At 44.2% G+C, this 144,179-nt stretch overlaps 1 protein-coding gene across 1 annotated transcript; it reads left to right on the top strand.

The window, feature by feature from the left end:
- The first annotated feature begins 24,041 nt into the window (after window positions 1-24,041).
- On the top strand, window positions 24,042-143,874 carry MAPK8IP2 (mitogen-activated protein kinase 8 interacting protein 2). The gene is made up of 12 exons (XM_073579312.1): window positions 24,042-24,513; window positions 71,010-71,115; window positions 105,674-105,922; window positions 111,343-111,415; window positions 111,714-113,555; window positions 114,110-114,185; window positions 118,348-118,517; window positions 119,832-119,941; window positions 129,413-129,523; window positions 135,694-135,764; window positions 140,794-140,892; window positions 142,068-143,874. Exons 1-12 carry the CDS (start codon window positions 24,449-24,451, stop codon window positions 142,138-142,140), a joined length of 3,045 nt encoding a protein of 1,014 aa, XP_073435413.1. The 5' UTR covers window positions 24,042-24,448; the 3' UTR covers window positions 142,141-143,874.
- Window positions 143,875-144,179: the final 305 nt, after the last annotated feature.

The following is a 144,179-nucleotide window of genomic DNA, read 5'->3' as shown; positions in this document are numbered from 1 at the left end:
GCAATGGCGACCGCGCTGCTGATAGATACAGTCTTTGAGGAGACGGATGTAGCAGATTTTGTCCTGTGTGATTTGTGGGACATGGTGTCTTGGAGGGATGCTTGGCTGTGCAGAGATTGCTGTAGCTGTATTAGTCTCTGTGTAGCCGGTGACTTGAATCTCACTAGATGGATTTCTGCAGCATCACTAGTTCCTGCAAACTGGATGAAGGGCTGTCCTTTCTCTGAATTGCACTAGCTGGATAGCTGCTGTTTTACTGTGGTCTGCAAGATGGAAGGCTCTTCTCTCTGTATTCCCACTAGCTGGAGAGCCGTCGTTTCACTATTCCGTCCTTGAACCTGGATTCATATAGCTTATACGGGTAGCTAAACCACTATACCGGGGGTCCAATAAGAAGACTGTAGGTTGAATCTGTGCTTTATTGAACGTGATGGTATGTAGATGTGGTGAAACTACAAATAAAACATATACATACACTGAGTCAATACAAGGTACATCAGGGATACATATCATACATAACACATTAAGAATCAACATCTGCACTATTAGCTGAGGAGGGCAATACAGCTTTAGAATTATAGAAAAAATATATGAGACTCTTAGCATAAAATTTGGCCAAATATTATCTGCCCACCAGCCAACGTCAAGGCGGAACGGTGTAGGTACTCATCAGATTTGAGGCCGCCTTGACGTTGGCTGGTGGGCAGATAATATTTGGCCAAATTTTATGCTAAGAGTCTCATATAATTTTTCTATAATTCTAAAGCTGTATTGCAATTCTAATTACATATATTCCACATTGACATGCCTTAGCATGATAGAGTGCAACCATTCTTTGTATATTGTATATGGGGCTAGCTCCTCTTGGTATGCACCTATTCACATTAAGATAAATCCAATGATCATAGTGGGTATATAATCAATGTCAAATACAAGATTACCCAATTTACCCACCCACAATTGGTGCAGACAAAAAAGACCAACTGTAATACTAAGATCATAGACAAAGGGCAAACACAGTCATAAGGTCAAAGATAAAAACTAGAGTATTTTATTAGTACAAAATTACATACAGACAAACAACTGGAGATGGGGGCTGGAAGATGTAAAGGTCATTCAGACCGCATATATGAGGCCCAGGGTAGGTGTGTGGGAAGGCAGATATAACATAATATCATAACAAGAATCATATATGCACAATGGCAGAAGAAGAATAAACCGCAGGCATATGGCATCACTATCAAATTCAGATAACCAGCACTGCAGCCATATGTGCATAATAGCACAACAAAAAGCATAACATGAATAAAATCAATAAGGCCCGGCTATGGCCATATACGCCAGGCACATGAGTGACAAATAATTGTGCTTAGAAAAAGAGAGGCACAGATACCTGCAAGTGGAATGGCTGCCTTCCTCCACGTCCCACCCGCCCCGACGCGCGTTTCGGCGTGCCTTTATCAAGGGGCATACAGCAGTAGGCATCAGAATGGTCCTTAAATAACCCCGAACCCGGAAGCCACCATTGCGGCCGCGCGGCACTCTGGTGACGTCACAGACGCGAGATCGCGCTCACGCGGGCAGCCGAGAACCAAGTCACGCGGGCCCCACGTGACCCGGAAGTCGGCGCACCGCTGAGACGCGAGCCAGCGACGCGCACCAGCAGAGTGCAGGCGCATAGGGATGAAAAATCAGGACGCGCCATAATCGTTACTGGCAAAAGGAAGGGCAAACGCCGGAGACTTATATGGCATACATCAAAAAACATAGTATAGCGATGAGAAGTACCATAACATGGTGGAAGTAAAAATAGTAATATAACCCATATAGAATAAAAAAGAGGGTAAAAAACTTTCCACAAAGCAGCCTCAAAAGAGGCTGATAATGGTTTCTATATGAACTTCCGTAACCATCACCCGACATATACATATACCGTCCATATAGATAGCAGCCCCCCAAGAAAAATAATAATAAAGTAAAATACAAAAACAAGAAAAACAACCCCAAAATAGAATACAAATGTACATGCATATACCACAAAATATGTATGTAAATATACAAAAATACATACAATTTTAATAGGTAACAATACATACATCAAACTGTACAAATAGTGTGGACATATTGTGGTCTAGTATCAATTGTACAAAGGAATAATAAGAATAAATATGCATATACAAACACATATATATCCCCAAGCTAAACAAGGAGGGGAGAAAAATATTTGGGGAAGAGGAAATTTTGTTAGGGCGGCTGTAAACATAGAGACCAATGCCATGTCCGTAAACCGGCGTTGAGCGTCCATAGGAATAACCAAACACGGGGAGCAATATTCAAAGGTCAAACACCTAAAACAATACAGAAAAAACATATTAAAACCTTATAAAACAAATACATGCGGGAGAAAAACCAACACAGCAAATTGGCGACTAAAGAAATGGCGAAAAGCTGAGACTCTCGTTCAATCCTAATGGCTGGACAGTATCAAGAGTCCAGATCCATCTACTCTCTAGTTGTCCAAGGCGTTTGGACAAATTTCCACCTCTGATATTGATGTCTAAGACATCAATACCCCGTATACGTAAAAGATTGCTGTTACATTGGTGGAACAGCTTGAAATGTTTAGGAATGGTTTTGAGGGTGGTTGTTTCATCGTGACCGCTGGCGGCCTGAATACCCAAAACGTGTTCTCTAATCCGGACTTTTAGTTGTCTAGTCGTCATTCCCACATAAATTAACCCACAAGGGCAAGTGGCAAAATAAATAACATATCTTGTGGTACACGTAATCCGTTTTTTAATTCTGTAATTTCTTGTACCACCGGAATTGAAGAAATCATCACATCTATCCACGTTAGGGCATGCCACACAGCGGCCACAAGGAAAACGACCACCCCCAAAAGAAGCAGTATCCAGAAACGTTTGTGGCTGTGACCCCACGTGATGACTCCTGGTCAAGAGATCACGTAGGTTTTTAGCACGTCTAAAAGTGATCATTGGACGTTGGGGCAGAAACTTCCTAATTATGGGGTCTACTTGTAGGATAGGCCATGCCCTTGTTAGTATAGCACGAATATGATCCGAGCATGGGTGATACGTGGTGATGAATCTGCATTGATTCTCAACCTCAGATGACATAACCTGTTTTTTATATAGCAGATGGTTACAATTAGAATACTTGGCCCTGTGATAAGCCTTCTTAATAATCCGCCTACTATACCCACGCTCCAGGAAACGTAGCCTTAATTCCTCTGCCCGCCTTTCAAAATCCACATCCGACGAACACAACCGTCTCAACCGAAGGAATTGTCCTATCGGAATAGATGCTATCATATGATGTGGATGGCAGGACGAGGCATGTAATAATGTATTGGTAGAAGTTGGCTTACGGAAAATGTCTGTATTAACATTGCCACTCACATCTTTAGAGATGGAAATATCCAAAAAATTAATTTTGGTACTATCCCATTCACAGGTCAAAGAGATATTCAATTCACTGCTATTGAGGCACTCAATAAATTGCGCAAGATCAATGGCTGTGCCCTGCCAGACGAACAGGATGTCGTCGATGTACCGCGTCCAAAAGGGAACACGGTCTATCGACACCATCCGGTTCGACTGGAAGAGGTCCCTTTCCCACAGCCCCAGGAACAGATTAGCATAGGCCGGCGCAAAGGCCGCGCCCATGGCTGTCCCCTGGAGCTGCAGGAAAAAGGACCCCTTAAACACAAAGAAATTGTGTGTGAGGGTGAATTCAAGGAGTTCCAGCAAGAGTCCCTTCAAACCACTCGACAAATTAGAGGTTTGGAGAAAAAAACGAACTGCGGCAATACCATCTTTGTGTCTGATATTCGTATATAGTGATTCTACATCCGCTGAAACTAACCAGGATTCACCCTCAAGGCAAAGGCCATCGACCTTGCGCAAAAGTTCCCCTGTATCCTTCAAATATGAAGGGAGAGTCATAACCAGGGGCTGGAGGTGGAAGTCAATCCACCGATTGACATGCTCCAAGAAGTTACCCCTCCCTGACACAATGGGCTGACCAGGCGGTGATCTCAGATCCTTATGAACCTTTGGCAACAAATAAAATGTGGCCACTGTGGGCTCACTAACTAGTAGTGCCGAAGCCAGCTCCTTGGTGACAATGCCGTCCTGTGTTGCCCTTTTGATAATATTTTCCAGCTGATTAGAGTATGCGCTGAGGGGATTATACGTCAGTTTTTTATAGCATATGCTATTGTTCAACTGGCGATAGGCTTCCCTCTCATACAACTTAGTTGGCCACAGGACGACATTGCCACCTTTGTCAGCCGGCTGTTCCTGGGGCTGTGGGAAAGGGACCTCTTCCAGTCGGACCGGATGGTGTCGATAGACCGTGTTCCCTTTTGGACGCGGTACATCGACGACATCCTGTTCGTCTGGCAGGGCACGGCCATTGATCTTGCGCAATTTATTGAGTGCCTCAATAGCAGTGAATTGAATATCTCTTTGACCTGTGAATGGGATAGTACCAAAATTAATTTTTTGGATATTTCCATCTCTAAAGATGTGAGTGGCAATGTTAATACAGACATTTTCCGTAAGCCAACTTCTACCAATACATTATTACATGCCTCGTCCTGCCATCCACAGCATATGATAGCATCTATTCCGATAGGACAATTCCTTCGGTTGAGACGGTTGTGTTCGTCGGATGTGGATTTTGAAAGGCGGGCAGAGGAATTAAGGCTACGTTTCCTGGAGCGTGGGTATAGTAGGCGGATTATTAAGAAGGCTTATCACAGGGCCAAGTATTCTAATCGTAACCATCTGCTATATAAAAAACAGGTTACGTCATCTGAGGTTGAGAATCAATGCAGATTCATCACCACGTATCACCCATGCTCGGATCATATTCGTGCTATACTAACAAGGGCATGGCCTATCCTACAAGTAGACCCCATAATTAGGAAGTTTCTGCCCCAACGTCCAATGATCACTTTTAGACGTGCTAAAAACCTACGTGATCTCTTGACCAGGAGTCATCACGTGGGGTCACAGCCACAAACGTTTCTGGATACTGCTTCTTTTGGGGGTGGTTGTTTTCCTTGTGGCCGCTGTGTGGCATGCCCTAACGTGGATAGATGTGATGATTTCTTCAATTCCGGTGGTACAAGAAATTACAGAATTAAAAAATGGATTACGTGTACCACAAGATATGTTATTTATTTTGCCACTTGCCCTTGTGGGTTAATTTATGTGGGAATGACGACTAGACAACTAAAAGTCCGGATTAGAGAACACGTTTTGGGTATTCAGGTCGCCAGCGGTCACGATGAAACAACCACCCTCAAAACCATTCCTAAACATTTCAAGCTGTTCCACCAATGTAACAGCAATCTTTTACGTATACGGGGTATTGATGTCTTAGACATCAATATCAGAGGTGGAAATTTGTCCAAACGCCTTGGACAACTAGAGAGTAGATGGATCTGGACTCTTGATACTGTCCAGCCATTAGGATTGAACGAGAGTCTCAGCTTTTCGCCATTTCTTTAGTCGCCGATTTGCTGTGTTGGTTTTTCTCCCGCATGTATTTGTTTTATAAGGTTTTAATATGTTTTTTCTGTATTGTTTTAGGTGTTTGACCTTTGAATATTGCTCCCCGTGTTTGGTTATTCCTATGGACGCTCAACGCCGGTTTACGGACATGGCATTGGTCTCTATGTTTACAGCCGCCCTAACAAAATTTCCTCTTCCCCAAATATTTTTCTCCCCTCCTTGTTTAGCTTGGGGATATATATGTGTTTGTATATGCATATTTATTCTTATTATTCCTTTGTACAATTGATACTAGACCACAATATGTCCACACTATTTGTACAGTTTGATGTATGTATTGTTACCTATTAAAATTGTATGTATTTTTGTATATTTACATACATATTTTGTGGTATATGCATGTACATTTGTATTCTATTTTGGGGTTGTTTTTCTTGTTTTTGTATTTTACTTTATTATTATTTTTCTTGGGGGGCTGCTATCTATATGGACGGTATATGTATATGTCGGGTGATGGTTACGGAAGTTCATATAGAAACCATTATCAGCCTCTTTTGAGGCTGCTTTGTGGAAAGTTTTTTACCCTCTTTTTTATTCTATATGGGTTATATTACTATTTTTACTTCCACCATGTTATGGTACTTCTCATCGCTATACTATGTTTTTTGATGTATGCCATATATGTCTCCGGCGTTTGCCCTTCCTTTTGCCAGTAACGATTATGGCGCGTCCTGATTTTTCATCCCTATGCGCCTGCACTCTACTGGTGCGCGTCGCTGGCTCGCGTCTCAGCGGTGCGCCGACTTCCGGGTCACGTGGGGCCCGCGTGACTTGGTTCTCGGCTGCCCGTGTGAGCGCGATCTCGCGTCTGTGACGTCACCAGAGTGCCGCGCGGCCGCAATGGTGGCTTCCGGGTTCGGGGTTATTTAAGGACCATTCTGATGCCTACTGCTGTATGCCCCTTGATAAAGGCACGCCGAAACGCGCGTCGGGGCGGGTGGGACGTGGAGGAAGGCAGCCATTCCACTTGCAGGTATCTGTGCCTCTATTTTTCTAAGCACAATTATTTGTCACTCATGTGCCTGGCGTATATGGCCATAGCCGGGCCTTATTGATTTTATTCATGTTATGCTTTTTGTTGTGCTATTATGCACATATGGCTGCAGTGCTGGTTATCTGAATTTGATAGTGATGCCATATGCCTGCGGTTTATTCTTCTTCTGCCATTGTGCATATATGATTCTTGTTATGATATTATGTTATATCTGCCTTCCCACACACCTACCCTGGGCCTCATATATGCGGTCTGAATGACCTTTACATCTTCCAGCCCCCATCTCCAGTTGTTTGTCTGTATGTAATTTTGTACTAATAAAATACTCTAGTTTTTATCTTTGACCTTATGACTGTGTTTGCCCTTTGTCTATGACCTATTCACATTAGTTTGGATGTGCCAGTCAGTTTTTTGTCTCTTGTATGTTAGCTTACTGACCGAGCACTCCGCCCTCCACCAGGTGGTGATTTTAATTATAGCAGGTCCCTACTTACCCATAAATGCAGGCATTGCTAACAGAGGTGTCCACATTCACCCAGGAATTCAGACATCAGCCTTAGAGAGGTATTCACATGGTGTAGGTACCCATCAGATTTGAGGCTGCCTTGACATTGGCTGGTGGGCAGATAATATTTGGCCAAATTTTATGCTAAGAGTCTCACATATTTTTCTATAATTCTAAAGCTGTATTGCAATTCTAATTACATATATTCCATATTGACATGCCTTAGCATGATAGAGTGCAACTATTCTTTATATATTGTATACGGGGGTAGATCCTCTTGGTATGCACCTATTCACATTAGTTTGGATGTGCCAGTCAGTTTTTTTTGTCTCTTGTATGTTAGCTTACTGACCGAGCAACCCGCCCTCCACCAGGTGGTGATTTTAATTATAGCAGGTCCCTACTTACCCATAAATGCAGGCATTGCTGACAGAGGTGTCCACATTCACCCAGGAATTCAGACATCAGCCTTAGAGAGGTATTCACACAGTGTAGGTACTCATCAGATTAGAGGCCGCCTTGACGTTTGCTTGTGGGAAGATAATATTTGGCCAAATTTTATGCTAAGAGTCTCATATTTTCTATAATTCTAAAGCTGTATTGCAATTCTAATTACATATATTCCACATTGACATGCCTTAGCATGATAGAGTGCAACCATTCTTTGTATAACATATGTAAACAAGGCCTGATCAGCATATACATCATGATAAAGTGCATATTAAACCATTGCTAGCATAGAAGCTGGTAGGCAATGAATCCAGTGCAAATCAAAATATACTTGCATATAAATATTGCATATTACCTGGAAGACGCAATTATAAGCGAACAGAGGGTCCCTGTGTCCGCCCCAACGCGCGTTTCGGAACACCTTCGTCAGGGGGCACCATGATTAGTAAAGAGACGCTGTTTAAAAAGGGCATAAACCGGAAGGGCCGATGACGGCACAACCGGAAGTAATCATCGGTCACCACCGGAAGTAATCATCGGTCACCACAGTAACGCGCACGTCATCGCATACACAAACATTGCGGGGCTAACATTGGCGGGAGTTGTGGTCCGTTACCTAGGGGGATGCCTGAGCCAACCAGGCATAGCGACATGGGAGGTGTGACGCCAAAATCACGTGGGGCCCCTCGTGACTAGACTCCCATAACTCCAGACGCCAGCACAGGAAGTGATCAGAGCACCACGCAGGCGCAGAAACAAAGGATGATAGACCGCCACCATATTGTAAATGGACACACATTCCAAAGTATACCCCACCTTTATATAAGCGATATATTGGCACAAAAAGAAAAAATTAAAACATACATATATATGCGTATACAAAACATGGCAATGAGAGATGAGTGGTTTCAATTACAATATGCAATAAAGATTAATATTATATAGCCAAGGACAGTGAAATGCCACAATTAGTGGTCATCAATACTATCAGTAATTAAGATGCTATTTTATATATGATACAATATTGGTGATTCACTAACATAGTCGATAACAATAAGATACATTCAAGATTAGGACAGCATAGTAAAGTTATTAAATCAGAAAAAATTATTAATATCTCTATGCGACATACAAGATATTATCCAAATATCAATGAATGACCTAACAATCCACAAATCCACAGATATATAAAGTCAAAAACTGTATACAACGCACATATGTGACACTGCATAGAACTCCAATTAGCCATGTTTAACCATATAACATGTATAATGTCCTTAAACCTTATGTCAGAACTAGTGTTGAGCATTCCGATACCGCAAGTATCGGGTATCGGCCGATACTTGCTGTATCGGAATTCCGATACCGACTTCCGATATTTTTTCAATATCAATATAATATAATATATAATATAATATAATATAATTTCAATTTTTTCGGAATCGGAAGTTCAAAGTTGATTGACAGCCTGACGTCATCATGATGCGCGGTGTGTGTGCATCATGATGCGCCGTCATTTCGGGCCTTCCGGGGGTCTCTGCCGGCCTGCCGGGGGGCTGTGCCGGCCTGCCGGGGGGCTGTGTGGACTGCCCGGGGTCTGTACCGGCCTGCCGGGGGGCTGTGCCGGCCTGCCGGTGGTCTGTGCACCCTGTGGGGGTCTGTACCGGCCTGCCGGGGGCTGTGCCGGCCTGCCGGTGGTCTGTGCACCCTGTGGGGGTCTGTGCCGGCCTGCCGGGGGGCTGTGCCGGCCTGCCGGGGGGCTGTGCTGATGTCCGGGGGTCTGTGCAAGCATCCCACGCAGCAATGGCATAAAGTGAGACTAGGGACTTTTTTTTTTTTTAAGTGGCGGAGGAATACAGTGCGGAAGGATACCTACCTTCCGTCATTGGATTCCTGCAGCCCGTAGAGAACGGCAGCAACAGCTGATGCTGCAGTTCTCTACCCAAGATCGTCGTGGGACACACTCGTGGACTGCTTCGGATCGTGGGTGAGTATTTTTGTGGTTTGTTATGTTAATATTTATTCCGTAAAAGACAATGGCTTCGGGGAACAATGTGACAAGTATTGGTAAGTATGTTACTCTATGTTATATGTACTGTATGTCTATGTATGTATTGTATGAATGTATTGTATGTAGTATGTATGTAGTATATATGTGGTATGTATGTAGCATGTAGTATGTATGTAGCATGCATGTAGCATGCAGTATGTATGTAGCATGCATGTAGTATATATGTAGTATGTATGTAGCATGTAGTATGTATGTAGTATATATGTGGTATGTATGTAGCATGTAGTATGTATGTAGCATGCATGTAGTATGTATGTAGCATGTATGTAGTATATATGTAGTATGTATGTAGCATGTAGTATGTATGTAGCATGCATGTAGTATATATGTAGTATGTATGTAGCATGTAGTATGTATGTAGTATGTATGTGGTATGTATGTAGCATGTAGCATGCATGTAGTATGTATGTAGTATATATGTGGTATGTATGTAGCATGTAGTATGTATGTAGCATGCAGTATGTATGTTGCATGTAGTATATATGTAGTATGTATGTAGCATATATGTAGTATGTATGTAGTATGTATGTAGCATGCAGTATGTATGTAGCATGCATGTAGTATGTATGTAGCATATATGTAGTATGTATGTAGCATATAGTATATATGTAGTATGCATGTTGCATGCATGTAGCATATATGTAGTATGTATGTTGCATGTAGTATATATGTAGTATGTATGTAGCATGTAGTATGTATGTAGTATGTATGTGGTATGTATGTAGCATGTATGTAGTATGTATGTAGTATATATGTGGTATGTATGTAGCATGTAGTATGTATATAGCATGCATGTAGTATGTATGTAGCATATATGTAGTATGTATGTAGTATGTATGTAGCATGCATGTAGTATATATGTAGTATGTATGTAGCATATATGTAGTATGTATGTAGCATGTAGTATATATGTAGTATGCATGTTGCATGCATGTAGTATACACTCACTGGCCACTTTATTAGGTACACCTGTCCAACTGTGTGTTAAGACTTAATTTCTAATCAGCCAATCACATGGCGGCAACTCAGTGCATTTAGGCATGTAGACATGGTCAAGACAATCTCCTGCAGTTCAAACCGAGCATCAGTATGGGGAAGAAAGGTGATTTGAGTGCCTTTGAACGTGGCATGATTGTTGGTGCCAGAAGGGCTGGTCTGAGTATTTCAGAAACTGCTGATCTACTGGGATTTTCACGCACAACCATCTCTAGGGTTTACAGAGAATGGTCCGAAAAAGAAAAAAAATCCAGTGAGCGGCAGTTCTGTGGCCGGAAATGCCTTGTTGATGCCAGAGGTCAGAGGAGAATGGGCATACTGGTTCGAGCTGATAGAAAGGCAACAGTGACTCAAATTGCCACCCGTTACAACCAAGGTAGGCAGAAGAGCATCTCTGAACGCACAGTGCGTCGAACTTTGAGGCAGATGGGCTACAGCAGCAGAAGACCACACTGGGTACCACTCCTCTCAGCTAAGAACAGGAAACTGAGGCTACAATTTGCACAAGCTCATCGAAATTGGACAGTAGAAGATTGGAAAACGTTGCCTGGTCTGATGAGTCTCGATTTCTGCTGCGACATTCGGATGGTAGGGTCAGAATTTGGCGTAAACAACATGAAAGCATGGATCCATCCTGCCTTGTATCAACGGTTCAGGCTGGTGGTGGTGGTGTCATGGTGTGGGGAATTTTTTCTTGGCACTCTTTGGGCCCCTTGGTACCAATTGAGCATCGTTGCAACGCCACAGCCTACCTGAGTATTGTTGCTGACCATGTCCATCCCTTTATGACCACAATGTACCCAACATCTGATGGCTACTTTCAGCAGGATAATGCGCCATGTCATAAAGCTCGAATCATCTCAGATTGGTTTCTTGAACATGACAATGAGTTCACTGTACTCAAATGGCCTCCTCAGTCACCAGATCTCAATCCAATAGAGCATCTTTGGGATGTGGTGGAACGGGAGATTCGCATCAGGGATGTGCAGCTGACAAATCTGCGCCAACTGTGTGATGCCATCATGTCAATATGGTCCAAAATCTCTGAGGAATGCTTCCAGCACCTTGTTGAATCTCTGCCACGAAGAATTGAGGCAGTTCTGAAGGCAAAAGGGGGTCCAACCCTTTACTAGCATGGTGTACCTAATAAAGTGGCCAGTGAGTGTATATGTAGTATGCATGTTGCATGCATGTAGTATATATGTAGTATGTATGTTGCATGTAGTATATATGTAGTATGTATGTTGCATGTAGTATGAATGTAGCATGTATGTAGTATGCATGTTGTATGTATGTAGCATGTAATTTTTTTTTTTTTTTTACATTCAACACATTAGCCGGATGATGGGACTACTACTGTCCCATCATTGGCTAATGTGTCAATCACTGTCATGGTAGCAGGCATCGCCCGATGGGACTTGTAGTCCCATCGGACGATGCCTGCACAGACCCCCGAAGCCTGCACAGCCCCCCGGCAGGCCGGCACAGCCCCCCCGGCAGGCTGGCACAGCCCCCCGGCAGGCCGGCACAGCCCCCCGAAAGGCCCGTACAGACCCCAGAGAGGCTGTACAAGGGAAAAACAGGATTTTTCTTATTCCGATACCGGAAGTCCCATAGACTTGAATGGGACTTCCGGTATCGGAATCGGCGATACCGATACTTTTTTTTAAGATCGGCCGATCCATTCCGATCCGATACTTTGAAGTATCGGACGGTATCGCTCAACTCTAGTCAGAACTGAATCTTGCCACGTCACTGATGAGAAACGGATACGTCATTCTGCTACATCCATGAGCCGACAGGTCCCTCCGGAAGCCCATAATAATAGAACATAGATAACTAAAAAAATATAAAAAGAATAAAATAAAAAAAAATGGAAATGAGAACAGCCAAGTATGTGGAACTCCACGTCACTTATTCCAAGAAAGGGGCAAAACTAACATTATCATTCAACCCGTGGGGATGCACAGTTCGCAATGTCCAAATCCATCTAGATTCAAGAAGTGCCAGTCTAGTGGATAATTTGCCACCCCGTATACTAATATCAATGGCATCATTTCCTCTGAATCTTATCAGGCTACTATCGCTCGCATGGCAAAGTTTGAAATGACGTGGGATCGTCTTCAGTGTGGATGCATCCACCTGACGCCTCAATGCCCAAAACATGCTCGCGCACTCGTACCCTCAACTGACGTGATGTCAGACCTACATAAATAAGATTGCATGGACATGTGGCATAATAGATGACATACCGTGTGTCGCAGGAGATAGATTTCTTAATATTATATATCTTGCCACTAGAGTCAGAGAAGGTAGTGGCACGATCCATGTTAGGGCAAGCGACGCAGCGGCCACATGGATAACATCCACACCGAGGGGCCATATTATCGAGGAACGTTGTTCTAGACTCGTCCACATAGAGACTGCGAGTCAGATGGTCTTTCAGGTTTTTTGCACGTCTGAAAGATAACGCAGGTCTCTCTGGTAAAATTTGAGATAAAATTGGATCCACTTTCAAAATGGGCCAAGACTTCTGGAGAGCCTCACGTATCCTGGATGCTTGCAAATTATAGCCAGTTATAAACCTAACCTGAGGTTCCTTGGAGAAAGACATTCTTCGCGTATTATTATAAAGAAGGGATGAGCGGGAACTAAATTTTGCCCTATTATATGCCTTCTTTATAGAGCGCCGGCTATAGCCTCGATTTAGGAAACGATTTCTAAATTCGTTAGCTTGTTTTTCAAAATCTGAGTCTGAGGAACAGATCCGCCTCAGGCGGAGAAACTGTCCCACAGGCACCGGCCTAACAATGTGCGCAGGATGACATGAAGTAGCATGGAGAAGTGAATTTGTGGCAGTAGGCTTAAGGAAAATATCCGTTTGCAACATACCAGCAGTATCTTTCTTGACTACTGTGTCAAGAAACTCCACTTTCTCACTGTCATACACATATGTCAATGTATTTCTCCAAGGAACCTCAGGTTAGGTTTGTAACTGGCTATAATTCGCAAGCATCCAGGATACGTGAGGCTCTCCAGAAGTCTTGGCCTATTTTGAAAGTGGATCCAATTTTATCTCAAATTTTACCAGAGAGACCTGCTGTTGTGAGTTCATTTTCTGGTCTACCAGTTGAGAGTTCTCCTTCCAGGCTCCCTCTGGTGGTAACAGGAGGTAGTGAAGCTGATTTAATGAGTAGAGATCTGCCACCTGATAATGAGGATGACGATTGGACCTCAGGAATCTCAGATTGGATTTAAGACAGCCGAAGCCCTACTGTTACCACCAGAGGGAGCCTGGAAGGAGAACTCACAACTGGTAGACCAGAAAATGAACTCACAACAGTAAAAAACTTAGCTTGAGCTGACTGGAACAGAGCTGAGAACCAAGGCCTGACTGTCACGTCCTCCATGTCTGTTTTGCCTCATGAACCCCTGCAGTGGTGTGCACGCGCACCTTGTGTCTGCTATCCTGCTTGTTCCCTAGCGCAGTGTGCACACTCACCTCATGTCTGCTGAGCTGCAAGATGCCTGCGTTTCTGTTTTGCTTTCTGCAATCATCTCGTCATGTCTGAAACCTTGATCATGTGACGTTTCCTAAGATCCTGCACTGTCTGGTTCTGCAATCATCTCGTCATGTCTAGAATCTCTGATCATGTGACGTTTCCTAGGATCCTGCACTGTCTGGTTCTGCAATCATCTCGTCATGTCTGAAACTCTGATCATGTGACCTTTCCTAGGATCCTGCACTGTCTGGTTCTGCAATCATCTCATCATGTCTAGAGTCCCTGATCATGTGACGTTTCCTAAGATCCTGCACTGTCTGGTTCTGCAATCATCTCGTCATGTCTGAAACTCTGATCATGTGTCCTTCCTTGGATCCTGCACTGTCTGGTTCGGTGATCATCTCGTCATGTCTGAAACCCTGATCATGTGACTGCGCTCTGTGATCCTGGAGCATCTGAACTAGGAAGTTCTCCCCTGGTCCTGACCCGGAAGAGGAGGTGCTGTGCCCTATATCAGACCACCCCTTCCTTTGCTCATGGCCTGATTATTGTGTTGCTCCCTGCACGGCTCTTGGTCTGTGGGGTTGCTCCCTCTATTCTGTGCCCTTGCACTTTGCTCTGTAGTGCTTCTCTGCACACGCTCCGTGCTCGCATTCTGTCTCTTGTCTTGTGTTGTCTCTCGTGCCATGTTTGTCTTTGCCTTGCTTTGCCTTGTAGTCCTTCTGCTGTTCTCTGTCTTAGTCTGTTTTGCTATGTCTCGCCTTAGCTATTCTTTGACTTGTAGTCCTTCCTCTGTTCTCTGCCTTACCTGTTTCGCCATATCTGGTCTTTGCTATTCTGAGCCTTGTAGTACTTCTCATGTCCTCGTTTCTGCCTGGTTTCCGAACTCTGTCCTATGGTGCTCTCTTGCACATTTCCAAGTCTAGTCCCAAGGTCTTCCCTTGGCCCGGCTCTGGGCATCTGCCTACACTCCGCTGCTAGACTCTGTCCTCGCTCTGACCTGGCTCTGTTTCTGCCTATGTTCCGCTCCGAGTTCCGTACCTTGTTCCTTGCCTTGTTCCTTGCCTTGAACCCCGGCGTGGGTTCCCCTTGGCCGTCTCCTGTGCCGTGGTAAGTGCCTCGTGTTTGTGTACAGCCGTGTGCACTGGCCAGTGTGTCGTGCCTCCTGCATGGCTCCTAGGACGCAGCCCTTCCTTGAACCTTGGCGTGGCTCCTAGCACGCACCCTGCCTTGAACCCTGGCATGGCTCCTAGCACGCACCCTGCCCTGAACCTGGCGTGGCTCCTAGCACGCACCCTGTCCTGAACCTGGCGTGGCTCCTAGCACGAAGGTTCCTTTGCCCGCCTCCTGTGCCAAGGTCATGCCTCGTGCTGGCGTTACAGCCGTGTGCACTGGCCAGTGAGGTGTGCGTCCCGCGTGGCTCCTAGCACGTGTCCTGCTCTGAACCCTGGCGTGGCTCCTAGCACGCACCCTGCCTTGAACCCTGGCGTGGCTCCTAGCACGCACGCTACCTTGAACCCTGACCTTGGCGTGTCTCTACACACGCACTCTGTCTTCTACCTTGTGCTTTGGCGTGTCTCTACACACGCACTCTGTCTTGTACCTTGTGCTCTGGCGTGTCTTTACACACGCACCCTTTCTCGCTTTGAACCCTGGCGTGTCCCCTACACACGCACCTCGCTTTGAACCCTGGCGTGTCCCTTACACACGCACCTTGCTTTGCACCTCGCTTTGAACCCTGGCGTGTCCCCTACACTCGCACCTTGCCTTGCACCTAGCCTTGGACCTTGCTGTGTTCCCTAACACGCACCATGCCTGGATATCTGTCGTGCCTCCTTGCCTGAACCCTGGTTTGCCTGCCGGATGCCCGGAACCTGCCGATCGCTGCCAGAGATCGTAAGCTGGATGACTGCGGCCCGATGTCCGGAGCTGATGTTCGCAGCCTGATGCCTTGATCATGTCGATTGTCGCCAGCGGTCCGGAGACCGATGCCATTGTGCCTTTACCTGTACCTAGGCGTGCCACCTGGCACATACTATGCTATGGACCTTGGCGTGCCCACGTGCGCACCTTGCACGTTTTGCTTGTTTTCACTGATTGTAATCCTGAAGATCTTAATGAAGATACCTTGCACTTACGTCTTGTCTTGTCTTGCTTCCTGCTTGTCTCTCGTCATCAGACACTCCCATAGTGTCCCTTGAGCCGGCCGTCTGGTCCCAGCAGTCATGGTGGCTCACCCCCTTGGTCTTGCCCCTGACACTCCCTGTATAGGGGGTGGATTCTCACAAGGTCAGCTCGCCCTCGGTGGGTGGGTGCCACGACCCAGAGGGTCCACTCAAAAAATGGGCTCAGCAGGAGCTGAGTCCGTCACACTGACAAGCAGAAGGAATCACCCGCACCAGAGTAGGGCGTCGGCTGTCTTAAATCCAATCTGAGATTCCTGAGGTCCAATCGTCATCCTCATTATCAGGTGGCAGATCTCTACTGATTAAATCAGCCTCACTACCTCCTGTTACCACCAGAGGGAGCCTGGAAGGAGAACTCACAACTGGTAGACCAGAAAACGAACTCACAACACCTGCGTTATCTTTCAGACGTGCAAAAAACCTGAAAGACCATCTGACTCGCAGTCTCTATGTGGGCGAGTCTAGAACAACGTTCCTTGATAATATGGCCCCTCGGTGTGAATGTTATCCATGTGGCCGCTGCGTCGCTTGCCCTAACATGGATCGTGCCACTACCTTCTCTGACTCTAGTGGCAAGATATATAATATTAAGAAATGTATCTCCTGCGACACACGGTATGTCATCTATTATGCCACATGTCCATGCAATCTTATTTATGTAGGTCTGACATCACGTCAGTTGAAGTTACGAGTGCGCGAGCATGTTTTGGGCATTGAGGCGTCAGCTGGTCAGGTGGATGCATCCACACTGAAGACGATCCCATGTCATTTCAATCTTTGCCATGCGAGCGATAGTAGCCTGAGAGGATTCAGAGGAAATGATGCCATTGATATTAGTATACGGGGTGGCAAATTATCCACTAGACTGGCACTTCTTGAATCTAGATGGATTTGGACATTGCGAACTGTGCATCCCCACGGGTTGAATGATAATGTTAGTTTTGCCCCTTTCTTGGAATAAGTGACGTGGAGTTCCACATGCTTGGCTGTTCTCATTTCCATTTTTTTTTATTTTATTCTTTTTATATTTTTTTAGTTATCTATGTTCTATTATTATGGGCTTCCGGAGGGACCTGTCGGCTCATGGATGTAGCAGAATGACGTATCCGTTTCTCATCAGTGACGTGGCAAGATTCAGTTCTGACATAAGGTTTAAGGACATTATATATGTTATATGGTTAAACATGGCTAATTGGAGTTCTATGCAGTGTCACATATTATGGGCGTTGTATACAGTTTTTGACTTTATATATCTGTGGATTTGTGGATTGTTAGGTCATTCATTGATATTTGGATAATATCTTGTATGTCGCATAGAGATATTAATAATTTTTTCTGATTTAATAACTTTACTATGCTGTCCTAATCCTGAATGTATCTTATTGTTATCGACTATGTTAGTGAATCACCAATATTGTATCATACATAAAATAGCATCTTAATTACTGATAGTATTGATGACCACTAATTGTGGCATTTCACTGTCCTTGGCTATATAATATTAATCTTTATTGCATATTGTAATTGAAACCACTCATCTCTCATTGCCATGTTTTGTATACGGATATACATGTTTGTTTTAATTTTTTCTTTTTGTGCCAATATATGGCTTATATAAAGGTGGGGTATACTTTGGCATGTGTGCCCATTTCCAATATGGTGGCGGTCTATCATCCTTTGTTTCTGCGCCTGTGTGGTGCTTTGAGCACTTCCTGTGCTGGCGTCTGGAGTCATGGGCGTCTAGTCACGTGGGGCCCCACGTGATTTGGGCGTCACACCTCCCATGTCGCTATGCCTAATTGGCTCAGGCATCCCCTAGGTAACGGACCACAACTCCCGCCGATGTTAGCCCCGCAATGTTTGTGTATGCGATGACGTGCACGTTACTGTGGTAACCGATGATTACTTCCGGTTGCGCCGTTAGCGGCCCTTCCGGTTTATGCCCTTTTTAAACAGCGTCTCTTTACTAATTGTGGTGCCCCCTGACGAAGGTGTTCCGAAACGCGCGTTGGGGCGGACACAGGGACCCTCTGTTCGCTTATAATTGCGTCTTCCAGGTAATATGCAATATTTATATGCAAGTATATTTTGATTTGCACTGGATTCGTTGCCTACCAGCTTCTATGCTAGCACTTGTTTACTATGGACTTTATCATGATGTATATGCTGATCAGGCCTTGTTTACATATGTGTCATGTGACACTTGCTCTTTATATACGATAATATAATTTTAGCACTATTGGCAACATGGTTCACTGTGTCCCTATCTGCTGGCAATGATTATTCAGCCATGAAGTATGTTGTAATTGTTCCTTGCCTTACCATTTAAATAAAGCAATTTTATGATGACCATTGGTTGTTTTTTGGATTCGTCCTCCCCCCTGTTCTATGGTCATTGCCTTGTATAGGGATATGGAGGCAAAGTGACCCCCTCCTTCTTCCCCACAGCCATTGCCTTGTACAGATGATGTGACCCCCCCATTAGTCCTGGCCATTGCCTTGTATAGGGATGTGACCCCCCCATTAGTCCTGGCCATTGCCTTGTATAGGGATGTGACCCCTTCATTAGTCCTGGCCATTGCCTTGTATAGGGATGTGACCCCCCCTCCATTAGTCCTGGCCATTGCCTTATATAGGGATGTGACCCCCCCTCCATTAGTCCTGGCCATTGCCTTGTATACGGATGTGACCCCCCTCCATTAGTCCTGGCCATTGCCTTGTATAGGGATGTGACCCCCCATTAGTCCTGGCCATTGCCTTATATAGGGATGTGACCCCCCCATTAGTTCTGGCCATTGCCTTATATAGGGATGTGACCCCCCCATTAGTCCTGGCCATTGCCTTGTATAGGGATGTGACTCCCCATTAGTCCTGGCCATTGCCTTATATAGGGATGTGACCCCCCACTAGTCCTGGCCATTGCCTTATATAGGGATGTGACCCCCCCATTAGTCCTGGCCATTGCCTTGTATAGGAATGTGACCCCCCATTAGTCCTGGCCATTGCCTTGTATAGGGATGTGACCCCCCCATTAGTCCAGGCCATTCCCTTGTATAGGGATGTGACCCCCCCATTAGTCCTGGCCATTGCCTTATATAGGGATGTGACCCCCCACTAGTCCTGGCCATTGCCTTGTATAGGGATGTGACCCCCCCATTAGTCCTGGCCATTGCCTTGTATAGGGATGTGACCCCCCATTAGTCCTGGCCATTGCCTTATATAGGGATGTGACCCCCCCACTAGTCCTGGCCATTGCCTTATATAGGGATGTGACCCCCCCACTAGTCCTGGCCATTGCCTTATATAGGGATGTGACCCCCCCATTAGTCCTGGCCATTGCCTTATATAGGGATGTGACCCCCCCATTAGTCCTGGCCATTGCCTTGTACAGGGATGTGACCCCCCATTAGTCCTGGCCATTGCCTTGTATAGGGATGTGACCCCCATTAGTCCTGGCCATTGCGTTATATAGGGATGTGACCCCCCATTAGTCCTGGCCATTGTCTTGTATAGGGATGTGACCCCCCCACTAGTCCTGGCCATTGCCTTATATAGGGATGTGACCCCCCCATTAGTCCTGGCCATTGCCTTATATAGGGATGTGACCCCCCATTAGTCCTGGCCATTGCCTTGTACAGGGATGTGACCCCCCCATTAGTCCTGGCCATTGCCTTATATAGGGATGTGACCCCCCCATTAGTCCTGGCCATTGCCTTATATAGGGATGTGACCCCCCATTAGTCCTGGCCATTGCCTTGTATAGGGATGTGACCCCCCATTAGTCCTGGCCATTGCCTTGTATAGGGATGTGACCCCCCCATTAGTCCTGGCCATTGCCTTATATAGGGATGTGACCCCCCATTAGTCCTGGCCATTGCCTTGTATAGGGATGTGACCCCCCCATTAGTCCTGGCCATTGCCTTGTATAGGGATGTGACCCCCCCCATTAGTCCTGGCCATTGCCTTGTATAGGGATGTGACCCCCCCATTAGTCCTGGCCATTGCCTTGTATAGGGATGTGACCCCCCCATTAGTCCTGGCCATTGCCTTATATAGGGATGTGACCCCCCATTAGTCCTGGCCATTGCCTTGTACAGGGATGTGACCCCCCATTAGTCCTGGCCATTGCCTTGTATAGGGATGTGACCCCCCCATTAGTCCTGGCCATTGCCTTATATAGGGATGTGACCCCCCATTAGTCCTGGCCATTGCCTTGTATAGGGATGTGACCCCCCCATTAGTCCTGGCCATTGCCTTGTATAGGGATGTGACCCCCCCATTAGTCCTGGCCATTGCCTTGTATAGGGATGTGACCCCCCATTAGTCCTGGCCATTGCCTTGTATAGGGATGTGACCCCCCCCATTAGTCCTGGCCATTGCCTTGTATAGGGATGTGACCCCCCCATTAGTCCAGGCCATTGCCTTATATAGGGATGTGACCCCCCATTAGTCCTGGCCATTGCCTTGTATAGGGATGTGACCCCCCCATTAGTCCTGGCCATTGCCTTGTATAGGGATGTGACCCCCCATTAGTCCTGGCCATTGCCTTGTATAGGGATGTGACCCCCCCATTAGTCCTGGCCATTGCCTTGTATAGGGATGTGACCCCCCCATTAGTCCTGGCCATTGCCTTATATAGGGATGTGACCCCCCCATTAGTCCTGGCCATTGCCTTGTAAAGGGATGTGACCCCCCATTAGTCCTGGCCATTGCCTTATATAGGGATGTGACCCCCCCATTAGTCCTGGCCATTGCCTTATATAGGGATGTGACCCCCCCATTAGTCCTGGCCATTGCCTTGTACAGGGATGTGACCCCCCATTAGTCCTGGCCATTGCCTTGTATAGGGATGTGACCCCCATTAGTCCTGGCCATTGCGTTATATAGGGATGTGACCCCCCATTAGTCCTGGCCATTGCCTTGTATAGGGATGTGACCCCCCCACTAGTCCTGGCCATTGCCTTATATAGGGATGTGACCCCCCCATTAGTCCTGGCCATTGCCTTATATAGGGATGTGACCCCCCATTAGTCCTGGCCATTGCCTTGTACAGGGATGTGACCCCCCCATTAGTCCTGGCCATTGCCTTATATAGGGATGTGACCCCCCCATTAGTCCTGGCCATTGCCTTATATAGGGATGTGACCCCCCATTAGTCCTGGCCATTGCCTTGTATAGGGATGTGACCCCCCATTAGTCCTGGCCATTGCCTTGTATAGGGATGTGACCCCCCCCATTAGTCCTGGCCATTGCCTTATATAGGGATGTGACCCCCCATTAGTCCTGGCCATTGCCTTGTATAGGGATGTGACCCCCCCATTAGTCCTGGCCATTGCCTTGTATAGGGATGTGACCCCCCCCATTAGTCCTGGCCATTGCCTTGTATAGAGATGTGACCCCCCCATTAGTCCTGGCCATTGCCTTGTATAGGGATGTGACTCCCCCATTAGTCCTGGCCATTGCCTTATATAGGGATGTGACCCCCCATTAGTCCTGGCCATTGCCTTGTACAGGGATGTGACCCCCCATTAGTCCTGGCCATTGCCTTGTATAGGGATGTGACCCCCCCATTAGTCCTGGCCATTGCCTTATATAGGGATGTGACCCCCCATTAGTCCTGGCCATTGCCTTGTATAGGGATGTGACCCCCCCATTAGTCCTGGCCATTGCCTTGTATAGGGATGTGACCCCCCCATTAGTCCTGGCCATTGCCTTGTATAGGGATGTGACCCCCCCATTAGTCCTGGCCATTGCCTTGTATAGGGATGTGACCCCCCCATTAGTCCTGGCCATTGCCTTGTATAGGGATGTGACCCCCCCATTAGTCCAGGCCATTGCCTTATATAGGGATGTGACCACCCATTAGTCCTGGCCATTGCCTTGTATAGGGATGTGACCCCCCATTAGTCCTGGCCATTGCCTTGTATAGGGATGTGACCCCCCATTAGTCCTGGCCATTGCCTTGTATAGGGATGTGACCCCCCCATTAGTCCTGGCCATTGCCTTGTATAGGGATGTGACCCCCCCATTAGTCCTGGCCATTGCCTTATATAGGGATGTGACCCCCCCATTAGTCCTGGCCATTGCCTTGTACAGGGATGTGACCCCCCATTAGTCCTGGCCATTGCCTTGTACAGGGATGTGACCCCCCCATTAGTCCTGGCCATTGCCTTGTATAGGGATGTGACCCCCCATTAGTCCTGGCCATTGCCTTATATAGGGATGTGACCCCCCCACTAGTCCTGGCCATTGCCTTATATAGGGATGTGACCCCCCATTAGTGCTGGCCATTGCCTTATATAGGGATGTGACCCCCCATTAGTCCTGGCCATTGCCTTATATAGGGATGTAACCCCCCATTAGTCCTGGCCATTGCCTTATATAGGGATGTGACCCCCCATTAGTCCTGGCCATTGCCTTGTATAGGGATGTGACCCCCCCATTAGTCCTGGCCATTGCCTTATATAGGGATGTGACCCCCCATTAGTCCTGGCCATTGCCTTGTATAGGGATGTGACCCCCCCATTAGTCCTGGCCATTGCCTTGTATAGGGATGTGACCCCCCCATTAGTCCTGGCCATTGCCTTGTATAGGGATGTGACCCCCCCATTAGTCCTGGCCATTGCCTTGTATAGGGATGTGACCCCCCCATTAGTCCTGGCCATTGCCTTATATAGGGATGTGACCCCCCCATTAGTCCTGGCCATTGCCTTGTATAGGGATGTGACCCCCCCATTAGTCCTGGCCATTGCCTTGTACAGGGATGTGACCCCCCCATTAGTCCTGGCCATTGCCTTGTATAGGGATGTGACCCCCCATTAGTCCTGGCCATTGCCTTATATAGGGATGTGACCCCCCCACTAGTCCTGGCCATTGCCTTATATAGGGATGTGACCCCCCATTAGTCCTGGCCATTGCCTTATATAGGGATGTGACCCCCCATTAGTCCTGGCCATTGCCTTGTATAGGGATGTGACCCCCCATTAGTCCTGGCCATTGCCTTGTATAGGGATGTGACCCCCCCATTAGTCCTGGCCATTGCCTTGTATAGGGATGTGACCCCCCATTAGTCCTGGCCATTGCCTTATATAGGGATGTGACCCCCCCACTAGTCCTGGCCATTGCCTTATATAGGGATGTGACCCCCCATTAGTCCTGGCCATTGCCTTATATAGGGATGTGACCCCCCATTAGTCCTGGCCATTGCCTTATATAGGGATGTGACCCCCCATTAGTCCTGGCCATTGCCTTATATAGGGATGTGACCCCCCATTAGTCCTGGCCATTGCCTTGTATAGGGATGTGACCCCCCCCATTAGTCCTGGCCATTGCCTTATATAGGGATGTGACCCCCCATTAGTCCTGGCCATTGCCTTGTATAGGGATGTGACCCCCCATTAGTCCTGGCCATTGCCTTGTATAGGGATGTGGGGTGCTGTGACCACTGACCACCCCTGTAACGAGCCCAGCAGAGCTCAGTGTCTTGGCTCCCCCAGGGCTCTCCCTCTGGCCAGCAGCAGGGCTTCCCTATGCTATAAGACTGGCCGGCCTCCCAGCAGCTGGCTCTGGGCTTATGTTATATGCTGGGTTATTGTTAATCTATGCAGCAAAAATCCCAGAGCAGCGGATTGTTTTCCTGGGATCTCAGCTCTGAGGTGACGTCAGTGACGCGCAGCCATGTGCCCGTTGTTCCCCGGAGTGTGTGGCGCAGATCTTCCCGCCCGGGGCAGCCTGTGGAGAGCTCGTGCAGCTGCGCATGTGCGGCCAGCAGGTTCAGCACCACAGCGCGGACAGCTCCTCTCCGCCGCTGTGTGCTCCTCCATCCTTCCTCCCACCTCTTCCCTGCCTCCCCTCCCCCACTCTGTGCATTGGTTCTCAGCTTGTGCAGTCTCTCCTGGATGTGACTGCATCAATCCGCAGCGAAGCCATCGCGAGCTGAGAGGCGAAGAGACGTCCATCCTCCGGAGCAGAGCCTGCGGGGCGGCAGGCGGGAGATGTGGGCGCCTGTGCTGTGACTCCTCTGCAGAGCGGTCACTACTGGGCGCTGTCCCTGCTCGTCATCCTCTGGCCTCTGCCGTCCTCGTCCCCAGGGTGTGTCTGTGTATGAGCCGCTCTCACTCCAGCTCCTCTCTGGCTGAAGATGGCGGATCGAGCTGAGATGTTTTCTCTCTCCACCTTCCACTCCCTCTCCCCCCCGGGATGCAGGTGAGAGCCAGCTCCTGGCATGGTGTTGTGTGGGTGGCCTGGCCATGGCCCGGTAGACATGGGGGTGCTCTGACATCACTCCATCCTCCATGTTACAGAGTGACTGCACTGACGTCTTAAGACATCGGCACCTAAACAACCCCAGGCACCCAGTCAGGGGCAGAGACAGAGCCTGTGTGCCCCCCACATGTGGTGCCACTGCCCAGGGTAAAGAGAGCCTGTGTGCCCCCCACATGTGGTGCCACTGCCCAGGGTAAAGAGAGCCTGTGTGCCCCCCACATGTGGTGCCACTGCCCAGGGTAAAGAGAGCCTGTGAGCCCCCACATGTGGTGCCTCTGCCCAGGGTAAAGAGAGCCTGTGAGCCCCCACATGTGGTGCCACTGCCCAGGGTAAAGAGAGCCTGTGAGCCCCCACATGTGGTGCCACTGCCCAGGGTAAAGAGAGCCTGTGAGCCCCCACATGTGGTGCCACTGCCCAGGGTAGAGAGAGCCTGTGAGCCCCCACATGTGGTGCCACTGCCCAGGGTAAAGAGAGCCTGTGTGCCCCCCACATGTGGTGCCACTGCCCAGGGTAGAGAGAGCCTGTGAGCCCCCACATGTGGTGCCACTGCCCAGGGTAAAGAGAGCCTGTGAGCCCCCACATGTGGTGCCACTGCCCAGGGTAGAGAGAGCCTGTGTGCCCGCACATGTGGTGCCACTGCCCAGGGTAGAGAGAGCCTGTGAGCCCCCACATGTGGTGCCACTGCCCAGGGTAAAGAGAGCCTGTGTGCCCCCCACATGTGGTGCCACTGTCCAGGGTAAAGAGAGCCTGTGTGCCCCCACATGTGGTGCCACTGCCCAGGGTAAAGAGAGCCTGTGTGCCCCCACATGTGGTGCCACTGCCCAGGGTAAAGAGAGCCTGTGAGCCCCCACATGTGGTGCCACTGCCCAGGGTAAAGAGAGCCTGTGAGCCCCCACATGTGGTGCCACTGCCCAGGGTAAAGAGAGCCTGTGTGCCCCCACATGTGGTGCCACTGCCCAGGGTAAAGAGAGCCTGTGTGCCTGCACATGTGGTGCCACTGCCCAGGGTAAAGAGAGCCTGTGTGCCCCCCACATGTGGTGCCACTGCCCAGGGTAAAGAGAGCCTGTGTGCCCCCACATGTGGTGCCACTGCCCAGGGTAAAGAGAGCCTGTGTGCCCCCACATGTGGTGCCACTGCCCAGGGTAAAGAGAGCCTGTGTGCCCCCACATGTGCCACTGCCCAGGGTAGAGAGAGCCTGTGTGCCCCCACATGTGGTGCCACTGCCCAGGGTAAAGAGAGCCTGTGTGCCCCCCACATGTGGTGCCACTGCCCAAGGTAAAGAGAGCCTGTGTGCCCCCACATGTGGTGCCACTGCCCAGGGTAAAGAGAGCCTGTGTGCCCCCCACATGTGGTGCCACTGCCCAGGGTAGAGAGAGCCTGTGTGCCCCCACATGTGGTGCCACTGCCCAGGGTAAAGAGCCTGTGTGCCCCCACATGTGGTGCCACTGCCCAGGGTAAAGAGAGCCTGTGTGCCCCCACATGTGGTGCCACTGCCCAGGGTAAAGTGAGGCTGTGTGCCCCCACATGTGGTGCCACTGCCCAGGGTAAAGAGAGCCTGTGTACCCCCACATGTGGTGCCACTGCACAGGGTAAAGAGAGCCTGTGTGCCCCCACATGTGGTGCCACTGCCCAGGGTAAAGAGAGCCTGTGTGCCCCCACATGTGGTGCCACTGCCCAGGGTAAAGAGAGCCTGTGTACCCCCACATGTGGTGCCACTGCCCAGGGTAGAGAGAGCCTTTGTGCCCCCATATGTGGTGCCTCTGCCCAGGGTAAAGAGAGCTTGTGTACCTGCACATGTGGTGCCACTGCCCAGGGTAAAGAGAGCCTGTGTACCCGCACATGTGGTGCCACTGCCCAGGGTGGGGGGCTCTGGTGCCAGGGTTCTGCCCTCCCACATAGCTACAATGGAGAAATAGTATTATCTTCACATACAGTGCAGACCGAACATGAAAAGCAAACTACATGCATGATCAAAAAAAAGAGAAACAAGCATTTTTCAGAATATTGTTTTATTTTTTTGCATCAGTTTGATAAAATCCCAACCTGCTGTTGTTCCTTCATGTTCTCTATCTATCTCGTATCTATCCATCTATCTTATTTATCTATTATCTATCTATGTCATCTATCTCATCTATCTACCCTATCCATCCATCTACTTATATATAGTGTTTATATACAGTATTTATAGTTATATATATGTATGTTGTGTGTTTGTATTTTGCTCAGAGCGCAGTAAATATTGGTAATGTTGCCTGTTGGCCAGTAAACAGGACGCGGCCATGGTTGCTGCAGTCATCGGCACAATACGCTGGGCCCGGGCTCACACATAGTAGACAATCCGTGCTTCCATATGCCGACACTGACATCACTACGTACTCATCTAGTCCACAAGCTGCACATTAATGCTCTGATTGTTCCCATAATTTGGTGTAAAGCTGTTCTTGGGTTGTAATTGTAAGGTGTTAATATCCCCACTGGAAAGTTCTTTATTTCTCATTTGATACGTTGTGTCACATAGTTTAATGTTGGACCGTTTATTAAAGTTACGTTTTTTATTCATATTAGAATGTTTTATGTTAGCTATCAAGGCTGTGGGATCTGCCTGAACTTGGAAGAAAGCACTGCAGGATATGTTGGCTCTATAGAAATAAGATGAATTATTATTACCTTTAAAGCTACCCTGCCATCCCTAAACCTTCAGCTGCATAAAATCATTTATGTTAGTATGTATTAGCTTATCTATAATATAACCGGCTAAGCATCACTCTGTCCGAAGCCTTTATAGACTGCGCAAGCGCGACTCGCCTGCGCAGTCTGACTCCAGACAGAATGAGCCAGCGCTGTGAGGAGTGTGTATGGCGTCGGAGATGTCGGTACGCATACACACTGCATACCGCTATGTCCGGCGCCATACTTATCTGACCGGGAGGAGCGTTGCCGCAACGCTTCTCTTCGGCCGGGGACCGAAGCGGGAGTGCAGCCGGAATCGCGAATGCGCATAGCACGATCTGGCACCATTTTACTGAATACACACTTGCAGTGTGTCTTCAGCAAATGGCTCCGGACAGCGCTATGGGCATGCGCGTACTCCGGCACCAGACTCCTCTCCCGGCCTCCAGCAGAATGTGGTGACAGCGCTGGAGCACAGGAAAGAAGGGTGAGTATAAATGTTTTTTTTGTATGTGCATAGTTTTAATAGGAGTGAGGGGACCATGCATACCACGATTGGGGGATGACAGGACCATACATACCAGGATTGGGGGATGAGGGGTACCATGCATACCAGGATTGGGGATGAGGGGTACCATGCATACCAGGATAGGGGGTCATACATACCAGGACAGGGATGAGAGAGTACCATACATACCAGGATTGGGGGATGAGGGGTACCATGCATACCATGATTGGGGGATGAAGGGTACCATGCATACCAGGATAGCGGGATGAAGGGTACCATGCATACCAGGATAGGGGGGTAAGAGGACCATACATACCCGGATAGGGATGAGGGAGTACCATGCATACCAGGATTGAGGGGTGAGGGAACCATGCATACCAGGATGAAGAATGGGGTGCCATGCATACCAGGATTGGGGGGGGGGGTGAGGTTACCATGCATACCAGGATAGGGGGCGAGGGGACCATGCCTACCAGGATAGGGATGAGGGAGTACCATGCATACCAGGATTGAGGGGTGAGGGAACCATGCATACCAGGATGAAGAATGGGGTGCCATGCATACCAGGATTGGGGGGGGGGGGGGTGAGGGTACCATGCATACCAGGATAGGGGGTGAGGGGACCATGCCTACTAGGATAGGGATGAGGGGACCATGCATACCAGGATTGAGGGGTGAGGGAACCATGCATACCAGGATGAAGGATGGGGTGCCATGCATACCAGGATTGGGGGGGGGTGAGTTCACCATGCATACCAGGATAGGAATGAGGGGAGCCATGCGTACCAGGATAGGAGGTGGGCAGCACATACCAGGTAGGGAGACCATATACCAATTAAAATGCTCGCCACCCGGGCGTAGAACGGGTTCATAGCTAGTAATTAATAATACCCAACAGTAATTATTGCCTTCAGTTTTTTCAATAATGTGTTGGAACACCTACATCATAGTGGGTTTTCATACAGAATACTTGTTTTTATGTATTTATATTTTCAGAAATCAATAGTATTGGTGAAGATGAGAAACGTTGTAACATCTTATTAAAGAAATCCACTTCTTTCACTTTTCTGGACTGATCGTTCACTCTCAAAAATTCTCAAGAAGACACAATTTCCCAGAGGAGGAAGAAGCAGATTTCTGTGATAAGATATATTACAAAGTTGCTTATTATTTACATGTATTATTGATTTCTGAAATAATAATTAAAATAATGGTTATAGTTTTAGCTGTCTTTATGTTTATTAAAACAATTGCTGCCATTATTAAACTTCATCTTTATTAGGTTATAGTCAAATGGCCGTATAAACTGGATCGAGATGGGATCGCAGTGCACAGACTGACCAGCGGCTCTCGCTACCCCAGCATGGCAGATACATAGAAGTATATGAAGCTGTCACACTCCGGTCAGGAGCGCCGCTGGCTAATCCTTGCACTGGGTTTTGATCTCTGGTCCGATTTATACCGTCATCTGACTGCAGCCTTACTATGAATGATTTAAATTAACCCAAGAATTGACCAATAGTTTTAGAATTTACATAAGTTGTTATGTACTGTAATTGTTGTATAATACACCTTTATCAGGAACTGCCACTTGGACTATATTTACCCATCCGTGTGACACGTCCTAGTGCAGATCTGTTTTTTTTCTCTTGGGCAGCACGCTGACCTATAGAGTGTTATTAAGCCATAAACATCAGTTTTATAGACGGATTCGTGTCTCTGGTCCGTGAGACTCAGAGCACATCCTATTCCCATCTGTGCTGCAGTTCATACTCGCTTATCAAAGTCTATGTGAATCCGTGTATAGCAGATGAAACATGGAAGCCAGACTTTGTACTTTAGTTTTCAGTTGGTGTTTCATCCATTTTTTCATTGATCCATTGTTAAACCGTTCACCCCCGGGCCTTTTTCCGTTTTTTGCGTTGTCGGGTTTTTGCTCCCCTTCCTCCCAGAGCCATAATTTTTTTTATTTTTCTTTCAATATTGCCATGTTAGGCCTTGTTTTTTTGCGGGACGAGTTGTACTTTTGAACAACACCATTGATTTTACCATATAAAGTACCGGAAACTGGGAATAAAATTCCAAGTGAAATTGCAAAAAAAATGCAATTCCACAATGGTTTTTTTGGTGTCTTTTTTTTTTTTTTTTTACCATGTTCACTAAATGCTAAAACTGACCTGCCATTATGATTCTCCAGGTCATTACGAGTTCAGAGAGAGCAAACATGTCTAGGTTCTTTTTTATTTAAGCTGTGAAAAAAAATCCCAAGTTTGCAAAAAAAAAAAAAAAGCGCAATTTTCCATAGCGCCTTCATTTTCAGGAAACTGGGGCTGGATGAAGGCTTATTTTTTAGTGATGTTTTCATTGATACTATTTTGGGGTAGATACGATGTTTTGATCGCCTTTTATTGCATTGTTGCGGCAACCAAAAAAAGGTAATTCTGGGGTTTTGATTTCTTTTTCTCGTTACACCGTTTACCAATCAGGTTATTCTTTTTATATTTTCATAGATTGGGCGTTTCTGAACGCAGTGATACCAAATATGTTTTTTTTAAACTTTTTTTATTGTTTTATTTTGAATGGGTCAAAGGGGGCGATATTAACTTTTATATATTTTTTTAATATTTACATTTTTTTTTTTAGCAATGATGCCTATCTGCTGTGAACGTCATCCACGTGGCAGCGTTCATAGCAGATTGGCAATGACAACCATGGGGGTCTCTTGCAAACCCCCAATTGTCATGCCGACCCATCAACGCCCCACGATCATGTGACAGGGGTGCAAATGGGCAGGGTTAGTGACGTGCGTCTGGCGCAAGCATGTTAAATGCCGCTATCAGAGATTGACAGAAGCACTTAACATGTTAATTGCCACAAGTAGATCGTGATGCCACCCGCCGCTATTAAGGGCAGATGACAGCTGTCATGTGCTGGAAAAGGCACAGAGAGGACTCAGACTTTACGGTTGGACTTCAGAAAGGCAGATTTTCATGGACCCAGAAAGAGGGTAGGAAATATCCAATGGCTGGATGTTCTAAAGGACAGAAATATCCAAGAAGGGCAGGAAATTTTGCTAAATGAAATTCTCACTGCACAATCGGTTACAATCCCAAAAAGAAGGAATAATTGGAAGCATTCAAAGTGACTAGGCTGGAGGAACACAGAACTTATCCACTTGTTTAAAAGGGAAAAATAAATGTATATTAAATGGAAAGAGGGGGGCATATGTAAAGAAGAATTTATTGATCTCTGCAGATAATGCAAGGCAAGAGTTAGAAGAGCTAAAGCCAGTAATGAAGTGAGGCTTGCAAGCGAGGCCAAAAGCAGTGAAAATAATTTTTGGGGTATGTCAAAAGCAAAGTCAAAGATGCTATAGGATTTTTGCAGGATGAAAAAGGTGAAATGAAATGAAAAGGGTGAAGTGGTCAAAAATGATGCTGAGAAGACCGAACTTTTAAATTCCTATTTTGCATCTGTGTTCTTTAAGAAAGCAATTGTAACATCAATTTATCCTCACGCCATCGAAGGAATAAAATAATCCATACTATCCATAAATAGAGACATAGTGAGGGAATACTTAGATAATTTAAATGAATTTAAATTTCCTGGTCCAGATGAATTATATCCTAGGGTACTGAAGGAGTTAGCAGAGGAAATTGCAGAACCACTAGCCAGAATCTTGGAAAAATCCTGGACAACAGGAGAAGTCCCAGAAGATTGGAGAAGGGCAAATGTCCCGATCTTTCAAAAAAGTAAAGAAGATAGAGCTAGGAAATTACAGGCCAGTGAGCCTTACTTCTATACCAGGGAAGATCTTTGAACAAATTATTAAACAACATGTATATAAATATTTGTATAAGAATGCAGTAATTAACCAGAGCCAACATGGGTTTATAGCAAACAAGTCATGCCAGACTGATTTCCTTGCATGATGGAGTCACTGACTGGGTTGATCAGGGATATTTGGTAGATATAGTATATCTTGACTTCAGGAAAGCATTTGATAAAGTATCGGATATGATCCTTATTGAAAAAATGACCAAGTATGGGATTGACAAGGCTACGGTTAGGTAGATTCATAACTGGCTCAGTGATCGTACTCAGTTGGAAGAATGTTTCAAGTGGGGTACCACAAGACTCTGTTCTGGCCCTAGCGTTGTTTAACATTTTTATAAATAGTCTAGATAAGGGAACTGAAGGTAACTAATCAAATTTGCAGATGATGCAAAGTTATAAGGGATAGCTAACACTAGAGAAGACAGAGAAAGGATTCAGAAGGATCTAGATAAGCTTGAACAATGGGCCATGACTAATAGAATGGTATTTAACAGAGCGAACTGCAAGATTTTACATCTGGGCAAGAAAAACGAAAGTTACATCTGAGGAATAGAACTAAGCAACAGCACATGTGAAAAAGACTTGAATATACTAACAGATCTCAGACTGTCCATGAGTCAACAGTGAGATGCAGCAGCAAAAAGACAAACACAGTTCTAGGATGTATTAATAGAAGCATAGTCTAGATCACATGAAGTAATTATCCCCCTCTACTCCTCCTTGGTCAGGCCGCATCTGGAATACTGTATCCAGTTCTGGGCACCACAATTTAAAAAAAAGCCAATGAAAAGCTGCAGCAAGTTCAGAAAAGAGCTACCAGGATGGCGAGCGGACTGCAAAGTATGTCATACGAGGAATGGATAAAGGATGTGGAAATGTTTAGCTTGCAAAAAAAAAAAAGAAGGCTAATTGGAGACTTAACGCCTTCACCGTCTTGGGTTTTTCTTTTTTTCCTCCCTTTTTTCCCGGAGCCATAACTTTTTATTTTTCCGTCAATATGACAGTGTGAGTACTAGTTTTTTTGCGGAACGAGTTGTACTTTTGAGTGATACCATTTATTTTACCATATAATGTACTGGAAAACAGGAAAAAAAAAACATCAAGTGCTTTGAAATTGCAAAGAAAAGTGCAATTCCACAATTATTTTTTGGTGTTTTTTTTTTTTTTTACCATGTTCACTAAATGCAATTATGATTCTCCGGGTCATTTACGAGTTTGTAGATACAAAACATGTCTAGGTTCTTTTTTAATTAAGTAATGAAAAAAAAAATCCAAAGTTTGTAAAAAAAAAAAAAAAAAGCCGCCATTTTCCGAGACCTGCAGAGTCTCCATTTTTCGTGATCGTGGGCTGGGTGATGGCTTATTTTTTGCACACCGAGTTGACATTTTTATTGACACCCTTTTGGTATAAATACGAAGTTCTGATCGCCCATTATTGCATTTTAATATAATGTTGCGGCGACCAAAAAAACGTAATTCTGGTGTTTTGATTTTGTTTCTTGTTATGCGGTTTATCGATTAGATTAATTTAAAATGTGTTTTTTTTTATTGTTTTACTTCGAATAGGGAGAATTGGGGGTGATTTAAACTTTTATATATTTTATATTTTTTTTAATATTATTAACAACATTTTTTTTTACTTTTCACTTGCGTCAATGGTCTCCATGGGAGACTAGACACTCTGTGATCATCCGACTGCTTATGCTACACGCAGCAGGACACCTGCTGTGTGTTGCTAGCTAAATGACCAAATGGGTTTTTTTTTTATTTTACTGTATTAATGCAGCCACTAGGGGCTGCCATCTTACCTTTCTGGCTGCTGAACGACATTTTCCATGCTCTTTTACGGCAGTCCCTCGGCATTAGACAAGAGTCGTCTCCCGACCCTATCTGTATCATTGCAGCAGCATCAGCGGTGAACTGGGCACGCCTCTGTGGGCAGCTCAATTCACAGCTGTAGGTGTGGCCAGGCGCCATTTTATTAGAGCCCAGTGCTTTCCTTTTAGCTCCAGTTACACTCTATTGCAAGCTCTGGATCCTGTACTGTTCCAGCATAACGGCTTGGATGTTCACTCTGCACATACCAGCTGCAGGAGAGGATACAGGACAAGCTCCTGGAGACCGAGCTGCTCTTTCCAAAACACCCGACCAGCTGCAGCCCCTGCACTTGCAAAACATAGGAGGAGCTGCTCCCTGCTGTTTCAAAACACTTAGTAATCTGCTGGAATCTAATCCTCTCCTGTTTGATACTGGCTGCTGAGCCATGTATCTAATCCTCTCCTGTGTGATACTGGCTGCTGAGCCGTGTATCTAATCCTCTCCTGTGTGATACTGTGTGCTGAGCCGTGTATCTAATCTTATCCTGTGTGATACTGACTGCTGAGCCGTGTATCTAATCCTCTCCTGTGTGATACTAGCTGCTGAGCCGTGTATCTAATCCTCTCCTGTGTGATACTGTATGCTGAGCCGTGTAGCTAATCCTATCCTGTGTGATACTGACTGCTGAGCCATGTATCTAATCCTATCCTGTGTGATACTGACTGCTGAGCCGTGTATGTAATCCTCTCAGTGTGATACTGACTGCTGAGCCGTGTATCTAATCCTATCAGTGTGATACTGACTGCTGAGCCGTGTATCTAATCCTCTCCGTGTGATACTGACTGCTGAGCCGTGTATCTAATCCTCTCCGTGTGATACTGACTGCTGAGCCGTGTATCTAATCCTCTCCGTGTGATACTGACTGCTGAGCCGTGTAGCTAATCCTATCTTGTGTGATACAGTCTGCTGAGCCGTGCATCTAATCCTATCCTGTGTGATACTGACTGCTGAGCCGTGTTTCTAATCCTATCCTGTGTGATACTGACTGCTGGGCCGTGTATCTAATCCTATCCTGTGTGATGCTGTCTGCTGAGCCGTGTATCTAATCCTATCCTGTGATACTGACTGCTGAGCCGTGTATCTAGTCCTATCCTGTGTGATACTGCTCTACTGAAATACACTGTGCTGCTGTCACCCTGCTCCTCCACCATATATCTCCCTCTGTGCCCCCCATAGACCAGCACACTGCTCTCCTGAAATAGTCTGTGCTGCTGTCTCCCTGCTCCTCCACCATATATCTTCCTCTGTGCCTCCCATAGACCAGTACACTGCTCTCCTGAAATACTCTGTGCTGCTGTCTCCCTGCTCCTCCACCATATATCTCCCTCTGTGCCCCCCATAGACCAGTACACTGCTCTCCTGAAATACTGTGGTGCTGTCACCCTGCTCCTCCCCCATACATCTCCCTCTGTGCTCCCCATAGACCAGCACACTGCTCTCCTGAAAATACTCTGTGTTGCTGTGACCCTGCTCCCAGAATCCTTGCTGCCTGCCATCCTCTGTGACCGAAGACTCCATTCCTCTCCTCAGATCCTGTCCTGGCGATGTGTGAAAGCGAGGCGACAGGGGCCTGATATATGGTGGAAGGAGCAGGGTGACAGCAGCACAGAGTATTTCAGGAGAGCAGTGTGCTGGTCTATGGGGGGCACAGAGGGCGATATATGGTGGAGGAGCAGGGCGACAGCAGCACAGAGTATTTCAGGAGAGCAGTGTGCTGGTCTGTGGGGGGCACCCTGTTCGGTGCCAGGGATTGCACATAGAGCGCTGTGTTTTAAACACATGGATGGACTGTCTGCTTGTCCTCACACATTCAAGTCTATGGGTGCATAAAAAAAAGCGGAACATAGTATGCTGAAATAAAGGAAGCTGTCAGTCACTGAAAGAGCAGAGGTTTAAATGACTAAAACACGGGTTATACCGAGTCTTTTCTCACAAAACTATATATCAATCTACTCAGCTTCTCCTGTTCAATAACATGGGGCCTGCAGTTTCTACTGCATTTTCATGGTGACAGGTTCCCTTTTAACACATTGTGAAAGCAATGAATAAAATGATACATTGATATATGTGGTCTAATTCCTGAGAAATCTGCCTTTTAGTTATATGTAAATTAGCTGTTAAGATCTATGGGTTGGGCACAGACCTTCCTGAGAATTTGCCTCCAGAGCATATTGTAAATGAAAGTGGGCATTACCAGTGTGAGACATGTAATGACTGACAGTTTACTCTCCTGAACTACATGTCTCACACTGAGAACTTTTAATTTAATTTAAATGACTCATTTACTTATTAAGAAAAACATAGATATCAAGTTATGATTTTATTCACTTTTCTATGACCTGCATGGCCATATAGACAGACAACTTAGGAGGGTTAATGCTACTGATAGATTCCTTTTAATATTGTATGCCCAGAGCATATTGTGTATCACTCATCTCGCATTTTGTGAATTTTTTCAAACAGATTTCTTCAAGCCATGGAAAAATTGTGCCAATGTAATAGTATCACAGTATACATGCGCAAGACTAAGGCCCCATTCACAAGCTTGTTTTTCGCATCTATATTTTATCCTTTTTTATTTTTTTCCTAATTTGAACCAATTTGCAAGTCAAAATCTCTCATTTAAGTTAATGGGTCAGTGAGTAAAACACTGCAGTCCACATTTTCAATCCATCTTATATCATAGTGTAGCCATTTTTCACTACCTAATAGGTAAGGTACCAGAATCTTGGAAACGTTTTCTTTTTGCCAAGAAAAGTAACTGATGGTAAGACATACACATTGTCCAAAGAAACCGATGAAAATCAAATAAAAAAAAATATCCTGTCTTGAGATTTACTGCATAGCCCAGCCTAGTTGCATAACAGCATACACCCTGAATACAAGTCTCTGCGATTTAATGGTCCGGTCCTACATTTTATAAGCCTGTCCAAAAAAATAAAGCAGTACAAGGCCCATATAGATCAATAGTATTCAGATGCAGTCAGAGCAATGGAGATGCTCAGCTTTTATTATCAATACAAGCAATAAAATAGATTCACAAAGAGAAAGCGCAACATTGTATCCTTCATAATTCCACATTGTATCGTTATTCTCTAATAACAGAAGAGATTTTACATTGATTCTAAGGCATATTGTACCTTGGGAACCCATTAATAGCCTAAAATAACAAAGCTGGACAGCTCATAAATAATCACTATAATAATGTATCACATCATGGTCAGAGCAAAGGCTGATTTCACTGGAGTGATGTTACATCTGCAGGTTTCTGATATGAGCAGTGGGTTTTAAATCACCGCTAGTTATGGATTTGATTAGAAACCCATTATCCAAAAAGTTCTTAGAACCAGAGAGAGATGAAAGCATTCTCATATGCTGCCGTTGTTTAGGGCCATCCTCATAGATGCCTCTAGGATCACAAGAGCATCCCCACTTCAATCTCTGCAAGCTGCACTAATAAATATTTAAAGAGAATCTGTCACCTGTTTTTTCGACTAGAAGATGTGGCCACCGCCTTCAGGGGCTTATCTACAGCTGTAGATAAGCTCCCGATATAACCTGAAAGAGAAGAAAAACGAGTTATATTATACTCACCCAGGGGCGGTCCGGGTCCGATCGGTGTCGCGGTCCGATCCGGCACCTCCCATCGTCTAGCGATGACGTCCTCTTCTTTGCTTCCAGTCGCGACTCCAGCGCAGGCGCACTGCTCTGCCCTGCCCTGTTGAGGGCAGAGCAGAATACTGCAGTGCGCAGGCACCGGGAAAGGTCAGAGAGGTCCGCCGCGATGGGAAGCAAAGAAGAGGACGTCATCGCTAGAAGATGGGAGGCAGCGGATCGCAACACCCATCGGACCCGGACTGCCCCTGGGTTTTTCTTCTCTTTCAGGTTACATTGGGGTCTTATCTTTAGCATTACAGAATGCTGTAGATAAGCCCCTGATGTCAATGCCGGCAGCTGATAGTCAAAAAAAAGGGTGAGATTCCCTTTAAATGGCAGGTTTACGTTTAGTTCACTGCCAGGTATTTTTTTTTTTTTTTAAATGTATTACAAAATTGTTCTGCATTTAGCATTATGTGTGGGAGTCAGTTATTGCAGAGAAGAACAGCCCTTTTTTTTTCCTATATTTTCTGCTCCTGCTGTTAACAATACGTCCCTATTGAAGAAGCCACTCAGTGAAACGCGCGTCGGGGTTTTTCTGCCTCCATGCTATCAGTTGACAGGTATTATTCTAAGCATTTGGCTAATATCTATTCCATATGCACTTTATTCCTCTATTATACACTTCATTAGTAACTCTGCTTGACAATGGCATTATGTGGGATTTAAATCCCTGTGTAGGGATCCTGTTAACACTGCAGCACTATGCACTTTTTTAGCACCTCAATTCCTAATCCATGAACCTGAATTTATGTAGCACTATGCACTTTATATATTATAATATGGCTCATGAATTAACATACATCTAACTCTGTCAATTGTATGATTATCCATTTGGATGTCTTTTCTAGTTTTGAATAGTAGTGTTGGTAACACATTGTGTACTTTATCAGTGCTTTTTGTGCTTATACCATTTATGTGTCTTGCTCTGATTGCATGGAGTACTCTCTGCCATGTTCTGAATATTTTGTATTGAAATTTTAGATTGTATCTAATAAAAAAGTATTTTATAGCAATATTATTTGGTCTTCAGCTTCCCCTTTTTAGTATACATACAGAGCCTGATGTGGCGGGGATAGCTGTGGTGTGGGCGGGATTAGCTTTCTCAGCTCTGCTGCATGCTACATTTAAGAACTCTGTGTAACAACTGCGGCACCCAGTAATCTAAGTGATACATTGTTGGATTCAGGGTCTTTGTCTACTTAGTGTTTGTTATATTTGATGAATCAAACATTTTCTAGGGATTTTTTCCCTATAAAAAGAACATAATTCTAGTGCAAAATCATGCAGACTCACAGAAGAGGCTCTTTTAGTTTTCTGTAGCCGGAAATGACTCATAACATGAAATCGATATCTGCACATTGAAGCCTGATTTATTGCCCACAGTCGTCACTAATAATGAAGAGAGGAAGAATGTAAAGATGAAAAGAAAATGACTAAAAACCAAGCCATTTTAGATTCAGAGGCCTTTGGGTGTAATTGTGCTGCATGTTGGCAGCTTTTTTACATAAAACCATTTCATATTTTATTCTCTCTAGGTCTTTGTGGACTGATCACTGCTTCAGCTTAGGATTATTATGTAACTATGGTCAAAGGATTTAGTGGATTTAAAGTCTATTACTATATTTTTTTTCTCATTGCTTAGCTCAATGATTCCCAACCTTATTACCTTAGGGGAACCCATGACTTTTTTTTCCCTGCTTGGTTAACCTTGATCTCACTCCTACATAAGAGATGCCTGATATAGGGACAGAAAAAGCCTATATTTCTTATCTGGTGTTATATTTCAGATCAGGCATGTTACGGTACCTGCTTTGAGAAGCATCTTTGAACAGTATGCAGTCGGTTTGTTTTCCATTTTGTTAGGTTGTGTTCACACTTATACAGTGCTCTAAGTCTAATACTATGTTATTGTTTCCATCTGATTCCTGAAAATCAGTGTTAAGGAAAAAGACTTGGCACTCCAAAATTCGGGAGTAATTTTTTTCAGAATAGCAATCCTCTGTATATACTGCATTACATTTCAGCCATCACTCGGGCCTTCATCATTAACAGATTGTGAAGTATGGGCACCTCTACACCGCACTTCAGGCTTGTCCCCTAGTGCTGCATCTCCTGGTTCTTCCCTATACTCTTCAGGCTGTGTGTCCACGTTGCGTTTTTTTAAGCATTTTTGAAGCATTTGTGCTGGATCAGAAGCTTCACAAACGCTTAAAATAAGCATCCCATTCATTTTAATGCATTTTGGACTTTTTGTGCCAAATGATGCGTTTTTTTCCGCATAAGAAACGCTTAGCAGATAAAAACGCAGCATGTTCATTATTTTCCGCCTAAGTCCGCGTTTTTAAGATGTTTCCTATGAGCCCAGAAGGCGCGCGGAAAAAAAACGCATGGTTTTTGTGCAAAAAATGCGCGGAAATAAAACGCGCGTTTTCTGGGAAGGAATCCGGTTTTGTGTCAGGTTTTAAATGCTAACGTGGGCACATAGCCTCAATCTGTTTATGATGTAGGCCCGAGTGATGTCCGAAACGTAAAGTTATATAGACAAAGGATTACTATTCTAAAATTAATTACTCCCGAATTTTGCACCATTTTTGAATGCCAAGTCCTTTTCTTTATTACATTTGGAGTGGAATCCTGCTTGCGCACCCATCTATTCTATAGTGCCATGTATCCTGTCATATATATTTGAATCCAGACAGAGCTGTTCACTTGAATAAAGGTTAAACATGTTTTTGTGCATGTTGGAAATAGTCAAATACTGCCAGGAAGGAGACTAAGCAGTGTGCACGGCAGCTCGTTTCAATGACCCTTTCGGGATTCCTATTGGAATATAGTTTTTTTGGGGATTCCAATGGAAATCTTGTAGTAGTGCTCTGTGCAGAGCGCTGTACAATTGTGAACCTAGCCTACAAGTGACCGCTCTTGGTGTTGCTTTGTTCTGAGGAATCCCGGTTTGGGGATCAAAGAAGTCCACAGTGTTGTGAATTCGCTTTCTGGCCTCCCTCTGGTTATTACTGAAGGTAGTGGAGCTGGTCAGATCGACAGAGGGGTTGCGAGTTCTCTTTCTGGGCTCCCTCTGGTGGTTACTGGAGGTAATGGAGCTGATGTGATTAACAGAGGCTTTCCACCTGATAATGAGGACGACGATTGGAGATCTGGGGTTTCAGATTGGGATTTAAGACAGCCGACTCCCTCTATCCCTGCTGGTGATTTTCTTCTTGCCTCCTGAGGTTTGATGTTTCCAGCTCAGTCACTGCATGTTCAGCTAAGTGTTCATTTGCTATTCTGTTTGCATTTAATCTGGTTTTGTCTATCTCAGTTTTGTGTGGGTCAGCCAGCTCCGGCTGGGGCTGTGCTGAATCACCGTCCATATGTTACTGCTTGTGCCAGTTTGTTTTTGTCCTTTATTAGATTGGCCTCTTTTTGCTCTGCTTTCAGAATATACTAGAGTGCTGATATAGTGGGCAAAGTCGTGCGACTTCAGTGTTTTTTGTGCATCAGACGTGTTGGACTTTTTGCAGGGTTTTTTGCGTGATTGCAGACAGTCTTTTCTTTCCTGTCTAGTCAGTGTGGGCCCCATCATTTGCTCAGTCTATTTTCCTGCCTGCGTTTGTGTTTTCATCTTGTCTCACCGATAATATATGTTTGGGGGCTATCTATTCCTTTGGGGTCTGCTCTGGGGCAGTTTAGATTTCCCCTTTCTTGCTCTAGGCTTAGTTAGCTCTCCGGCTGTGCTGAGGCGTCTAGGATCATCGTTGGTACGCTCCACGGCTACTGCTAGTTGTGTGGATAGGATCAGGGGTCTGCAATCCGCTTAGTTACCAACCTCTCTGGTTTTCTGTGGCTTAGCTTGGGCTTGCTCTCCTCCTCGGTGACTCAATTATAACACCACAGTTTTTGGGAATCCATGTGGACAAACTCTAGCCTAGTTAGTTAAAAGGTCAAAAGCCATTGATTGATTTGGTGAAACTCCATTACACACCTAAAATTGTCCTTCTCGATGATTGAAGAGGGACAATGAAGTCAGAGTTCATGCATTATATTTTTATTATAAAAATGAATTTCTGCAGGAAAAATGTATTTGAGTACTGTGCATCTGATCAGAATCTCCGAATCTTACTTTTCGTGGCAATCTGTAAATATATCTTAATATAAAAATTATGAACTAACATGTCTATAATTAATAAAAATAATAGGATCTTTTTTTGCACTTAGTAGCTGAGGCACGAAATTGTGAAACAATTTTCACCAGAATCGTGTTGTAAAACTCTTAGAAATATTGCGAAAAACGTTGCACAACTCGTAGTTGTTGCGTTGTGTAGTTTTTACACCGGTCCCAGCCGGGTCGGTCAACTTTTTTGAAAACTAGTGCAGAGCTTCACCGGGAGCGTGGCTGGGCATATCTGGCAAATACAAATTTATGAATAAAAAGTTAAAAAAAACTGACCATCACATCCAAGCATAAACATAGTGTCAACAGGTGCTTAACCTAGAGTCACCAACTCATACAGTATACATTCAAAGAAAATAGGAAGCACACTGTAGCGCCATAACATGCAATCATGAAATATGAAAAATGAATTGCATTACTGCACCAGTAAATTTTCATACTTCCGGTGCAGTAATGCAATTCACACTGACCGTCACACTATGCTTATGCTTGGATGTGACGGTCAGTTTTTTGAAATTTGTATTCATTAACCTTCTGACTGAGCACTCCACCTGTTAGCCGCAAGCGGTTTTAATCAAAGGAGGGCCACCACCCCTCCACAGAGATTTAGATTTTAGTCTAAGGAGAGGATTTGCATAGGTTCCCATTCAGATGAAGACTTTAGTCTAAGTGAGGATTGGCATTAGGTTAGGGTCCTGGAAAATAAGAAATACCTTACCGTGGCTTCAAGGTACACATAATTTGGCCATTTTATGCACTAAGCTTTCTCAAATTTTCATAGTTCTGGTGCAGTAATGCAATTCATTTTTCATATTTCATACTTGCATGTTATGGCGCTACAGTGTGCTTCCTATTTTCTTTGATTGAACAAATGTATTGTGGTGCAGTGACCACTATGTCCACTAGGGGGCGCTGTGTGGGTGCCCCAGGATGGGCCTACAGGCATATCCAATGTGGTAATAGGTATAGGATGCTGAAGGATCGTTATGTATCTCAAGGTGGGTGGCCTTGAGATGAAGGCTTGCTTATGTGCTGATCAGCAGAGCTGATCTTGTCGTTCCAATGTGTCAGGGAGAATCCTTCAGATGATTGATGAGACGGGCGGGATCAATCATCTACAAATCCTCCCAGGGGTGTGTTTAAGAGTGTCATAATAAAGTATATGTGTATGAATGCTTGAAGGACCTGTGATGAGGTCATGGCCATGTGACCCGGTGGGCGTGGCTACGGACCATATAAGGTAACCAGAGAAGATCACATGAGAGAGAGCGCATGGATCTGATTGGGCCATGTGGAAGGTCCCGGCAGGCCTATGTGGAGGAAGGTGTGCTACGGCTGCTGAGCCGGTGAGGCCTGTGGATATTGGCTGTATGTGAGGACGGATAAGCCTCCTGTGTTTTGCTGAGGCTCCAGGACTGAGCCTGAAATCATGGACACTTATGCTTGCTTTTGCCTGAGCTAAGGCTATTCCTTGTGTTATGTGCTGCTTTTTGGGTTATGAAGCAATAAACCCTGTGAGCTTTTAAAGGAACGTGCCTCCTGATTGACTCCCGTGACTCCTGAGCAAGTTGAATCCCTACAGTATTAAGAGGCATATCTTACGTCAGCACTCTGTTCATCAAGATCAGTGTATAAAATGCCAGACTTGATGAATCAGGATCTATTTCTTCCTTTAATAATAAAGTAAAGTTAAATTGTGTCTGTCAGTTCTCCTGATATGTCTATTTTAGTTAAAGAGAATGTCATTAGGATCAACTATCTTGAGACATCTATGCGGCATGCAGGTCATAGAAAATTGAATAAGGTTATATTTTGATAAATTAGATTAATGTCTTATTCCAAAGAAATCCACATTTTTCTTAATATGTAAATGAAGTGTTAAGACCTATGGGGCAGACACAGATCTCCCTTAAAATCTGCCTCTACAACTTACACTCACTGGCCACTTTATTAGGTACACCATGCTAGTAAGGGGTTGGACCCCCTTTTGCCTTCAGAACTGCCTCAATTCTTCGTGGCACAGATTCAACAAGGTGCTGGAAGCATTCCTCAGAGATTTTGGACCATATTGACATGATGGCATCACACAGTTGGCGCAGATTTGTCGGCTGCACATCCCTGATGCGAATCTCCCGTTCCACCACATCCCAAAGATGCTCTATTGGATTGAGATCTGGTGACTGAGGAGGCCATTTGAGTACAGTAAACTCATTGTCATGTTCAAGAAACCAATCTGAGATGATTCGAGCTTTATGACATGGCGCATTATCCTGCTGAAAGTAGCCATCAGATGTTGGGTACATTGTGGTCATAAAGGGATGGACATGGTCAGCAACAATACTCAGGTAGGCTGTGGCGTTGCAACGATGCTCAATTGGTACCAAGGGGCCCAAAGAGTGCCCAGAAAAAATTCCCCACACCATGACACCACCACCACCAGCCTGAACCGTTGATACAAGGCAGGATGGATCCATGCTTTCATGTTGTTTACGCCAAATTCTGACCCTACCATCCGAATGTCGCAGCAGAAATCGAGACTCATCAGACCAGGCAACGTTTTTCCAATCTTCTACTGTCCAATTTCGATGAGCTTGTGCAAATTGTAGCCTCAGTTTCCTGTTCTTAGCTGAGAGGAGTGGTACCCAGTGTGGTCTTCTGCTGCTGTAGCCCATCTGCCTCAAAGTTCGACGCACTGTGCGTTCAGAGATGCTCTTCTGCCTACCTTGGTTGTAACGGGTGGCAATTTGAGTCACTGTTGCCTTTCTATCAGCTCGAACCAGTCTGCCCATTCTCCTCTGACCTCTGGCATCAACATGGCATTTCCGGCCACAGAACTGCCGTTCACTGGATTTTTTTTCTTTTTCGGACCATTCTCTGTAAACCCTAGAGATGGTTGTGCGTGAAAATCCCAGTAGATCAGCAGTTTCTGAAATTCTCAGACCAGCCCTTCTGGCACCAACAATCATGCCACGTTCAAAGGCACTCAAATCACCTTTCTTCCCCATACTGATGCTCGGTTTGAACTGCAGGAGATTGTCTTGACCATGTCTACATGCCTAAATGCACTGAGTTGCCGCCATGTGATTGGCTGATTAGAAATTAAGTCTTAACACACAGTTGGACAGGTGTACCTAATAAAGTGGCCAGTGAGTGTATTTTACATCAGTGTTAGACATGTAATGACTGTCAGTCTACTCTCCTGATCTCATCGTAGATCTAAGGGTTCTTTTACACTTGCCGTGTTTTTATGGGGCCGCAAAAACAGCCCGCAAAAATTCATAGGAGTGCCGTGTCCCGTATGGACGATATTTTTCACGGCTTACAGACACGGCCACAATACATTTCAATGGTACCGCAAAATAACGGTAGCTTGTTTTTGCGGTACACCGTATTTGCGGATCGCTGTATTTTTCCCACCAATTTGTTACCATAGGGAACAACGGCGATCCGATGAGTTTTTTTGCGGACCGTTTTTGCGGGAGACCGCAAAAATCACGACAATACGGCCCGTAAAAATGGGCCGCAAAAAAAACAGTAAGTGTAAAAGAAGCCTAAGTGTGAATATAACTAACACAGTACAGCAGAGCAGAGCTTTGACTTATCACAAACACATTTACAACTTCAGCTGTCCTCTTCTGCTTTCACCTTTGCTGTACCCCACTGCCCACCACCCACACAAGCTGCCTGTAAGATAGAAGCTGACCAAATGTTATTTGTAATAAGGCACAGCAGAGCTGACAGCACTGTGAGTAGACGATTGCAGCTGTAGATGTGTTTGTAAGGAGACAAAGATCAGTTCTTCTCAGTATGATTACAGCTTTCTGTCATTACATGTCTCACCCTGAGAATGCCACCTTTCATTTAATATACACTCTTGTGGCAGACTCTCGGTGGGATCTGTGTCCAGCCCATAGATATTAATATGTAAATAACCTGTTGAGAACATTTTGAATTTTCCATTAAATTACCATAGAAGCACTTATTCTTTTGAACTCTGGATTGTGCAGTTCCTCCATTATTTCTCAAGGAAATGCATGGACAGATGTTCAGCTGGGTGTTACTTGACCATTTCTTTGTAGATTGTCTGTATTATTGACTGGACGCAGCATCGATGTTGTGTAGGGATGCAACCTTTTAATATAAGGAATGGTTGCACCCTTTTGTCAGTTTACTCTTCACAGGGTGATGCAGGTGTTCACTAAAACCAACATTGACACAAGAGCTTGGAGATCGTGTATAATATTGCAAATCTCTTAAATTTTATTTTATTTTCCTATATATTACTGCAGCCTACCATACAATGGATTTTCATGAATCCTTGATCGCTAGTCAAATTAAGCCAAATTATGGTTGAACACTTCTGTAATCGTACATGATACCCTTGTTTGTTTTTTTTACTTACCAAAGGATTCTAGTTAGGTTCTGGTTTTGTTGGCTTTCTGTTTCTCAATAACTGTGTGCGGAATTAAGTCATAATAGCTTAACTTGTGACCATATGCTTTGTAAACCAGTAATCTAAAAATGCTGAATTTAAGGAGTTCTTAACCTTATTTTTATGCTGTGCTTAAAGGAGAAAGTAGATGCTTCTATAGATTTGTGATTTATCTCTCCAATCTGCTTGCTGTACATTTCCCCAGCAGACTGCCACAAACGCTCCAGGGAAAATGTAGTCTGTTCCGGACCAATATCGGTTAATACTGAGTGGGTGAACTCTGCTGTAATAACTTTATACCCTAATAGAAGATACCCTTATATACATGTGCTTCTCACAAAATTAGAATATCAGAAAGTTAATTTATTTCAGTTCTGCAATACAAAATGTGAAACTCCTATATTATGTAGAGTCATTACAGACAGTGATCTATTTCACGTGTTTATTTTTGCTAATGTTGATGATTGTGGCTTACAGCCAAAGAAAACTCTAAAGTCATTTTCTCAGTAAATTAGAATAATTAGCAAAAAACACCTGCAAAGGCTTCCTAAGCGTTTAAAAAGGTCCCATAGTCTCTTTTGGTAGGCTCCACACTCATGGGGAAGACTGCTGACTTGACAGATGTCCAGAAGGCAGTTATTCACACACTCCACAAGGAGGTTTAGCCACAAAAGGTCATTGCTAAAGAAGCTGGCTGTTCAGAGAGCTGTATCCAAACATATTAATGGAAAGTTGAGTGGAAGGAAAAAGTGTGGTAGAAAAAGGTGCACAAGCAACCAGAATAACCACATCCTTGAAAGGATTGATAGGAAGTGGCCATTCAAAAATTTGGGGGAAATTCACAAGGAATGGACTGCTGCTGGAGTCATTGCTTCAAGAGCCACCGCACACAGACGTATCCAGGACATGGGCTACAAGTGTGGCATTCCTTGTGTCAAGCCACTCATGACCAATAGACAACGCCCGAAGTGTCTTACCTGGGCCAAGGAGAAAAAGAACTGGATTATTGGTCAGTGGTCCAAGGTGTAGTTGTTAGGTGTCCGATTCCTGACTCTGCACAGCGGGAATCCATAGCCAGACATCCAGCGGTCTCCCATTCTCCGACCGCTCCGGGTGCTGCTCAGCAATCACGGCGAGCCAGGCGTGCTGCTCAGACTTGCTCTGACAGCCTGGATGTTGCTGCCACCTCTGGTGCAGCAATGGTAGCGCAACCTGTTCTGCAGGGAACCGCTCCAGAGGCTAAGTCCTCGTGCCGTGCTACTGGGCATGGCTGCAAGATGACCTCTCACTGGAGAGCAGAGGTCACATGTTCAGGTCCTGCGTCGGATCTGATTGGTCCTTTCCAGGGTACTGGAAGGTCCCGGAAGCGCATGGCTATAAAAAGCCCGCATGGCGGCTCGGCCATGCGCTAGTGTAGCATATTATGCTGTGTGTGTATGGTGATGGATGCATGGACTGGTGACTGACTTATTAAGAAACCCCTTCCCTCTGATTATACGAGTGGTGACCGAGTGTTGGTTAGTGAGCTCCAGATTATGGCAAACTACACGCCACTGTGCCTCCTGCACTGCACACTAGCGTCCAACGGTGCCCGGCCTTCCGGCGCCGTCGTCCTGCGGCTTTAGTTTTTGCCGTGCTGTGGTAGCAGCGTCCATTGGCGGTTGCGGCTGCAACGCCACCCGCTGGGCTTCCTGTGAAGCTAACAGGGCCAGCGTCTTTATATTAGTTACTGCCAAGCGACTCTGTGTCTGAACAGAGCCGCTCTTAGCATTCGAGTGACGTTTACCCGAGTGCAGTACTTCACCTTTTGGTGCATCTGCCATTGTCCAGCAGCGGTCTTACCATCTACCGCACGGTGGACCCCGGGCGGCGAACGCACCTCCTATTATTTATATCTGGTGCGTTCCGCCGACCCTAACATTACACTAGCGCCAGGGTCTGGCTGGTAATGGCAGATGTGCAGCAGTTGCAGCGCTATATTCGGCAGCTGGAGAGCAGGTCGGCGGCTATTGAGAGCGCCAACTCAGCTGTGAATACTGCGCTGGCTGCCGCTCAGACGGTTGCTGAGGCTGTCTCACGTGTGCCCACACTGTTGCCCACGCCGACAATCTCTCGCCTCCCGCTCCCCGACAAGATCTCGGGTGACAGCGCCACCTGTAGGGGATTTATCAGCCAGTGCTCAATTCAGCTCGAGTTACTGGCTGCACAGTTCCCTACAGAGCAGGCTAAGGTGGGATTTATCGTCTCTTTATTGTCTGGCAGAGCATTACAGTGGGCTACACCGTTGTGGGAACGTGATGATCCTGTGGTTCAGGGTGCCGCTCAGTTCTTCGCGGCCCTGAAGCAGGTCTTTTTGGGACCACGGATCACACACGACACCTCTCTCCAACTTCTGTCCTTAACACAGGGGTGACTCTCGGTCAGCCATTACGCCGTCCGGTTCCAGATATTGGCTTCCGAATTAGAGTGGCCAGACAAGGCATTGGTCCCGGTGTTTTGGAGAGGGTTGGCTGGGCATGTAAAGGACGCTCTAGCTACTAGGGAAGTTCCCACAAGTCTGGAGGAATTGATTGCAGTCTCCACTCGCATTGACCTTCGGTTTACGGAGCGCGGGCTGGAACGTGCACAATCCAGACGAAGGGTTAATTTGGCTCCCACCTTCACCGAGCCGCTAAGATACCCCGCACAGGAGCACGTACCCTATGAACCTATGGAGGTGTCCCGCACTGACTCCAAGCCACCACCGGTGCGTAGTTATGTACGTTGCTACCAGTGTCAACAAGTTGGGCACTCGGCCAGCTCGTGTCCTTTGCGGGTGAAAAAACGCCCACACCCTGTGGTCATAGGAGGTGGTCAGTCCAACATGAAACCCTTCTCACCCAAAGCGGTATTCCGGGGTACCTTAGACAGTGGTCCCCTCACCTGGGAGGCAGAGGTTATCGTGGATTCCGGGGCCGAAGGGAATTTTATGTCCTCAACCTTCGCCCAGAAACACGCTATCACTCAGGTGCTGCTGCCTCAACCTCTGACCATCATGGTGGTTAATGGGGCGCATTTGCCTACTCAGGTAACCCATCAGACAGTCCCTCTCGGGCTTTCTACCTCTCCATCCCATCGAGAGATCTTGTCTCTGCTCATTTTGCCTGACGGTATTGACCAGGTGCTACTTGGTCTTCCCTGGCTCCGTTGCCACTCTCCTCATATTGAGTGGGCATCAGGGAAAATACTGGCCTGGAGCAAAGATTGTGAGGGAAAGTGTCTGAAGAGCAGTCTTCAGGTGGCTTCCACTGAAGTGCCTGCGGATCTCTCCGCACTTCCTAAACCCTACCATCAGCACGCGGACGTCTTCTCCAAAAAATCTGCGGAGACGCTTCCGCCACACCGCCCATATGATTGCCCGATAGACCTTATGCCAGGCACAGAACCTCCTAGGGGTTGTGTGTATCCACTATCACTCCCCGAAACTGAGGCTATGTCACAATATATTCGGGAGAACCTGGCTAGAGGTTTTATCAGGAAGTCTGTGTCGCCGGCTGGTGCAGGGCTCTTTTTCGTTAAGAAGAAGAGCGGAGAGTTACGTCCCTGCATTGATTACAGAGGTCTCAATGCCATAACAGTAAAGAACAAATACCCTCTTCCGCTGATCTCTGAACTCTTTGACATGTTGCGAGGGGCCCGGATCTTTACAAAAGATCTACGGGGGCATACAACCTGATCCGCATTCGCGAGGGAGACGAGTGGAAGACATCCTTTAATACCAGGGATGGCCACTATGAATATCTGGTCATGCCCTTCGGCCTGTGTAATGCGCCAGCTGTCTTCCAAGACTTCGTCAATGACATCTTCCGCGACATGCTGTCTACTTCGGTGGTGGTCTATCTGGATGACATACTCATCTTCTCGCGAGATTTGACCACTCACCGGAGAGACGTATGCAGGGTCTTCGACCGTTTACGGGAGAACTCTATACGCCAAGCTGGAGAAGTGCCAGTTTGAGCAGGAGTCATTGCTGTTCCTGGGCTACATCATCTCGGCCCAGGGATTGGCTATGGATCCGGCCAAACTACAAGCGGTGATGGACTGGCAGGAACCCCATTCACTCAAAGCGGTGCAGCGCTTCTTAGGGTTCGTAAATTATTACCGCCAGTTTATACCGCACTTCTCCACATTGGTGGCTCCTTTGGTTGCTCTCACCAAGAAAGGAGCTCACCCTAATGCTTGGTCAGAACAGGTCTCCAAAGCCTTCTTGTCTATCAAATCCCACTTTGCTGGCGCTCCCATTTTACATCGTCCCGATGTGAACAAGCCATTTTTTCTGGAGGTAGATGCCTCTTCCGTTGGTGCAGGAGCAGTCCTCTTCCAGAAGGATGCTCAAGGTCGGAAGCATTCATGCTTCTTCTCAAAAGACCTTCTCACCGGCGGAGAAGAATTACTCCATCGGTGACAGGGAGCTGCTGGCCATGAAGTTGGCTTTTTCTGAGTGGCGACATCTCCTGGAGGGTGCTCGGTTTCCCTTCCAGGTATACACGGACCATAAGAATCTGGCCTATTTGCAAACGGCCCAGCGCCTGAACTCCCATCAGGCTAGGTGGTCGCTTTTCTTTTCCCGCTTCCGCTTCACCCTGCATTTTATCTCCGGAGAGAAGAACGTCCGTGCGGATGCTCTTTCACGCTCGGTGGTTTCGGCGGAAGAGGGAGAGGCTGAGCCTCGGCTTATTCTCCCGCCGGAGAGTTTTACAACCGTGGCTCCAGTTTCACTCGAGTCAGTGCCACCAGGCAAGACCTTGGTGCCTCCTCAGCTACGGCCGGAGGTCCTCGCCTGGGCACACGCCTCCAGGGTAGGTGGTCATTTTGGCAATAAACGGACCACCGAACTCCTGGCTAGGTCATATTGGTGGACACATATGGCTCGAGACATTAAGGAATACGTGCAAGCATGCATCTCGTGTGCTCGGAACAGACCCTGTAGACAGGCCGGCGGGGCTGTTATATCCCCTGCCAGTGGCGGATAGACCGTGGGAGATGGTTGGCATGGATTTCATAGTTGGCCTGCCTAAGTCTGGTGGCAGTACGATCATCTGGGTGGTCACCGACCATTTTTCCAAAATGGTGCATCTGGTGCCACTCGCACGGCTGCCTTCCGCCCGTGGTCTTGCCACTTTGTTCATAAAGCACGTGTTCCGTTTACATGGCATGCCGGACAGAATCGTGAGTGACCGAGGTCCCCAGTTTGCGTCTCGGTTTTGGAGGGAGCTCTGCAGCCTACTCAGCATCGAGCTGAACCTGTCCTCTGCTTACCATCCCGAGACAAACGGCTTGGTCGAGAGAGCCAATCAGTCCTTGGTTACCTACCTGCGGCATTTTGTCTCTGCCAGGCAGGATGACTGGGCATCCTTGCTACCTTGGGCTGAATTTGCCCTAAACAATGCGGTGGCTGATTCCACTGATCAAACGCCCTTCCTCCTAAACTACGGCCAACATCCACGCGTCCCTGTTCCGATGCCAGTGTCCTCCACTGACTCCAGGGTGGCAGACTGGGCAGTAGAGGCCTGGGACATTTGGGATTGCACTCAGGATGCTATCCGTGCTTCTAAGGAAAGGATGAGGGTGTCCGCCGATACGCATCATCGACCCGCTCCAAGCTTCTCCCCGGCGACATGGTGTGGCTCTCCACCCGAAATATTAAACTACGGGTCGAGTCCCCTAAGTTCGCCCCGCGATATATTGGACCTTTCAAGGTCCTCGAGCGAATTAGCTCGGTGGTCTACCGCCTGGCTCTTCCTCCACATTTAGCTATTTCGGACGTGTTTCATGTGTCCCTCCTCAAACCAGTTCACATGGCCCGGTTTTCTGAGTCATCGGCCGGGTCGTCAGACTTATCGTCTGACGAGTTTGAGGTTAATGCCATCGTTGGGCGCAGGTTTGTCCGTGGCAAAAATTTTTATTTAGAGGATTGGAAGGGTCATGGGCCCGAGGCTCGGACCTGGGAGCCGGTGGAAAACATCCACGCACCGCTCCTGATCACGGCTTTTGAGCGCAGTGAAGCGCAGAGGGGAGGGGGTCTTAGGAGGGGGGTAATGTTAGGCGTCGGATTCCTGACTCTGCACAGCAGGAATCCAGAGCCAGACATCCAACGGTCTCCCATTCTCCTCCGACCGCTCCGGGTGCTGCTCAGCAATCACCGCAAGCCAGGCGTACTGCTCAGACTTGCTCTGACAGCCTGGATGTTGCTGCCACCTCTGGTGCAGCAATGGTAGCGCAACCTGTTCTGCAGGGAACCGCTCCAGAGGCTAAGTCCTCGTGCCGTGCTACTGGGCATGGCCGCAAGGTGACCTCTCACTGGAGAGCAGGGGTCACATGTTCAGGTCCTGCGTCGGATCTGATTGGGCCTTTCCAGGGTACTGGAAGGTCCTGGAAGCGCATGGCTATAAAAAGCCCGCATGGCGGCTCGGCCATGCGCTAGTGTAGCATATTATGCTGTGTGTGTATGGTGATGGATGCATGGACTGGTGACTGACTTATTAAGAAACCCCTTCCCTCTGATTATACGAGTGGTGACCGAGTGTTGGTTAGTGAGCTCCAGATTATGGCAAACTACACGCCACTGTGCCTCCTGCACTGCACACTAGCGTCCAACGGTGCCTGGCCTTCCGGCGCCGTCGTCCTATGGCTTTAGTTTTTGCCGTGCTGCGGTAGCAGCGTCCATTGGCGGTTGCGGCTGCAACGCCACCCGCTGGGCTTCCTGTGAAGCTAACAGGGCCAGCGTCTTTATATTAGTAACTGCCAAGCGACTGTGTCTGAACAGAGCCGCTCTTAGCGTTCGGGTGACGTTTACCCGAGTGCAGTACTTCACCTTTTGGTGCATCTGCCATTGTCCAGCAGCGGTCTTACCATCTACCGCACGGTGGACCCCGGGCGGCGAACGCACCTCCTATTATTTATATCTGGTGCGTTCCGCCGACCCTAACTGTAGTTTTCAGATGAAAGTAAATTTTGCATTTCATTTGGAAATCAAGGTTCCAGAGTCTGGAAGAAGAGTGGAGAGGCCACAATCCAAGCTGCTTGAGGTCTAGTGTGAAATTTCCACAATCATTGATGATTTGATGAGCAATGCCATTTGCTGGTGTAGCTCCACTATGTTTTATCAAGACCAAAGTCAGCGCAGCTGCCTACCAGGAAATTTTAGAGCACTTCATGCTTCCCTCTGCCGACAAGCTTTTTGGAGATGGAAATTTCAATCTCCAGCGGGACTTGGCACCTGTCCACACTGCCAAAAGTAATAATACCAGGTTTAAAAAGAACAGTATCACTGTGCTTGATTGGCTAGCAAACTCGCCTGACCTTAACCCCATAGAGAATCTATGGGGTATTGTCAAGAGGAAGATGAGACACCAGACCCGCAGATGAGCTGAAGACTGCTATCAAAGCAACCTGGGCTTCCATAACACCTCAGCAGTGCCACAGGCTGATCGCCTCCATGTCACGCCGCATTGATGCAGTAAATGATGGAAAAGGAGCCCCGACCAAGTATTGAGTGCATTTACTGAACATACATTTCAGTAGGCCAACATTTTGGCTTTTAAAATCATTTTTCAAACTGGTGTTATAAAGTATACTAATTTACTGAGATAATGACTTTTGGGTTTTCATTGGCTGTAAGCCATAATCGTCAACATTAACAGAAATAAACACTTGAAATCGATCACTCTGTTGTAATAACTCTATATAATATATCAGTTTCACTTTTGGTGTTGAACTGAAATAAATTAACTTTTTGATCTAATTTTGTGAGAAGCACCTGTATATGAGCCTTTGAATAGGAACGAATCTGCGGGACCCTTTAGCTGCCATTAAATGGTGTACGAAGCCACGGTGTCCACAGTGCTTACTGTTTATATCTATTCGTTGCTAGAGCAGATAACCGTTTAAGGATTAAGGAGGGGGTGGTCTTGTTATTGGACCACCCTTTTAAGAAATCCCTGTAGCTACCAATATCAAAGATTGGTCCTGTATTTTATTACATTTACTGCTAAGAGAACACTATATTTCCTCTTATGCAAATGGATTGTCTCATTTTGAATATTATTAGTTGATTGGGTCAGATATAAATAAAATAATAAACTGCGCTTTTACTCATCCTCCTTGGTCCAGCAATGCCTCCCCATCGCTTTTCCGTTCTGTATTGATAGTCTGCTGCGATGACTTCTTGTCATCAGCACTGTAGCCAAATACTGAGCTCAACTGCTTTTCCATAGCGCTCAGTGATTGGCTGCAGCATTGTCGATGTATTGTCATCACTGCAGGCTGCATCAGCAAAGCCCAGAACAGTGATGGAGAGGCATTGTATGACTCGGGAGGATGAGTAGTAGCTCCATTTGTTATTTTATACATCTCTGAGCTTATGGGAAAATAATGGATGAATGTGCACAATCCCTTTAAGAAAAAGCTTGATCGGCTTTGATTAAAAAAAATAGTAGTATTATAATTCACAACATTAACAACAAGACAATCAATCCGTAAATAAAATAAACCAGTATAAACTTGAGTATATAAGATGGTAATCTTCTTTTGTTTGCAAACTCAATTCAGTTACTTTTACTGAAGTGACCGAATAACTAAAATCCAATAACTCCGTTTCCTCCGCCCAATCCTCTCATCTGTTATTCTCAATCTTTCCCTTCTGTTGTGAATTACAATACAGCGTAGAGAATCAGCGCAGATTACCATCCTGCAAAGAGAGCTGGATAGGTGGTGGTGGGGGGAATTTATTATTACTGCGTATAATTTAGCTGAAAACCAGGTCAGGCAGAAGCTGCATCCAATTTTTTATACAGGCTAACACTGTGCCATAAGTTTGGTGCATTTTGCGGCATATTTAGCTCACTTTTCCTTATGCAACCTCTCAATTGACTTATTTTACACTAATATTTTAAAATGTGGCAGATTTATTAATGGCACATTCCAACATTTTGATTTGTGACCCAATTAAATTACTAATTGTTCAAACTGTCTAAAACACCTATTAAGTCTGGTGCAAGGCATGGATTTCCAGTTCTGACTGGTGCTGCAGCCACTGTCACATTTAAGCTAAGCACACAAATTTTTGTTTTAACTCCCATAACACCCGTGTTCTGGAGGTAGTTGTGGGTCCCAGCTCTGTACTGTTACAGTATCTCATCAAACTGACTCCCATTTGTGATATCCCAGTAATTGTCCTGACTAAATATAGATGAAGAAACAGCCGCACTCAAGATATGGGTTTTCATATGCAAAATATGGATGGAATTATTGAAGTCACCACAGCAATAACAATAGTGTATCAAAGTACCGTTTCAACACAGTTGAGTCTTTCTCAAACCTCACTTGAGTAGGAAAAATAAACTATAGAGAAGAGGCCACAGCGGAATAGAGCAGAGGTCCCAATTGGGGCTGAAGTATATAGGAGAGTCCGTCAGGGCACAAAGACGGACAAAGGTCCTGGTAGGGGCTGGCGGTCCAGAGCAAAGCGCCATCTGTGGTGATGTGTCAGACGGCGCTTTGCTACTCAAGTGAGGTTTGATAAAGACTCCTAACTGGGTCGAAACGTTACCTTGATGCACAATTGTTATTGCTGTGGTGACTTCAATAAATCCATCCATATTTTGCATATGAAAAACCATATCTTGAGTGCGGCCGTTTCTTCATCTATATGACTTCTACTGGACTTGCTCCAAGTTCAGCCTGCACCTATCATATACCAGTCAGAGTGCACACCATTTATCTATAGTAATTGTTCTGACTAAAGTCACTGATGATGCCACAGCAAATAGACTATAGTGATGTTACAATTAATAAATAACTTTATTCTGATAATTTTTATAAAAACAGATATTCAAATACAAGTATTTAAAATGGTGATTAAAAGTGCAGCAACACCTTAGTGCCATGTTTGGGCAGAGTCAGTGTATAGGTCCATAGAAATTAATAAATAGAAAAAATCAGGGGGAGTACAAAATATAAATCCTCATACCAGGATAGGTATGAGGGGGATTAAGCGTGCCAGGATAGAGATGAGGAGGCCATGCGTGCCAGGATAGGTATGAGGGGGACCATGCATACCAAGATGGGGATGAGGAGGCCATGCATGCCAGGATGGGGATGAGGGGACAATGCATAACCAGGCTTATACTCAAGTGAGTAAGTTTTCCCATTTTTTGGTGGTAAAATTTGGTGCCTCGGTTTATACTTGGGTATATACGGTACTTGTTTTTTGATGTGCGCCCTATTGTCCAATTTTTTTCACTTACTCTTGTGACTGTGGATGAGTGCTTTAAGACAGGGGCTTTTTGTTTGGATTTATAGCGATGTTACAGCTGCCTACAAGACTGAAACATTCCCTGCAGCCATTGATCAGCTAATTTTCTAATGGTCTTTTTACACAGACCGACCAGCGGTACAACACAACCGCCAATTGGTAAGCTTTTACTGATCGGCAGTCATTTGAATACCTGTTTACACTAGATCGCTCAGTGGACACATAGTTTGCCATGGTTCTTGGCAGGGCAAGTCTTGTCTACATAGGAGGATTCACCCCTGAGAACAATACATAGGATGATTCACCCCCCAAAATGATACATAGGACGATTCACATCCGAGAATGATATTCTTTTCGTCTGCACAAATGATTTCACCTTATGAACGAGAGTTTTGCTCATTCATTGGGTGATCGGCAGTCTGTTTATACGGCAAGATAAATGTGAAATGAGCGTTTTAACGACACTCTTTCTCTATTATCTTGCAGTGTAAATGCCCCTTGAGAGCCAGGTCTAAGGAATAACATTTTTCCTTGTGGGAAGTGACATACCGCCTCTGGCATGCCAATGTAAGGAGGCTTATTCGTTGTGCCATGCTCCTCTGGGAAATGTAATATGTAAATTGCATCTTCAGAGAGATAGAGGACTTGAACTGTATTGCACTACCTGTTGGAAACAACAAACGCTACAAATCATTATCAACCATTTACAGAGCCAGACAGCCAACATTCTAATATTGATTGGCTAACCTAAGGATAAATATAAATATTGTTATTCCAATATCCCAAAAATCCCCTTTAACACCTTAATGTCCAATGACGGACACAGTCCGTCATCAGACATCTCCCCTGCTTTGATGAGGGCTCCGACGCTGAGCCCGCATCAAAGCCGGGACATGTCAGCTGTTATGAACAGCTGACATGTGCCCGCAATAGGCGCGAGCGGACTCGCCGTCCGCCCGCGCCTATTAACTAGTTAAATCCCGCTGTCAAAGCTGACAGCGGGCATTTAAATAGCATTTCCGGCCGCCGGGCCGGAAATGACCTCATCGCCGACCCCCGTCACGTGATCAGGGGTCGACGTCATGTTGCCTGGACAACCAGAGGTCTCTATGAGACCTCTATGGTTGTTCCAGGCATATGGCTTTCAGCGCCACCCGGTGGACGGCGCTGAAAGCACAGCAGTAAATCTGCTACACATGGGCGATCTGCTCATCGCCCATATGTAGCAGAGTCGATCGGGTTGCATATGCTATTGAAGCATGCCAAAAGTAAAAAAAGAAAAAAAAAAAAAAAATGTTTAAAAATTTTTTTTTTTAAAAACCTAAAAGTTCAAATCACCCCCCTTTCGCCCCAATCAAAATAAAACCGTAAAAAAAAAATCCCACATACACATGTTAGGTATCGCCGCGTTCAGAATCGCCCGATCTATCAATAAAAAAAGCATTAACCCGATCGCTAAACGGCGTAGCGAGAAAAAAATTCAAAACGCCAGAATTATGTTTTTTTGGTCGACAAGACATTGCATTAAAATGCAATAACGGGCGAGCAAAAGAACGTATCTGCACAAAAGTGGTATCATTAAAAACATCAGTCCGGCACGGAAAAAATAAGCCCTCACCCGACCCCAGATCATGAAAAATGGAGACGCTACGGGTCACGGAAAATTGCGCAATTTTTTTTCACCTCTTAGATAAAAGAGGACATAGACATGTTTGGTGTCTATGAACTCGTAATGACCTGGAGAATCATAATGGCAGGTCAGATTTAGCATCTAGTGAACCTTCACCACTTAGATAAAAGAGGACATAGACATGTTTGGTGTCTATGAACTCGTAATGACTTGGAGAATCATAATGGCAGGTCAGATTTAGCATCTAATGAACCTAGCAAAAAAGCCAAGCAAAAAACAAGTGTGGGATTGCACTTTTTTTGCAATTTCACTGCACTTGGAATTTTATTTCCCGTTTTCGAGTACACAACATGGTAAAACCAATGGTGTCATTTAAAAGTACAACTCGTCCCGCAAAAAATAAGCCTTCACATGGCCATATAGACGGAAAAATAAAAAAGTTATGGCTCTGGAAAGAAGGGGAGGGAAAAATGAAAATGCAAAACCAAAAATACCCCTGGTCTAATATTGATTGGCTAACCTAAGGATAAATATTGTTATCCCAATATCCCAAAAATCCCCTTTAAGTTAAAAACGAAAACTATTCATATTTATCCTACAACCAACCCAATCCAAAAAAACCATCACCACATAGAAGGATCATTACTTCATAAGATAATTTTAGAGTGGATATATAGTATAACACATAGATCAGTTTCAATAGAACAACTCAACTTATGGCGTAAATATGTATAAAAGCAGATTAAGGCTATGTGCCCACGGAAAACGCGCATTTTTTTGCTGCCGTTTTTTTGCGAAAAAAACGGGCGTTTTTTCCGCGCGTGTTCTGGGCTATAGGAAATAGCCAAAAACGCAGACCTAAGCGGAAATGAATGAACATGCTGCGTTTTTTACTGCAAAGCGTTTCCTTAGCGGTAAAAAATGCATCCATTGGCACAAAAAGGCCAAAATGCATTAAAATAAATGGAATGCTTCTTTCGTTTTTGATGCGGTTTGACCCCGAAAAACGCATCAAAAACGCTTAAAAAACGCAACGTGGGCACACAGCCTTACAGACATCTGATGACCTCCAGCCTGCCCTCCTTTACGTACAGCCTCCTGGCATTGCAAAGTACATGTATATATTAAGCTAATGTTTTTTCTGTTTAACTTTTTTAGGCCACAAGGCGGTTTACATCTGTGGTGTCTCTTGGAGATGCCTTACTTTTTTACTATTTAATATTCTAGATTATAAGCAGACTCATCAAAACATACCTTCATTGAGCATATAAGATGTCTTAATTTTGTGTACTGTATTTTTCGGACTATAAGACACATCGGACCATAAGACGCACCATAGTATGCATGGCACCCTCTTCCTCATCCTGGTGAGCATGGACCCCCTCATCTTTACCCTGGTATGCATGACCCCTCTCATCCCCATCCTGGTGTGCTTGACCCCCTCATCCCTATCATGGTATACATGGCCTCCTCATCCCCATCCTCGTATGCATGCCCCCCTCATCCCTATCCTGGTATGTAGGGCCCCCATCTCCGTCCTGGTGTGCATGGCCCCATCCTTATCCTGGTATGATTGGCCCCCATTCCCATCCTAGTATGCAGGGCCCCCATCTCAGTCCTGGTATGCATGGCCCCATCCTTATCCTGGTATGCAGGGCCCCCATCTCTGTCCTGGTGTGCATGGCCCCATCCTTATCCTGGTATGATTAGCCCCCATTCCCATCGTAGTATATAGGGTCCCCAACTCAGTCCTGGTATGAATGGCCCCATCCTTATCCTGGTATGATTGGCCCCCATCCCCATCCTGGTATGCATGGCTCCATCCTTATCCTGGTATAATTGGCCCCCATCCCCATCCTGGTATGCATGACCACACTGCATTCCACGCCTATCGGATTGGAGAGCATTCAATATTCATTCCCTTTAGTAGCGGCACACATGAAAGCCCGGCAGCTGCAGGAAGCCTGCTCCTAACACTCTGCACGCTACTAAAGAGCAATGAATACTCACTGCCCTCCACGCACATAGTCCTGGTGTGGGGAGCAGTGAGTATTCCGGCAGCTGTCCTTCGGCTTGTAAGCAGCGCATGACGTCTTTGAAATGGGCTGCTTACATGCATAAAGCATCTGCTGGCATAGGAACAAGACGCTGCAAAGGAGCGCAGGAAGGTAAATGTAATGGTTTGTGTTTTTCTTAATGTTTTTCTGATGGGGCCAATCATACCAGGATAAGGATGGGACCATGCATACCAGGACAGGGATCGGGGTATATGTAGCCTATGCTATATATTTCATGCTAGCCAAATTAAGAATGACTGGAACAAAATTTTAGATTTTTTGGTATTTGGTTTCAATTTAGCTTGGTTTATTATTTTTTATCACACATTCATATAGTATATAGTAATTTGCATTTCTGGTATTCCCTATTGCTACCATGTAATGGTGTAAATTCACACTAGAAGTCGCCTGAAACTGCCCAACCATTTTATGTGTATGAGGGTGTCTCGACTTTCCCCAGACATTGGGGAAAAGTGGTTAGGTGTGTTGGATTTTACCATGTCTGATCCTTTTGCTTTACTGGGAGATGAGCCATCTCCAAAGGTGCCTGGCAGCAGTTTATTGCCTTCTTCACTTGGAAAATAGATGTATGCATATTGGGAATGTCAGTACAAAGAGCTTTTAGCCATAAGGTTTAACCTGATTGGTAGTCACATACATTTTTCATTTGTGCCATTTTGTTTTAATGTATAGAGTTGAGATGATAATATATTGAATATATTAAGTGCAATGAAGTGGGAGTTTCTTGGACATTACTAACCCCTTCCCGACATTTGCAGTATATATATATATATGTCTTGGTTGGGAAACAAAAATCACCATCAAAATGGCGTCGTGGGCTGCGCATTATCATCTATCACATACTGATAGATGCTACTGCACAAGTGCCTCCACCCGCCCCTTGTCGCTGCAGCCAAAAAAATTTAAACTACATCAAAATGGCGCTGTGGGCTGCGCCTGCGCATTAGCTTTTATCGTGTACCTATAGATGCTACTGCGCATGCGCAGCCCACAGTGCCATTTTAATGTAGTATAATTTTATTTTGTCTGCAGCAACTAGTAGCCGGTAGACGGGCTTGCGCAGTAGCATATATCGGAACGCGATAGGTGCTAATGCGCAGGCGCAGCCGACGGCACCATTTTGATGGTGATTTTTGTTTCTTTTCAACAGCGCAAGATAATGGGCACTAATTGGCAAGTGATATTGCGCAGGCGCCGTAATTTTTATGGAGCGTTTTCAGATTGTACTGTTGTTAACTGAGTTACGCATAATTCCTTTATTTTTAAGATCTGTTTGCTTTGCTTGCTGGTAGTGTTGCAAGTTCAGTGCTCAAATTACTCATGGTTGGAAATGCTATCTCTGGTATCCTCACTGATTCTGGGAACAAACAAGCTATTTTAGTGCTTTTTTCCACATTTATGGTTTTCCCTGTACAGTGGTTCTTCCATTAAATAGGGCTGTTCTGAAGTTCAATCAATGTAGTGGATTAAATCACTGATTTTTTTTTTAAGAAAATACACTTCAGAATTCTTGAAAGGAGACTTTTTATTTTTTATTTTTTTAGAAAAAGGTTAGGAAAAAGCTGGGAGGGTCATAGAGTCCCTTCTCTGGATTTCCATGTAGACAGTAATCATTGAGGCACATAGGTCTTTATAGCGGCTGAATGCATGAAATAGCAGGACAATTGTAGTAAAGATTAGTGACAAATTGTCTTTGATTTTAGAATAATGTAAGAAAAACGTGGTTTCTCTTTTAGAGCTTATGGAGTTAATTGAAGTGTGTGAGTGGGGCGTATATTTCCCATTTGTGTTGCCCTCTCTACTGCTTCATTCAAATGAGTTTAACTCTGGTTAAAACGATAAGTACCGTACACTATATAAATGTCTCTTTCCAGCATTCTTTAGCTTTCAGCTCCCTTAAAGATAACCTGTTAGCATGATTTTGTTATGTAAACTCATGGCTGTAATGGTGCTGTAATAATAATAATAATAATCTTTATTTAGCGCCAACATATTCCTCAGCTCTTTATAACAGTTTCAAACTCAACAGTCATAAGTAACAACGTTAACAATACAATAATTAAAGCAAAATTAGACAACCCTGTTCGTGAGAGCTTACTGTACAATCTACAATGAGGTGGGGGAGATAGAGTACAGGTGTGTATTTACAATGATGGTCCAGCCATCTTGAGGGAGTGGGGGATAGATGGAGATAGTGAATGGGCTACACACACACTTACCGTACATATAAAATTACTTTGATTAGTGAACGTGATAGGCCGCTCTAAACAAATGTGTTTTGAGGGAGTGCCTAAAACTGTGCAAGTTGTGGATGGTTCTGATTTCTTGGGGTAGAGCATTCCAGAAGATTGGTGCAGCATGGGAGATGTCTTGGAGTCGGGAGTGGGAGGTACGGATTAGTGCAGAGGTTAGTCGAAAGTCGTTTGCAGAGTGCAGCGATCGGCTAGGCTGAAAGACAGAAATGAGGGAGGAGATGTAAGGGGGTGCTGCACTGTGGAGAGCTTTGTGGGTGAGAACAAGTACTTTGAATTGGATCCTGTAATGAATGGGCAGCCAGTGTAACAACTGGCGAAGAGCGAACACGGATGAGTACCGATTAGCCAGATGGACGACCCTAGCTGCTGCATTAAGGATGGACTGTAGAGGGGAAAGTCGAGTAAGGGAGTGGCCAATTAATAGATCATTGCAGTAGTCCATGTGGGAGTGGATCAAAGCAACAGTGAGGGTTTTTGTTGTTTCCATGGTGAGAAAAGGGTGGATTCTAGAGATGTTCTTTAGGTGTAAACGGCAAGAGCGGGCAAGAGATTGTGTATGAGAGGTGAAGGAGAGATTGGTGTCAAACATAACACCCAGACAGTGCACCTGCTGAAGTTCAGTTTTGGAGAGGTTGAGTTTTAGATAGAGGGCGGACATGATGTTGGAGACTGCGGACAGTCACTGGCGTTCTGTAGTACAGCGGGGGTAAGGTCAGGTGATGACGTGTATAGTTGTGTGTCATCAGCATAAAGCTGGTGCTGAAGGCCAAATCTGCTGATGGTCTGTCCAGTTGGGGCCATGTAGAGAGAGAAGGACTGAGCCCTGAGGTACCCCAACAGTGAGAGGAAGAGGAGATGAAGTGGAGCCAGCGAACAAAACATTGAAGGAGCGGTCAGAAACATAGGAAGATAACCAGGAGAGGGCAGTGTCCTTAATGCCTAGTGACTGGAGCCTAGGGAGTAGGAGACGGTGGTCAACAGTGTCGAAAGCTGCAGAAAGGTCGAGAAGAATGAGCAGAGAGTGGTCACTATTACATTTTGCTGTCAGAAGGTCATTGGTCAGTTTGATGAGTGCAGTTTCTATCGACTATAGGGGGAGGAAGCCGGACTGTGAATGGTCTGAGAGGGAATGAGTGGAGAGGTAATGGGTAAGACGGGAGTAGACTAGGCGCTCCTAGAGTTTAGAGATGAAGGGGAGATTGGAGACTGGTCTGTAGTTATTTGTGCAGGATGGGTCGAGAGCGGATTTCTTTAATAATGGAGTAATGATAGTGTTTGAAGGAGGAGGGGAAAATACCTGAGGAGAGGGTGAGATTAAAGATTGTATTTAGGTGAGTAGTGACGACTAGAGAGAGAGACTGGAGGAGATGTGAGGGAATGGGGTCAGTATTGCATTTAGTCGGACGAAAAGAAGAGAGGAGCCTGGAGGTTTTTTCTGTGATGGGATCAAAAGTAGAGAGTGAGCCAGGGGAAATGCAGGGAGGGATGGGAGTCATGGCACCTGGTGGCTGGGAGAGGATTTCCTGACGGATATTATCTATTTTCTCTGTAAGGCTGTGTGCACACGCTGCGGATTAGGTGCGGATTCATCCGCGCGGATTTTGTAAAATCCGCAGGTGAAACTGCAGGTCAAAAGACCTGCGGTTTTACCTGCGGATTGCTCTGCGGTTTTGCCCTGCGGTTTTTCATCTCCTCAATGGAGGAGATGGCAAACCGCAGCAGAATCCGCAGAAAGAATTGACATGTCAATTCTTTCTGCGGATTTAAAACCACAGATAATCCGCGCGGAATATTCCGCACCGTCTGCATTGCGGTTTTTGATTCCCATAGGGAATCATGGTACTGTACACCGCAGCAGAAACTGCTGCGGGTCCGCAGCGGCCAAAACCGCTGCGGAACCGCAGCAAAATCTGCAGCGTGTGCACACAGCCTAAAGTGGGATGCAAGGTCATCAGCACAAATGTATGTGATAGGAGCTTGTGCTTCCGGCCTGAGGAGGGAGTGAAAGGTGTCAAAAAGTTTCTTGGGGTTGTCGGATAGTGAGGAGATCAGGGTGGTGTATTAGGTCTGTTTGGCAAGGTGAAGGGCAGAGTTATAGGTTCTTAACATAAATTTGAAGTAAATGAAGTCTTCTAGTGTGCTAGTTTTCCTCCATAAGCGTTCAGCACTCAAGCATAGCTGGAGAAATTGAGTTTGCGATGTGAGCCAGGGCTGTTTTACTCTATGCTTGGAGGTTCTGAGGGTGAGGGGAGCTAGTTGGTCAAAGGTGCTTCTGAGAGTCTCATTGTAGCGGTGTACAGTCAGATCAGGACAGGAAAAAGAGGAGATTGGGGACAGTGATGAGTGTAGGGAGTCTGAAAGTGTATGAGGGTTAATGGTTTGTAAATTTCTGAATGTGTTGTAGTTAGGAGTGTGCTGGGGTGGGCGACAATTTGTGAACGTGAAGGAGAGAATGTTGTGGTCAGAGAAGGGAAGCGGTGAGTTATCTAGGTAGGAGATTGAACAGAGTCAGACAAAGACCATCTTTGTGTGTCTTGGAGGTTGAGAGCTGTGAGAGGCCTAGAGAAATGGTTAGTGATGGAAGATGGGATGCAGATGTGGAAGTGGGGCTGTTAATGGGGATGTTGAAATCTCCCAGAATAAGGGTTGGTAGTTCTGATGACATGAAGTGCGGCAGCCAGGCCGAGAAATGGTCAAGGAAGTGGGTGGGTGAACTTGGAGGCTGATATATGACTACTACTCTGAGGGAGATGGGACGGAAGAGCCTGATGGTGTGGAACTCAAAACAAGGGAATGAGAGTGATGGAACTGGGGGGAATGACCTGGAAAGTGCAATGTGGAGACAGAAGTATGTTGACTCCACCACCAAGTCTGTTTGTGGGTCTCGGGGAATGAGAGAATTGTAAGCCACCATGGGAAATGTCAGCAGGGGGGACAGTGTCAGAATCCTGAATCCAGGTTTCAGTGAGAGCCAACAGATTAAAAGAGTTGTTCAGAAAGTAATTGTGCAGGAAAGGAAGTTTGTTACATACAGACCGTGGATTCCAGAGGGCACAGTTAAAAGAAGGAGATAAAGGAGTACAACTAATATTAATAAGGTTAGTAAGGTTTCGATGTGAAGGTAGGGTAGGGGTTTGAGGAATGGTGGACCGGGGTTGGGGGAGATGTCCACTGAGATCAGTAGAAGTAGGAAGATAAAGAGCAAGTAGTTATTGGAATTGTAAGAATTTTTTTGTGCTATGTCTGTATTTGGGCAACATGGGCTGAGGTTTTTAAGGAAGGTGAGAAGTGCGTGGGAGCTGTACATGGGAGAGGGAAGTATAGAGGGGCTGATTTGTATGAGTCGTGATGGATCAACATGAACCTCCTGAGAAAAGTTGTTTATCACATTCCTGGGCCCATTTCATGATTTTTATTCTCTCCGTACTGGTGAGTCTGCTGATTTTGGCTTGGAAGAGGAGGTTGCTACCTCCCTAATGACTAGGTGAGAAAAGCAACCATAGAAACAGTATTAATATGGATGTCAGGACATTTACGAATCTACTTTTACTGAGGGAAGGGCTGTGATCCTGGCTCTTGGGAAAAAAAAACTAATAGATTCTGAAGAACATCGGTATTCTCCAACCAGTTATGTCCACAAATTGCAGAGATGACTGGGTCTACTGTATGTACAGCTCCACGTGCTCATCATTGCTGACAGATGCAGAACTGCTTGCCATGAAACAAGCTCAGGTTCGTGTGAAGAAACCCAAAAGTACTCCATGACGTGAATTTTTTTCACATTGACTCTAGATCTATGGGTGCTCATATGCACTTGCATGTTGACTAACATTGGTCAGTGGGCTGTCCATATGTGATCCATTGCGTACAGATACAGCACCGACCGAAAATATGGTCATCCGAATTTGACCTAAAGGGGGTCACATATAAAGCGCGCTATATGGACTTTGATGAAAATGAAGTCAAACGCAAGATACAGTCACACAGGGCTTTGAAGGAAATCTACAGCTGTGGGAACCTTGCATTTCCCTCTTGCAGTTGTTTCTGACTACTGTGCTCCAGTCACAACATTATACAGACAGGCTTGCTAATAACTGTAATTAGATCCCATGTTTGAAGAAACACAGATTTTGAGGTAACACCACGAACACTTAGAGGCCGATTCATCAAGCTGTTTTCACCAGAATTTTAATCTAAAGCTGGTTTCACTTTAGCGGTTTTTTGCGCAGCGCATCATGCGCGTCCATGCGTCATGCGTACCTATGTTTACCATGGCGTGCGCATGGTCTTGCATTTTGCACGCGTTCGTATGCGTTTTCGTGCGCATGCGTTTTTTGAAGGTGTGCGCCTAGGCGCGCCAGACGCAACCTGTTGAATTTTTGGGTCCTTGGCGTCAAAAAACGCATGTGCACTTTTGCGCACGGAATGCGACAAAGTAACGCATTACAGTCTATGGGAACGCAGGCATGCGCGTGGACATGCGTTCGTCTGCGTTTTCGTGCGCATGAGTTTTTGGCGTAAAAATGTGTAGACACTGGTTTTAACCCCAGAGAACGAATGTGCATAAAAAACGTAAACGCATGCAAAAACGTATGATGCGTTTTTTGCATGCGTTTCCATTGCGCACGATGCGCTGCGCAAAAAAAAAGCTAATGTGAAATTAACCTAACACTGCTTGAAATGTTGCAATTTTTTTGCTCATCTCAAACCTACACAAAATGTAGCCACTTTTGGCATTTGTGCACCAATCACAAACATCTCCGCCAACTTCTTGAAAAGTGTTTGACGTTCCGGTAGAACCAGAAATGGCCTAGAGCACTGACAAATTAATCATAATTTATGTCACAAAAATTACGTAAATTACGAAATGTATGCCAGTCTTAAATTGGAGTATATTTTTTTCAGTAGCACATGGCAGCTAAAAGATGTGCCAGGTATATTAAGAGGCGCATGTGTCCCTGCAACGATTTTCTGTTCTCCACAAAAGTTTACCCCTTGCTTTGCACTAATAAGGGGCAAACACCCAGAAACACTTGTCAGAAAATGGAATTGCGAGTTTGGTTTATTATCCTCAGGGTGGGAAGAACAGTTGTATTGCAGCTACTTTAGTCCATGGGTTTGGTTTATACTCAAGACTGACAGACATGGAATGTGTAAGTTACAGAAGAAAGCAGGAAGACTCTGCACTGTATGAATGGTTATCTATGAAATGATTCTACATTGAATGGCAAGAAGTTTGTGCCATGTACGTCATTTGTTGCAGAGGTACTGGATATACTGTATATATATAGCTTTACACATCATTTTACATATTATAGGGGCATAATTTACAAAATTGTTAAGTAATTTGGTAAATACATTACATTAAATCATCAGAACTGGTTTTGTGCAGAAATAGGGTAATGTTAGATTTTAGCATGGAAGACTGCAGAATTTTAAATGCATTCTTGGGGTACAAAACAAGCTAAAAAGATAAGAGGTGCCTTGAATTTTAGAACAGGTCGAACATTTACTTTCATAGTTTAATTTTTAAGGGGACTGTCCCAAGCCAAAAAATAACATTTCTCTGTTTAATCATGCAAAACACAACAATTTTTTTTTTTATTTGGAATCGCTTTAGTCTTCATATTGTTGTTGTACAAGTGTTATTATGCCCTTGATGCTCTCTTAGAACATTCCTCTAGTGCAGTGGTCCCCAACCTTTTTTGCACCAGGGACGGGCTTCAAGCAAGACCATTCTTCCATGGCCTGGCAGGGCGGGGATGGAGGTGTGACAGGGGTGGGGCTTTGGTCATAAGTAGGCGGGGCTATGGACACGGTTGTGGTTTAGCAGTGCATACTTATCATTTAATTGTAACATTTATAATGTGACTCAACTCACCATAGTTTTTGAATGAGTGGGAGCACCTGGCTTGTTTCTCTGTTTCAGTGGGTGCACCGGGCTGCTTCTACTGATAACCGTCACTGCTAATGATGATTGGAACCTACAAGGAAATGGAGCATTGAGCACTTAAGAAAAATTGTACTGGAGTACTGTACATGCTGATTATTTTCTGATCATCAGAAAATATATGTGTAGTTCCCCACGTCCTTTCCAGCTCTGTGTGGCTTCCCCTGTTGTATGCATGGCTCCCCTGTCCCATCCTTGTATACATGGCTCCGCTCCCACTCTCCCATCCTGTATACATGGCTCTGCTCCCATCCTGTATACATGGCTCTGCTCCCACTCTCCCATCCTGTATACATGGCTCTGCTCCCAACCTCCCATCCTGTATACAGGCTGTGCTCCCACCCTCCCATCCTGTATACATGGCTCTGCTCCCACCCTCCCATCCTGTATACATGGCTCCCCTGTCCCATCCTGTATACATGGCTCCCCTGTCCCATCCTGTATGCATGGCTCCCCTGTCCCATCCTGTATGCATGGCTCCCCTGTCCCATCCTGTATGCATGGCTCCACTCCCACCCTCCCTCCCTTGTATATATGGCTCCGCTTCCACTCTCCCTCCCTTGTATATATGGCTCTGCTTCCACTCTCCCTCCCTTGTATATATGGCTCTGCTTCCACTGTCCCTCCCTTGTATATATGGCTCCGCTCCCACTCTGCCTCCCTTGTATATATGGATCCGCTCCCACTCTCCCTTGTATATATGGCTCTGCTCCCACTCTCCCTCCCTTGTATATAGGCTCTGCTTCCACTCTCCCTCCCTTGTATATGTGGCTCCGCTCCCACCCTCCCTCCCTTGTATATATGGCTCTGCTTCCACTCTTCCTCCCTTGTATATATGGCTCTGCTTCCACTCTCCCTCGCTTGTATATATGGCTCCGCTTCCACTGTCCCTCCCTTGTATATATGGCCCCGCTCCCACTCTGCCTCCCCTGTATATATGGATCCGCTCCCACTCTCCCTTGTATATATGGCTCTGCTCCCACTCTCCCTCCCTTGTATATATGGCTCTGCTCCCACTCTCCCTCCCTTGTATATATGGCTCTGCTCCCACTCTCCCTCCCTTGTATATATGGCTCTGCTCCCACTCTCCCTCCCTTGTATATATGGCTCTGCTTCCACTCTCCCTCCCTTGTATATATGGCTCCGCTCCCACTCTCCCTCCCTTGTATATATGGCTCCGCTCGGCTCCCCCATCCTCCCCCATCATACTTACCCTCACGTCGCTGAACTTCCCTCTCGTCGCTGAACTTCCCTCCTGCATCTTGCGGTGCTTCAGCTTCTTCCTGTGCGGAGCGTTCACGTGCTACCGCTCATTAAGGTGCATGAATATGGACGCCACGCCTATGGAAGAGGAGTGGCGTCCATATTCATGACCTTAAATGAGCGGTACACTTGACAGCTCAGCGCTGGATGAATCCGCCGTGCCGACAGGGACCGCTATGCAGGGTGAGTATCAGCTGCTACACAGCCGCCGGCTCGGGCCGCAGACCGGTGGTTGGGGACCCCTGCTCTAGTGGATGACCAGTGCAGGTCACACTTGGTCGAACTTCATCAGTGGTCACTCATGAGCATAGCTGAGACCCACCACCTGGATCCTTCTTTATACAGGCAGCAGAGTGATTCCTGCTGTTGTGCAGACCAGTCAATGATTATTATCTGTGCACTAGAACTGGCCTTTTCTTACTAGTAAATACATTAAAGGTGTTGTCTAGCCGTCTACTATTAGCTTATCCATAGAAGTCAATTAGAAAACAGTGCTCATTTGTCTAGATCGTGCCTTCACATATTTGTTATTGGACACCCTGTTTGATCTCCCCAATGCATTTAAGTTAGTCCAAATATCTAATATTGATCATCTTAGGATAGGGACAGACTGGTACCCCCACTGATCAGATGTAATTAGCTCCAGCATTGGACAGATGTTAACATTCTCTTAATAAAGGAGTTGATGTGCAGTTCTCGGCAGCACAGTCAAATGTGCTGTTAATATTTGTTCACTGTTTACCTCTGGACACCAGTGGTGCCTATAACAGCTGATCGGTGGGGGAGAAGGGACTCGGACTACCAATCCATCTGATATTCTTGACCTATTCCATGGATTGGTCATCAGTATTATCCAATGAACACCTGGGTGCGCTATAACATGTAATGGCAAGATCTAGACACAGGAGCATTGTTTTCTAAGGGTACGTGCACACGCTGCGGATTGATCCGCGTGGATTTAGCAAAATCCGCAAGTAAATCCGCAGGTCAAAAGACCTGCCGTTTATCAGCTAATTAGCCTGCGGTTTTGCCCTGCAGTTTATCACCTCTACAATGGAGGAGATGGTAAACCACAGCGGAATCCGCAGAAAGAATTGACATGTCAATTCTTTCTGCGGATTAGAAATCGCAGCAAATGCGCGCGGAAAAATCCGCACCGTCTGCACTGCGGTTTCAATTTCCCATAGGATATAATGGTACTGTACACCGCAGCAGAAACTGCCGCGGATCCGCAGGACCAAAACCGCTGCGGATCCGCAGCAGAATCCGCAGCTTGTGCACACACCCTAAATGATATCACTTGACAACGATGCTCTAATAGTGATACAAGCTAATTAACAATCTTTATCATTTTTTTGGTTTGGTAATTATCACATCTAGTACTATTAATGCCTATTAGTTTCACCACACGGTGCACTGATTTTACCTCCGGCTTTCTATACTTCAATGGTCTTGATGGCGAGCACAAGGTGCATCCATTAGTGAAGCATCAGCCATTCACATTTACATTGACAGGCTTTTATAGGAAAGAATGCAGCCAAAGCAGATCTGAATCTAATGCATTCTGTTTCTAAATGCAAAGGAAATCTGACTGTACTGCGTCTGTAAAGTTGGTGATGCCCAGGAAATCCCTGTAGATAAAATATGTTTAATGCAGTTTTGTAGTACAGCTTTTCATACAAAAAATGTCAGTTGTTTTTTTTTTTTATTTTGATGAGACATATTTGTTCATTTGACCCTTTTACCTGTTTTCTCCTACACTTTGTCACTGCTTGGGATACTGATAAGTTGTCATCACTCTTGTAACTAGGCCATCACAAGACATCAGTTTGGAGGAATTTGATGATGAAGATTTATCAGAAATTACAGATGACTGCGGAATTGGACTGAACTATGACTCAGACCACTGTGACAAGGTAATGCAACAATATGGTAATAGTATATAAAAATAAGTCAAACTATGTCAATCACATAGCCGATAAGGACAAGCAGGTACCAGGAAGCATCTCGCACTAGGCAACCTGGACCATCCACATTATCACTGCTGCTATTATTGATATCAGGGCAGTACTACAAGCACATGTGCAGGGATGGGTTGCATCTTTGGATACAGGATGAGGGTGGCCCCTGTTCTCAAAATAGAAAGTGATTTACAGCTTCCAGCAGCTCTTTGTGCCTGACTTTTCTGTATAAAGACTTGCTGAATGTCTGTTAGTTATCTGCTTACATTTCTTAAAGGGAATATGTCAGTTGATGTTTGCTATGTAGTCTGAGGACACCATAAGGCAGGAGTTAAAACACATCTTCTAATGTTATGTTACATGTCAGGCTGGGTGCTGTTGTTTACTTACAATGTGGGTATAACCTCCTAACGAAAAAATATTTTGTTTCCAAAATTGTGCTGATGTAAAGTAGACATGTGGGAAATGTTATTTAGCAACTATTTTGTGTCACATAACTCTCTGGTTTAACAGAATAAAAATTCAAAATTTGAAAATTGCAAAATTTTCTAAATTTTCACCAAATTTTTGATTTTTTGACAAATAAACGCAAAAATTATCAACCTAAATTTACCACTAACATGAAGCTCAATATGTCACGAAAAAACAATCTCAGAATCGCTAGGATCCGTTGAAGCGTTCCTGAGTTATTACCTCATAAAGGGACACTGGTCAGAATTGCAAAAAATGGCCTAAGGAACTTATCTAGACGTGTAGGGAGCACTTTGAACCCCCAAGTGCTTCACAAAAGTTTATAACACAGAGCAGTGAAAATAAAAAATAATTTTTTTTCCTCAAAAATGATTTTTAGCACACTATTTTTAATTTTCACAAGGCTAACAGGAGAAATTGGACCACAAATCTTGTTGTCCAGTTTGTCCTGAGTACGCTGGTACCCCATATGTGGGGGGGAACCACTGTTTGGGCACACGGCAGGGCTCAGAAGGGAAGGAGCGCCATTTGACTTTTTGAAATGCAAATTACTTCCAATCGTTAGCGGACACCATGTTGTGTTTGGAGAGCCCCTGTGTGCCTAAACATTGGAGCTCCCCCACAAATGACCCCATTTTGGAAACTAGACCCCCTAAGGAACTTATCTAGATGTGGAGTGAGCACCTTGAACCCTCAAGTGCTTCACAAAAGTTTATGACGCAGAGCCGTGAAAATAAAAAAAAAAAATTTTCCCTCAAAAAATTATTTTTTAGTGCGCAATTTTTTATTTTCACAAGGGTACCAGGATAAATTAGACCCCAAAATTTGTTGTCCAGTTTGTCCTGAGTACGCTGGTACCCCACATGTGGGGGGGAACCACTGTTTGGGGACACGTCGGGGCTCGGAAGGGAAGTAGTGACATTTTGAAATGCTGACTTTGATGGAATGGTCTGCGGGTGTTATGTTACATTTGCAGAGCCCCTGATGTACCTAAACTGTGGAACCCCCCCACAAGTGACCCCATTTTGGAGACTAGACCCCCCAAGGAACTTATCTAGATGTGTGGTGAGCACCTTGAACCCCCAAGCGCTTCACAGAAGTTTATAACGCAGAGCCGTGAAAATAAAAAATATTTTTTTTTCCTCAAAAAAAATGATTTTTAGCTAGCAATTTTTTTTTACAAGGGTAACAGGATAAATTGGACCCCAAAAGTTGTTGTCCAGTTTGTCCTGAGTACGCTGATACCCCATATGTGGGGGATGACCACTGTTTGGGTACACGTCGGGACTCGGAAGGGAAGTAGTGACATTATGAAATGCTGACTTTGATGGAATGGTCTGCGGGCATCATGTTACATTTGCAGAACCCCTGATGTACCTAAACTGTGGAACCCCCCAACAAGTGACCCCATTTTGGAAACTAGACCCCCTAAGGAACTTATCTAGATGTGTGGTGAGCACCTTGAACCCCCAAGTGCTTCACAGAAGTTTATAACGCAGAGACGTGAAAATAAAAAATATTTTTTTTTCCTCAAAAAAAAATGATTTTTAGCCAGCAATTTTTTTTTCTCACAAGGGTAGCAGGATAAATTGGACCCCAAAAGTTGTTGTACAGTTTGTCCTGAGTACGCTGGTGCCCCATATATGTGGGGGAACTATTGTTTGGGCACACGTAAGGGCTCGGAATGGAAGTAGTGGCGTTTTGAAATGCAGACTTTGATGGAATGGTCTGCGGTCGTCATTACGTTTGCAGAGCCCCTGATGTGCTTAAACAATAGAAACCCCCCACAAGTGACCCCATTTTGGAAACTACACCTCCCAAGTAACTTATCTAGATGCCTGGTGAGCACTTTGGACCCCCAAGTGCTTCACAGAAGTTTATAACGCAGAGACGTGAAAATTAAAAAAAAAATTTTTTCCACAAAAATATTTTTTTAGCCCCCAATTTTTTATTTTCCCAAGGGTACCAGGAGAAATTAGACCCCCAAAGTTGTTGTGCAATTTTTCCTGAGTACGCTGATACCCCATATGTTGGGGTAAACCACTGTTTGGGCACACGTCGGGGCTTGGAAGGGAGGAAGCACCGTTTAACTTTTTGAACGCAAAATTGGCTGGAATCAATGGTTGCACCATGTCGCGTTTGGTGACCCCCTGATGTGCCTAAACAGTGGAAACCCCTCAATTCTAACTCCAGCCCTAACCCCAACACACCCCTAACCACAGCCCTAACCCCAACACATCCCTAACCCTAATTCCAACCCTAACCATAACCCTAACCCCAACAGACCCCGAACCCTAGTCCCAACCCTAACCATAACCCTAACCACAACCCTAACCCTAATTCCAACCCTAACCCTAATTCCAACCCTAGCCCTAATTCCAACCCTAACCCTCTTTCCAACCCTAACCTTTTCCAACCCTAACCCTCTTTCCAACCCTAACCCTCTTTCCAATCCTAACCCTAACCCTCTTTCCAACCCTAACCCTAACCCTCTTTTCAACCCTAACCCTCTTTTCAACCCTAACCCTAACCCTCTTTTTAACCCTAACCCTAACCCTCTTTTCAACCCTAACCCTAACCCTCTTTTCAACCCTAACCCTAACCCTAATGGAAAAATAAAAATAAAAATATTTTCTTTATTTTATTAGTTCTGCCTACCTATGGGGGTGGTAATCGGGGGGTTTATTTACTTTTTCTTTCATTTTGATCACTGTGAGAGTGATCAAAATGAAAGAATGGAATCTGCAGCCGGCAGATTCGGGCGGGCGCACTGCGCATGCGCCAGCCATTTTCAAAGATGGCGGCGCCCATCATCCGGACCCGAGGGACACCGGGAGGGACGGGGGGACTCAGGAGGTACCGGGGAGGGGGTGAGGGGGGGATCGGAGGCTGGCGGGGAGCAGAGGGAATGGGAGGGGGGCAGATGATGACAGCGGCGGCAGATCGCCGCTGTCATTCAGTTGCGGGGGGCGATCGCCGGTGGGTGGGGGTGGAATCGGTGTCTCCAGCCATGTCCGATGCTACAGCAGCGTCGGACATGGCTGGATTGTAATATTTCATCAATTTTCATTGATGAAATATTACTATCGCTCTGATTGGCTGTTTCACTTTTAACAGCCAATCAGAGCGATCGTAGCCACGTGGGGGCGAAGCCACGCCCCCTGTGGTGAATTACAAAGCCCCCTGTATCTGCGGGTCGGGTGACCTTTCAGTGACCCCGGTCACCCGACCCACAGGGGGGCTTTGAAGTCATGACGCCACATAGGCGTCACTGGTCAGATTTGAACCAGGTTTCATGACGCCTATGTGGCGTCATTGGTCGTGAAGGGGTTAAGGAGATTGTCTCAACATCAATAATAGTTAAAATTTGTAAGTATTTGTAAAACAATCAGCTTTGCAATTTTAATCTTATTAAATAAACTCACCATTCACAAGAATAAAGGATCTTTCATTTTAATGTTTAATATTTGTTGCATAGGTCACCAACTGCTGCTGTAGTCTATCAGCTTGGCCAAGTATGCACAGTGCTTATCTTTTTAATAGATCACTGTATATTGATCTAAAACTGTCTGGATCCTTTTAGGAGACAATCAAACCAGGATAAGAGTCTGGTGCTGCTGTAGCATCTGAGTTTACGCAGTTTGTACCGATGGCAAAACTATGTCGCTGGTCCAAACTGTCAATCTTCTGGAATAGTCCTGTCCATCCATGCAAATAGGAAGCCTTGTGGCTGGGAAGTAGTACGTTCTTGAAGATGACAAGGAAGAACAACTTTTTACATCTTAATATTTATAATATCAAATATACCCTGATTTAAATTTAGTAAACTTGGGTTAAGTCGAAATTTTCCTGTTCTTAGTTTCATTTCTAAGAATCATGGAATGTTAGAGGTAAAAGGGACCTCAAGGGTCATCGTGTCCAACCCCCAGCTCAATGCAGCGCAGGATTCACTAAACTATCTCAGATAGCCTGTCCAGCCTCTGAAGACTTCGATTGAAGGACAACTCACCACCTCTAGTGGCAGCCTGTTCCACTCATTGATCACTCTCACTGTCAAAAAGTTTTTTCTAATATCTAATCTGTATTTTCTCCCTTTCAGTTTCATTGCGTTGCTTCTCATGTTTCCGTGTGCAAATGAGAACAAGAATGATCCTTCTACTTGGTGACATCCCTTCAGATATTTGTAGGCATCTATTAAGTCTCCTCCTAGCCTTCTTTTTTGCAAGCTTAACATTCCCTGATCTTTTAACTGTTCCTCGTAGGACATACTTTGCAGTCCACTTACCATCCTGGTAGCTCTTCTCTGAACTTTCTCCAGTTTTTCAGTGTCTTTTTTAAAATGTGATGCCCAGAACTGGACACAGTATTCCAGATGAGGCCTGACCAAGGAGGAGTAGAGAGGGATAATTACTTCATGTGGTGTAGACTCTATGTTAAGGATAGTATAAATACTTTATCAAATGTTTTACTGAAGTCGAAATACACTATAACGCATTTCCCTGATCCACCCAGTCAGCGATTCCATCATAGAAGGAAATTAGATTAGTCTGGCATGACTTGTTTGCTGCAAACCCATGCTGGCTCTGAGTAATTACTGTATTCTTATCCAAGTGCTTACATACATGTTGTTTAATAATTTGTTCAAAGGTCTTTCCTGGAATAGAAGTAAGGCTCACTGGCCTGTAATTTCCTGGCTCCATTTTGTTTCCTTTTCTGAAGATAGGGACAACATTTGCCCTTCTCCAATCTTCTGGAACTTGTCCTGTTCTCCAGGATTTTACAAAGATTCTGGCTAGTGGTTCTGCAATTTCCTCTGCTAACTCAGTACCCTAGGATGTAATTCATCTGGATCAGGAGATTCATTTAAATTAGCTAAGTGTTCCCTCATCATCTCTCTTTTTATAGATAGTGTGGTTTCTTTCATTCATTCGATGGCACTGCGAAGATCAGTTGATGTTACAATTGCTTTCTTAGAGAACACAGATGCATAACAGGAATTTAAAAGTTCACCCTTTCTCAACATCATTTGTGACCAGTTCACCCTTTTCATCCTGTAAAAATCCTGTAGCATCTTTGAATTTTCTTTTACTTTTGACATACCTCTAAAATCCTTTTTGCCTGCTTTTGGTCTCCCTTGCAAGCCTCACTTAATTACTGGCTTTAGCTCTTCTAACGCTTGCCCTGCATTCCCTGCAGACAGCATTATATTCTTTAGATATACCCCCCTCTTTCCATTTAATATACATTTCTTTTTTTCCTATTTAACAAGTGATTAAGTTCTGTGTTCATCCATCTTGGTGTCTGTAAATGCTTCCAATCCTTCCTTGATTTTGGGATTCTTACCGATTGTGCAGTGAGAATTTCATTTAGCAAAATCTCCCATCGTTCTTGGACATTTCTGTCCTTTAGAACATCCCGCCATTGGACTTTTCCTACCCTCTTTCTGAGTCCATTAAGATATGCTTTTCAGAAGCCAAACCTTAAAGTCTGAGTTCTCGCTGCTCTTCCTCCTCTTCTAATCCAAAATTTGAAGATAGCATGATCGCTGCCTCCTAAGTTCCCAGCCACCTTTACTTCATCAACCATTTTCTTCCTGTTGGTAAGAATTAGGTCTAAGATTGGAGATCCTCTTGTTTTGTCTTCTACCTATTGAAAGATAAAGGTCTCAGCAAGAGAAGATAAGAATATTCTGGACCCTTTACTTTTGCCTGAGAGAGATTCCCAAACAAATACTTGAAAAGTTTAAATCTCCCATGATCACTATGTTGTACTTTTTATTAGAACAGCCTTCTGATGTAAAAAGAGTTCATCCATATCTTCAGTCTGACCAGGTGGCCTATAGCAAGCACCTACAATGGTGTCCTTTCTGTTCTTCTCTCATTGTATTCTTACCCAAACAGTTTCTACAGAGCTACAGTACCAGTTGGATCTCTATGGAGATATACATTTTCCTAACATAAAATGCAACACCTCCTCCCTTCGTGTTAATCCTATTTCTAATACATAAGTTGATGAAAACAAACCAAAAAAAACAAAAGCCAATAAGGAGGGAAGCCACCCACAAGTACAATTATAGTGGGAAATCAGTATCACCTTGATAAAGAGTGAGCGAAACGCGCGTCGGTTGCGGCTGTCTGTGGTCCTGGGCAGCTTTACTGTGGGTAAGCACTTTGCTTGAGCATTTCTTTACACCCCAGATTGTCTGTATACTTATATAATGATCTCTATTGTAAGGAGGTGTGAGCCTATTTTTCCCCATATGTTGTCTGCACCTTATGCAAATTTGCACTAATCCTATTATTATCTGACCTCAGCCAGGATTGCCTGATCTTTGTACTTTATTGTATTTTTGCGTACTTATTGTTATTGTCATTTTAAACTATTATAATAAATTTCATTAAATTTTATAATTATGGACCTTGTACTCCTGTGTGTTTCTCTTGGTTTCTAATACATAAGTTGTAGCCTTCAAGGATCAAGACTTCAAGTCTACATAGGTAAGGGGATTGTTTATCGAGTCAATCACGCTTGGTAGGGGTAAAATGATAGTGTGCTCAGGTACCATCGATTAAACAAACTCGGTGCTCTGCTGATGTATTGGGTAAACTATTCCTGACCAATTCCACTCCCCCTGCTGTTACATTTGTAATTCTGTATTTTTCATGAACTTTATTGTTCCGAGTAGTCACTATTTTTTCAGCCATAAAAATATTTTTCCACTAAATAATTTAATCAAATTGACCTTTTTTTTTTTTTTTTTTTCCAAAAATGGTTTTATGATTTCACATGTGTCTTGCTTTGGTGACCTAATGTCTTGCATTGTTTATGCTTCTGTGGTAGAAGGAAAGCTGTACTTTGGTATTCTGAAAAACGCAGAAAAAATGCATAAAAAAAACTCCGCAAAACCTGCTTTTTGTAAGCACCTTCTTTACTGCCATAAAAAGCAGGTTTTGCCTTCAGAAAAAAAAAAGGCAGCAAAAACGCAACGTGTGAACATAGCATTAGAGTTTGGTCCGAGTTTCATCATTTTTTTTTTCGAGAAACACAATAAAGAAAAAGTTTTTATTTTTCCTATCTAGCAGAAAAACAGACAACTGTCAGATGAATATCGGACATATCTCTGCAATTTTGCATGGCCCACTTGATCTGTGAAAAATCATGGACATGAATGGCTCTGTTCACTGTTATAGATAAGAGTGCAACCCATTTGTAATAAAAAAAACCCTGAAGTGTGACTGAGCCTTTCTGCAGACTTTTTGTACTGAAGACAACTATTCTTTTATATGGTATCTGTCATCACTATCTGAAACTAGCATAATATAGTGAAAGAGACCCCGATTCCAGTGGTGTAACACTTACTGGGCTGCTCACTGTCATTTTTATAAAATCAGTGTTTTATTTGCTGCAGATCTAGAAGTTCCCTGAATGGCTGAGCTCTGTATAACCCCGCCCACACCACCGATTGTGTACACTGCTAAATCACCAAATCGGTGTTGGGGGTGGGATTATACAGAGATCATGAATATGGAAAACTACCTGGCAGCAGGTTTACTAGTTCTCCTAGTGATAATCCTCTGCTGATAAAACAGTGATTTTATCAAAACTATACTGAGCAGCCCAGTAAGTAATACATCGTTGGAATTAAGGTCTCTGTCTCTACATTATGCTGCTTTCAGATTAGGTGGCCAAAACTTGCTGATAGATTCGAAGGAAATTCTTAGGTGTGTGGACTGTGCACGGGGTGTGATTTGTTCTCACTTTATAGCCTAGAACAGAGGATGAGTGTTGATTAAGTGAGAGGGTTAACCCTTGTAGGCGCACCACATGTCACATGCTGAGAAATGTGTATGTGACAAGGTTTAAGGCTACATTCACACATTTGTGGGTCGGTGGCCGAATACGAACCGCGATGCACAAACCGGCCATAGATCTCCTGTCCGGAGCTAAACAGCCCCATAAACAAATATGAGACTATTGAATTTGCTGAGGAAGCCTGCAGCCAGTCTGTACATTGCCGTTCATATTCGAATAGTGACCGTCAGGTTTTGTTCACACAGTGCTTTTTTTGCAGTTTTTTTTTTACCTCTTGACAAATGCATTACAAATTATGCATTACACACATTTTTGATGCATTTTTTGAATGAGATTTTAGAAATCGAAAAAATAAACACCGCAATAATGCTGCATGTGAACAAGCTCTAAGGCTAGTTTCACATTAGCGCTTTTGAGGGCAACGACGGCCTGCGCACGGCCGCTAAGCCCCGCCCCTGTCGCGCCTCCGCCGGTAGCTCCGCCTACCGGCGCATGACGCTGCATGCGTCATGCGTTCCCTATCTTTATCACTGGGGGTGCAGGCCGTGCGCAGTATGCGTTTGGCGGGGCATGCGTCCTCGCAACCTGGTGCAGTTTGGTTGCGCTCGGCGCACCGTCAAAAAGGCGCATGCGCCGACAAACACATACTGCGCACGGCCTGCGCCCCCAGTGATAAAGATAGGGGACGCATGCAGCGTCATGCGCCGGTAGGCGGAGCTACCGGCGGGGCTTAGCGGCCGCCGTGCGCAGGCCGTCGCTGCGCTAATGTGAAACTAGCCTAAGACAGTGTGTAATTAGCATTTGTCAAGGCCATCTACCTTTAACATGATTGAAGCGGCTGTTTATTGCTGCGCTCATGGTCAGGCCAGATAGCTTCTTTTTTTTATTTTAAATTAATTACTTAGCCTCAGACTCTTTTCTTGAATACATTTATGTGAGTAGATTATTATAATCAGCTTATTACAAGAAGCGATTAAAGGACTTGAGAGTTTTATGACCGAAAATTCCCAGTCATAATTTTAATCTGATTTCCTCAATTTAGTAGTATTTACATTGAATGCATTACATTGTCATCTAGATACTTGACAAAAGAGTATCACTCACCAATATTCTCGGTTTTCTTGTTTTTGTACAAATCTTATAATGATAAGATAAATATATTTTGTACTATGTGAGGTTTATTTTCTTCACATTACTTACATGACAATCCTTCTGTGTTATATTTGTATTCTCTGCTTACAATGGTTGGTCATGAATATTCATTTTGTGATTGCCCTCTTCCCAAGCTCTTAGGCTACATAATTATCAGGCGCCTCTACATTCTGTCATCTGATTGGTTTGTCCCTAAATTCACGTAATAACAATGAACTTAAGTCATCCCTGAGCACCACCACTTGTCTTAGGCTAGTTTCACACTTGCGCCTTTTTGCGCAGCGTTTCGAGCGTACATGAAATGCATGCAAAAAACGCTTGTAAACGCTGCGATTTTTCGTCGCATCATCGTGCGCATTACGACAAACGCAGAGTTTGTATGTGTTTTTAAGCGTTTTTCCATGCGTTTGCGTTTTTTATGCGCATGGGTTGTCCTATGTGTCACATTTCACAGGAGGAAAATCCTTGAAAAATTCTTGCAACAGACTCCACCAATGGGACATCTGTGGGCGTGTGTTATGGGAATTCTTTATATAGACCCTGTTTACAGCCGAATTCATCACATTTGTTTGCATTTTCCTTTGTGAAACATGGATCTGCGCTGGAAAAGTTTTCACTTCAACTTGGATCTGGACATCAGGATGGCTCAGGATTATGCAGTTGCTTGCCATCAACAAAGGGAGAGAGAGAGACAGCGAAGACGGCAGCGGCGGCGTGTGTGGATACATCCGATTATTGAACTCCGGGAGAGCCGTGGAGCATACCACACCTTCTACAGCGAGCTCCAGGCAAACCCAGAGAAATTTACTGATTTATACCCGGATGTCCCAACAAAGCTTCATGGATTTGCTTGGTCGTGTCCAAGAAGCTATCCAGAGACAGGACACACAGCTCCGTTGTGCGATTCCTCCTGAGGAACAACTCCTGGTCACATTACAGTACGTAATATTGCAAAACCAATGCCTGCATAATTTTCTTTGTTGTGACATCTACTATTCCAAAGCTGGCAGAATTATTGTTCTGCCATGTAGTAAACAAAAGGCTGCAATATTATTTTTATGCCATGTAGTAAACAAAAGGCTGCAGAATTATTTTTATGCCATGTATTTTTTTTATTTTATTTTTTTGTATTTTAAAAATCAATATACATAAATATTAATTTTTGTTCTTTCTCGGTTTCCCAGATTTCTGGCTACTGGAGAGAGCCTCTCTTCACTCCACTTCCAGTACCGGATTGGAATATCCACCTTGTCGGGAATTGTTGCGGACACCTGCCTGGCTTTGTGGAACGTTCTCTGTCCTGAATTTATGCCCCTGCCCACCGCCGAAAAGTGGATGGAAATAGCAGAAAAATTCTGGACAGTCTGCAATTTCCCCAACTGTTTGGGAGCAGTTGATGGGAAACACATCCGGATTATCAAACCAAAAAGAACTGGATCTGAGTACTATAACTATAAAAAGTACTTTTCTACAGTACTCATGGCCATTGCGGATGCAGACTGTATGTTTGTTGCATTGGACATTGGGGCATTTGGCCGTGGGAATGACTCCCAGGCTTTAAAGAACTCGGACATGGGCCGGAGGTTGTATGGCAACCATTTCAATTTCCCCATGCCACAGCCTCTTCCCAACAACGAAGGTCCACCACAGCCATTTGTAATGGTTGGGGATGAGGCATTCCAGATGTGCCAAAACCTGCTCAAACCCTACTCCAGCCGGGACTTGGACCACACCAAAAAAATTTTTAATTACAGGCTGACCAGGGCCAGAAGAACGAGTGTGCCTTTGGTATACTTGTCTCCAGATGGCGCATTCTTGGAACAGCCATTAATCTAAAACTGGAAACAGTGGATGAGGTGTTGAAGGCCTGTGTGGTTCTACATAATTTTGTGATGGCTAAAGAGCACCCGAACTTTGAACTCGATGTTGCAGCTCCTAACCCATTGCCTGAATTCACTCAGCACCCTCTCAGGTCATCCATTGAAGTTGGGCAAATGAGGGACCAATTAGCGGCCTACTTCATCTCAGATGTAGGACGGGTGGAATGGAAAGATCAAATGATGTAAAAAAAATTTCTTGTGTGTATGTTAATAAAAAACCTGTTTTGATATCTGTACCGAGTGCACTCTGTGTTTTTACACTCCAATACAATAATCAACTGGCCAGGTGTACCAGTGAATTCATGATGCTGTGTTTTGTGCATCATGAATTTACTAGTAATCCTGACCAGGTGACTATACACACACGCACACACACACACGTTGTATGACCTTTATCATCTCTACAGTTTGTGTTCAATTTGCAGCGATGGTGGAGATAGTACAACTAATATTTGTGTCACCTGGCCTGATGTTACAAATAGTGATTTGGGGATGCACTAGCATCCGTCACTCTTTATGACACCTGACCATGTGACTAAATATTATTTGTAGTATCATCACTGTGGCTTGAGTTTGAACGCAGACTGGAGACATAATAAAGTTTATACAACTTCTACAATACCCAGGCCTGGTGTCATGCTGAAATGAGGACGCCCAAACTAACGCATCCTGAATTCAGAATGTTATCACACATGGGCAGGAGAATACACATATGAGTTAAACTGCAGAATTGCTACAGTCTGCTTGAAATATATGCAGACTGAAGCAACGCTGCAGGTTAAAACTCATGTGTATTCACCTGCCCAGGTGTGATAATTATGATACAAGGCCAGGGTATTGTACATATTACGTGTATTTTCCCCATCATCTCCTCAGTTTATTCAACACACACTGAATAGAGGATATGGTTAATTACAAGGTATATCTAGAATCCCCTGGCCTTGTCTCAAATAGTTAAATGATGATGGTAAAAACACACCATCCTCAATTAACTTTTTATGATACCTGGCAAGGTAACAATAGATATGCCTTGCATTCAACACCATCCACATTCAGTCTGTGCAATATTAGCAGACTGAAGAGACTGGTGGTGAAAATAGAAGTCATAGGTTTGTGTTTTTGACCACACATATATCCAGGACTGACACAAGAAACGTGTCAGTAATGGAGCTATGTGGTGGCAAAAACGCAAAGTGTACGGCGCAGTGTCTGTAGGCGGCGAAAGACACATTAATATATTCTAGCAGGAAACACAACAGTATCATCAGGAACAAGAGTCAAAGCAGGAACAATACAGCAGTACAATACACAATGCAGTCACTGTTGATCCTGATGACACTGTTGTGTTTCCTGCTAGAATATATCTAGCAGGAAACACAACAGTATCATCAGGAACAAGAGTCAATGCGGCATCACATAGCATTGAAATACTTACTAAATGCCTTTTGGACGTTGGAGAGACGCTGTCCCAGCCATCCATCAACGCTGCGGCCACCTCATTCTGGGTCACCACAGTGCCCTTGTACTGCTGGTCATGGCTGTCCCACTACGGGACACGCTCCTGGACCAGGCGGATCAAGTGCTCGTTGTCCAGATAGACATCTTCGTCCCATTGTGGGACCTAGCAAAAAAAAAAAAAAAAAAAATTATAATCTTGGAAATTTTTTTGAAGGAAAAAGATAGAAAAATAGAAATAAAAGAAGCAAGATAGAAGATGAAAAACAGGACAGAAAAAAAGGAAGAGAAAAAATAAATTTAAAAAAAAAGGGACATTCAAAGACTATATACTTATATTCCGTCTCCTCGCCGGCTAGGCTGCTCCCGCTGTTCGGCCTCGCTTGCCGGGTCCGATGATGATGTCTGTAAAGAAAAAAAATTATTACACATTTGTAGAGGCAGCTATACTTACCCGAAGGCAGCAAGATTACTCCCCTCACGCTCTGCTTGGGCCAGTTCTTGCTGAGATGGAGAGTATTCCGATCCAGAAGACATGCTGCAATTTAAATAAAATAAACATTGGTACATAATAAATTTGAAAGGACAGTCAGACATAAGGTTTAAGAATACTCACATTTTTGCTGCTGCAGCTTGGATCCAAAGTTGGAAGGCTGTCTTGTCTCTTCAAGGCTGTCTTGTCTCTTCAAGGCTGTCTGTAGAGTAGTGGTCTGGCACTGCAGATACCTTCTTTTATGTACACTCCTCGCAAACAATGTTGCTTGTGTAGGGGATGGTTTAAACAAGTGTCTAGACATTTACTCTAAAATCGCATGCGACCCCATAGACTGTAATGTTATTTTTTTGCACATACCGTGCGCATGCGATTTTTTTTTAACGAGGTTGGGCGGAACAAAAAATGCAACATGTAGCATCTTGCGCGTCTGGGCGGAAACCTGGAAAATGCGCAGCGCTCGATAACGCTGATGAGCGCTTGCAAGCGCTAGACCCTGCGCCCGCCATGTTAAATATAGGGGACCAATGCGCGTGTGCTCGATAGCGCACGATGCGCTGCGCGATAAAACGCTAGTGTGAAATCAGCCTTACACCTATTAAAAGACAAGCTTGCATTTCATTCTCCTTTGACTTCTTATCATACAGACATTGTGTAGTCGTAAAAGTTTAAAATAGCCTTGAATAAAAATGCAATGTCCTGTTGTTTGCGTCTACAGCTCCTATGCAAAGCTTTGTATCTCCATGGTTACGGACAACAAACAATCCCTGTTTATTGAGCTTCTGCAGTCTTAAGGCTCATTTGCACAACATGGTTATACTGTAGTGAATCAGTGTCTTAACCCCTTAACGACCGCTGATACGCCTTTTAACGGCGGCAAGTAAGGGTACTTATGCCTCAGCGCCGCTTCTTAACGGCGTTGAGAAATAAGAATCGCAACCCCCCCCTCCCCAGAGTCGGAATTTCTCTGGGGTCTCGGCTACAAGGGGTAGCCGAGACCCCAGAGAACATGATTCGGATCGTTTTTTACTGACTCTGGTGTTGCAATTGCCGTTATTAACGGTATAACGGCGACTGCAAAAAAAGTCTGATTCCCCATTTAATTTCTCTCTCCTCTGATGTGATCGCACATCAGAGGAAAGAGAAATAGGGTCCCCCGATTCCCCCCCCCCGATACCTCCATTGACCCTGCAACCCCCCATGAAGTCCCCCGGGCCACTGGCGTCTTCTTACAGGAGAAATTGGCGGGCGCATCATACGCAGTGATCAAAATAAAAAAAAAAAAATGTAGTAAATCAAACCCCCCTTTATCACCCCCTTGGTTACAGTAGGTAAAAATAATAAAATAAAAAAAGTATTTATTTCCATTTTTCCATTAGGGTTAGTGAGTTTGGCTAGCGTTAGGTTTGGCTAGCGTTTGGCTAGCGTTAGGTTTGGGGCTAAAGTTAGGGTTAGTGTTGGGGCTAAAGTTAGGGTTAAAGTTAGGGTTGGGGCTAGAGCTGGGGTTAGGGTTTGAATTACGGTTACAGCTGGGATTAGGGTTAGGGTTGGTTTTAGGGTGTGTTAGGGTTAGGTTTGTGGTTAGGGTTATGGTTAGGGGTGTGTTGGGGTTAGGGCTGGGCTAGGGTTGTGGTTATGGTTGGGATTACGGTTAGGGTTAGGTTTGTGGTTAGGGTTATGGTTAGGGTGGGATTAGGGGTGTGTTGGGGTTCGGCCAGGGTTGGGTTAAGGTTGTGGTTATGATTGGGATTACAGTTAGGGTTTGGATTAGGGTTAGGTGTGTTAGGGTTAGGTTTGTGGTTAGGGTTGGGATTAGGGATAGGGTGTGTTGGAGTTTGGGTTGTGCTTAGGGTTGGGATTAGAGTTAGAGGTGTGTTGGGGTTAGGGTTGGAGTTAGAGTTGGGGGGCTTCCATTTTTAGGTACATCAGGGGGGTCTCCAAGCGCGTCATGATTGATTCCAGCCAATTTTGCATTCAAAAAGTGCTCCCTCCCTTCTGAGCCCTGCCATGTACCCAAACAGTGGCTTTCCCCACATATTGGGTATCGGCGTACTCAGGAGAAATTGCACAACAAATTTTGTGGTCCATTTTCTCCTGATACTCATGTGAAAATTAAAAAAATGGTTCCAAAGTAAATTTTTGTGAAAAAGTAAAATGTTCATTTATTTCCTTCCTCATTGCTTTAGTTCACGTGAAGCACCTCAAGGGTTAATAAACTTTTTGAATCTGGTTTTGCGCACCTTGAGGGGTGCAGTTTTTAGAATTGTGTCACTTTGGGGTATTTTCTGTTATATTGACTCCTGTTATGAATGGGTCACCGAGGAGAAAAAAGCAAAACAAGCTAAGTCACAGAAAACCAGAGAGGTTGGTAACTATGCAGATTGCAGATCCCTGATCCTACCACACAACTAGCAGCAGCCGTGGAGCATGCCTACGATGAACCTAGACTCTTCGTCACGGCCGGAGGACTAAATAAGCCTAAAGCAAGAAAAGGGAAAACTGACTGCCCCAGAGCAGACCCCAAAGGAATAGATAGCCCCCACACATGTATTGACGGTGAAACAAGATGAAGGCACAAGCACAGGCAGGAAAATAGGCTGAGTAAACGATGGGGCCCATACTAACTAGACAAGAAAGGAAAGGAAAGACACTGTCTGCAACCTGCAAAAAACCCTACAAAAATAATGTCCAACACTTCTGATAGCAAAATTAACCCTGAAGTCACTAGACTTCTCCCACTATATCAGCACTCTGAAATAGTCTGAGACAGAGCAAAAAGAGACCAAACTAGTAAGGGACAAAAAGCCAATTGGCAAAATACTGATAAATAATAGTGGAAATTCAGCACAGCCCCCAGCCGGGGCTGGCTGACCACACAAAAAGCTGAATAGATCAACAAATCAAGTGTGAACAATAGCAGAAAAACTTAGCTTTAGATGACTGGAACAGAGCTGAAAACCAAGAGCTGACAAGCCAGAAGGAATCACCAGCAACTGAATAGGGCGTCGGCTGTCTTAAATCCAATCTGAGAATCCTGAGGTCCAATCGTCATCCTCATTCTCAGGTGGCAGATCTCCACCGATCAAATCAGCCTCACTACCTCCTGTTACCACCAGAGGGAGTCTGGAAGGAGAACTCACAACTGGTGAACCAGAGAATGAACTCACAACAGACTCCCCAAACTCACTTCAAATGTGAGATGGTCCCTAAAAAAATGGTTTTGTAAATTTTGTTGTAAAAATAAGAAATTTCTGGTCAACTTTTAACCCTTATAATGTACTAACAAAAAAAAAATTATGTTTCCAAAATTGTGCTGATGTAAAGTTGACATATGGGAAATGTTATTTATTAACTATTTTGTGCGATATGACTCTGATTTAAGTGCACAAAAATTAAAAGTTTGAAAAGTGCAACATTTTCAAAATTTTTGCCAAATTTCCTCTTTTTTCATAAATAAACGCAAGTCATATCAAAGAAAATTTTATCACTACTAACATGAAGTACAATATGTCACGAAAAAACAGTCTTCTCAGAATCAGTGGGATATGTTGAAGCGTTCCAGAGCTATAATTTCATAAACTGACAGTGGTCAGAATTGTAAAAATTGGCTTGGTCATTAAATGCCAAATTGGCTCTGTCACTAAGGGGTTATTGCTCCTACCATAAATACAGATGAAGTAACCTTTAAAGGGGTTGACCCACAAACAAAATACACTTTAACTAAAAGATCTTGGAATAAAAATAGGTTTCACAATTGGATGTGTTAAAAAAATGTTCCTGTGTTGAGATAATAAATGTGCCCCTGCTGTGTACTGTGTAATCACTTTGTCAGGGGTGGATACTGACAGCTTGGTGCCCCTCATTTTATGGCAACCAAGCTATAAATATATATATCTATTACATAGTTTCCTCTCTTTATGTATATTTCCGTCTCTTATTACACAGTGCCCTCCCTTGTTATGTAAAACACCGTACCTTACATATTGTTTTTTGTTATTTTTGTTATTTATAGCTCCTAATTATTTATTACATACCTTCCTTTCTTGTTAGATATAAATGGAAATGACTGCTGATGGAGCATGTGAAAACTTCTTTTCTAATGGTTGAGGCTGATGGACTGGTCTCCTGGTTAGACTGCTCCATCAGCAGTCATGTTTTTCTAATAAGAGAGGACTATGTAATAAAGAGAGTGCGCTTTCTGGAATACTGGGCCCCTTCCTGGTATAATGTCTCCCAACCTGGTATAATGTGCTCCATCCAGGTGTAATGTGCCTTATCCTACTATAATGTGCCCCATCAGCGTATATATGTTCCCCATCCTGGTAAATTGTGCCCCATCCTGCTATAATGTGCCCCATCTTTGCATATATGTGCCGCATCCTGCTTTAATGTGCCCCATCCTGCTTTAATGTGCCCCATTTTTGTTTATATGTGCCTCATCCTGGTATAGTGTGCCCCATCCTGGTATAGTGTGCCCCATGCTCGTATACATATGCATACATGTGTATATGTGCCCCATCTGCTATAATGTGCACCATACTTGTATATACAGTGGGGCAAAAAAGTATTTAGTCAGTCAGCAATAGTGCAAGTTCCACCACTTAAAAAGATGAGAGGCGTCTGTAATTTACATCATAGGTAGACCTCAACTATGGGAGACAAACTGAGAAAAAAAAATCCAGAAAATCACATTGTCTGTTTTTTTTTTCATTTTATTTGCATATTATGGTGGAAAATAAGTATTTGGTCAGAAACAAAATTTCATCTCAATACTTTGTGATATATCCTTTGTTGGCAATGACAGAGGTCAAACGTTTTCTGTAAGTCTTCACAAGGTTGCCACACACTGTTGTTGGTATGTTGGCCCATTCCTCCATGCAGATCTCCTCTAGAGCAGTGATGTTTTTGGCTTTTCGCTTGGCAACACGGACTTTCAACTCCCTTCAAAGGTTTTCTATAGGGTTGAGATCTGGAGACTGGCTAGGCCACTCCAGGACCTTGAAATGCTTCTTACGAAGCCACTCCTTCATTGCCCTGGCGGTGTGCTTTGGATCATTGTCATGTTGAAAGACCCAGCCACGTTTCATCTTCAATGCCCTTGCTGATGGAAGGAGGTTTGCACTCAAAATCTCACGATACATGGCCCCATTCATTCTTTCATGTACCCGGATCAGTCGTCCTGGCCCCTTTGCAGAGAAACAGCCCCAAAGCATGATGTTTCCACCACCATGCTTTACAGTAGGTATGGTGTTTGATGGATGCAACTCAGTATTCTTTTTCCTCCAAACACGACAAGTTGTGTTTCTACCAAACAGTTCCAGTTTGGTTTCATCAGACCATAGGACATTCTCCCAAAACTCCTCTGGATCATCCAAATGCTCTCTAGCAAACTTCAGACGGGCCCGGACATGTACAGGCTTAAGCAGTGGGACACGTCTGGCACTGCAGGATCTGAGTCCATGGTGGCGTAGTGTGTTACTTATGGTAGGCCTTGTTACATTGGTCCCAGCTCTCTGCAGTTCATTCACTAGGTCCCCCCGCGTGGTTCTGGGATTTTTGCTCACCGTTCTTGTGATCATTCTGACCCCACGGTGTGGGATTTTGCGTGGAGCACCAGATCGAGGGAGATTATCAGTGGTCTTGTATGTCTTCCATTTTCTAATTATTGCTCCCACAGTTGATTTCTTCACTCCAAGCTGGTTGGCTATTGCAGATTCAGTCTTCCCAGCCTGGTGCAGGGCTACAATTTTGTTTCTGGTGTCCTTTGACAGCTCTTTGGTCTTCACCATAGTGGAGTTTGGAGTCAGACTGTTTGAGGGTGTGCACAGGTGTCTTTTTATACTGATAACAAGTTTAAACAGGTGCCATTACTACAGGTAATGAGTGGAGGAAAGAGGAGACTCTTAAAGAAGAAGTTACAGGTCTGTGAGAGCCAGAAATCTTGATTGCTTGTTTCTGACCAAATACTTATTTTCCACCATAATATGCAAATAAAATGAAAAAAAAACAGACAATGTGATTTTCTGGATTTTTTTTTCTCAGTTTGTCTCCCATAGTTGAGGTCTACCTATGATGTAAATTACAGACGCCTCTCATCTTTTTAAGTGGTGGAACTTGCACTATTGCTGACTGACTAAATACTTTTTTGCCCCACTGTATGTCCCCCATCCTGGTATAGTGTTACCCATTCAGGTATATATGTGCCTCATCCTGCTATAATTTTCCCTATCCCCATGTATATATATGTTCCTATCCTGGTATAATGTGCACCATCCAGTTATATATGTGCCCCTTCCTGGTATACTGTGCCCCATCCTTGTCTATTTGTCCCCTGATCCTGGTATAATGTACCCCATGCAGGTAAACACTACCATCCAAAAATTTGGGGTCACCCAGACAATTTTGTGTTTTCCATGAAAACTCATACTTTTATTAATCAAATGAGTTGCCAAATGAATTTAAAATCTAGTCCAGACATTGACAAGGTTCGAAAAAATGATTTTTATTTGAAATAATAATTTTCTCCTTCAATCTTTGCTTTCGTCAAATAATGCTCCCTTTGCAGCAATTACAGCATTCTAGCAATTAATTTGCTGAGGTAATCTGGAGAAATTTGACCCCATGCTCCCAGAAGCCCCTCCCACAAGTTGGTTTAGCTTGATGGGAACTTTTTGCGTACCATACGGTCAAGCGGTTCCCACAACAGCTCAGTGGGGTTGAAATCTGGTGACTGCGCTGGCCACTCCATTACAGATAGAATACCAGCTGCCTGCTTTCCCCCTAAATAGTTCTTGCATAATTTGGAGGTGTGCTTTGGGTCATTGTCCAGTTGTAGGATGAAATTGGCTCCAATCAAGCACTGTCCACAGGTTATGGCGTCGCAAAATAGAGTGATAGCCTTCCTTATTCAAAATCCCTTTTACCTTGCACAAATCTCCCACTTTATCAGCACCAAAGCAACCCCAGACCATCACATTACCTGCACCATGATTGACAGATGGCATCAGGCACTCTTCCAGCATCTTTTCAGTTGTTCTGCGTCTCATAAATGTTCTGTGTGATCCAGACACCTCAAACTTAGATTTGTCTGTCCATAACACTTTTTAACAATCTTCTTCTGTCCAATGTCTGTGTTCTTTTGCCCATATAAATCTTTTCATTTTATTAGCCAGTCTCAGATACGGCTTTTTCTTTGCCACTCTGCCCTGAAGACCAGCATCCCGGAGTCGCCTCTTCCCTGTAGACGTTGACACTGGCGTTTTGCGTGTACTATTTCATGAAGCTGCCAGTTGAGGACATGTGAGGCATCAATTTCTCAAACTACAGACCCTAATGTATTGTCTTGTTGCTCAGTTGTGCAGCAGGGCCTCTCACTTCTCTTTCTACTCTGGTTAGAGCCTGTTTGTGCTCTCCTTTGAAGGGGGTAGTACACAACGTTGTAGGAAATCTTCAGTTTCTTGGCAATTTCTCGCATGGAATAGCCTTCATTTCTAAGAAGAAGAATAGACTGTCGAGTTTCACATGAAAGTTCTTTTTTTCTGGCCATTTTGAGAGTTTAACCCCTTTCTGACATCAGACGTACTATCCCGTCCATGGGACCCGGGCCCCTATGCCCATGGACGGGATAGTACGTCTAGCGCGATCAGCGGCGCCCACGTGGTGAGCGCCGCTGATCGCGGCCGGGTGTCAGCTGATTATCACAGCTGACACCCGGCACAATGCGTCAGGGGCGGTCACGGACCGCCCCCGACACGTTAACCCCTTGCACACCACGATCAAACATGATCGCGGTGTACCGGGGGTTAAAGGGAAGCATCGGCGGGGAGGGGGCTCCCTCCGTGCTTCCCTGAGCCCCCCACAGCAGCGCAATGTGCAGCGCTGCTGCGGGGGTCTCTTTCCCTACAGGCCCCCGAATCCAAGATGTCGACGGGGGCCTTCGGGGGCCTGCAGGGAGCTGGTTTCCTCAATGCCTGCAAAGCGCAGGCATGAGGAAGTCTGCAGTAGTGCCTGTGACAGATTGCTGATCTGTCACAGTGATCTGTGATGTGACAGATCAGCGATCTGTCACAGGACAGTGAAGTCCCACCTGGGACTATGTAATAAAGCTAAAAAAAAAAATAAAAAAAGTGTTAAAATAATTTTAAAAAAATCGCCAAATAAATTAGAAAAAAAAAAAAAAATTTCCCCCAATAAATCCATTTTTTGGAAATAAAAAAAAACAAAACAATAAAAGTACACATATTAGGTATTGCCGCATCCGTAACGACCCGCCCTATAAAACTGTCCCATTAGTTAACCCCTTTAGCGAACCCCTTAAAAAATAAAAATAAAAAACGAAGCAAAAAATAATGGTTTATTATCATACCGCCAAACAAAAAGTGTAATAACGCGCGATCAAAAAGACGCATATAAATATCCATGGTACCGCTGAAAACGTCATCTTGTCCCGCAAAAAACGAGCCGCCATACAGCATCATCAGCGAAAAAATAAAGTTATAGCTCGCAGAATAAAGCGATGCAAAAATAATTATTTTTTATATAAAATAGTTTTCATTGCATAAAACCACCAAAACATAAAAAAATGACTTAAATGAGGTATCGCTGTAACCGTACTGACCCGAAGAATAAAACCGCCTTATCAATTTTACCGCACGCAGAACGGTGTAAACGCACCCCCCCGAAAGAAATTCATGAAACGCTGGTTTTTGTTCATTCTGCGTCCCAAAAATCGGAATAAAAAGCGATCAAACGATGTCACGTGCCCGAAAATGTTACCAATAAAAACGACAACTCGTCCCGCAAAAAATAAGACCTCACATGACTCGATGGGTCAAAATATGGAAAAATTATAGGTCTCAATATGTGGTGATGCAAAAACTCTTTTTACAATAAAAAGCGTCTTTTAGCGTGCGACAGCTGCCAAACATAAAAACCGCCATAAATAGTAAATCAAACCCCCCGTTATCACCCCCTTAGTTAGGGAAAAATAGTAAACTTAAAAGAAAATGTATTTATTTCCATTTTCCCATTAGGGTTAGGGCTAGGGTTAGGGCTAGGGTTAGGGCTGAAATTAGGGTTAGGGGTGTGTTGGCGTTAGGGTTGGAGTTAGAATAGAATTGGGGGGTTTCCACTGTTTGGGCACATCAGGGGCTCTCCAAATGCAACATGGCATCTGATCTCAATTCCAGCCAATTCTGAGTTGAAAAAGTCAAATGGTGCTCCTTCCCTTCCAAGCTCTGCCATGCACCCAAACAGTGTTTTACCCCCACATGTAGGGTATCAGCCTACTCAGGACAAATTGCAAAACAACTTTTGGGGTCCAATTTCTCCTGTTACCCTTAGGAAAAATAAAAAATTGGGGGCAAAAATATCATTTTTGTGGAAAAAAAATGATTTTTTTATTTTCACGTCCGAGCGTTATAAACTTCTGTGAAGCCCTTGGGGGTTCAAAGTGCTCACCACACATCTAGATAAGTTCCGTGGGGGGTCTAGTGTCCAAAATGGGGTCATTTGTGGGGAGTTTCAATAGTTTAGGTACATCAGGGGCTCTCCAAACGCACATGACACCCGCAGACCATTCCATCAAAGTCTGCATTCCAAAACATCACTACTTCCCTTCCGAGCCCCGACGTGTGCCCATAAAATAGTTTTCTCCCACATATGGGGTATCAGTGTACTCAGGACAAATTGGACAACAACTTTTGGGGTCGAATTTCTCCTGTTACCCTTGGGAAAATGAAAAAATTGGGGACTAATTGATCATGTTTGTGGAAAAAATACGATTTTTTTATTTTCATGCCTGGGCATTATAAACTTCTGTGAAGCCCTTGGGGGTTCAAAGTGCTCACCACACATCTAGATAGGTTCCTTAGGGGTCTAGTTTCCAAAATGGGGTCATTTGTGGGGGGTTTCTACTGTATAGGTACATTAGGTGCTCTCCAAAGGCAACATGGCACCCGCAGAACATTCCCTCAGTCTGCATTCCAAAACGTCACTACCTCCCTTCCGAGCCCCGACGTGTGTCCATACAGTACTTTTCTCCCACATATGGGGCGTCAGCGTACTCAGGACAAATTGGACAACAACTTTTGGGGTTCAATTTCTCCTGTTACCCTTGTGAAAATAAAAAAATTGGGGACTAATTGATCATGTTTGTGGAAAAAATACGATTTTTTTATTTTCATGCCCGGGCATTATAAACTTCTGTGAAGCCCTTGGGGGTTCAAAGTGCTCACCACACATCTAGATAAGTTCCTTAGGGGGTCTAGTTTCCAAAATGGTGTCATTTGTGGGGGGTTTCCACTGTTTTGGTACATCAGGGGTTTTCCAATCGCGACATGGTGTCCGATCTCAATTCCAGCCAAAAACGTCAAATGGCGCTGCTTCCCTTCCGAGCTCTGCCATGCGCCCAAATAGTGGTTTACCCCCACATATGGGGTATCAGCGTACTCAGGACAAATTGCACAATAACTTATAGGGTCCTGTTACCCTTGGGAAAATAAAAATTGGGGTGAAAAGATCATTTTTGTGGAAAAAAATATGATTTTTTAATTGTACCGCTGTACGTTATAAACTTCTGTGAAGCCCTTGTGGGTTCGAAGTTCTCACCACATATCTAGATAAGTTCCTTGGGGGGTCTAGTTTCCAAAATGGGGTTACTTGTAGGGGGTTTCCACTGTTTAGGTACATCAAGGGCTCTCCAAACGTGACATGGCGTCCGATCTGAATTTCAGCCAATTTTGCATTGAAAAAGTCAAACGGCGCTCCTTCCATTCTGAGCTCTGCCATGCGCCGAAACAGTCGTTCCCCCCCACTTATCAGGTATCAGCGTACTCAGGACAAATTGCACAATAACTTTTGCAGTCCAATTTCTCCTGTTACCCTTGGTAAAATAAAAAAAATTGAACCTGAAGTATTTTTTTTGTGAAAAAAAGTTAGATGTTCCTTTTTTTTAGATATTCAAAAAAATTCCTGTGACGCACCTAAAGGGTTAATAAACTTTTTGAATGTGGTTTTGAGCACCTTAAGGGGTGCTGTTTTTAGAATGGTGTCACTTTTGGGTATTTTCTATCATATAGACCCCTCAAAGTGGCTTCAAATGTGATGTGGTCCGTAAAAATAAAATGGTGTTGCAAAAATGAGAAATCGCTGGTCAATTTTTTTTTTGAATCAGATCTTTTTTATTAAACATTCAGGAATCAATACAGAAAGAATATGACATCTTATATAGCTAGTAAAAATTACATTGAGAGCAGATATTATTTAAAGGGTAAAACTCTTCCTGTGTAAGAATAAATAAAAAGAAGAAATCTCAAAACACAGATATTTGCATAAAATTGAGCCTATAAACAACATGGCTCCACAAATAAACAAAAATCAAAATTATACATCAGTGCCTCATTTCAGCGGGAAAACCATCCCCGCCAGCCGCGCCACTCCGCATCATATTTCGCCCCCCCCACATATCAGGTCCAATCCACCCCAGCCCCCTCCCACCGCGCCACTCAAAATCTACTTCGCCACAAAGGGCACTAGACTTTATTTTCACCCCCCAAGCATCCCCTCATCGCAAGCACAACAGCAACTGGTCCAACATCGCATCCCGTACCAGTGTGCCCGAGGGGAGACCCGGTGACTCCATCCATGGCTGCCAAATTTTGTAAAACTTTCTTAATGCATTTCTTTTTAAATAAGCCCCCCTTTCCAATCTGATGACATTATTTAGTTTATTTTTAAGCTCTGACAATGTTGGTGGCATAGGATCCAACCAATGATATGCAAGTATCTTTCTTGCCTGATACAGGATGCGTGCTATTCCCAGGGCCACTGCAGAGTCCGGGTCAACCCCCTCCTCCCACAAATTCAACAAACATAGACGAGGTGACGGTCGTATTGTGATATGGTATACTTGGGCTATGAGTCCCAGGGTCTGCCTCCAGAAATCCCCAATGTGCCCGCACTCCCACATAACATGCATCAAGTGGGCATCATCCTGCCCACACCTAACACATTGTGTATTGGGCCTAAGTCCCATTTTAAATAATAAGCTGGGTGTTTTATATACCCTGTGAATGAGATATATTTGCGAAAGCCGCTGGCACTCAGAAACCGCCATTTTAGGGACCTGTTCTAGAATATCGGACCACTGGTCCTCCGTCAGGGGGCCAACGTCCCGTTCCCACTTATTCTTAGCAGCAGTCAGTGGATATGTCTCCAGATGGGCAGGCAATAATCTTTTATATAATTCAGAGATAAGTCCCCTAGAAGACTCAGATGTAAGCAGCATATGTAGTGTTTGATTATGTGTCACTATCACCGGATTTGTCCTTCTCTGTTTTTCCAATGCATGTCTTAGCTGTAAGTACTGATAAAAGAAGACGTGCGGGAGGTGAAATTCTGTTCTCAATTGTTCAAAACTCTTAAGAGTATTATTTTGCAAAATTTGTGACACCAGATAAATCCCTTTATCTTCCCATCTTCCGAACCCCACCAGCTTTTTGATCTCTTGCAAATCCGGATTTCGCCACAATGGCCACAATTCCGTAGGCCCATTTATCTTCAAAAGAGACTTACCCCTATCCCACACCCTGAAAATCATAGCCAACGTGGGGTATCGTGCCCCATTTATCTGCCGTCTTCCCACCTCCAACCGGCACCCTGGATATTTCCATATCGATCCTTCCCTCACAATATCACCACCATTGTCACACGCCCCGTCTCTACCCCAACCCTTAAGATGTTGCATCTGGGAGGCCATAAAGTATATGAATGGGTTTGGCACCGCCAATCCTCCCTCCTCCTTCCCTCGCTGCAGTATCTCCAAGCGAATCCTAGCCTGTTTTTTCTTCCAAATTAATTCCCGGAATAATGTATTTATTTTTGCAAAAAAGTCCCAACAGATCCACACCGGAGAATTATGTATCAAATATAATAATTGTGGCATCATTACCATTTTGATTAAGTTAGATCTACCAATATTCGACAACGGCAGGCGACACCAAGTATGTACTTTTGCTCTAAATCGCTGCAACAGGGGCTCCAGATTCAGAGCCCGAAAATCCTTCGGGGCAGGACTAACAATTATACCCAGATACTTAAACCTCCGAACTACAGGGACCGGTATCTGCAAATCTGAGAAATCCGCCGGGAGAGGGTCTATCGGCATTAAAGCTGATTTGGACCAATTAATCCGAAGACCAGACCTCAACCCAAATTCTCGAATGACCTCCATTGCCGGCAAAATCGAGGAATGTACCTTATCTAAATATAGAAGTAAATCATCCGCGTACAATGATATCCTCAACTCCACAGTTCCACATCTGAATCCCATTATTTCTCTGGACTTCCGAATTGCAACTGCCAATGGCTCCACCGCAGTAGCAAATGGCAAGGGCGAGAGCGGGCACCCCTGTCTAGTACCTCTCCCAAGAGGAAAAGACTCAGAGACCCTGCCATTAGCCCCAACCTTCGCCACCGGCGAGCCATTTAACAGCCTCACCCAATTTATAAATCTGTGTCCAAAGCCCATTTTCCGAAGTACCGCCCACAAAAAACCCCACTCCAGACTATCGAACGCCTTAGCGGCGTCTAAGGACAAAATTGCTCTTCCCCCCAACTCCCCAGAACTATGTTGAATCCCCAAGTATAGTTTCCTAAGGTTCATAGATGTGGCTCTGCCTGGGATAAATCCCGTCTGATCCTTCTGTATAACAGATGAGATAACTCGGGACATCCTATTGGCGAGTACCTTGGCCAATAATTTAACATCTGTTGATAATAGGGAAATCGGGCGATATGAATCCGGAACCTCTGGATCCTTTCCGGGCTTTAATATTAAAACTATCAAAGCTTCCCTCATAGATGGCGGGAGGACCCTCTGCCTTTCAGCCTCTTCAAATACCTTAAGTAGCTTAGGTAGCAGTAAGGGTGCATAGGTTTTGTAAAACTCGCCAGGCAGGCCGTCCGTTCCCGGAGCCTTTTCATTTTGCATCTGACCAAGCGCCTCCTCCAACTCCTCCAACAGGATGTCCCGATCCAATGAATCCCTATCGCTATCAGCCAATGCAGGGAGAGAGAGAGCATCCAGGTACTGCTCAATCTCAGTCTCCGTGAGACTGCAATCTGATGTGTATAGTCGCATATAATACCTCCTTATCTCACTCACTATGTCCGCACTGTCTGTCACAAGACCACCCGAGTCCGTTTTTAGCCTATTGATATATGAAGATCCGTCCTGTGCTCTAATGACCGTGGCCAATAAATGTCCTACTCCCTCCCCCTCTATAAAATATTTTTGTTTGAGGAAATAACGTTTATTTGCGGCGGCCGACATGAGGCTTTCCCTGAGCGACCCCTGTGCCTTCTCCAAAGCTTTTTTAGTTTCCTCTGTCGGGTTGAGTATCACCGCAGCCTCCGCAACAGACACCTCCTGGATCAGACTCTGGGTGTAGCGTCTATTTTGGCTTTTCCGTGTGCATATTTCTCTAATATATAAGCCCCTGACATAGGCTTTCATGGAATCCCAGACTATGTGTGATGATGCAGAGTACTCATTAAGTTGAAAATATTCTAGAATGGCATCATGCAAAGATCCCCCTATAAGCTGGATCCAGAAGGGATTAAGCTTCCAGATAGGTCTAGATAGGGTGAGGGGGTGTCCCCATGAAAGTGTGACATGTAGCGGCGAGTGATCAGATACACTTCTAGGCAGGTAGGCCACCCCTCGTACATATGGGGTCATGAGTGTATTCCCAATGGCCAGGTCTATCCGTGACATAGCGTGGTGGGAGCTAGAGTAGCAGGAAAACTGTCTGGCTGTGGGGTTTCGGACACGCCAAAGATCTACCATACCCAGCTCCACTAACGTTCTAGCAAATGAGGTTGAGGCTGCATCTTCTGATATGTTTCCCGAATGCAACTTATCCAAATAGGGATGCAAATATGTATTAAAATCTCCTATTAGAAGAGTCGGCGCAGGGGGAAAGGAACCCAAAATAGACAAGATTCTTTTTACTGGTTCGACTGAATAGGGCGGGGGGATGTACATGGCAACCAAAATAAATTGTATACCGTATAACGTGCAAAGCAAACATACAAATCTGCCCCCAGGGTCAACCACTGATTTAGTACATGAGAAGGGGATGGACCTGTGCACCAGCACACTGACACCCCGCGCATGGGTCGAGTACGTGGAATGATATTCATGTGAAACCCATCCCTTTCTTATCCAATGAATATTATCTTTCACCATGTGGGTCTCAGACATACACAGGATAGCCGGGAGAAATTTCTGCATATTAGTAAATATAGCACATCTCTTATTTGCATCCCCGAGCCCCCTAACATTCCACGCTACAATATTAAGTGATATCGCCATAAGAGCAGACTAAAAAATGAGAAATCGGAGCATACTCCACTCCCGAGGGAGAGAGGCAATCTCCACCATCCCTCAGTACAATGAATTGGGTGACACGGCTGACGCACATCACATCCCACAGAACAATTAGGGAATACAACAACAAACGAAAAAAACAAAGGAGGGAGAGGGAGCACTGCACACCAGTGCACAGCGCCCCTACCCCCAAACACAAGTGTAACTTGCACATTTCTCTCAAATAGAGAGAATCAGGGCTAGAAAACTCGCCCAGAGTCCATGCAGGGAGAAGGGTCCACAGCTTGTCACTGTAACGAGTGTCCACAGCAATCCGGTCAGCTCCCGCCCTGAATCCGAAATGGAATGAACAGTAGTAATTATACCAGCATAGCGTCCTAGACAAAAAGGAGTAACAACACCTGGTGGCGAAAAAAGGGAGAACTTCAAGTATTCTTCCTCCTCATGGACCTCTCATTAATATCCAGCCAGGACAGCGCCATTCCCGCCGTATCAAAAAAGTGCGTTTCTCCATTCACATCAATCCGCAGTCTAGCAGGGTACATCATGGAATATGTCATCTGTAAGTCACGTAGGCGTTTTTTAATCTCAATAAATTGCGCCCTTTTACGCTGCACCTCCAGGGAAAAATCAGGGAAAATGGAGACTTTCCTCCCATTAATAGCAAGTTCCTTAATGTCTCTGGATCTGCGCAGGATAGCATCTCTATCTTTAAAGTGTAGGAGCTTGAGCAAGATGGGACGCGGGGGTGCTCCAGGCGGGGGGGCACGTGTAGGGACCCTGTGTGCTCTCTCAATAGTAAAGAATGGGGTCAAAACATCTTTACCAAAGGTGTCCATTAGCCATTTTTCAAAAAAGCCCAGTGAGTCAGTCCCCTCCGTCCTCTCCGGAACCCCCACCAGTCGCAGATTACTTTTACGGGAGCGGTTCTCTAAATCATCCACCTTGTTCAGCAGTATTGTAATATTTTGCGTGGCTTTTCCCAGCTCCCGTGTTATTGGTGGCAATTTATCCTCCGTCGCACCAACACGCTCCTCCAGTTCCCCCACCCTAGCAGTCACCCCCCGCAGCTCTTGTTTAATACAGGCCATGTCCTTGGTGACAATCTCCATTTGATTACTTAGAGTGGCCAGTGTGGTATTGCAGGAGTTAATTGCTGCGAGGATTTCTCCCAGCGTGGGCTCAGCAGTCACAGACTCCGGCTGCTCCCCATCCCCCACTCCTTCCTCCTCCAGCACAGGCCCCTGTGTCTGCACGTGTCGGGCTGAACGGGGGCCCAGTTTACTCACTGTTCCCTCCCTGGAGAGATGATCCTCCAGCTCCATGCTGCAGCCAGCGTCTGCCTCAGTCTGTGCACTGGGCGATCGAGCAGCAGCAGGAGGCACCCTTGCATATCGTTCCAGCCTGCCAGCAGCTCCCATCGATCCACTACCGGCCGACTTGTTGTTTGCTGGCGCCATCCTGGATGTAGCAGAGGCGCGCCCCGGCATCTCCTTATCTTTTTTACTGCTGCGGTTCGACATGGCCCAAGGATCCTCCGCTGTCTAGACGCCCAGGGAGATCTTGCAGCCCTCCAGGTCAGTGGGACTCGTCAGCAGTGCCGGTAATCAGGATTTATTGTCGGATCCGGGCAGGAGCTCTCTCACTCCACGTCCTCCCTACATGAGGTCCAGGCCACGCCCCCCGCTGATCAATTTTTAACCCTTATAACTTCCTAACAAAAAAAAATTTTAGTTCCAAAATTGCGCTGATGTAAAGTAAACATGTGGGAAATGTTAGTTAAAGTTTTTTGTGTGCCGTAGCTCTGTGATTTAAGGGCATAAAAATTCAAAGTTGGAAAATTGCAAAATTTTCAAAATTTTCGCCAAATTTCCGTTTTTTTCACAAATAAGCGCAAGTTATTTGAATGAAATTTTACCACTATCGTGAAGTACAATATGTCACGAGAAAACAATGTCAGAATCACCGGGATCCATGGAAGCGTTCCAGAGTTATGACCTCATAAAGGGACAGTGGTCAGAATTGTAAAAATTGGCCCGGTCATGAACGTGCAAACCACCCTTGGGGGTGAAGGGTTAATGGAACCTACAAATGTAATGCTCCAGATTCTCAACTAGCTCAAAGGAAGGTCAGGTTTATAGCTTCTCTATTCAGCCAAACTGTTTTCAGCTGTGCTAACATACTGTCACGTGGACCCGTCCTGTGTGACGCGACCAGCAGGCCGGTAACTGAAACAACAAGACACGGCGGAAGGGAAAACAGTTACAATGGTGGGCCCTGCGATAGGGAACGGGGATGGGAGACCTCCTGCACTCCCTTGAGTCAGTGTCCCTCACATTCCTAATGTTCCCTATACAGGCTCCGTACCTGTCGCCAAGCTGGAACCTAAGAACCCTAGCTCGCCCTGCACCTATCCCTCACTAGTGAAATGGACGGTGCGGAAAGTAATCCCACCACTGCACTGAAACACACATAATGGAAGTCACAAAACAGGGAAACACCACTTTGTTGCTCTTGCTCCCAGCAACCGAGTCCACCACCAGAATGCAGCTTTCCTCCTGAATAGCTGCCACCAAGCTCTGTCAGAGCTGCAAGGAAATCCCCTCTGACTCCTTCCACAACAGGGCTCTGACTGAGCTGCCAGGACCTCTCTCTAGATCCTTCCTCCACTAAGGATGGTTGAAATGAACACTATCACCAACACTGATTGCAACACCTGACACTCTTTTATAGCAGAGCCAGAGCAATCACACCTGCTATATAATCACGTGCACTAAACTAAAGTAACCAGTGTGCAATGACCCTAACGGCCACCGGGGACAAAAACTAGAACTGAAACCACCACAGTGCAATGACCCTAATGGCCACCGGGGGCAAAACTATCTCTAAGCACACAGCTTGAGAAAAAAAAAGGTTACTAGTGCATTTATCTGTCATGATCCAGCATGGATCGTGACACATACTTGTACAAAGATTTTCAAGGGTATTCTAACCATCCATTAGCCTTCTTACACAGTTAGCAAACACAAAGTACCATAAGAACACTGGAGTGATGGTTGTTGGAAATGGGCCTCTATACACCTATGAAGATATTGCATTACAAACCAGACGTTTGCAGCTAGAATAGTCATTTACCACATTAACAATGTATAGAGTGTATTTCTGAATCATTTAATGTTAGCTTCATTTGAAAAAACTGATTTTCTTTCAAGAATAAGGAAATTTGTAAGTGACCCTAAACTTTTGAACGGTAGTGTATATGTCATCCATCCTGGCATAATGTCCCCCATCCAGGTATACATTTCCTCCATCCTATGTGCTATGTGCCCTGTTTTGTAATGCATTAAAAATGAACTACACTACTCATCTTCCCTCTTCACTTCCTCGCCTGTGCTGATTCCTCTTCTGTAGCCGGCACGGGAGCTGGCAGCTGACTTTGGCCCTGTCATGGTGCATGATGTTACTGCCATGCACCCCCAGTCACTGGTATGTCAATGTTAGCTGTCGGGCTCTGATTGGCCAGAAGCATGTAATACAGCACATGGAGACGGCAGGTTCACTGCGCCACAATATATTTCATCCGAATGTGCATCCTTGGTCGCATATACAGCTGAAATAGTTGCTGGTGCTGGCGGGCACTCCTCCACATCCAGGCCCTGGTGCAGCTACCCTGGTGACATATATGACCATGCATACCAGGATCAGTTACCTCCATATACAATACACACAAAAAGGTTGCACTCTATCATGCTAAAGCACGTCAATGTAAAATATATGTAATAAGAATAGCAATACGGCTTTTGAATATTAGGAAAAAATGAATGAGACGCTTTGCACAAAATCTGGCCAAATAATGTCTGCCCATCAACCAACGTCGAGGTGGTCTCATAAGTCTGATGGGTCCCTATCCAATGTGAACATCTCTCTTAGGCTGATGTATGAATTCCTGGGTGAATGTGGGTGACACCTCAGACCACCACATCAGGCAGCCCAACAGCTGTGTTTAAGGTAAAATGACCCTCATGCTTCCCTCAGGTACACCACCTATCTCCCAGAAAACAAAAAGATTGGCAGTCCGAAATTGGACATGCAGGATCCTTGATTCCAACGACAATTAATTGTCTGGAGCCCATACATTAGACAGTCGATATCAAATATTCCATTACTTTAAGATCCCATTAAAACAGGGGTCCTCAAACTTTTTAAACAGGGGGCCAGATCACGGTCCCTCGGACCATTGGAGGGCCGGAATATAGTTTTAAAAAAATTATGAACAAATTCCTATGAACACTGCACATATCTTATACATATCTTATAACATATATACAGCACTACAAAAACAATATACCAGCAATAAAACTGCCCACTCAGAGACATATAGACTGCATTGCTCATCAATGCAGTCTGATCAGTGCCCATCAATGCAGTCTGATCAGTGCCCATCAATGCAGTGTGATCGGTGCCCATCAGTGCAGCCTGATCAGTGCCTATCAATGCAGTCTGATCAGTGCCCATCAATGCAGCCTCACCAGTGCCCGTATTGGTTGAACTCCACTTTTACCTCATGCTCAGACTGGTGTGCTACCAGAATCCCCAATAGGCAGAATTGGTCCCTAAAATGCAGGTAAATGCCCCCAATAGGCAGCATAAGTCTCCAATAGGCAGGTAAGTGTCCTCAATAGACAGGTAAATGTCCCCAATAGGTAGCACAGGTCCTCAATAGTCAGCATAGGTCCCCAGTAGGAAGGTAAATATCCCCAATAAGTAGCACAGGTCCCCAATAGGCAGCACAGGTTCCCAATAGGCAGGTAAATCTCCCCAATAGGCAGCATAGGTCCCCAATAGGCAGCACAGGTCCCCAATAGGCAGGAAAATTTCCTCAATAGGTAGCACAGGTCCCCAAAAGGCAGCACAGGTCCCCAATAGGCAGGTAAATGTCCCTAATAGGCAGCACAGGTCCCTAATAGGCAGCACAAGTCCCCAATAGGCAGCACAGGTCCCCAATAGGCAGGAAAATGTCCCCAATAGGCAGCACAGGTCCCCAATAGGCAGAAAAAGGTCCCCAAATCCCCAAAAGGTAGCACAGGTACCCAATAGGCAGCACAGGTCCAAAATAGGCAGCATTGGTCTCCAATAGGCAGGAAAATGTCCTCAAAACGTAGCACAGGTCCCCAAAACGTAGCACAGGTCCCCAATAGGCAGGAAAATGTCCCCAAAAGGTAGCACAGGTCCCCAATAGGCAGGGCAGGTCCACAATAGGCAAGTAAATGTCCCCCCCAAAAAAAAGTACTCACCTATGTCCCCCCCTGCTCTGAAGAGGCGCCAGCTCGTCTCTATCTTCTTCTGGCACAGGCGGCGTGACGTCATCAGGCCGCGCAGGCGGCGTGATGGCAGTCACGTAGTCTGTGTGCACTGTGCTGCATATGGAGGGCTGCGCAATGCCTTTCCTCAGCACCTCGTCCCGCCCGCGATTACAGGGCCTGCTGGCGTTGAACTGCAGTGCAGTTCAATGTCGGCCTGGCCAGGGGCCGGATAAAAGTCCTCAGCAGGCCGCATGTGGCCCACGGGCCGTAGTTTGAGGACCCCTGCATTAAAACTTTAAAAAAAAAATGTAGGATGAACATAGCTTTGGCATGATTTAAAAGGGGTTCACTTACAGAATAATCCTTAAAAATAAATGTGCTCCATTTCATTAAACAACTTAAATATATTATATGGTTCCTTTATAAAGCACATGTACTGAAGTAACAAAGTTATCCGTTATTTAAAAAAGCAAGCCTTACATGTTGGGCTCTCATTAGGCATTAACCTCTTTTGTCTGCAACTGATGTCAAAATTATGACTATTTTATTTTTTTAGGAGGGTCTTGGCTTTGGGAGATGTGATCCTTCACGTGCCATCTGCACTTTCCAAGAGGATTTCCAGGAATTTGAAATGATTGATGAGGAAGAAGATGAGGATGAGGAAGAGGAGGAAGATGAGCTTCCACCTCAAGAAAACAGGAAACAAGTGGAAGTACCTCCATCACCTAGTCCTTCTCCCCTTCCACCTGAAGATGCCCTTAAAAACAGGCCATGCACCTTGAGACTCAGTGCCCCTCGAACACAGGTAAGACATTGAAAGATTGTATATATTTAAAAACTTAGGAAGACAGTATAGATTCCATGAATGCTCATATATTACACATTGAAACCACCACCTGATGAAGATGGGGTCACTGTCGAAACGCATTGTGGGCTAAAAGAAAAAGTATTCTCTGTGTGTTCCTAGCGCTCCGTGACTGTCCATCTTTTTTGCTAATATCATTCATTTTGTCTGGAACACTGAATTACCTGCTTGTTCTGCATAGAGATCAAGCCAAACACAGAAGTACAGATTCCTGTTCAGTGAAATCATTAACTATCCATAGAAGCAGATGCAGAAGTCAGTCCCCAGCAAACAAAACCTACTCTAATTTGTCAGCACTCAACTAATAGACACAAGTCTTTATATATTTTACTCACTTACATAGAGACATCATCGCTATTCTCATCGGGGCTCACAGTCTGAACTTCCTATCAGTATGTTTTTTACAGTGTGGGAGGAAACCCACACAAACACGTAGAGAACATACAAACTCATTGCAGATGTCTCCCTTAGTGGGATTTGCACCTAGGGCTCCAGCGCTGCAAGGCTACACTTCTAGCCATTTAGCCATCATGCTCTAAAGGTACAAAAAGGTTGGCAAAGCTTATATAATGTAGAACTTTCTCATGTACTTCATTCGGGAAGAGGTTTTTTTTTTTTTTTTTTAAATTGTTCAGAACGTACAAATCTGGATTTAAATTGTAGAATGGGGATTAACTATTTTTAAAGGCTATGTACACGTTAGCACAAAAATTCCTAAATTCAAAGATAAGCAACTTTCTAATTAATCTTCATTAAAAATGTACTGCCGTTTTACTACAGCAGATGTCTAAGTCCTTTTTGCAGCTTAGTGATAGTGTGGACAGGGAAGAAAGCATGTACAATCTCAGTGTGGGCAGAGAAACTAGGTGTGAAAGGGGGAAAGTACATGAAAAGAAAATGAGTGCTGGATGAAACTCCACGAATATGTATGTAAACAGTATCCTTCACACACAGTTCTGACATCCAGCCTATATTACTGGGAGAGACTCTCACAAGAAAAAAATTTGAAACTTGACGCATGCTCCAAACTGCCTATTGGGGAGTCTGAAAATGAATGAAAGAATCCTTCACACACACAGTCCTGACTTCCAGTGTATATTACTGGGAGAGATACTCTCACAAGAAAAAAATCCTTCACACACACAGTCCTGACATCCAGCCTATATTACTGGGAGAGACACTCTTCACAAGAAAAAAAATTGAAACTTGAAGCACACTGAAAACTGCCTATCAGGGGGTCTGAAAATGAATGAACAAATCCTTCACACACATAGTCGTGACATCCAGCCTATATTACTGGGAGAGACACTCTCACAAGAAAAAAATTTGTAGCAGGCTGAAAAGTGTATTTCAGGGGAGGGGTCTGAAAATGAATGACGGAATCAAGACTGCAGACTGAAACTGAAACAATTTTATTAACTAAAGGTAATCACTAACTTGTATAAAATAATTTTGTCCATGCCAAAGGTATAGCTTTAAAAGTAGTGGTTTTCTGTTATTTAAAGGGCTAGTCTGAAAATTGTAAGGTATCTTCTAACCAAAAGATAAGGGATAACTTACTGATCGCTGGAGGTCTTAGCACTCAACCCCTCTGGTGAGCCTGAGAATAGGCACTGGATCCTACAAGAAGCCTGACACTGAATAGCACTATCTTTAGTGGAGCGGATGTGTGTTTTCTCCACTTTTGCTTCATTAATTGTCTATGAGAGTGCCGGAAAAAGCCGAGTACGGTTCTTGGCTATTTAAGGCAGAACCATATACAGGTGCTTCTCACAAAATTAGAATATCATCAAAAAGTTAATTTATTTTAGTTCTTCAATGCAAAAAGTGAAACTCATATATTATATAGAGTGATTACAAACAGAGTGATCTATTCCAAGTGTTTATTTCTGTTAATGTTGATGATTATGGCTTACAGCCAATAAAAACCCAAAAGTCATTATCTCAGTAAATTAGAAAAATTAACAAAAAAACACCTGCAAAGGCTTCCGAAGCGTTTAAAAAGGTCCCTTAGTCTGTTTCAGTAGGCTCCACAATCATGGGGAAGACTGCTGACTTGACAGATGTCCAGAAGGCAGTCACTGACACACTCCTCCAGGAAAGTAAATTTTGCATTTCATTTGGAAATCAATGTCCCAGAGTCTGGAGGAAGAGTGGAGAGGTACACAATCCAAGCTGCTTGAGGTCTAGTGTGAAATTTCCCCAAACAATCACTGATTGTGTAGCCATGTCATCTGCTGGTGTAGGTCCACTGTGTTTTATCAAGACCAAAGTCAGTGCAGCCATCTATCAGGAAATTTTAGAGCACTTCATGCTTCCTTCTGCTGACAAGCTTTTTGGAAATTGAAATTTCATTCTCCAGCAGGACTTGGCCCCTGTCCACACTGCCAAAAGTAATAATACCAGGTTTATAAGCAACAGTATCACTGTGCTTGATTGGCCAGCAAACTCTCCTGACCTTAACCCCATAGAGAATCTATGGGGTATTGTCAAGAGGAAGATCAGAGACACCAGACCCAACAATGCAGACGAGCTGAAGGCTCCTGGGCTTCCATAACACCTCAGCAGTGTCACAGGCTGATCGCCTCCATGCCATGCCGCATTGATGCAAAAGGAGCCCCGACCAAGTATTGAGTGCATTTACTGAACATACATTTCAGTAGATCAACATTTCAGATTTTAAAATCATTTTTCAAGCTGGTGTTATAAAGTATTCTAATTTACTGAGATAATGACTTTTGGGTTTGCATTGGCTGTAAGCCATAATCATCAACATTAATAAACACTTGAAATAGATCACTCTGTAATGACTCTACATAATATATGAGTTTCACTTTTTGTGTTGAAGAGCTGAAATAAATGAACTTTTTGATGATATTCTAATTTTGTGAGAAGCACCTGTATATTGAATGAAGCTGAGTTTGCGCATGCACACCTTTGCTTCATTGAAGACTTGGCTCTACAGTGCTTGGTTCCTGGGATCTAGAGCCTCCTTCTCTAAATCATTGGGGGTCGAACCCCTTCAATCAGTAAGAGTTATTCCATGGATAAACGATACCACTTAAGGCCTCTTTCACACTTCCGTTTTTTACAATCAGTCAAAATCCGCCAGGCTTTGAAAAAAACGGATACGCATGTTTTTTTTTTTTTTTTGCGGATCCGTTTTTTTTCCCCATTGACTTCCATTATTGTCGGATTTTGACGGATTGTCGTCCGTTGCATCCGTTTTTGTGAGGATCCGCCATAAGGTTGCTGTCCGTTAACATCCTCAAAGATTTCCAAACGGAGCTTGCAACGTTTTTTTGGCCGGCGGATCCTCCAGACACTGAATTACCCCGAAATGCTGTCTGGGTGCCGGACAAAAAAAAAAAAAAAATTTTCTGTCTCTCTCTCTCCGCCAGCGGTTCCTTTAAATTTCCTCATTTTGCGGATCCGTCAAAAAACGGATCCTGTGGCATCCGTTCACATCAGTTAATAACGGATCCGCTTCTCAGCCTTTTTGGCGGATTGTAACTGACACAAAAAACTGAAGTGTGAAAGAGGCCTAACTTTTATATAAACTAGTAACACATCTTAAAAGAAATTTATAACAATGAAAAGGTGGATCTATAAATTATACTTGATTGCCTCCATTAACATATGGCATAGTCAACATGTCTCATCTTAACAATGAAGCTATGCCTACTTTTGTAGGTTTTACATGCTGGGACAAGAGATAAATAACAAAAATGTCTGAGAATTAAAAAAAAAAAAATTATTTGTGCTGTTAAAAAGAGTGTTAAATTGTTAGAAATATCAGTGAGGCTTATTATGACAATAAAGTAAAGTCTGGCTCCCTTAGGGTGAGTGCACACAGTGTGAATTCACCTGCGGATTTTTCAGCGCGGATTTGCAGGTAAAGTGACCTGCGGATTTGCCAGCGGTTTTCCCCTGCGCTTTGACACCTGGACAATGGAACAGGTGTCAAACCGCTGCGGAATCCGCAGAAAGAATTGACATGCTGTGGATTTAAAACCGCAGCAAATCCCCGCCGAAAAATCTGCACCGTGGGCACTGCGGTTTTGAAATCCCATTGGCTAACATGGTACTGTACATTGCTTGCGGATCTGCTGCGGATCCGCAGCGTGTGCACATACCCTTATTTTCATTTACCTTTCAGATTTTCTTTTGTTGACCTTTTCCTTACTTTTCTCCATCCATTTGGATTCCAGTTTTTTTTTTATTCTTAGAATTTGTATAGTTAATATTTACTGGAGATACACCACTAAACATTACTGGAGATACACCACTAATGCGTTTAATCAGTTCCTTCCTTCTCCTCTTATAATCACTAGATTTTCTTGCATTGCCTTGTATTTTTTTATATATTTATTAATAATTGTAGGGAATTGACATCTTGGGAAAACTAATATAAATACATGCATTTTGTTTTCACTTTAAGAAAGAAAAAAAACATTTTAGATACACTCTGTTGAGCCTTTTGGCTTCTAGATCCACTAAGGCCATGTGCACACGATGCAGATTTGCAGCGTTTCCACAGCGGATTTTACCGCGCAGAAACATTGCATATCCGCATTGTGATGTACAGTACCTTTAAAATGAATGAAAAAAAAAAACCTCTGTGCAGACGCTGCGGATTTTTCCGCGCGGTTTTCCTGCGGTACAAAATCCGCAGCATGTTGCTTCTTTTGTGCGGTTTTCTATCTCCCCTGTTACCAAATCCGCAGGGGGAAGACCGCAATGGAAAACCGCACAAAAACCGCATGAAAACCGCGTGAAAAATGGAAGAAATCCGCAGGAAAAATGCAGGTCATTTGACCTGCGGTTTTCTTCCATTCTGCACGGAAAAATCCGCAGGGCTCAAAACCCCGTCTGCACTCAGCCTAAGAATCACTGTTTTCTTCTGGCTGCAGAATGAGTAAATAGTGTATCTGTCAGTGAGCTTCTTTGGACAACTGGGTTGGTAGACCCATCTCTTGAACTTTCTTCTAAACTGATTTATGGTCATATCAAATGTGAACTTTGCATTGAGCTACTCCTCTGCTATTCCTTCTACAAGCGTATAAATAAATTGATAACTGGGTGTTACCGGTTGGTGGTGTGTCTCTACACACTGACGCTGTTTAGCAGGTGCTGACTGTACAGCTTTGCACTTTGGACATAGCCATGCCCCTTTGCCAAGGAAAATGGCCTCATCTACTTGTCAGTTTATTTATAAAGTTCCAGTAGAAATAACAAACGAAAGATCTCAATTCTTATGAGAGTTTACGAAAATGTACTTTTTGTGGTTATTTTGCCATATGTTGGGTGCCACCAATTACATTGGATTATTTTGAGATATTCTATTCTCTGAATCTCAGGACACACTTAACAACAACGGTGGATTCATTTCTCAGAGTGAAAGCTGGGCAGATCCTGAGAGGAATGAGACTGGTGAGAGAGTTAGACTCATTCTTTGCATGGCTGTCTATAAGTACTTTCCTGGATTTCTTCATTTGTATTAGTTTTATGTTGTCCTCATGGGTGACAATGTTTCTTTTTTCATGTTAAAATAATTTGCTGTAGAATGAAATTCATTTATTTGCTCCCTTCACCTCATGTTTTGATATCACTGTCTTTTTCACAAGGTGCGATATGCTTGTTGCATGCCTTTTTTGAGTTTAAACTGCCCATATGCAATTATTGATTGTCAGTATATAATAAACTAATGACTCAAATTTTCAATCTACAGAACTGGCATCCCATACCCAGATTACCCATGCAGATCTGGTAACACAAAAAGAAGATGACCGTGAAAATATTGAGACCGATTTGGATAGTGAAGAAGTCACTGAGGTTTCAAGGATTGTTCCAGATAGACATCATGTATCTAGCCAAGGAGGGCCCTGGTCATCAGATTTAGAGTTGAGAGTATCTGCACCACCGCAAGAAAATCTGGAAGATTTGATCCCTGAGCAGAGAGGAAACACAAGAGGGCATCCATCAAATTCTTCTAATGAAACAACTTCTCCATCTTCAGATCCTGGAATTGAGGCTGATTTGACTAGTCGTGGTCGATTCCTGCTTACAGGACATTGTAGTCAGGATCTGAGTTCCCCAGGCTCGGATTCAGACATAGAAGGTGAAATAGAAGCAGCATTTGCTTGTGAGGGAGGTAGACTTGTTGGTAATATGATTTCATCAATATCAGAAACAGAACTGGACTTAACCAGTGAGTCAAGCAGTGGAAGGTCATCTCACCTTACCAACTCTATTGAAGAGGCAAGTTCTCCAACCTCTGATCCAGAACCAGATCATGTGGGTGACAGAGGTCGTCAAGGAATCAAAGACTCTATCTTACTTGACAAAGAAGAGCGTGGACCATTGATGATGGAACCAGAAGAGAAATATAGCACATGGAATGAAGAAGGTCTGTGTCAGGAGAAAGCCGATCAGAACAAACGTAGTCTGGAAAGTATACGGCGCTCATTCTATTTACCGGTTGGGCCTAAGCTTATGCCAGAAACAGATGCTAATAGTGAATATGACTCAGACTCTGAATCAGAAGCTGACCTAAGTGAGGACTCAGACTCCCCTTGGCTGCTCAGCAACCTGGTAAATAAGATGATTTCTGAAGGATCATATCCCATTTCATGTCCAGATGAGTGTTTTCAAAGGCAGACAAGTCCATCATGTGATACTCTTTCTCCTGCCTCTGAGCTGGATCCCGAGACAGTTGATGCAGACATTGAGGCTGAACTTGCAAGTTCCAAGGAGCCCTCAGCAGAGCTAGAAACAAATGAACAGAGTATAGAGTTGGTAGATATGGAGACACTACAACATTCTCTTAATCGTCTTGATATAGAGGAAAATGGTCCAGGTTTGTATGTTCTGCATGACTCATGTGACACTGTAACTCCAATTTTTGAGGGACTTCCTGTACAACTGGAGGGATTATCCCATACAACAAAGTGTCGTCCACAGTCTCCAGGGCATATAACTGAACAGAAACCTTGGCCTGGCACAGAACAAATTCTTCAGGAACGAAGAGATGGTTGGGATATTGATCGTGACTTAGATTCTGGCATTCTAGAGGATAATGATCTTTGTGATGATCTTTGTCAAGAGCTGGACCAAAGTCAACCCACAATCGACATTTCAACAGCAAAAACTAATCATGGCTTTAATCTAGATTTTACGGGTGAGGAAGCTGAAGATATTCCATATTACAGAAGTCTAAAGAGTTCTCCTTACCATAATTATGCTGGAGAAGAAACTTTTCTGGAGCGGTCTACAGCTGAATCGAGAATACTAGATGACTCTTTGGCTTATGATTCAATGAAATACACTTTGGTGGTGGATGAGCACACCCAGCTTGAGCTGGTTAGTCTCCAGAGATGTACATCTATACTGAGTGATGGCAGTGATCTTCTTAGAGCATGTGATGCATGTGACTTAGAAGAAGATGAATTTGGAGATGATGTGGAAGTTCATGAAAATGAATCTTCATCTGAAGACTCATCACCAGAGCCTAACATGCCTTTCTCCAAGAAGTTTCTCAATGTTTTTGTTAACAGCACATCACGATCATCAAGTAAGTTAATGATTTATGACAAGTAAGTGTGTGATGAATCGTTAGTTTGTAATTTTAAATAGGTCTTGTTGTCTTGAGGTGTCTGTTTTAGTTAAAGACGTTGTCCGGGACTTTTATTTTGATGGCCTACCCTTATGACAGGTCATCAATATCTAATCGTTGTGGGCGCGACACCTGGCAGCCCTGCCGATCGACTGTTTTCGGTGCCAACCAGATGTGCTTTGTTGCAGAGCAGAATTACACAGCTCTGTCAAATGCATAGTGGCTTCGCCGGAGTACTGCAAATCCACCCCCCATTGATTTGAATAGGGGGCAGATGTACAGTAACTGTCCATGGCCATGATTCAGTTGACTGAGCTGTGCGTCTCCACAATTGATCATATGTGTCAGTCGGCGTCAGGAACAGCTGAATGTCAGCAGAATGTGGCACCCCCACCAATCTGCTATTGTTTACCTATCCTTATCATAAGGATATTGTCTGATGTATGTACAGTGTTTTATTTATTGTGTTTTGTACGATTTGTTGAATATGTTGTTAATTTGTCTTCTCACAGGCACCGAGTCATTTGGGTTATTTTCTTGTGTACTCAATGGAGAAGAGCGAGAACAAACACACAGAGCAGTTTTCAGGTATGAGAATTTTACCCCATATGACTTCATTATTAAGTATGTTCTTAACTTTGTTATTGGACCTCCTGCATTATAAACTCTTCCGAAGTACCCATCTCGAGCATCATTTTTCTTTACAATTTATCCAGTAAAATTTCTCAATTTATTAGAAATTTACAAATCAATTTTACTATTAATTGTCAAAAGACTTTAAACATAACTTATAAAAACAGAGTTTAAATATACCTGCAATTTACAGCAAACATTAATACCACCTATACAGTTGTGACCAAAAGTATTGACACCCCTGCAATTCTGTCAGATAATACTCAGTTTCTTCCTGAAAATGATTGCAAACACATTCTTTGGTATTATTATCTTCATTTAATTTGTCTTAAATGAAAAAAACACAAACGAGAATGAAGCAAAAAGCAAAACATTGATCATTTCACACAAAATTCCAAAAATGGGCCAGACAAAAGTATTGGCACCCTCAGCCTAATACTTGGTTGCACAACCTTTAGCCAAAATAACTGCGACCAACCACTTCCGGTAACTATCACTGAGTTTCTTACAATGCTCTGCTGGAATTTTAGACCATTCTTCTTTGGCAAACTGCTCCAGGTCCCTGATATTTAAAGGGTGCCTTCTCCAAACTGCCATTTTTAGATCTCTCCACAGGTGTTCTATGGGATTCAGGTCTGGACTCATTGCTGGCCACTTTAGAAGTCTCCACTGCTTTCTCTCAAACCTTTTTCTAGTGCTTTTTGAAGTGTGTTTGGGTCATTGTCCTGCTGGAAGACCCATGACCTCTGAGGGAGACCCAGCTTTCTCACACTGGGCCCTACATTATGCTGCAAAATTTGTTGGTAGTCTTCAGACTTCATAATGCCATGCGCACGGTCAAGCAGTCCAGTGCCAGAGGCAGCAAAGCAACCCCAAAACATCAGGGAACCTCCGCCATGTTTGACTGTAGGGACCGTGTTCTTTTCTTTGAATGCCTCTTTTTTTCTCCTGTAAACTCTATGTTGATGCCTTTGCCCAAAAAGCTCTACTTTTGTCTCATCTGACCAGAGAACATTCTTCCAAAACGTTTTAGGCATTTTCAGGTAAGTTTTGGCAAACTCCAGCCTGGCTTTTTTATGTCTCGGGGTAAGAAGTGGGGTCTTCCTGGGTCTCCTACCATACTGTCCCTTTTCATTCAGACGCCGACGGATAGTACGGGTTGACACTGTTGTACCCTCGGACTGCAGGGCAGCTTGAACTTGTTTGGATGTTAGTCGAGGTTCTTTATCCAACATCCGCACAATCTTGCGTTGAAATCTCTTGTCAATTTTTCTTTTCCGTCCACATCTAGGGAGGTTAGCCACAGTGCCATGGGCTTTAAACTTCTTGATGACAGTGCGCACGGTAGACACAGGAACATTCAGGTCTTTGGAGATGGACTTGTAGCCTTGAGATTGCTCATGCTTCCTCACAATTTGGTTTCTCAAGTCCTCAGACAGTTCTTTGGTCTTCTTTCTTTTCTCCATGCTCAATGTGGTACACACATGGACACAGGACAGAGTTTGAGTCAACTTTAATCCATCTCAACTGGCTGCAAGTGTGATTTAGTTATTGCCAACACCTGTTAGGTGCCACAGATAAGTTACAGGTGCTGTTAATTACACAAATTAGAGAAGCATCACATGATTTTTCGAACAGTGCCAATACTTTTGTCCACCCTCTTTTTTATGTGTGGTGTGGAATTATATCCAATTTGGCTTTAGGACAATTCTTTTTGTGTTTTTTAATTTAAGACAAATGAAGATAATAATACCAAAGAATTTGTGTTTGCAATCATTTTCAGGAAGAAACTGAGTATTATCTGACAGAATTGCAGGGGTGGCAATACTTTTGGCCACAACTGTAGGTGAGGTTAATAACATTGATTACTTAGAATGGCAATGGTCAAAGAGTAAGATATATTGGACAGACTGCAAGTGAACACTGAGTACTTGAAGTACATATGTTGCAAATAGGAAAAAGTGGCAAGAGTATTGATCTGAGCGACTTCACTAAGGTTCTTCTGAGGTATCTCCAAGTGGTTCAGGGAAAGACAACAATTGAACCAGCAAAGAATTTATGAACCCTCAAGAATACATCACAATTAATTGATGTGCGTGTGGAACAAAGACCAGGCCGTCTGTTGCAATCCTACAGAATGGCCTTATTTGGTAGGATAATGTTCCTTGTCACACTGCAACAATTGTTCAGGAATGGTTTGAGAGAGGTGACAAAGCGTTTATGGTATTGACTTGGCCTCCAAATTCCTTAGATTTGAGTCCGATCAACTGTTTATGGGTTGCGCTGAAAACAAATTGAATCTGTGGAGGTCCCACCCGACAACTTACAAGAATGCTGCTAATATCTTGGTGGCCAATACCGCAGGACAATCTTAGGCTAGGGCTACACAGTCAACATGTGTTGCATGACACTGAAATCACAGCGATTGGCTCTTACGTAACACATGTCTTTGTGTAGCTCCAGCCTAAGGCCCCGTTCACACGTTCAGTATTTGGTCAGTATTTTACAGCAGTATTTGTAAGCCAAAACCAATAGTGGGTGATAAATACAGAAGTGGTGACGGGTTTCTGTTATACTTTTCCTCTGAATTTTCCACTCCTGATTTTGGCTTACAAATACTGATGTAAAATACTGACCTAAGATGTTATTTGGACGAGTCAAAGCTGTTTTGGCAAAAAAGAGGGGAGACATGTATATTAGGCAGTTGTTTTAAATATTGTGGCTGATTGAAAGTATCATGTTATTTTAACCCTTGTAATCATAGGTGTTATCTGTTGATTTCTCTTTGCAAAAATTATTTTGTTACCAGTAAAGGTTATGATGTTGACAAGTGAATAAACTTTACTGAAAGTAAAGCATTATCCTTCTATAAAAAGGTTGCTTCCATGTCATCATTTCCATCATAAATCCCAAAATTAATTGATTTGTTCTTCAATTTTTAGTCTAAGTAATCATAAAAGCGTAATTGGATATAGGAGATTATCTTCAGAATAGCCAAATGGCATCATATAGTAATGTGAAAATAACAGAGTTACAAATTACTGCCAACAATTACTGCCCAGAATACCAAGAAAGCGTAGCAACTGTATCATACAGACCCCATCTGTACACATGATATCTACCATTAGTAGCAAATTGTACACAGCATAGTCAGCACACAGAGCATTCTGTGTAGTCACTGGCCAAATCGACATTCATTGAACATTCTTTTTTTTTGGTCTGCAAAAAAATCATTGTTGGGTACTAAGCCCAGTAAAATCGCTAATGGCCTAAGATTAGACTCATAGAACCAATGGTCCAAACTGATAGAGAACTATTTAGACAAAAACCACCAAGATTAAACATTTGCATCTACAGAGAAGCAGGGCTGTAGAAGTTGGTAAGCCAAACCTCCGACTCCAACTCCGACTCCTCAATTTTCATGTCTCCGAGATGGCAGCTTCAATATTAAAAAGCTGGTCACACTTGTCAAACACTATGTTTGACGAGTGTGACCAACCTGTCAATCACTTTCCAAGCGATGCTTCAAATCGCTTGGAAAGTGCTTGAATATCGCACGCGAAAATCGCGAACATAATCGCGATAAAATCGTGCTGGAAAAAAACATGCGATTTCTGGGAAGGAGTCCGGTTTTGAGTGTCCGGTTTAAAACGCTGCGTGGGCACATAGCCTAAATATCACCTTTAGGCTGTGTGCCCACGTTGCATTTAAGCGTTTCCGCAGCGCTTTTAGATGCGCGTTTCTGCTGCGGAAACGCTTAAGAAAATGTAATCATAATGGAATCCGTACATGTTGTGCTAATGGTGCGTTTTTTTCCGCTGCGGAGACGCTAAGCAGAAAAAAGACGCAGCATGTTCATTAATTTTGCAGAAACGCACGCCTTTCCGCATACATTCAATTGTTTTACAAAAACGCATAGGAAAACGCATGCGAAAATGCTTAACAAAAGCATCAAAAATGCTTACAAAAGCGCTTCATAAACCGCATACATTTTCCCTGGAAGAGGGTGTGCGTTTCCGCTCGGGAATATTCTGCATGAAAAACGCTATGTGGGCACATAGCCTTACAGGTGTTTTGAGTGCCGGTGTTTATTACTTTCTGTGACTCTGTTTTTTAGGTTTATTCCTCGTCATGAAGATGAGCTTGAACTAGATGTTGATGACCCATTACTGGTAGAATGTGAGGATGGTTCATGGTGTCGTGGTTATAACATGAGGACGGGAGAGAGGGGGATCTTCCCCTCATTTTATGCCCATGAAGTTGTATGTCCAGTGAAGGAGAATGTTGGTAAGGTTCTTCATAAGTTGGATATATTTTCAGTCATTATGCCTCCAGTCTTGAACAGATAAATATGATTTTGTGTTTTAAAGGGGGATTCCCATCTCATACATTTATCTCATATTCCATAAATGCCTAATAGACGCATGTCCGGTTTATGAAACCGCACCTTTGTTGACAAGTAGGGTCCCGCAAACCCTATCCTGCCTGTGGATATGAGATAAATATCTAAGCTAAGAATATACCTTAATGTATGTGGACATCAGATAGTTGATAGTATGTAATTATTTATATGCTGGCCATAAGTGCAGATTTGGGATTCCAGTATTTTACCTCATTATGCCTTATTTACAAAGGCCATTTTGAGCTTATACATTTCATTATTTGCCACTTGTGACAGTTTTTAACTGTTGCCTTTTATGGGAAAAGTTGCAAAAGGAGCTGAAGGAATCGACTCTGACTCCTTTATAGAGAAACGACTAAAAGATGCCTTTCCATATACGCTATTTTCTCTGGAATTCACTGTGGACCTTACACACAGAATGCCCTCCGAGACCCATGTTGGTCGCCATGCTTAAAGGGATTTTCCCATGAACAAAAGTTCATTTTAATCAATAGATCTTGGAATAATAATAAGTTCCACAATTGGATGTGTTTAAATTATATGTCCCTGTGCTGAGATAATCGTATAAATGTGCCCCTGCTGTGTACTGTGTAATGACTGTGTCTGACTGTACAGGGACATGGTCTGATCATACCACATCTCCTGGGCAGGGGAGGAAGCAAAAGAGAGTATACAGACAGGACAGCGTGGGATCACAGCTGATTCTTTTTTTGAAGTAAAACATTGCTTAAAAACAGGCAGGGAAATTTTTTCCCTCACAAAAAGAATCAGCCGTGATCCCCTGCTGTCCTGTCTGTATAGTCTCTTTTGCTTCCTCCACTGCCCAGGAGCTGTTGTGTGATCAGACCATGTCCCTGTACGGTGAGACACAGCCATTACACAGTACACAGCAGGGGGACATGTATAAATTCATCTCTTAACACGAACATTGTATTTAAACACATTCAATTGTGGAAATTATTGTTATTCCAAGATGTATGAATGAAAATGAAATTTTGTTTGTGGGTAAACACCTTTAACTGGCATGACAGCAATTTGGTATAACAAAGGACGCACTATGTATGAGAAATCAGGTTTAAGAACACCACTATCTCCATCTTTCCAGAATTAGATGCTTAGATGTTTTATAATTGCTAACTGCCCTTTATCTACAGTATGTTTCTACCATATTAATAATACATTAAATAATTTCTGTACAGTGATTAAAGGCAATTCTCCTTGGGTCCAGATGTTTGATGTGCAGTTTCTGGGTTCTGTTGAAGTTCCACATCACCAGGGCAATGGTATTCTGTGTGCAGCCATGCAAAAGGTAAGGAAGTAAGATAATAGGCTGTGGTTCTGGGTTTCCATATATCCCAGCTTCTAATAACATTTACCATGCATTTTAATCAAAGCCATATGGCTAATTGGAAGAAAGTATAATGCAAAAATAAGTAATGCTATTGCAATTAGAGGGCTTTAGACAATATTAGGCAAGGAATATTTAGCAGCTGTATCAGGAAGACTAGTATTTTACCAAATTCTTACTAAGTATTATAATGGTTATAATTGGATACATGCAGTACTGAAATACATGTTTCCCATCAGGATACAGTATATCCATTGCTTTACAGGTTTGTTAGTCTTTAAAGAGGCCCGTTCACCAGTTTTTGCAAGTTAAATTGGCCACATCATGGAATAGTGACTGGAGAGCTGTGCAAAATGTAGCTTTTAATTTTTAATCTCCATTGCTGAGATACTAGTTTTATAAGTTTACATTCCAATTTCTCTTTCATCCAAGAGGGCATTAGCAGAGATTCTTCTCTAGGGGCATGTATTTTTACTGTTGCATGACATTGACCAATCATAAGCAGGAACGAAAGAGAATATGCCTCCAGAGAATGTCAGATCTGGCTTTTTCTGAGACATGTAATAAACAGCCCTGCTCTCCTTCTCTGATGTCACTGTCTGCATCTACTGTAATTGCAAACTGGGAGGGGAGAAGTGTAGAGATGTGTATCATTACAAAAACTTCAAATTTCTGCGTCTGCAGCTCTCATCTCAATGCACTGTCAGTATGTGGGAAGGGGTAGTAGAGATGGCTGTGAGATGAGAGCTGTAGCTGCAGAGGTGGTTGTAATAGCACACAGCTCTTCTCTGCTTTTCTCCCATTCTACACTTGTAATCACAGTTGATGCCGGCAGTGAGATCAGATAGGAGAGCAGGTCTGTGTGTCATTACATGTCTCATACAAACAAGGAGGGTTTTGGCCATCTCCTATGGTGTGATGCCTCTTTCCTATGTTTGGTCAACTTCATGCAGGAAAAAAGTAACAGCCCCCTTGAGACGAATCTCTGCTAAAGCCTTCTTGTTTAAACATTACAAGCTAATATTTTCGCAATGAAGATGAGAAATAAAAATTAAAAACGACATTTTATTCAGCTCTGCAGCCTCTTTATTTTGTTAAAACTGGTGAAAGGTCCTTTTTAATGGGGACATGTCTCTTCCAGAAATGCTATCTACCTGCAGATATAGTGGTAATTGTAGGTAAAAATTGTTTAAATCAAGTTCATCCGGCTTCCTGGACCAGCAGATGCCGTGAGAAAAGTAGATTTTCGGTACTCACCGTAAAATCTCTTTTTCGTAGTCCACTCCATGGGATAGTCTGCTGCCACCTGGAGGCTGACACTATTATTGCATTTACATAAAATTGGCTCCTCCACAGCAGACTATACCTCGCCTACTGGAGTAAGGCATCCTAAGTTTTGTGAGAAACCAGTAGAAGGAGAAAAGAATAGAATTAAGGAAAAGAGAAACATAACTGCATGCCCAAACAGACAAAGAAAGAGAGGAGGCTGTGTCCACCAATGAAGACTATGAGAAACAGATTGTATGGTGAGTACCAAAAATATACTTTTCTCATTTGTCTCATCGTGGGACACTGAGCCATGGGACGTCCTAGAGTGGAGAAAATTAAATATAGTTACCACTTAGTCTTCCGACGTAACTCAAGTGAACGTTTGGGCTACTGCCGCCTGCAGTATCCTCCAACCAAGACTTGTATCTGTCAAAAGTGTGTAAAACTTAGAAAATGTATAAAGCGTTGCACAAGTAGCTGATTTACAGAGCTGTAAAGCCAATACCTGATGACGAACCGCCCAGGAAGCTCCCACCGCTCACATAAAGTACACCCTAATCCTAAATAGGGCCACCCTGGTCATAGCCCTATAGGCATGGATAATAGCCATCTTGATCCAGCAGGCAATGGTTGCTTTAGAAGCAGCCTGACCCCAATGAGGGCCCTCTGGTATAAAGAAGAAGGAGTCAGAACGCCTGAATGAGGCAGCTGACGATAAATAGTACCTTACGGCTCTAACAAACGTGCAACCTGTGCGGAACCTTCACAATGGGATGAGATGGTGCCGGACATAAGGAAGGTAAAACAATGTTTTCATTAACGTAGAATCTCAAGACCACCTTTGGGAGAAAAGACAGAACTGGCCTTATCACTACCTTAACTTGATGAAGAACAAGGTAAGGAGCGCAACGAGACAGAGCCACAAGCTCCATGACCCTCATAATAGAAGTAATGGCTATAACGAAAGCTACCTTATAAGAAATAAATAGTGTAGAGATATCTCTGATAGGCTCAAAAGGGGAGACTGAAGAGCCTCCAAAAGAAGATTCAGATCCCAAGGATCTAGGGGAATCCGATAGGGTGGTCTAACGTGCGCCATCTCCTGGGTGAAAGTCTTAGCTTGGGGTTTACATGCCAGATCTCTCTGAAACACAATAGCTAGGGCACACACCTGTTCCTACCAGTACCTGGCATGTCCTCCGGTATACCGGCTGTGCCTGACAGCTCCTGCCGTGTCTTCCTGTATACCATCTGTGCCTTCCTGTATACCAGCTGTGCCTGCCACACCTGCCGTGCATTCCTGTGTACCAGCCGTGCCCGCCCATACCTGCCGTGCCCACCTGTATATCAGCCAAACCTGTCGAGCCCACCCATTCCTGGCTGTTCGTTTCTTCCCTTTGAGAGTCTGCTGCTGTGTGTCCAAGGTCTATCCTGGAGAAACACCTGGCGTCCATCTGGAGTCAAGTCTAACCACACTATCAGGGACTTTAACAAAGAGTCGGGTGTTCACCTAGTTATGTCCCTTCAGGCTCTCTTCGGACCACGGCACAGTGGTTCCACTACCATGGGTGTTACAGATTGATCAGGCCATGGAACCTGCTGACTCAGTCCCCTCAAGTCTCTGAGCTGTACCAGGAGGTCTTCCGCCAGACAGACCAGCAGGACAAAATCATGTCCTATTTGCGGACAGTGAGCACCCGCTTGTACATGCTGTGGCAACTTCTGCTGTGACTCTCCAGTCTACTAGTTCCTGGTTCCGGACTCTGTCTGTCTGCTCCTCCATGATTTGACAGCAATCCTACACAATACTGCGGTTTCCTCAATCAGTTCATGCTACACTTTGAGCTATTGGCACATCAGTTCTCATCTGACCGGGACAAAATGGCATTTATCTTGTCCTACCTAGGTGGTGAGACTCTCGCATGGCTCAACCTCTAATAGGATAGAAGGGATCCCTCAATCTGCAGACTCCAGACTTTTAAAGAAACCTTCCACAAGTCTTCGACGAGCCGGGTCGTGTTTCTTCCTCAGCATCTTCCCTCCTCCGACTGCACCAAGGAAATATCACTGTGGGCTAGTGCACCGTCCATTTTCATACCCTGTCCTTCAAGCTCGATTGTAATAACGAGTAGCTGGTAGCTGCCTACTGGGAGGGCCCATCTGGGAGAATTAAGGAAGAACTGGCTGGTCATGATGTTCTCTCCTCTTTAGATGATCTGGTATCCTTGGCTACCCAGATCGACCTCATGTTTCAGGAACGCTCCCGGGAGGTAATCCAAGAGAAAATAAAACCTATGCACTTGGCCTCTACCTTCCAGAGGCTGAGCATACCACAAACCTCAGCTTTGACACCCACCTCCAAATCTATGCAAATCGACCATATTAAGCTGGCTAAGCATCCTCAGGAGGTTCGTCGGTCCCAGTGGAGGTGCTTCTACTACAGTAGTGCCGATTTATTTAATTCGCTCTTGTCCTGTGAAGCCAGGAAACTCCAAAGCCTAGTATAAGTAGGAGAGGCTACCGTTGGTGAGAACTTCTTATCTCCCCTCGCTATGTCAGTGTCCATTTCTTATGTCAACACCAGTTTCATTGAATCGGCCTATCTGGACTCTGATTTCGCAGGAAATTTCATACAACACCGCGGTCAACCCTTTATCAGATCCCTATCCAATGTCTTCATAGTCCTTTGGTGGTGTCATTCACTGGTGGGAGACCTCCAGCTGAAACACTCAAAGCAGATCTCATTTTATCTGCTTCCAGGTTTGTCCCATCCTCTGTTTCTGGGCCTGCCATCATTACGAGCGCACACGCCTGTCTTGGATAGGAGATCCGGAGAGGCAATTCGTAGGGGTTAGTCCTGTCAGGAGAAATGTCTTTTCCCCATCTGTCCCTCTGAACCTGCGGCTACTCCATCAAATTTACCTGCCTTGCCTCCCGGTTATTGGACTTAAACGGACATCTTCGATAAGAATGAAGTGGAGACGTTACCACCTAGTTCTCCTCCCCCATCAACGTCATACCTGCCCTCTGTCCCAGGCAGAGACTCTAGCCATGTCCAAATATATCAAGGAGAATCTAGCTAGGGGATTTATTCGAAAGTCAGCCTCCACGGCTAGAGATGTTTTTCTTTGTTTAGAAGGATGGCTTATTTAGACCCTGTATTGATTATAGGGACCTCAACCAGACCAGATAATGATCAAGAATAAGTATTCTCTGCCCCTCCCCACATCTCGGAGTTGATTGATTTGTCTCAGAGGTCACAGAGTTTATACTAAGCTTGATCTGCGGGAGGCATGTAATCTGATCCAAATACACCAGGGGGACAAATGGAAGATTGCATTTAACACTCGAGACGGCCATTATGAGTATTGCGTACTTAGGCTCTGGAATGCCCAGCCATCTTCCAAGAACTGGTGAACGATATTTTCAATGATCTACTCTACTCGTGTGGTGGTTTACTTGAACGACATATTGGTGTTCTCTCTCCATCCGGTTGGTTACTACCCCTGCCAATACCATCAACTCCCTGGCAGCACATCGCGATTGATTTCATTACCGATCTTCCATTGTCTACTGGTTCTACCGTCATCTGGGTAGTTATGGATCGCTTCTCGGAGATGGCCCACTTTACTCCGTTGTTGGGTCTCCATACTGTTTCTATGCTTGCTGAGAATTAAATCCAGCATATTCCGTTCTGCTTCTATGCTTGCAGAGAAGTTAATCCAACATACAGTCATATGTAAAAGTTTGGGCACCCCTAATAATGTTAACCTTTTTTCTTTATAACAATTTTGGTTTTTGCAACAGGTATTTCAGTTTCATATATCTAATAACTGATGGACTCAGTTATATTTCTGGATTCAAATGAGGTTTATTGTACTAACAGAAAATGTGCAATCTGCATTTAAACAAAATTTGACCGGTGCAAAAGTATGGGCACCCTTATCATTTTCTTGATTTGAACACTCCTAACTACTTTTTACTGACTTTCTGAAGCACTAAATTGGTTTTGTAACCTCATTGAGCTTTGAACTTCATAGCCAGGTGTATCAAATCATGAGAAAAGGTATTTAAAGTGGCCACTTGCAAGTAGTTCTCCTATTTGATTCTCCTATGAAGAGTGGCATCATGGGCTCCTCAAAACAACTCTCAAATGATCTGAAAACCAAGATTATTCAACATAGCTTTTCAGGGGGAAGGATACAAAAAGTTGTCTCAGAGATTTAACCTGTCAGTTTCCACTGTGAGGAATATAGTAAGGAAATGGAAGAACACAGGTACAGTTCTTGTGAAGCCCAGAAGTGGCAGGCCAAGAAAAATATCAGAAAGGCAGAGAAGAAGAATGGTGAGAACAGTCAAGGACAATCCACAGACCACCGCCAAAGACCTGCAGCATCATCTTGCTGCAGATGGTGTCACTGTGCATCGGTCAACAATACAGCGCACTTTGCACAAGGAGAAGCTGTATGGGAGAGTGATGCGAAAGAAGCCGTTTCTGCAAGCACGCCACAAACAGAGTCGCCTGAGGTATGCAAAAGCACATTTGGACAAGCCAGTTACATTTTGGAAGAAGGTCCTTTGAACTGATGAAACAAAGATTGAGTTGTTTGGTCATACAAAAAGGCGTTATGCATGCACTGTATTGTTGACCGATGCACAGTGACACCATCTGCAGCAAGATGATGCTGCAGGTCTTTGGAGGTGGTCTGTGGATTGTCCTTGACTGTTCTCACCATTCTTCTTCTCTGCCTTTCTGATATTTTTCTTGGCCTGCCACTTCTGGGCTTAACAAGAACTGTACCTGTGTTCTTCCATTTCCTTACTATGTTCCTCACAGTGGAAACTGACTGGTTAAATCTCTGAGACAACTTTTTGTATCCTTCCCCTGAAAAGCTATGTTGAATAATCTTTGTTTTCAGATCATTTGAGAGTTGTTTTGAGGAGCCCATGATGCCACTCTTCATAGGAGAATCAAATAGGAGAACTACTTGCAAGTGGCCACTTTAAATACCCTTTCTCATGATTTGATACACCTGGCTATGAAGTTCAAAGCTCAATGAGGTTACAAAACCAATTTAGTGCTTCAGGAAGTCAGTAAAAAGTAGTTAGGAGTGTTCAAATCAAGAAAATGATAAGGGTGCCCATACTTTTGCACCGGTCAAATTTTGTTTAAATGCAGATTGCACATTTTCTGTTAGTACAATAAACCTCATTTGAATCCAGAAATATAACTGAGTCCATCAGTTATTAGACATATGAAACTGAAATACCTGTTGCAAAAACCAAAATTGTTATAAAGAAAAAAGGTTAACATTAATAGGGGTGCCCAAACTTTTACATATGACTGTATCTTCCATCTTCACAGGTTACCACTCCATATAGTTTCTGATAGAGGCATCCAGTTCACATCATGCTAGTCAATGTAACCCTGGACTTTTCTTCAGCCTACTAGCCTAATTCAGTGGCCAGGTAGTGGTCAACCAGATCTTAACCAATTTCCTGGGGCATTTTGTAAATTTTCAACACAGTGATTGGGTCAAATTCTTGCCTTGGGCTTAATTCTCCTACAATAACCATGTGAGCGAGTCCTCTGCTAACTCTCCGTTTTTATTGTGTGTGGTCAATGCCCCAATATTCCATTCCCTGTAGCTACTGCCTCGAACATCCATGCAGCAGAAGTTATCACCAAGGGCTTTCTCTAGACTCGCCTTTGTTTCGTCCTGGGGACAAGTTTTGGCTTTCTTCGAAGTTTGTCCATCTCAAGCTGCCTTCGTGCTAGTTGGGTCCTTGTTTTATCGCTACTTTCGGGGGTTATCAAACAGTCAGCGCTGAAGATTTATTTCGAGGTAGAGAATATTCTGGCCACTAAAAGGGTAAGAGGAAAAACCTTTTTTTGTAGTGGATTTGAAGGGTTTCCGTCCTGAGAGAGGTCGTGGGGGCCCAAGAAGAAAATCCATGCCCCTTTCCTTCTGGAGAGTGAGTAAAGGGGGGAGAATGTGCAGTGCTGGCATCCCTTCGCGGCTGACAAGGCAACACAAACAAGGGTTAACAGAAAACTCCAGGCATACTAAATATTCACTCACATATAATAGAGGAATGCATCGGGGTATGAAGGTAGGGAAATAAACCAAAATAGAGAAGGATAAGGAATTACCACGCATACAAACCAAGCAACAGCCTCTAATAACTCCTCCAACTCTCCTTCCCATAAGAACTCCTCTCCCTCCGTTAGCCATGCAGCAATAAAGCTAACTCCCACAAGGATTTGTATCAGAGCCCAGATTATAAAGGGAAAATGAGTGGCTAATCAAGCTTAGCTGTGAGCACAGGGATTAACCCTGATTTAACTCCTGTTCTGCCAGAATAAATAAACACATTTAAAATGAAGGAGAAGTGCGGTCTTCTAGCTCCACACTGTCACAGTAACCCCATGACACATGCACAATTATGAGTTCCGGACGCCAACTTGCTGCTCCCAGTCTCCATCATCGCCTCTGATAGGTGTTTTTATATCTTACTTGTGTGTTTCATATTCCATTTGACTTGTGCCTATATAAAAGTGACACTAGGGTGTACATTCATTCACCCCTACCCCTGAGGAAGCCACCTACAGCAGGTGTGGCGATACATGTGGGGTCTTCATCCCTCATTTCATATTCTTTGCCTTGTCCAAGGTTTGTCATCTTTTAGGTCTATTAGACTCAAATTTTGCCTCCTACGCCTGGAATACCTTATGCTTTTTCAAATTATTTCTGCCTTCGTACTTTGGCCATTTGGCTGCTGATGATTATCATGTTATGTCTTAGCCACTAATTAAACATTTTTTGGTACCTTATGCATTGCATTACATTGCATTATATGTTGTGTCTATTTGCTTAGTGCATTTGACATAACTTCTATTCTGCAACCTAATGGATACATTGTGTGTTATGTATTTTTATCTACATGAGTAAATGAGGTTAGGTGCTTTTCTTATATTCTGGCAGCTACTATGTGTTACCTTGTTTGGACTTGTATCCTCTTTTAAATGTTTTTAATATAATGTACTGTTTTGATTTGTCATTATATTATGATGTATTCAATAAATTGATAATTTTATAAGGTGATCTCCTGGCATGTGCATACACCTTTTTTCTCTTCTCCTTTGAGTACCCTATATGCTCGTGTATAAGGAGTTTTTCAGCACATTTTTTGTGCTGACAACGCCCCCTTCAGTTTATGGACCTCTGTCCGAGTGCCTGACTACCGATAGTGAAAAGATACATTAGTCCGGCCACACCGACGCGAGAGGATACGGACTGAACAATTACAGCATGTATGCTCCATCGCTACGTGGGTGTAACAGAGTGCACAATTACACTCTGCTACCCTGAGACATCTATGTAAAAAACAAGAGCAAAATGGTTAGCGTCTAGCCTAAGACAGGTCTGACAGACATTGCCTCCATCTGATACTACAGAAAACTGAGGAAGCCTGTCTCCAGCAGGCGAGGTATAGTCTGCTGGGGAGGAGCCAATTTTATTCATATACAATAATCGTGTCAGCCTCCAGGTGGCAGCAGACTATCCCACGGCTCTGTGTGCCCTTAATGTGACGAACCAGAAAATGAAATGATATTGTCACTGCTCACTATATCGCTAGTGCTCTTAATCACTTCCAGGCACTTTGATTGATAGCCTGCTCTGCAGTGTGTATGTGCAGTGTTTGTGTGCATAGTAGTAGGCTGTCAATAAAAATGCGTGAAGAGATAACTGCTGCTCTTACGGTGTAGTGAGTGGTGACTTTATCAGCCCATCGCATAGTCTCGATGACTGGAAGTGACTGGCTGCCGGGAGAATAAACTTCATTTTCTCTCAGTAGTGGCTGCTCTAGTAAGCTGGCTATACAAGATTTAAACACTATTTACCACTAGTAGGTTCCCGTTAAGAAGGCATGCAACAAGAAAGTTCCATAGTTTCAATATTACTTACTGCATTGTAAAGGACTACCTATAGTACTCAGAGGTATCTGGTTTCCATGTTACTTCTCATGACATGCTCAGCAAAATGAAATATGATGTATGGTTGTGTAGATCCAAATCCTGATATCAGTTATTGCAGGTTATATTTCTCAGTACAGTTCTCTACAGTTATTAGTTATTATTGGAATTTATACCACCACCAGATTGCAACTGCAAGGAAGCTGACCGTGCACCTGCGGCCGCCTGCGAGCTGTGAACTGGAGATTTCTTTGCGTGGTGTCAAGCTCATTCTGAGAGGAAACGATAGACCTGAGGTAAGACAGAAGAAAGAAACTGCAAGTGTTAGTCTTTAAAGGGAATCAGTCACCCCCTTTTTTGAGATATCATATAATGATATCATTCAGTTGTGTGTCACATAAGGATTCTCTTAGTACTTTTGCTTCCCCCTGACCCCGCACCTTTCATGCATAAATACCTTTTTTATATCAGTTCAGATGTATGTAAACTGCCACGGTCCGGTCCGCTGGGCGGGGCTTATTCACCTGCTCCCCCCCCCGTCTTGCTCTATGCATTTCTTATTGTGTAGAGCAAGACAGGGAGGGGGGGAGCAGGTGAATAAGCCCCGCCCAGCGGACCGGACAGCGGCAGTTTACATACATCTGAACCAATATAAAAAAGGTATTTATGCATGAAAGGTGCGGGGTCAGGGGGAAGCAAAAGTACTAAGAGAATCCTTATGTGACACACAATTGAATGATATCATTATATGGTATCTCAAAAAAGGGGTGACAGATTCCCTTTAAAGATGACATAAAGAATATATAGAATGACATCAACTTGTGAGCGTCGTGTTTACTGTGTGTGAGTTGGTTTAGACTGGTGCATTGCGCACCAAGATGCATCAAATCCGTGCCTATTAGATATGGCCACCTTCTCCTCTTGCTTTCGCACATTGAAAGTGGTGAAAACTGAGTTTCTTATCTTTCCTTTCCACTACCCCGAAGTATCCCATGAGTCTTCACAATAACTCTTGAAGACTTCAAAATTTCCCATTCTCCCAAGTCTGATGCTTTGGGGTAACTTTAGACTCCACCTTTTTCTTCAGATCATATGTTCAAGACCAACCTGTTACCAGCTACTCAACATGGGGAACGTATGCATTATACAGTGGGGAAAATAAGTATTTGACACTCTGCCGATTTTGCAACTTATCCCACTTAAAGAATGGAGACGTTTGTAATTTTTATCTTAGCTACACTTCAGCTGTGAGAGGATCTTAAAATAGAAACCAGAAAATCACAGTGTATGATTTTTACATAATTAATTAGCATTTTATGGCATGAAATAAGTCTTTGAAACAATAGAAAAACAGAATTTTAATATTTGGTACAGAAACCTTTTCTTGCAGTTACAGAGGTCAGACATTTTCTGTAGTTCGTTACCAAGTTTGCACACACTGCAGCAGGGATTTTGGCCCACTCCTTCATGCAGATCTTCTCCAGATCTTTCAGGTTTCGGGGCTGTCGCTTGACAACATTCAGTAAGGAGGTTGTTGGCCAAAAACTCACAATACATGACCCCATCCATCCTCCCATCAATACAATGCAGTTGTCCTGTCTCCTTTGCAGAAAAGCACCCCCAAAGTATGATGTTTTTCCCTGCATGCTTAACGATTGGTATGGTGATTTTTGGGTTGCACTCATCCTTCTTCTTTCTCCAAACACGGCAAGTGTAGTTGATACCAAAAGTTCTATTTTGGTCTCATCAGACCACACGTCTCATCTGACCACATGACCTTCTCCCATGCCTACTCTGGATCGTCAGATGGTCAATGGAAAACTTCAAACGGGCCTGGACATGTGCTGGCGTGGGCAGGGGGACCCTGCGTGCCCTGCAGTATTTTTTTTATCCATGGCAACTTAGTGTAGTTGTCCTGTAGCCTATCCTAGGCTTGTGCTGGTCTATAATTTTGTTCCTGGTTCCTTAGACAGCTCTTTGGTGTTGGCGATGGTGGAGGATTGGAGTGTGACTGATTGAGTGTGTGGACAGGCGTGTTTTATAGAGGTGTAGGCAGGGGCGTACATAGAAATCATGGGGCCCCATAGCAAAAGTCTGAATGGGGCCCCCCCCCAAAAAAAAATGGGCATGATCCCTGAGCGGTGTGACTGCCTGCAACCATCCTGGAATACATAGGGTCACTTTTTTTTAGAGAGCTGGATTTACACTGCAGGAGTCCTAGAACTGCTTATTGCCCAATAATCAGGGTGTAAACAGACAGCCGATCACCCAAACAATGAACAAAACAATTCTTGACTAAAATGATTTTCAATCTGGCTTAAAAATAATCCCACTCAGTAACACATCCTTCTTTGTTTTGTGTGCATAGATTATTATTGTTCTCAGCAGCACATACTGGTTACAATCTATACTGATCATCCTGTGAGCATAAGAAATGCCAAAATGGGCTATCATCTATTGGCCAACAAGTAGCTGATTGATTGTCAATATATATCACAGACATTTAGCAAGGCAGAATAAATCATTGGTGGCTCAGTGGTGTGTGTACAGTGGGGAAAAAAAGTATTTAGTCAGTCAGCAATAGTGCAAGTTCCACCACTTAAAAAGATGAGAGGCGTCTGTAATTTACATCATAGGTAGACCTCAACTATGGGAGACAAACTGAGAAAAAAAAATCTAGAAAATCACATTGTCTGTTTTTTTTTTCATTTTATTTGCATATTATGGTGGAAAATAAGTATTTGGTCAGAAACAAGCAATCAAGATTTCTGGCTCTCACAGACCTGTAACTTCTTCTTTAAGAGTCTCCTCTTTCCTCCACTCATTACCTGTAGTAATGGCACCTGTTTAAACTTGTTATCAGTATAAAAAGACACCTGTGCACACCCTCAAACAGTCTGACTCCAAACTCCACTATGGTGAAGACCAAAGAGCTGTCAAAGGACACCAGAAACAAAATTGTAGCCCTGCACCAGGCTGGGAAGACTGAATCTGCAATAGCCAACCAGCTTGGAGTGAAGAAATCAACTGTGGGAGCAATAATTAGAAAATGGAAGACATACAAGACCACTGATATTCTCCCTCGATCTGGTGCTCCACGCAAAATCCCACCCCGTGGGGTCAGAATGATCACAAGAACGGTGAGCAAAAATCCCAGAACCACGCGGGGGGACCTAGTGAATGAACTGCAGAGAGCTGGGACCAATGTAACAAGGCCTACCATAAGTAACACACTACGCCACCATGGACTCAGATCCTGCAGTGCCAGACGTGTCCCACTGCTTAAGCCTGTACATGTCCGGGCCCGTCTGAAGTTTGCTAGAGCGCATTTGGATGATCCAGAGGAGTTTTGGGAGAATGTCCTATGGTCTGATGAAACCAAACTGGAACTGTTTGGTAGAAACACAACTTGTCGTGTTTGGAGGAAAAAGAATACTGAGTTGCATCCATCAAACACCATACCTACTGTAAAGCATGGTGGTGGAAACATCATGCTTTGGGGCTGTTTCTCTGCAAAGGGGCCAGGACGACTGATCCGGGTACATGAAAGAATGAATGGGGCCATGTATCGTGAGATTTTGAGTGCAAACCTCCTTCCATCAGCAAGGGCATTGAAGATGAAACGTGGCTGGGTCTTTCAACATGACAATGATCCAAAGCACACCGCCAGGGGAACGAAGGAGTGGCTTCGTAAGAAGCATTTCAAGGTCCTGGAGTGGCCTAGCCAGTCTCCAGATCTCAACCCTATAGAAAACCTTTGGAGGGAGTTGAAAGTCCGTGTTGCCAAGCGAAAAGCCAAAAACATCACTGCTCTAGAGGAGATCTGCATGGAGGAATGGGCCAACATACCAACAACAGTGTGTGGCAACCTTGTGAAGACTTACAGAAAACGTTTGACCTCTGTCATTGCCAACAAAGGATATATCACAAAGTATTGAGATGAAATTTTGTTTCTGACCAAATACTTATTTTCCACCATAATATGCAAATAAAATGAAAAAAAAAACAGACAATGTGATTTTCTGGATTTTTTTTTCTCAGTTTGTCTCCCATAGTTGAGGTCTACCTATGATGTAAATTACAGACGCCTCTCATCTTTTTAAGTGGTGGAACTTGCACTATTGCTGACTGACTAAATACTTTTTTTCCCCACTGTATGTGTGTGTGTGTGTGTGTGTGTGTGTGTGTGTGTGTGTGTATATACATATATATATATATATATATATATATATATATACACACACACACCCCTGCACTGCAGGCAGGGCCCCCTCCACAGTGCGTGCAGCCGGGCCCCCCTCCCTAAGGTGCAAAGTGCAGCCAGAGCCATTGTAAATGTAAAGTGCCAGGCTGCCAGCACAGTGAGGGGACACATTTAACAAAAAAAATCAACCCCCAGCCGGGCTCACCGAGTCACCGTCTTGTGTGTGTGTCCCTCTCCCTGAGTGAGAGAGGCTCATGAATGTTTTCTGCTTGCTGCAATGCACGTGTGCTGCTCTCTGGCTGCCATGAGGCGAGGCGTTCTTATGCAAATCCAGCCAGAGACTTCAGCCAACTGCTGACCAGGAAACAAGGAAAGGGGAGCTTCAAGGGGCCAGGGGGTATACAGCGGCCGGTGGCCGTCGCTTACATTTAATTAAAGGAGATAGTACTGTGTCAGCACAGCAGCCAACCGCAGCGGCCGTCGCGGGCCCCCTCACCTGTCCGGGCCCCGTAGCAGCTACGTGGTCTGCTACTATTGACGGTACGCCGCTGGGTGTAGGTAACAGCAGGTACGCAGGATGCAGTGACGAGACACGAGACTGAGTTGAACTTTAGCTAGAGAACTTTTATAAATTTGATAAGCAACCAAAAACAATAACAGCTATTATCCTCGCAGGGACTCTGCACAAACAAGCACTTTAAAAGTGAACAAGACTAATCCGGCAACAGCCGGTTGCTATAGGGCCGCGATATGGCCGACTACGGTCCTTATTTCCTATAGTGTCTCTTATCCGTCCTGAAGTCCCTCGGCGTCTCTTATGAGGCTGCGTTGGTGTCGCAGCCGCTGGTCCCAGCTGCTGAAGATCTGTCGTAGTCTTCGGGCGCCCCAGCGCCCAGGAGGAGTTGGGGCACAACAGGCCTTGAAGGAGTCCTTTGATGAGGTAACCCCCTGTAGACACAGCGGGGTTCGGCTTGTAAGCGAGTTCAAGGAGACTCCAGTCCCCAAGCAGGGTTGTCGCAGTTACCAGGAATGGCGGTTGGCAGGCCACGTGCAAGGCCTGGGTCTAGACGAAGAGTTTCTCTGTAGGCGAGGAGTAGGCCCTAACTGCCGACTGCGGCGGGGTGACATCCATTGTGGCCGATGATGAAGAGGCCGCAGCCGCTGGCTGGAGTGAAGCGGCAGCGGCTGCGAGAGGCGGCGGACCAGCCGCAACAGGCTGGAGCACAGCGGTAACAGCTGCGGACGACCGTGGGCAGGGAGTGACCCCGGATTGGAGTGAAGCGAAAGTCTCTTGTTGGTAGGTTCGGCGCTTACTCTCCGCAGGCCAATGCAAGTCTCCCCTCTGCCGCTGGTCTCCTCTCTGGTCACCGTCTGTCACTCTGGCTCTCTCAAAGTCCCGCAGTCTCTTGCTTCGTGTCTGCCGTTCCGCCAACTCACTCCCCTGCGCGCTCCCTGTCCCTTTTATACTCGCCCCTCCCCTTGCTGTCCTGTCACTCCCAGCAGTCCACTCTCCTTCTCCGTTCCTCTGGTACAGTTCCCTTAGGAACCTAGATGGCGGTCCCCTTGGTTCCGGCCCGGCCACTCTACGGGGGCCCTCCTCCCTACACAGTTAACGAGTTCAAACAGATGCAATTAATACAGGTAATGAGTGCAGAGTAGGAGGGCTTCTTAAAGTAAGACTAACAGGTCTGTGAGAGCCAGAATTCTTGCTGGTTAGTAGGTGATCAAATACTTATTACATGCAATAAAATGCAACTTTAATTATATAAAAATCATACAGTGTGATTTTGTTTTTCGTTTTTTTTTTTTTTTAGCTTCTGTCTCTCACAGTTGATGTGTACTTAACATAAAAATTACAGACCTCTCCATTCTTTGTAGGTGGGAAAACTTGCAATATCGGCAGCATATCAAACACTTATTTACCCCACTATATATGGTCCTATGTACTGCTATGTTATTATCTGTTCAGGTTGAACGGTCATCATCAGGCATTCTACCTATTAGAATAAAATGCCTTGTTAGAGGTAATTTGGACGGTTTGGCATTTTCAGTGTGGACATACTGTACAGCAGGTTACTGCCTTTCCGCACCATAGAAACCCGTTGTAAGTACACATATACTGCATATCATACGTTTCTTTGCAGCGGAAAGTACAGCAGACTACTGCGCTTTCCAACACAGTAACATAAGGCGTTATACACGGGTATGGATAACATCCTATTCACACTGGTTCTATTTCCCTTTTCCGTCATTGTTTTGCAGGATGAACGTTGCAGTCACTTTTTTCAAATGAAAAATATTTCCTTCTGTGGTTGTCATCCACGCAACAGCTGGTAAGTAGTGGTCTGATACCTGTCCGGTGGCAGTGGACAGAATATCTAAATGGGCATCAGAGCTTACAGTCTACTTTCTAAATCACGTACACAGGCAAATGAAAGTGGATCAGTATGAGTTCAGGAAGTTTCTCCTCCACTAAACTTTCATTAAACCTTGTATTAGAAACAGCTCTATATACTAGTTTGTAGGTTCAGCTGACTGTTGGAGAATTGAAGCCATGACAGCCTCATATTACAAGGACCATTAGAGCAGAGTTAAAGTTCCTAAAACAGGAAAAAAATGTGACGCCATCTAAGCATAGTAAGATATAACCAATTGAGAATGTGAATATCTATAGGAGTTTGCTCACCTGATGCAGTTGTGCAAACAGAGGCACATCTCCCGCTTGAAGTATAGATGTATTTGCAAGAGACTGCTGCCGGCATGGTGAGGAGGAATTGGACCCTGAAACAGGAGTATCCCACAAAGAAGATGCCAGATCGGAGGACCAGAGAATGGTGCTGTCTTTGCCACCAAGAGAAATCAAGGTGCAGAAATTTCAGGTTGCTTGTAGGTAAAATTTTATTCAAACTGATAAAAAATAAAAACTATATACACAACGCGTTTTGGGTCAAACTCATTTTCTCCATACACCAGAAGAAGGCTGCAAACAGCCGAAACGCGTTGTGTATATAGTTTTTATTTGTTTTTTTATCAGTTTGAATAAAATTTTACCTACAAGCAACCTGAAATTTCTGCACCTTGATTTCTCTAGGTGGCAAAGACAGTGCCATTCCCCTAGTTCTCCTGTCTGGTAAGGACCATTAGATATTAAGTTCTTATGCTACCTTAAAGAGGTTTTCACACCATTGACTATCATGACAATAATATAAACATTTGCCTTTTACATGCTATTTCAAAACATTATGTCATGACATTTACTTACATAAGTATGGCGCCTTATGGTATTCACTATGTATTGCAGTGTGTAATATTGCCTAATAAGCTGAGTGCTCTGGCATGGCATACCAAGTCACTTTTCGCATTATGCAGAGTGATCCCCAGCTAACTGCTGAACAATCCACAGGAATAGCTTTCTGCCCTTTTTCTACGGGTAAGGAGCTGAACGTGTGTAGTAGTACGGCGGAGAAAACTCCTTATTTAGAACTAAAATGAGATTCTATCTGCTGCCAGAGAATAAAGCGTCTTATTCTGTTAAGTGTCTGTGACTAGCAGCATCAAGGCAGACACGTGTTAAGAATCTATCAACGCAATAGGAGTCCACAAACAAACCTGAAGCTATCCCTATCCACTTGGCTTAGCAGATCCATTTTTTGTTGGGTGCCCTGGGTTGCATCCATGGAATAGCTGCTGGTCAGGAGAGGTGAAAGAAGTAACCTTGCTAGCTGGGCCAGAACGAGAGAGACAAGAATAATGACAAAGTCAGAACCATTCGACAAGTTAGGGGACACCTGAGTTCAAGTCATCAGGGACATCAGGCTCAAACAGTACTTGTATATAAAATATAAAAGGACATCCAAGGGTTATCCAAGAAGTATCATTTCTCCTTGCGGAGAATGACATGCTAAGCATGTCGAGGTGAGGAGACTTAAAGCCGCAATGCTCCTCTGGGAAATATGCTAATTATGTAAATTGTCTCTTCAGAGGGGAAGAGGACTACAACTCTAGTGCCACCTATTGGAGGTAGCAATCCTAAAAGTCAATGTTGACCCTTTAACGAGCCTAGTTACATGACTTAGGATAAAAGCCAAGCCAGAATCTCCATTTGCAGACACTGTGTTTCGGGGTACTGCCCCTCATCAGTGCAAAGCCTCTCTCATCAGACGCCTCTCTCACAGCCAAACCAGATCTTCTCCCGCTTTGCACTGATGAGGGGGAGTACCCCGAAACACAGTGTCTGCAAATGGAGATTCTGGCTTGGCTTTTATCCTAAGTCATGTAACTAGGCTCGTTAAAGGGTCAACATTGACTTTTAGGATTGCTACCCCCAATAGGTGGCACTAGAGTTCTAGTCCTCTTCCTCTCTGAAGAGACAATTTGCATAATCCAAGGGTTAAACACACTTTTTTATATACATAACAGACACAAGCCATATAGGGAATGAAATACAGTAGGGTATCCTGCACCACCATGCCTGTGCCTGTGATTAGTCTGCTGACCACCCCAGTGATTGGCAGCGAGCAGTCGAGCAGTAATATGATTGACACTGTGGCTGTAAGGATGTGCTGAACACTCTATACTTTCATCTACCTTCTTGTCTGTCTTACTATTGGATAGTACACATCAATTCCATTAAGTGTTACATTTAATTTATGTTTCCTTCACCCAATTTTGTAAAATTTTGTCTTTTTGAGATTAAATTGTTTGTCTTTTTCGCAGGTGATTCCTTTTTACTTACAATTGAATGTAAAAGTTTGGGCACCCCTGATCAAAATTATATATATATATATATATATATATATATATATATATACAGTCATGGCCAAAAGTATTGACACCCCTGCAATTCTGTCAGATAATACTCAGTTTCTTCCTGAAAATGATTGCAAACACAAATTCTTTGGTATTATTATCTTCATTTAATTTGTCTTAAATGAAAAAACACAAAAAGAATTGTCCTAAAGCCAAATTGGATATAATTCCACACCAAACATAAAAAAGAGGGTGGACAAAAGTATTGGCACTGTGCGAAAAATCATGTGATGCTTCTCTAATTTGTGTAATTAACAGCACCTGTAACTTACCTGTGGAACCTAACAGGTGTTGGCAATAACTAAATCACACTTGCAGCCAGTTGACATGGATTAAAGTTGACTCAACCTCTGTCCTGTGTCCTTGTGTGCACCACATTGAGCATGGAGAAAAGAAAGAAGACCAAAGAACTGTCTGAGGACTTGAGAAACCAAATTGTGAGGAAGCATGAGCAATCTCAAGGCTACAAGTCCATCTCCAAAGACCTGAATGTTCCTGTGTCTACCGTGCGCAGTGTCATCAAGAAGTTTAAAGCCCATGGCACTGTGGCTAACCTCCCTAGATGTGGCCGGAAAAGAAAAATTGACAAGAGATTTCAACACAAGATTGTGCAGATGTTGGATAAAGAACCTCGACTAACATCCAAACAAGTTCAAGCTGCCCTGCAGTCCGGGGGTACAACAGTGTCAACCTGTACTATCCGTCGGCGTCTGAATGAAAAGGGACTGTGTGGTAGGAGACCCAGGAAGACCCCGCTTCTTACCCCGAGACATAAAAAAAGCCAGGCTGGAGTTTGCCAAAACTTACCTGAAAAAGCCTAAAACATTTTGGAAGAATGTTCTTTGGTCAGATGAGACAAAAGTAGAGCTTTTAGGGCAAAAGCATCAACATAGAGTTTACAGGAGAAAAAAGAGGCATTCAAAGAAAAGTACACGGTCCCTACAGTCAAACATGGCGGAGGTTCCCTGATGTTTTGGGGTTGCTTTGCTGCCTTTGGCACTGGACTGCTTGACCGTGTGCATGGCATTATGAAGTCAGAAGACTACCAACAAATTTTGCAGCATAATTTAGGGCCCAGTGTGAGAAAGCTGGGTCTACCTCAGAGGTCATGGGTCTTCCAGCAGGACAATAACCCAAAACACACTTCAAAAAGCACTAGAAAATGGTTTGAGAGAAAGCACTGGAGACTTCTAAGGTGGCCAGCAATGAGTCCAGACCTGAATCCCATAGAACACCTGTGGAGAGATCTAAAAATGGCAGTTTGGAGAAGGCACCCTTCAAATATCAGGGACCTGGAGTAGTTTGCCAAAGAAGAATGGTCTAAAATTCCAGCAGAGCATTGTAAGAAACTCATTGATGGTTACCGGAAGCGGTTGGTCGCAGTTATTTTGGCTAAAGGTTGTGCAACCAAGTATTAGACTGAGGGTGCCAATACTTTTGTCCAGCCCATTTTTGGAGTTTTGTGTGAAATGATCAATGTTTTGCTTTTTGCTTCATTCTCTTTTGTGTTTTTTCATTTAAGACAAATTAAATGAAGATAATAATACCAAAGAATTTGTGTTTGCAATCATTTTCAGGAAGAAACTGAATATTATCTGACAGAATTGCAGGGGTGTCAATACTTTTGGCCATGACTGTATATATATATATATATATATATATATATATATATATATATATATATACACACACATATTTATTTAGAATATTGTTTTGTTTTTTTTACATTTTAAAAATGCACCTGCATAGTTTGTACCTAGTAGCACTTCTTTTATACTCCCTCTTGTAAGTATCACAGTTTTTTTGTATCCAGTCAAGAGTCTTTCAACTCTAGTTTAAGGGATTGTCATCTATTCTTCCTTGGAAAACTCTTCCACTTCTGTGAGATTCCTGGGTCCTCTTGTATGCACTGCTATTTTGTGGTTTAACCACAGATTTTCAATGATGATCAGATCAGGGGACTATAAGGGCCATTGTAAAACCTTCAGCTTGTGCCTTTTGAGGTAGCTTCTTGTGGATTTTGAAGGGCAGCTTAAAAACGCTTTGCTATCTTCTTATCACCTTCTCCTGCTTTGTGGGCTTCCACTATTTTCATTTTCAGAGTGCTAGGCATCTGCTTAGCAGAGCCCATGGCTGTTCTTTTTTGGCACAAGGTTAGAGGACTTTGGGTTTTTATAAAGCTGGGAAATTTGCATCACCTGGCCTTTCCTAATGATGATAGTGAACAAGCCAAAACCCTTACAGGATAATTAAGGTCTGAAACCTTGGTCAAAGTTATCTGAGCACACAATTATCCAAGGGTACTCACACTTCTGCATTGGCCCATTTTCCTTTTTGTAATTTTTAAAATGTAGAAAATGACAATATATGTATTTTTTTGGCCTAAAATACAAAGGAAATGTGTCATCTTTAACGTTAGCCCTTTAGAGATTATTTCATCTTTAACTTGCTTAACTGTTCACAGTAGCAGTAATTTTGACCAGTGGAGCCCAAACTCTTACCTGTCACTCTATGTGACTTTCCTAACTTTGTATATTTCACTTGCTCTTTTAGTTATTTCGGCTTCATTACGAAACACCCCGTTTTGAATCGATTTGCTTGCCATGTCTTCGTTTCCCAAGACTCAATGCGACGTGTAGCTGAGTGTGTGGGGTGAGTCTTATTTTCTAGATTCTTATACAAGACCAGAGAGGTGGAATCTGAAATCAAAAATCTACTCATCCTCCTCTGTTTCCAAACTCCAACTCATTCATAAATGGCCAATAATTAGCAATTACAAATGCTATTCACAGACATGTTTAGATAACAGCCTTTAATAAGCATACAAATCCCTGGTATAAGGGACAGGTGAATACAAGAGAGGTGTTAACTACCATATTTTCCGGACTATGACGTACCATAAATTTTCAGAAGGAAAATAGAGAAAAAAATGAATGGGTCAAATGGGGTTCCGTCTTACAGTCTGAATTCAGCTTACCAGCGGTAAGGGGGTTGGGATCGACGGCGCTGGTGGAGCGGTGTCACAGGAGGTGTTCGGTGGTCTAGTGATGATCTGACGCCCAACCCAGGATGATGCGGCAGGTTCAGCCGTGCTCTTTGGTGCGGGGTTCTGCCATTTTGTGAAAGCCCGTAGCCCTCACATATCCATTGCTGCAATGCAGTGGCCTCCGGGAAAATGGCCGCCAGATTGAGATCTCGGCATTGTGCGGGGGCTCCAAGCTTTCTGAAAATGTTGGCGGAGCCCCCGCACGACCGAGCACTGCCGAACCTGCCGCACCAGCCTGGGATGGGAGTCAGATTATCGCTCTTCAGCACCTGACCAATGAACACCCCCTCTTCCCATTCCAGGGCCAGCAGTCACCCAGTGGAGTCGGGGTCCATTTTGGTGGAGTTGGTATAAAATGGACCGACTCCTAAAATATGTAATAAATTGGGAACAGTAGTACAATGCAGGATGTGCTGTAAACATTTTCATAAGAATTTGGGAAAGATATGAAGTGTCCTATAAATGTCTGCTCTGTTCCTGATCTAAGGATCTCGGCTTTTAGTGGAGATGAATCTGTGCTGCACTTTATGCACATGCTCAGTAGTGAGGCAGTGATGTGGGGTCGGAGTTGGAGGTTTGGCTTACAGACTCCACAGTCCTGGTTCCCTCTTCGAGACAGACATGCAAAACTCTTGTCTTAATGAATCGGGGCCTTAATGTCTTTACATCCTCAGGTGTGGGGTGGAAGGTAGCTGGATATAAGAGCCTTTTCGTATTGTATGCCGTAGCTTGAGCGGTGCATAATCCAATGACTTTTTTCTTCTCTTCTTTTTTTTTCTAGACGGGCTTTCTCGGAATTCTATCAGGAACACGTGGAATTCAGTTGTCCCACAGAAGACATTTACTTGGAGTAACTTGGGGGTTGTAGATATTAAAATGGGAATTGGTGGGGTGGGGGAGGGGGTTCTGGGAATATAAATATATATACAAAATTAATGTCACCATCATTCAGCCAGGACACAAGAAGCAGTGCGCCTGCATGAACCCTGCCATCCTCCACCACAATTCTTTAGTAGGAGTAATATAATTTCTAGCATACAGATTATACATTAGCCCTTTCCTACAATCAGACAGCAGTTACTCTCCTTTAGGCCTTCTCTCTATCTCCTGAATTCAACCCCTTTCCATCATCCATCTTTAGAGCACCTTGAATTAATCCCGGCTCCTATTTGTAGAGCATTTTGGAGTAGCCCCTTCCTTGCTTCTGACTGCAGAGCATGTTGGGTTAACGGTTATCCTGCAGAATATTCCACCTTAACGCCTCACGTGGTAGACTGCAGTGCACAACACATGCAGATGATTCCAGTTAACCATGCTTCCTGCTGCACATTTTATCATAAGGATCAGCTGATTTTCTGATCTTACTATCTGCCTAGCACGTCCCTGTAGATGATGTCTTCTTTACTGGTGGCCTCTCAGTCTCTCTGGTTCTGAGCAGGCCTGTCCCTTTTATTCATATATGATCTGACAAGCCTGCAGCTCCCGTGTCAAAATACTCTTCCTGCATTTCAGTGATGTACAGTTTTTGCTACGGTTTTGCCTACGACTGTAGTAGTCCTTTTGCTTTCGGTGACATGTACAAGTTCTTCGTTCACTTATATTTCCTCATAGCAGTGACCTGGAGGCCCCCATTGCATTGTCCATCTTACATAGTACCAGTTGGTAACTTTTTAATGTGGCAGGTTAAAACTGCTTACTCCGGCAACAGAAAATGGGAGGCAGCAAAATGTAAGGCCTTCGTATAACTTATTGCTGAGACTTGTCTGAATCTGTACTTTCTATGTTGCTGGTAGATATAATAAAGGTTTTAAAGCAATGTTTTCTGTTACAGTTTCCATTGAGATAATACAGTTGTGATTGACATATTGTGTAAATGCTGGTAGGGGTGAGGTCCTAGTTGTCACATCAGCAATCACTCGGAGAGACGATCTGCCGTTCATTTCACAGTCACCCCTAGTGTGAGATGAGCCGCTCATTACTCCTTTACCGGTCATAGTGTCTGCAAATCATTCTCCCTCCTAATATTATGCTTTATCATATTCATGCCACACCTGCAGAAAAAGGAATCGATAGCATATAGCATGACGTCTATGTAGAAAATAGGTAGAGACTAAACCATCACTTAACAACATGACGTCTCCTTGGAGGATGAGAACAACATCACAAGTCATATGAATATCATATAAACATTGTCCACAAGGATAGTGTATTGTTATGGAAGTGCTTTTATGTAAAGCATTCATATGCATCTTGTGTGTTATAGGGGACATTTCATTAGTAAAAACGAAGGTTGTATACAGGAATGAACTAAAACGATCTCAAAAGTCCAAATGCAGGTTTGTCAGATCCCATTAAGAGAAAATAGTAAATAGTAGCCAGCACTGGTCACGTCATGTTGCGAAATGAAACTTGTGCTATTATAAGTCCTCTGGTTGTTGGGTAGAAATCTTGTAAACCTGCTCCGTTCTACGAAAAAAGAACTTCGGACTACAAAAAGGACATTTGAAGAGATAACAGCATTTATCTTTTTCATGTCATACCTCATATTTTTTCCTTTCACCATTAAATAAAAAAAGGAGTTGCATCAATGCTGTGTGTGATTTGTGTTACTTAGTGAAGAGTGTGGTGGCGCAATTGTGTGGTGCTATCGCATCGGGAGGGCGGTAATGTCACAATGGGGGCAGACTTTGCAGCGTTGAGAATCTCTCCCCCCCAAGTGCTCACCCACCTATCCACTCTCTCTTTCCCCATGTGCTGACTTCTCCAGTCTGTGCTCTCTTCTTTGACCTGTCTATTCCATGTGCTATCCCCCTTGTCTGCTGTCTCTCTTTCCTGTGCTGTGTTCTCCCCTCATGTGCTGTCCCGTTTGTGCTGTCTCGCCCCTGTGCTCTGT

This window comes from Dendrobates tinctorius, unplaced genomic scaffold (genome assembly GCF_039654945.1).
Source record: "Dendrobates tinctorius isolate UK_male_01 unplaced genomic scaffold, ASM3965494v1 ptg000062l, whole genome shotgun sequence".
Classification (NCBI taxonomy): domain Eukaryota; kingdom Metazoa; phylum Chordata; class Amphibia; order Anura; family Dendrobatidae; genus Dendrobates; species Dendrobates tinctorius.
This window is presented reverse-complemented; position numbering and strand designations above follow the sequence as displayed.

What these genes read in the sequence shown, in the direction of transcription:
- MAPK8IP2 (XM_073579312.1), top strand. Translation starts at nt 24,449, where the DNA reads ATGGCGGATCGAGCTGAGATGTTTTCTCTCTCCACCTTCCACTCCCTC. An exon ending in CAGCACATCACGATCATCAA is followed by an intron (nt 113,556 to 114,109) that starts GTAAGTTAATGA and finishes GTCTTCTCACAG; the next exon opens with GCACCGAGTCATTTGGGTTA. An exon ending in TGTGTGCAGCCATGCAAAAG is followed by an intron (nt 119,942 to 129,412) that starts GTAAGGAAGTAA and finishes TACCACCACCAG; the next exon opens with ATTGCAACTGCAAGGAAGCT.